Genomic DNA, 111,656 nt, shown 5'->3' on the forward strand with positions numbered 1-111,656 from the left:
GACTCAAATATAAATCAACTTATGCATCCAGCTTCTCCTACATAAGCACATAACTGTGGAACGCTCTACTGAAAGCTGTGAAATCAATATGTACGACCACCTAAACTTCCAGAAATCACTAAAAACCAACCTGTTCAAAAAGGCATACCATACCAACCCAACATAAATGCCTAAACCCTGCAACACAATGAAACCAAAACTTGTAATGGACACTGTATAACTCTTCCTCTTTATGATTCCCCAATGTGTCTATCACACATTAACCTTATTCGATCACAACATCACTTTGTATTTGTTTCTCTACCGGAGATGACGAACGCCTTTCCGGTACTATGTAAGCCACATTGAGCCTGCAAATAGGTGGGAAAATGTGGGATAAATGTAATAACACTCAAATATTATTTTGTACCTTCACTAAAAATTTGTCTGTATGAGTCTCCCTGGCTTGTACCCCCAGCTAGTGTGCACACAGGTCAGCTCTATGGGTGGGGGGCACGGGGGTTCCTCATCTTCTGGGTCTTGTGCTTCCTGTCTGTCTTCTGACAGGGGCTGTCATCTTTTGGGAACTAGGTTATGCAACATGCAGCAGACAATGAAGATCTTGGCTACCTTCTGAGGGCTGTAGAGGAGCTCCCCTCTGCATTGGTCATGACATCAGAAGAGATTCTTCAGTTACCCAAAGGTGCATTCTATGATGCAGCATGTGATCCAATGTCTCTTACTGTATTCTTCCTCCACCACAGTTTGGGAGTGCACTATCGGGGTCATGGGCCAGGCAGAGGTGTAGCTAGGTGGGTCGCCAGAGGAGCAGCTGCTCCCCCAAACGGACTTCCACCAGCACCTATTTTTCATGTGAACTGCCACATTTAAAATTTGTACCAGTGCTGTCGGGAGTCTACTCTCCACTCCCCGTGTGCCCTCAGCTTGGCTATGCATATGGGGCCAGGTTCACTGTGTGTATCCTCTGTTACTGTGGGAGAAAGCAGAACTTAAGGAGAGACAAAGGTGGGAATTGTGGGTTGTGTAGATACCTGGAGCGAGGAAGTGATAAAGGTTTGTGGGAGGAGGGGGTATGTGGTTGGTGGATCCCTGTTGTGCTTACCTAGGGGCCAACTGCTGGTGATCTCCCCTCAGTCAAACCTGTGGTAGATTCCAGAATGCTGTAGTATATAGGCATCGTGGGTGGAACCTGGGTATTAGGCAGATTGGTAAGGTAAGAGGCTTCCCTTGACTAAAACCATGTTGACTTTGTCCCATTAAACATTCAGTAATTTTGTCCTTTATAAAAGTTTTTATCATTTTTCTGGCACTGATATCAGACTTACTGCTCTCTAGTTTACTGGATCTTCCATGGGACCCTTTTAAAAAAAATTGCCATTATATTCCTTGGTGTCTATTTCAAAATGTTTGATAATTGTCAATTAAAATATCTTATATTCTTGGAGAGTATTGATGCTGCCATTTCGTATTTTAGTTGTAAAATCACTGATGCACTTATCTGGTTCAAGAAAACTGGCTCCCCAGTTCCTTGTTCCGCTCTGACTCAGATGCGCAATCTTGTATCCATGAGAGTACTTTTGTTGTCTGTCCTATTGCACAAGTTCCCTCTTCAGATGTTCTGCACTGAATACCAGGTAGAAATGTAGGGCGTCTTTTACTAAGACGCGCTCACATTTTTAGTGTGCGCTAAAATTGTGGGCGCGCTAAATGTTAGAGATGCCCATAGGAATGCATTGGCATCTCTAACATTTAGCGTGCCTACAATTTTAGTGTGCGCCAAAAACATGAGCACATCTTAGTAAAAGACCTCCTTAATGAAAGAGTAATTCTTGCTAGGGCCAGATAACATCTCAACTAGCATGAAGACCAGAACTTTCATTTCTAACACCAGAAACCCAAACTTGTTCCTATTGCATATCCATGATGGTTATTACCTAATTGTTTTAAGAACAATTCCTCCTTGTTGGAGTTGATAAGAAAGCTATTTCTCACAGATTCATGCAAGTCTGCAATGAATTAAATGGAAGTTTAATTTCTGAAGCACAGTGTGATCATTGAAACAATGCTGGTCATAATGAATTAATATATTTTTCTTTTTTGATAGTTATTGTATTTAAAATCAGGTATAAAAATATATTATCAAATTTATGTTGCTCTCTTGTGTATGCAAAAATTATTTGGCAGTACAAAGCCTTTACTGGATGTCTTTTATAACACTCTGTGATGTAACTGAATAACTTCTAATTCAAGAATGAGATGTCAGTCTTAATCACCAATAAAGTGCCTGCATTTTTAATCTAGCTGCAGGATACCCCTTTGAGTGTTGCTTAAACAGCCTTATTATATGGTCTCAATAATGCACAGTTTTCAAACTTAAGGTTATTACTGAAATACAAGGACTACAGCATGGCAAAACTCTTCTTTATAGAGTTTGATTTATAAACCAATTTCATTCCGACTTCCTGTTAGTGATAATATTAATAAAGCTCCCCTGTCTTTATTTCCTACAAAGATTTCATTTTAAATGCTGGATTTTTATTTCTCTTATATTTATAAAACTAACTCCTCTGTTCGGCGTTGCAGTAATGCCGACACAGCCCATTCACTTGAATGGGTTGTGTCGGCATTGCTGCAAGGCAGCTGCTAGTGTGGCTTAGTAAACAGGGGGGTAAATGTACTTTCTTTTTATTAAATTATAAACTTTAGGTTATAAATGAATACTCTCAAATGCTATATTGGTGCTATCAGAAAATACATTTAAAAATACCTTTTTGTAAAAGGGTCTGCCCTGAATCTTTTCCAGGTCATTCCCCTTTTAATAAATGGTTAGGACCTGCCATCTTCTGGCCTGGTGGGAGTTTTGTGAAGTAAATTAAGATTCATTACAACAAGCCCTCCTGAGATTTATCAACACTGCCATCTAGTGGCAAATTATCAGAGGAAAAGTACATTTGGGAAGTTGCTTTTTAGACACTTTTTTTTTCCTAATCATTCATTTGTGCACTTTAATGTAATGCCCCAGGGATGCAGGAGATTTCTGCTAGGAGTATCTTTCAAGAGCCAGACATTTCAAGTTGTCCTCATGTCATTTGGAGGGAATAAAGAAGGACTATCTTACTGGATTTTCCTACAGTCCCTCCATTCTACAGGCCATTTAAGTCACAGTTAATTGCACCTTGCCAAGGCAACCCCTGGTGCTAGGAAGGAGGGGCTAGAATAAAAAAAATATACACGTTTATGTTGCCTGGAGGGCAGAATGGTGTTAATTGGCCTGTTTCAAAGAGCCAGTCAAGAAGAAAATAAGCACACCTTTTCTGTCCTTTTGCATGGCCTGAAGATGGTACTCAGTTACTCAAACAAAATGCCAGTGTGGCAGGTAATTTAAACAGGTCCTACATTTATCATAGCAATTATGACTAAGCCCTTTATGGTGTGTCCTTCCTTTTAAGAAGATATGTGGACATAAACATGCATCACTTTGTCCCTTCTCAGGTTTCAACCCAGTACAGGTAAGTAACAGATAACCTGGAATCAGCTTTTCAGCTCTTTGTTGCATTCCCAGTCTTCTCTTTCTTCTCAGAGTTATCAGAGACAAGCACGAGTATCAATCAGATAAGTAACATAGATGCCCTTTTACTTAAGAGCTTTAACCCACTGGTCTATAAAGATTGCCCAAATTTTGGCGCATTCCAGATTTGAGGGCATAATTTAATTGAATAGCAAGCCACTTAGTGATAATAATTGGCTTTTTAACAAGCACTAATTAGATTTAAGTGAGACCAACATATGTAAAGTTTACATGTGGTCCAAAAAAGGGGGCATGGAAATTTGGAGGGTCATGGGCATTTCAGAGTGGAATGGGGTGTGGTTTCAAGTTACGTGCATAATGACAGAATGATGGTGCTCTTCACATAAATTTAGGTGCATGCATTTGCACCACATTTTCGTTGGTGCAAATGGCTGCACCTAAATTTACATGTGACACTCCGCTTAAGAGTGTATTCTCTATACCATGCTGAACTTTAGGTGTGGCTTATAGAATACCATTTGGCACTGTTTAGAACAAAAAAAGAATGAATAAAAGTAAAGAAGAAAGAATGAACATTAATGAAAGAAGAAAAAAGAATGAAAGAAAAATAAAGTGAAAAAGAATAAAAAAAGAAAGAACAAAAGAATGAAAAAAAAAAGAATGAAAAGGAAAGAAAGAATGAAATGGAAAGAACAAAAGAAAAGAAAAATGAAAGAACAAAAAAAAAAACAAAAGAATGAAAAAGTAAGAGAACAAATGAAAGAATGAAAATGTAAGAAAGAACAAAAGAATGAAAAACAACAAAAAAACAAAAGAATGAATGAAAAGAATTAAAGAATTTAAAAGAAAGAAAAGAACAAAAGGACACAAAAGAGAATGCAAATGAAAGAAAAGAAAAAATAAGAATGAAAGAGAAGAATGAAAAAGAAACAATGAAATAAAAAAAAAGAAAGAATGAAGGAAAGGAATGAAAGAATAAAGAGAATGAATATTAAGGAAAGAACAAAACAAATGAAAGAATGAAAAAGAACGAAAGACAAAGTAAAAAGAATGAGAACGAAAAACAGAAAAAAGTACAAAAGAATCAAACAAAAAAATTTTTTAGAAAGAATGAGTGGAAGAATGTAAAAGTAATAAAAAAATTAATACAAGAGCAAGAAAGAAAGAATGGAAGAAAAGACTAAAGAATGAAAAAGAACAAAAGAAAAGAATGAAAAGGAAAGAATGAAGAATAAAAGAACAAAACAAGAATGAAAATGGAAGAACAAATGGAAGAATGAAAACAAAAAACAAGAAAATGAAAGAGCAAATGTAAGGAAGAACAACAACCTCGGTTGCCTAAACAAGGTAAACCGAGGTTGTAAAGATTTGTAATTGATAATATGCATGTGCAAGCTGTACACATTTATTTATTTATTTAGATTTTGCTACTCTGGATATTTTTTTGTTCCAGGAGGGCTCACAAGTTTGTACCTAAGCCAATGGAGGATTAAGTGACTTTAAACCCTGGTTTGAGTGTCGACATTGGAAATAAAAGTGCTGATAAATAAAATTGCTAATGATGACTGAATAACTAAATGTAACTGACAGCAAGGAGAAAACACGACCGTAACTGCCCAGAAAAAGAAACTAAGGCGGGGTGGCTGAGTGTAAAGTGTATATATAGGGGCTATCAGTGGCGGGAAGGCACGGACATGCGCAGAGAGTTCGTTTTCTGTGCTTTACAAAGGCTGGGTCAGTGACGTCACCGGAGAGTCATTTCAGCTGTGTGGCTAGATGATCGCTGACCATATAGAATCCCATCCATGTTAGGTAGCCACGGGATCGATCCTCAGCTGGTCTTGAACATTCCATTATCTTCCTCTTCCAGTTGAATTAACACCTGGCACTGTTCAAACTACAATCTGATAAGCGTGAAGCCCAGTTTTGTATAGAGTGTCTAGGTTGGAAAGGGGACATTTAAAGTCTGGCCTTTCCAAATTTATAACAAAAAATGTAGTGTGGCAGAGCCTAAAACCGGGGAAACGGTCCGTACTTCGCATGATTGCCTGCGTCAGGGGTCTTGTTGCGATCACTTCCTGAAATAACTAAAAATGAGCGGTCATCCAAACATAAAAATACAGAGACTTGTTCCAGCACCCAAGACGTAGCACAAAGCCTCACCAAGCCGATCACAGTTTGGTGGCAGCAGCTGCGATGTGGAGAGTCGGCTTGGTGAAGCTTCTGTGTAAACAAGTACAACAACTTGCAAGAAAGGAAAAATATAGGAACTCATACAGTAACTTTTAATCGTAAAGCATAGAAAGTAATGATAAAATCGTGGCAGGATTCTCTGTAGTCTTGATTTGTAAGGTAATTTCTCCTGTCACTAGGTAAGTTATGCATTAAAATTAAGGTCCTGCAATTAACTGTAGCACTTAATTTTTGTTGGTGGAACTAAGGGCACAGCCCTCGTTTCCCTGAAACACTTATTTTAAGCCTTCTTGTTAAACAGAAATGTATCATTATTATTAGGTATATTTGGTTAGTTCTTCTGCATTAAGCAAGTTTACTTTTAAATTTGCAGAATACTAGATTACTTTGTTTCATTGAAATGAAAAATATACAGTTTTTGTTTTGGTGGAAACATCATTTCCTTAGGTAGATATTTGATATGTAAGCCTCATTGAACCTGCCATACGATGGGAAAATGTGGGATACAAATGCAATAAATAAATAAAATAGATTTTTTTTAATGTCAAACGCCTATTTTTAGCATTGCCGAGAGACCTGGTTGAAGAAGTCAGATTAGATGTGCTGAAAAATGTAACTGTTTTAAGCTTCGTCTTTGTTTTTTCTCATTCTGTGCCTGTGAACAACTAAACTCTCTAGGAAGAACAGCCAATCCTTAGCTGAAGTGTCAGAGGGAGGAGGAGACTGCAAAAGGATAGTCCTGCCATGTAAAGGGAGCCCCAAGAACAGAGCCAGAAACCAATATAAACTCTCGCTGGAGTGGCAAAGAAGACTGAACTGGCAGCTGTACATTTGAAAAGGAGGAAAGAAAACGGGGGACGATACAAAAGGATTCTGTCATGGAGAAATTCAAGGCTGCAATGCTGCTGGCGGGGGTTGGAGATGCCCTTGGTTACAGAAACTTTAGCTGGGAGATCTGTGGCTCGGGATTAAAAATCCAAGAGGAATTAAAAGAACTGGGGGGACTGGAGAAGTTAGTGCTGTCTGCGGACAAATGGCCAGTGAGTGATAACACCCTCATGCACTTGAGCACGGCAGAGGCTCTCACGTCAGGTAAGCCAAGGACTCTTCTATCCGTTGTGTGAGAGAATCAGTAGGGGGGAAATGCTACAAAATAGATGAATAACAAAGCCACAGACAATAGGGTGCCGGCTAGTTTGGAAGAAAGACCTTTCTACCAGGGGACCCTTTGCTGACTGGTAGACGTCCAAGTCTATTCTTAGGCTATTACACAATTAAAAGCATTCAATAATTGCCCCTCCCCCTTCAAAAACAGGATAATTGTGACCTTGTGTTTTTCACATTATACTACTACTACTTATCACTTCTATAGCGCTACAAGGCATACCCGGCGCTGTACTACATACATCTCTGATACAAAATAAACACGTAAGGAGGAAACATGTACAAATAACTGGGAACTTACTAGTTTTACTCAGGTAAGCATAAGGATGAAGTCACTGTCATCTTACTCCAAATTCTCCGTGTGAAAAAAAGAAAAGCTGTACAACATCTAGCATGCTATGCATGAAATGCAAGATTACAAAATGTTTACTATTACACCTGTGTGGCAGATTAAACTCTGAGCTGGGGGAGAGTCAGACAGCCATCTGTGTCTGCCTGTCCACTCTGTATCATGATGGAAGTGTTATCTGTCTCAGGCCTTCCTGCAGCTCTGCTGTGTGGAGTCTTTTTATATTCCCTACATATGTACAGTGTTTTGTTAATTGATGTAGTCTTATAAAACAGTAAAAACAAATTACAGTAGTTACAGATCTATGCATCTTGAGCTTTTTTTTAAATTCATTTTAAGGAAGAGGAGGGGAAGATTGAGGAAGGAGCTGGAATAGCAGCAGTCTGCTCCAGATGTACAAGCTGTAGAAAGTTTGTGGTCAGTTGCTCTTCTATGCCATTTCTGTAACCTACCAAAGTCTCCATCGCCAGCAAAAGTTAGGAGAAAGTCTTTATCACCAGCTGAGCTCTGTTCTTGGATGCATTTCCCCCCTACAGATGAGAGAGCTATATGACATCAGTGCATACATAAAGTTCCATATTGTGCCTACTTTATTGTCTGATAGGCTTCCCAAATGCCCATCCTCTTGTCTGCTGCCAGCTAATGCTAAATTTAGTAGCTAAGGTTCATTTGATGGGAATGTCAGCTATCTTCTAATCCACTGCTCAGCCAGTAGAAGCACAGGGAGTATCTAACACACCAGTGATAAGGAGAAAAGAGTGACCTACTCAAAGGAAAGGTGACTTTAACATATTTCAATGTACTGTATGTGTGATGAAAGGAACACACCACATGTTATTTGCTGAACACGGTAAAAAAAGATTATACCCACCAGTTCCGAGAAGTGCGTGTACAGCAGTGGTTTTGATTACCAGTGTTTGTCACCAGTCCTGTCAGTTGCAGTGAAGGTAGGAAGTCTATTTTAAAAAGCATTAATGGCATCTTAAGAGAGACTGATCAACCCTAGTTCTACATGCATATGTTAATGTAGTTAGTTCATGCCAGATTATTTGGTTATAGTTTACTTTGTATTAGGGCTGTTCATTGATTAAAAGGCTTTAATCGGATGATTAATCGCAATTAAAATGTTTGATCACACGACTGATAGCATGATTAATCGCATAAAGTGTCCCCCTCACATTTTCACCTGTATAGTGCAAATATAGACTGCAGATGTACATTCTCAAAATTGGCATACTGTACTTCAGGTATTAAAATGAAAATAAAATCATTTTTCTTACCTTTGTTGTCAGGTGATTTTATTTTTTAAATCATCTTATTCCCTGTCTCTGGTTCTGTTCCTCTGTCTGTGCTCTGAACTCTATTTTCAGTTCCTCCTCTCTCCTCACTATATCTTTTCTCTTCTCCTCCCTTCTTCACTTCTTCCCCAATAACATCTTTCACATTCAACTTTCTGCCATTTTTCTTCCTCCTTATAGGAGAGAGAGCAGCATGATGCAATTAATTGAGTTCAAATTAATAGTGCAAGTTAAAAATCTTAATGCAATTAATCCCGATTAGTCACATTAAATGAATAGCCCTACTTTGTATGCATGTGACTTTTGTAATCCACTTAGAATTTCAGATAATACAGACTAAATAAATATTTGCCCACTTAGAGCATCTTTTACTAAGGCGTGCTCACATTTTTAGCGCATGCTAAAATTGTGGGCACGCTAAACGTTAGAGACGCCCATACGAATGCATTGGCGTCTCTAACGTGTAGCACGCCCACAATTTTAGTGCACGCTGAAAATGTGAGCGCACCTTAGTAAAAGATGCCCTGAGTTTGTGAGCCCTCTAGGGACAGAGAAAGTACCTGCATATAGGGGTGAATTCTATATATGGCACTGAAAAATAGCACTATTCTATAAGCTGCAGTTTATAGAATAGCGTTTACACCTAGGAATTGTGCCTAACTTTAGACTACCTTGAAACAGCATATTGCAAAACATGGATCTATGTCGATGATTATTAGTCTCCACTGTATTCTATGGGAAGAAGCTGAACAAGCTGATAAGCTAAGTAGTGTTCTTATAAACGTTTGACTTATGCATAATGGGAACAATTGATTGTGTATAACAGAAAGAAACTAAGTTCAAGAATAAGAATGATTGTGAAAATAGTAAAATATAGGAAAAAACAAAAAAATATAAAGTTTAAAATATTGATGGGATTGATGCTTGGCTCATGAAGAAATGGTTAGCCAATTAGGAGGTGGACACGCTTATCTGACGGATCCTATTATGCTATTTTGATCACCCCGACTTGATAATATAGAAATTGAGTGATTTAAGAAGTAGAGCATATTGAGAAGGATTGATTGAAAGCTCCCTTCAGTACTTAAAGTTATATGGGTGCCCACTATTGTTTGTAACTTTAGACATGGCCATTTGCACCAACTGAAATGCAGTGCATATCTTTGTACAGAATTAGGCACATTCCCCCCCCCCCCCCCCTTACTCTATAACTATGCATGTAAATTTTAGGAATGCCCCCCTTTCTGCCCATGACCCTCCCATTTCCATGCCCCCTTTTTGAACTCATGTGTAAAATTTAGGGGGGATATGATTTAGGTCTACAAAATTCTGAGTGGTGTAGAACGGGTAAAAGTGAATCGATTTTTCACTCTTTCAAAAAGTACAAAAACCACGGGACACTCGAAATTACACAGAAACACTTTTAAAACAAATAGGAGGAAATACTTTTTCACTCAGTTAAGTTCTGGAACTCGCTGCCGGAGGATGTGGTAAAGGTGGTTTAGTGTATCTGGGTTTTAAAAAAGGTTTGGACAAGTTCCTGGAGGAAAAATCCATAGTCTGTTATTGAGATGAACATGAAGGAAGCCACTGCTTGCCCCGGGATTGGTAGCATGGAATGCTGCTACTAATTGGGTTTCTACCAGAAACTGGCGCAGTATGGCTATTCTTATGTTCTTATACGGAGCTACTATCATAGCAATAACAGCCCCAAATACTCAGAATGTACAAACGCAAAATCCAGAATCAGTCTCCATCCTTAAACTTGGACAGGCACTCCAGTAAATGGAAGGAATGAGTAAGTGGCCACCAGTACATGCATACATCTATTTCTACTTATAAACTGGATATCCATAAACCTGGAGGGAAAGAAGCACTAGTATTTGCAAAACAAGAGAAAAAAAACCCTACTTAAGCAATTAGGCCAACAGTCAAACAGAAATACAATAAGAAATGTAAAGAGTTACTTCAAAAAACACAAATAGATCAAAACCTGAAATGTAATTGGTTAAGGAGGGGTGAATTTAAACCTAAAATTGAAAGGCTGATATTTACAGCATAGGAGAGTGGGCTACGGACAAGATGGTTCACAGCCAGCATAGAAAAAAAAAACTGGTAAAACAGAGAAATACAGATTTTGTAGCATTTAAGTGGAAACAGTTGCACTTTTACTGCTGGACATGACCTGCTGATGCCAGAAAAATTGTATGCAGATTCCACTGGAATCTATGTAAACACTATCGCATGGTAATGCCAGAAGATGTAATCTAATTAGACATTTAGGGGTGAATTCTATATATGGTGCCAAAAAAAGCACAATTCTATAAGCCGTGCTTAAAGTTAGGGGCAGTGTACAGAATAGCACTTATGCCCGGGAACCACACCTAACTTTAGGCATGGTGATTTGCACCAACTGAAACATGATGCAAATGTACACTCGCATGTAAAATTTAGGTGCGGATCCCAAGCCTAAATTTACATGTGTAAATTCCCGTTAAATCTAGTTTCTGCCAAAAATTGCTTTGGCACTAATTAGCTCATTATTCAATTAAACTGCACATGCTAATTGGGCACACACCCAAATTTATAAATGCAATTTTTGGCGACTTTTATAGGATTAGGGGGTTAAAGGGCAAGTCTGTAAAGATGCACTTACAGTTGGGTGCCTGGATGGTGACTATTTGAAGCCTATTTTGTAAAGAAAGGTAGACTCTACGTTCTGTTAGAATACTAGTGTAGCAGCATCAATATATGCTAATAATTTTGCTACAATCACTTATGTCAGCTATATGGCACATGTGAATGCTTGTGCCTAGATTACTAAAAATTGTGCATGACTGTGCATCCCACCCACGCTCTAATCAAACTCTGCAGAGGTGTATACCTACCTTCAAACCAGTGGCATAGCTACATGGGGCCACGGGGTCCTGGGGCCCCGTAGATTTGTCCCTGGACCCCCCTGCTGATGGCCCTCTCGACCCCCCTCCCCGCCACCAACCCCCCCCCCCCCCCCGCCGTCAGCTACCTTTGCTAACAGGGGACCCCAACCCCTGCCAGCCGAGGTCCTCTTCCGGCGCAAGGCTTCATTCTGTTTCTGTGAGTCTGGCATCCTGCAGTACAACGTCAGACTCACAGAAACAGAACGAAGCCTTGCACTGGAAGAAGAGGACCTCGGCTGGCGGGGGTTGGGGTCCCCCGCCAGCAAAGGTAGGTGACGGCGGCGGCGGGGGAGGGTTGGTGGTGGGATGGGGGATCAGCAATGGCGGGGGGGTCGACAGCACCGGGGGGGGGGGGGCTAAAATGTGCCCCCTCACCTCGGGCTCTGGACCCCTCTCCCACCGAAGTCTGGCTACGCCCCTGCTTCAAACTACATGCCATTAGCATTTAGGCACCATCTTAAAGAATAGTGCATAGTCAGAATATTGACATGCATGCACATATACATCTACATGCGTTCTTGGCACCTAAATACTGGTTTTCATACATCATTACCTTGCACTGTTCAGTCAAATGCTGCTTTTTCGCTTTGGTCAGAAGGTGAAAGGCAAAAATTGTACTGTACTGTCTGTGTTTTACCAATTTCATAGATGGTGAAAGAGAGGCAATAGGATATTGGGTTTAGAAGAATGGCCTGCAGGCAAGGGAGGGAAGGAAGGAAGGAAGGAGAGACAGGGATAAAACTGGGGCTGGTGAGGGGATGAGAGGCAGTGGAGAATAGATGAATACAAAAGATGGAAAGGGGGATTGAGGAAAGGAATAGGAAACTTGGGAAAAAGAAAGACAGACCAGCAGAGGGGGCAATAGGGTTGCTGGAGAAGGAATGAGAGGGAAATGGGAAAAGCTGGTAGACATGAGATGTGAAATGGAAACCAGACTAGATTGTGAGAGAGAAGAAGAATGGAGGGTAAAAACCATATATAGGTGGATATAGAGGCAGAGAAGAGAAAAGTGAAAAAAAGAAAGATCAGTGCCAGATGGATATGGAGAAGGAAAGGAAGATGGACAAGAGGGGAGAGAAGAAATGGAAGGGCAAACCTGGGAAACAACTTAGGAGAAGATCAACTCACAAAGTGGAACAGATTGGGACCAACCCAAGTAGTAAAGTGCCCAAACAGCAAAGGTAGAAAACATATTTTCAATTAATTCTTTTTAAGGATTGCAATATGTCCATGTTGAGAAAAGTACATCTTATCTATTTTTGTATTTTGCAGAGTACAAAAGAAAATGCATTTCTGTTTCTTTTACCTTGAACTGCTTATAGAGTCTGGCTTTCTTTGGTGGAGGGGAAGGGGTTCTTCATTTCAGTTTTTGTCTGCTTGTTTTTTATGGTGCTCTATTTTGTGTGAGGTGAGGTTCTGGAATATACAGAACTAATCCATCTGAAGATATTACGCTTAAAGGTATGAAACTACTTTCTATCACCATCAACCATTTTGCTTGCCCAATATTGCATTTCTACATCTAGAGCCTATATATTTTTAAGGTTTACACTGGGGGAAGCAGGGAGGAAGGAAGAGGGAAGGTGCTGGTCTCGGGCCTAGGGATGGGGGGCAAGGAAAGTATGCACTCCCCTTGTTAATTCATGTGAATGTGAGATGGGGCGTATTGTTGGCTAATTTCAGTTTAAAAAATGTATCTATAGCTATATAAATTGCCTCTGGAACTCAGAACACAAAAAAAATATGTCTACTTTTAAGCGTTTATTGAAGCACCATTTGTTCTGTTTAAGCATGGGATTTGATTTGATGATTTTGTTTATGTGGATTTTTAGTGTAGTCTTAGAAGTTAATTGTTTTTTATTGGTTTTATTATGCATATAATTTTGTACTCCGCCTTGAGTATAGGTAGATTAGAAATAATAAATCTAATCTTTCTAAATATCTATATCTGTCTATCTTCATTGTTTTGATATACTGGCTTTCTATTCAATCTGTTTTTGTGGCAGCTGAACAGATTGCAACTTGGCCAGAACATGGCAGCCTGCCTGCTGCGTGGTCTGAAGAGTTGGGACAAGATCAGATCATCTCTAAAAGAACCTACATTGGTTATTAGTACCTTCATGTATTCAGATCAAACTTATGGTAATATTCTTTTGGACAATGTCTCTGTCATATCTCGGCTATGTGAAATAGCCGATTGGACTATAATATAATCATCAGGAATCTTTCTTCTGCCCAGGATATCCTCTTGGTTATTCTAGCACCAAAAATATTTAATGTGGGTGGGCCCATGGAAAAAGGCTTTTCACGCAGTACCCTGGATTTGTAGAATTCCGGCTCCAAGGAGCTGCATATGCTGGACTATTATTTAAGTTTTCAAGAGAACTGTGAGGCATGTATTTTATTTCACTTTGCTGTTATCCACCTTGAAATTGTTTGCCAAACTGAAGTGGAACTTGAATGTTGACTTGAATTAAAATTTTATGTAAAGATGTTATTTATTGTGCAGGATAGATAAGTGTTTAGTTGTATGTCATTTTAAGTTTTGTTTTATCCCATTACTTTTATATTAATTTTATAAGCTGAATTAAGACTACATAAATAAAAAAAATACATGTATATATCCTTTACGGAGGCAATATTTAATAACCAGTATTGTTTGCAGTGAATACAGGAACTTTTAGGGTTTCTTTCACAAGACCATGCTAGCAATTCCCATGTGGCATATGAGAGGAAGCCCATAGGAGTTGAATGTACTTCCTTTCATTTGACATGCAGGAATCACTAGTGCGGCTTTGTGAAACAAGCCCTTAGTTTGTCCATATTGCAGACAATTTAGAAAGGGACCCCACCTTCACAGTTTCTTTTTTTAATTAACAGATACAAAGCATGTCTGCTGATAAATTACTACATATTTTGCTCCATGTATCTATGCAAGACAGTTGGCTGAGGGCAAAATAACATGCATGCAATTAAATATTGAAGGCACTTGTACTGTTTATCTTCTATGATAATAAACAGCCCCTTAGAATGTCACTGTTGAACCTGGCTAAAATTACACACACCACATGTAATTTTAGCTGAGCAGAGGAGGGAAATTTTCAACTGAGCCATTTTACCCAGGTACAGTAAATCACTTTGAAAATTGTTTTGTAGATGTGAAATAGACAACGTCACTTTACTCCACGGTGTTAACAGGTCACAAAAAGTTCATACTGGCTCCTTAATTTTTAAAACGTTCACAGATGCTGTGGCCCTTTTAAGTAAGTTGTGGTAAGCACTAACGCATGCTTGCTGCAGGTTAAAAAGGCACTACTGCGGGACGCACTCAAGCATCCTGCAGTAATTTTAGGATCAGCGCAAGCTATCCCCACGCTAACATATAGATTTTATGTTGTAGTGCTGGGTCATGTTTCAAGGTGGAGAGTAGGCATGCCCTGTGCTAATCAGTTGGCACGAGGCATTGGTGTGTGCTCATTGATTAGTGCACGACAGGGGCATAGCCAGACTTCGGCGGGAGGGGTTCCAAATCCCGAGGTGAGGGGGCACATTTTACCCTCCCCCCCCCGGTGTCGCCGACCCCCCCCCCCACCATTGCCGCCACCACCACCAACTTTGACCCCCCCCCTGCCAACGACCCTCTCGACCCCCCCCTCCCGCCGCCAACTCTCCCCAGCCACTGTAAGTCTGAGTATTCAAAAACAGAACAAAAACCCAAGAAGGAAACTTCAATACAAATGTCATACAAAATTTTCCGTACATAAAACAAGTTTCAGATGAGATAACAACCACAAAAAATATTAATTTTAAGCAACAATTAAGGGGTCCTTTTACTAAGGTGCACTGAAAAATGGCCTGCGCTAGTGTAGGCGTGTCTTTTGGATGCGCGCAGATCCATTTTTCAGCACACCTGTAAAAGCCTTTTTTTTTTTTTTTGCTGAGAATGGAATGTGTGGCAAAATAAAAATTGGCATGTGTCCATTTTGGGTCTGAGACCTTACCTCCACCCACTGACTTAGTGGTAAGGTCTCACGCGTTAACTGGGCAGTAATCATCATCAATGTGCATACAATGCTGATTACTGTGTGGTTAGCGGAGCACATTAGAAAATAAAAAATATTTTCAGGCATGTGTAGCGGATGCACGTAAAAAATTGAATTACCATTTTATGGAGGGAAAGTTTGGGTGTTTCCTGATGTGACTAAGCAAACACAAGAGAGAAGAAAAGCTTTTCTTGCATTGAGATCTGAGACTATAGCACTTGGAGCATTATTTAATTTGAATTATCCTTGTAAATGTAATACCAAGTTCATGGGCACAAAATATGTTTTCTTTATTCTAGATCATTTAAGACAATTTATAGAACAAAAAAAAGGTTTTGAAGCCTGCAGGAATAACAGGGTCATGACCTAAGAATAGAAAATATTCTATATATTTTGGTGGATACTGTGTTAAGCCTTTTCTTTAAAAAATCTGTTTTTTTTTTTTGTCTAAATCTCATCTCCTGAGTTTATAACGGTTCTTACCCCCTAGTTAGGTGGTCTAATACAAGATGTACAAATAATGTTATTGAGATTTGCTTGTTTTACATTATGCCTATCTGATTTTTTCCTGTTCAAGTTTAAATGCTTGTAAAGAATATAAACTTATAAATAAAGAATTTTAAAAAAGTTGAATTACTGCCTGGGCTACGCGGTAGTTCCAAATTGATGCGTGTTGTATGCACATTGGCACTTATGCAGCTTAGTAATAGGGCCCCTAAATACTTATTAGAAAACATATTTAGTGTATGTGAACGGGACTCACAGTATAACCACCCACTCCAACCATTGAGCGATAATAGGAGTAAGACGTAATGCCAACCTATGGGCTTAATGACTCAATAAATCGCCCTATGAATTATCATGCCACTATTTGTATGACATCATAGAGTTCCCATTGCATAATAAAGTGAAGTGCATCAATCGAAACAAACCAAACAATGGTGTGATCGCTCTCTAGTGTTTAAGTCCAACCCTGCTGCAATAGAGTTCCAAACATCTAATTTTGCAGAAAGAACATAATACTTATAAAGTTCTTAAAAAGTCAATAAAGGAAGTGTTACATTTCTCAACAAGCTACCAAAGTTGGACAATAAATCTTGTGCTTCAGATTAGGCACATTCTAGCTAACATGTAGGTGTGGGCATTTACACCAGCCATAGGTCTTGTATAAATGATTGCACCTTAGTGCATATTGTGATATTTATTACACCTGTAGAGGGTAATTCTATAACAGAGCATATAGGATAAGAGGGTAAGCAGTTGCCTATTTCATGTTGATTCTATAAAGAAAAGTAAGTGCCTATTTTCTTTATAGAATCAACATGAAATAGGCATCTGCTTACTCTCTTATCCTATGCACCCTGTTATAGAATCACACTCCACGGGTATAATAAACATCCATCAATAAGAAAGGTAAGAACAAAGCAGGAAGAAGCAAAAATCAAGGTCCTAGGGTGGGTTAAAATGGAGATTTACGAAGCAAATGGTGAACAATCCCAACCCCAAGTCCTGGTGACCAACATTCAAGACTCATCAACTACTCAAGTTATAAAAGCATGAGTAAAAGACTGTGTTTCAAACCAGATCTAAATTTCATAAAAGATTCCTCCATTCTGAGATCAAATGGAAAGAGCATTCCTCAGGCAGGGTACCTCAACTGTGTCAAGAGGTGTAGTTTACAATCTGGAGCAGAAAAAAGTTTCTAAGCAAGTAGATGCAGAAGCTTATCAGTGAATGCTCAAGAAAATTTTGGTAACCCTCAGAAGTTGAGAGGAGATTTCACCTTCAGCCAGGGAAAGTATCAGATTCTTGCTTGCTTGAAGAAACTTAGCAACCTTATCCAGGTACCAATACAAGAAAAGTTCAAGTGTTTAGAGCATCTCTAAACAGTATCCTGCTAGGGGAATGGGAGAAGAGAAAACATCATAATATTGCAGATTTCATACTGAAGATTCAGTGGCTTTAAACCTCCAACCTGTTGTAGCTGTGTGGTTTATATACCAAGAATCTTATGCCATAACATCTTGGAAATTCATCTCCCAATCCCCTGCTATTGAAAGGACCCAGGAGCCTCATAAAATGTTTAATGGCTCCGCAGCTCCCAGCTAGGCCTCTGCATCCATGCAAAGTAGAGCAGGATTTATACTAATACATCTTAGATTGTATTATTTGGCTTAGGTGGTGTCATTAGAATATACTATAAACTTATAGTCTATCTGGAGGTTAAGTCTTCCTCAATGTCATATATGATGACCTGCACAGAAAACAAGCACGGTCAAGTGCTAGTTTTGGTGGTACATCCCACTCTTTTATACTGGTGAATCAAGACATCAATATAAAACTTTACATCTGTGGTTCCATGAAATGTTGGCTGGAAAGTCATATGAAATGCTTTTGGTGTCGATCAGATTCCAAGCACAGTACTAAAGTTGCAAAGTCTGGCACACTGTCTTGTTAGTAGTATCTGCCAAATTCCTCATGGTAATAATGCACTTGACCTTGAAAATAATTTGGCTACAGTCATTCTTGTTGGAACATGGTGATGCTCCCTTTGTATACTGTACAAAACATACTGCTGTATTTTTCAACCAGTGTACCTATTCAGTAGACTAATCCACTTTCTCTATATTTCCAAGTTAAATTTTGTGTAGGGTAACTTAGGGATCCTTTAACAAAGGCGCACTGAAAAATGACCTGCGGTAGTGTAGGTGCAGGTTTGTGACGCACGTAAAATCATTTTATAGCGCACCTGTAAAAAAGGCCTCTTTTTTCCCAAGAAACTGGACATGCGGCAAAATCAAAATTGTCATGCGTCCATTTTGGGGTCTCAGACCTTACTGCCAGCCATAGACCTAGCGGTAAACAATTTGGGCGGTAATGACCTATGCATGTCAGATGCCACTTGGTGCACGTCCGCTACACTACGCGCGCCAGAAAATAAAAAATATTTTTCAGACATATGTATCGGATGCATGCCAAAAATGAAATTACTATAAGAGCCACATGGTAGTCAGGCAGTAAGTCTATTTTGGTGCATGTTGGACATGCGTAGGCGCCTATGAGGCTTAGTAAAAGGGGCCCTTAGCCTTTCCTGAGAAAATATAATGATAGTATTGCTCTGCTGCTTTTGCAATCTCCCTCTTCATATTTCACAGAATCCAGCATGTTTTCAATTCCAGAATAGGAAACTTCTTATCCCTGCACCACTACAGAATTTGTAGCATGGCTCTTCCCTTCTGGTTAAATGTAGATGCTGATCATATCTGGCTAAGGTTATCTAATCCATAATCAATTACTCATTTTTCAATTATTCGGTGTCACGGACTGTCACGGAGTCCAGAGTAGTGAGCCCTTGGGCCACTGCCAGTGACCGGCAGTAGCAGGTGAACCACCCGAACAGGAAGAGAGGCTGAACACAGACAGGCTGGTACAAGCAGGACCGGAACTAGCAGGATGGGAACTGAAGCTGTAGATGAACGGGGCTAGAATAAGCAGGACTGGAACAACTGGATTCTGGAATGGGCTTGGCTTGGCTGGAACCCGATTCTGGAATGGGCTTGGCTGGACTTGACTGGAACTGGATGCTGGAACGGGCTTGGCTTGGCTGGAATGGAAGCTGAAAGCAGACAGGGTTGGAACAAACAGTGGAGGAACTGAAGACAAACAGGGCAGACACAAGCAGAATTAGAACTGAAGCTGAAGACTTGCAGGGCTGGAACAAGCAGGGTTGGAGTAGAAGTTGAAGATTGGTAAGACAAGAACTAGCAGGGCTGGAACTGCAACAAACACACACAGACGAAAACTCATCTGAAGACCTCTGTTGCAAAGGCAAGCCTGAAAGTTCCCAGGTGCTTAATAAAGGCAATTACAGATGAGGTCACAAGTAAAAGTGAGGCTTATTAGCAAAAACACCAGAGCATGGCTTGGCTGCAAGAACACCACAGCGAGGCTTGGCAGCAGGAACACCAGGGCGAGGCTTGGTTGCAAGAGCACCAAAGTGATGCTTGGCTGCAGGAACCTCAAAACAAGTCTGGAATGCTGGAACATCAGAATAGGACTGGAATGAACTCTGGAACATGTTTGGGAAACAGGAAGAAGACAGTCCACAGCAGCATAGGGCCTGGTCACCAGGAGGCGAGGTGAGTGTAGGCATGGGATACAGTCACAACCGTGACATTTGGTGTCAGAGTACTTTGGAGTAAAAGAGGCCCTTATCATTTTTATGTTTACAGTTGATCATTTTACTATTGTTATGCTGTTTATACAGTTCTAAGTTTTATGATAAGCTATACCTGACATACTCCAACCTTGGGTGAATCAATTCATTGCTGAATGGCTTGTTAAAAGAGGCCCTTAATGAGGCAAACTTCGAGACATGCAAATTGAAGCCTAGTAATAGGAATAACACATTACAATGTCAGAACTATACACACTAAAACAGTACAGTAGACAAATCATAAAACATAAATATGATAAACGTCAGTGGAATACAAATGAAACCCCTTAATAGGCAACTTACTAGAAACAGTCATATAACATAGGCAATATCATTAACAATGCAAATGAAACACTATGGGCTCCTCTTACAAAGCTGCAGTAGTGATTACCTCATGCTGAGTGTGATGAAGCCCATAAGAATTGAACAGGCTTTGTTGCATTTGGTACACTGATAATCGCTAGTACAGCTTTGTAAAAGGAGCACTTTATTATACCTACATATTCAAATACATCATGAGGTCTTCTTGGTCTTAGCACCATGGGTGCTGTTATGATGTGTGTGCTTAGATTAGCCAATATAGTTGTTAGGAAAATGTTTCATGCGGCTATTTGGAATAACCCAAGGATAATGATTAGCTGCAAACCTTTTTTTTTTTGTAGCAGCTGAGTGGTTAAAAGATTATTATTAATATTGGCCAACTTGTATTGGTGAATGGTTGGTTTCATACTTTTGCTGAATTAAAACAAAAATGCTACTTCAAAAAAAAAAAAAAATACTGTACCAGCCCATTAACTCTTGCAGGAAAGATTTAAGCTTAGGGTCATATGCTTTACCAAATTATTTCATATTATCTACTTTTAACAAGCCTCACAATATCGCTTGATAAGTCTTGGTTTGTTTGTTTTTTTATAATTTACTTCTTGTTGATAGCACACGACTTCTGTATTGGACAACTTGGAAAGTTCATAAGCATCAGAAATAAATGAGACTAGCATTAGGCTGGAAGCCAAGTGTTAAAGTACTTGCAAATATTGTTCTGTTTCAATATGTTGTATTATTTGGTGCATTATTTTGATTTTTTGGCACATAATTCCTGGAGTGTATTCAATATGATTATTACCATCAGTAACAGAGGTACTGGGGAGAACCACAAAGTGAACAACTCCTTGCTTACTATGTTCAAAATTGTCCCACTGTCCTTTTACTGCTGACATATGCGTTGCCTCCAACTCAAAAGATTTTAACTTGCTCCGTTCCATTGAATTCCACCATATACCCCACCCTAGCCCTGCCCTATTATTTAACCCTAGCTCCGCCCCATAGTCTCACCTTAGCCTCCCCAAATAGCTGAGTTACCGACTGCCTATGACTGCAAGGCTAAGCAAAGGAAGTAGGTGTAAAGAATGTTGTGAGGTAAGAATTCTTGCAATAGAGGTCAAGAGGTGTCATTTGGAGACTAGATCAGGGGCATAGCTATGTGGGGCCATGGCCCCCCAGATTTGGCCCTGGCCCCCCCACTGCCGACCCTTTTGACCCTCCCTTCCCCCCCCGCCAACCCTCCCCCACCACCGTCAGGTACCTGTGCTGGTGGGGGTCCCCAACCCCCGCCAGCCAAAGTCCTCTTCAGCGCCGGTCTCTGAGCCGGTGCGTTGCTGCAGCTGATCTGGAAGGATTGTGTTCTGAGTGAGTTGTCCTGACGTCCTACACGTTCCTACGTGCAGCATGTAGGAACACACAGGTACCTGATGGCGGTGGCAGCGGGAAGGGGGGGGGGTTGAAAGGGGAGGGTCGGCGGCACCAGGGGGGCTAAAATGTGCCCTCTCACCTCGGGCTCTGGACTCCCTCCTGCCAAAATCTGACTATGCCCCTGGACTAGATTATCATCACTTAGTACCAATTAACAAAAGTTTAGCTTCTGCAGTTAAAACTTTTAAAAGCATACGGGGCTTTGTCATTCTCTTTCTTTCTTAGTACTCTCTAGAGTAATTCTCTGACCCCCCTCCCCCACTTTTTCTTTTGGATAGATTACTGGTGCTTAGAAGATCTCTATCGTGAAATGGTAAAGCAGTATGTTGATGCAGTTGACAAGCTCCAAGGGAGAAGACCAGATCCAGCCACCATTGAAGGATGTTCACAGCTGAAGCCAGACAATTACCTTCTTGCATGGCACACGCCTTTCAATGAAAAAGGTAGCTCTATTCTGATTGCTGCATATTTACCTATCATTTATGGGGGTCGATATTTAGCTGGTCGAGATAAGCATTTTTTTTAGCCACCAGTAGTGTTATTCCCGGATACTCAATGCTGGGCCATGTCTGGGTTTATACGGCCGGCTATCTTATATGAGGTTAAGTGTGATATTCAGCACTTAACTGCAAAAGCAAAACTGCATAAAGAACATTTATGCAGTCCAATTTGACTGTTAAGCTTAGGTGGTTAAGTGCTAAACATCAGCACTGAACTGCATAAGTACTGACTTCATCCCCTGGACCACCCACAAAATAGCCAGCTTTGAGTTTAGCGGTCAGTGCCACTGAATATCAGTGGATAATCCCACACAAGTGATTTAATTGGCTAGGAGCTGTTTCTGGCTGGTTAACTTGCTTTGAACATCGATTCCCTTATTATTAAAATTAGTTCTAAGAAACAGGTTTTGTGGCTCAGAAACAGCACCATACACTGCCAAGAGGAAGACCTGAGATCAAGTGGATCAAGTGGAGGAGTGGCCTAGTGGTTAGAGCACTGGTCTTTCAATCCAGAGGTGGCTGGTTCAAATCCCGCTGCTGCCCCTTGTGATCTTGGGCATGTCACTTAACCCTCCATTGCCTCAGGTACAAACTTAGATTGTGAGCTACTACTCAAAAAAGTGTGAGCAAAATCTAAATAAATAAATAAATTCCTTGGCAATGACGCTGCCACCAGGCAAGGTTGGGGATGCTGCAGAGGTGGCCTTTCATAGCCCCTGGGAAGACAAATGCCTTAGCTTATTGTTCAGCAGTGACAACTAGCAGCTAGAGCTAGGGATCACAATTGCATGTTCTGAAGGTAGTATGATTGCACAACCCTCTGGTCAAGAAGAATCACTATGATGGCCAGTTTAAATTAGGGAAACCATGTCAGGCTTAACTATTATGCAGATTATGTAATCACCTAGGACAGCAGCTTCAGCAGAGCAGCAAAGAGCACCTGCAATCAGAACAAAACAGGTCCTGACTGCTACAGAAACTCAAAAGAGCCATTAGTGTGCACTTTTACAAACAGGGATGGTGGGTCATGTTCTAATAGCTTTGATCTGGGTAAACAGATTTTGGAAATCACCACACAGCCATTTCTGGCGGAGCACTTACCATCATCCATTGAGGTGACAGTGAGGGTTCCCACACTAACCCAGCAGTAACTGGGCAGCACGCAACACTGCTCGATTACCACCAGGTAACCCCCTGTGGAAATATTTTTTTCAATATCTCTGCTAGAAACAGAAATGGCACGGATTGGGTAGAACTACTGCTGGCGCCCGCATTGGGCCAGCAATAGTTCTGGGTTGCTACGCAGCAAGCCTGTTGCTATGCGGCAACCGTTTAGTAAAAGGGCCCTTAGATAGCGAGTACCGTCTTCCAAAAATCGCAGCTGAGCAAACTGCTGCTTTTCAAAACCATATGAAAACTACACTCTCTCCAATGGACTCTTGATGAAGGTGACGGTGCCAAAACACGGCTCGTGTTGGGTCCAGATATTTTTAAATCATCTTTTATCATTTTATAGCGTGGTAATTTATATGGTCCAAATAAAGGACTTTATACATTAGATCGCCCAGCTTCGTCCGTTTGGTCCCTCCCACTGTTACTTTTGTCTTTTGCACCTAAATTATTTGCAGGTATTGGGTGCTGCTATAATTGTATTCTATGAAGGAAAGTAGGCACATACTTTCCTTTAGAGAATTGGCTCCAAATAAGCAGTTTCTTGGTGCCTTTTGTAGAACTGCCCAGCATGGGCTTAGTTAAGGGGAGGCTTGCCTCACCAATTTGCTTCATTTCTTTGAAGGCATGAATAAACATGTGGCTAAAGGTGAGCCAGTTGATGTAATGTATCTAGATGTTCAGAAAGCTTTTGATAAAGTTCCTCATGAGAGACTCCTGAGAAAAATAAAGTCAAGGGATAGGAGGCAAGATTCTGGGGTGGTTTAGAAATTGTTTATTGGCCAGAAAACAGAGGGTAGGGTTAAATGGTCATTTCTCTCAATGGAAGAGAGTGAACAGTGGAGTGCCACAGGGATCTGTACTGGGACCGGTACTATTGAACATATTTATAAATGATATGGAAATCGGAACGACGAGTGAGGTGATCAGATTTGCAGATGATTCAAAACTATTCAAGGTTGTTGTGAAATATTGCAGGAAGACCTTAGGAAATTGGAAGATTGGGCATCCAAATTGCAGATAAAATTTAATGTGGACAAATGCAAGGTGATGCACATTGGAAAGAATAATTTTAATCACAGTTACTTGATGCTAGGGTCCACCTTGGGGGTTAGCGCTCAAGAAAAAGATCTGGGTGTCATTGTAGATAATGCAATGAAATCTTCTACTCAGCAGCCAAAAAAGCAAACAGGATGCTAGGAATGATTAGGAAAGGGATGGTGAATAAGACCGAAAATAATATAATGCCTTTGTATCGCTCTATGGTGCGTTCGCACCTTGAGTATTACGTTCAGTTCTGGTCACCATATCTCAAAAAAGATATAGTGGAATTGAGACAGACATGGGAAGCAACTGCTTGTCCTGGGAATTGTAGTATGAAGTGTTGCCACGATTTGGGTTTCTGTTAGGTACTTGTGACCTGGCTTGACCACTGTTTGGAGAACAGGATACTGGGCTAGATGGACCATTGGTATGACCCAGTATGGCTACTCTTATGTTATATTCTTATGTAAAATATGTGCATAAATCACGATTCTGACCCTGCTACACTCCTGATCTGGAAAAACATAAAATTATGCATTTTCTGGCCATCTCATGTACTTTTACATGGGGTAATTTTATAAGTCAATTCTTTATAAACCCATTCAAATTATTTTAATAGTTTAATATAGAAATACACATATTACCACAAACCCTATAACATACAACATATATACACCAACAGTGCTTTCAGTGTCACTGGAGATTTTTTTCTTTTTTCTTAATATTAATCATACATACATACATCTTCTAATTGTAAATATAGAGCTTATATAGCTCTATTCCTCAATCCATACCCTATGAAAATATCAATGTGTCTTTGATGGTTAATCATAATCCATATAGCTGTTATGTCATTCACTTTCTTATAGAAGTATGGAGTCACCGGACTTTAATTACTCATATTTTCCCCAAAAGTCGGGAGCATGAGATAGTTTGTATAACGAGACCTTATATGGGACAACTCCTTGCAAAGTACTCTTTCATTTTTCCGTCCGTCAGATGTAGAAAAATCCAGTTACTTTGAGCACCTGCGGCTCCACTTTATTCTCTCATTCAGATCACAATTTTTTCATTCGGTTCTCAATGCGAGATCGCATTTCGCACTTAGCTTCATCAGGAGAACCACAATCAACGCCCTAAACAAACATAAAAACCTATATAACATAACGCCAACTCACTTTTCTGCAATCTTTTAACTAATAAATATATTATTCATGATTCATCTTTTAATATTAATAACAATTACTTGGCAACTTACCCAACGGGCTAATTTCTCTGTCCGAACAAACAGGAAATGACAAAATTCCTCTGTCCTTAAAGATCTAAATACCACGTATATATACCCTGTATCCGGCCCCGCCCCCTAATTACATAGTAAGCTCAAAGCCATTCTACTTCAAGATTTAATCCCAGGGGGGTTACAGTGTTCCACTGATAAATAAAACGCTGTTCGATATTAAATAAAGTCTCACTTACATTGCCTCCTCGATTCCCCTCGGGGACCTGTAACAATGCCATGCATTTTATATCTTCTATAGTATGTTTGTGTTCCTTCCAATGTGAAACCAGAGGAGCATCATCCCTCATGTTTCTAACATTACTGATATGTTCCGCTAATCTGATCTTCAATTTCCTCCTTGTATGTCCAATGTAGTATTTTTTACATGGACAAATTATGCAGTAAACTACACGTTCACTATCACAATTCGTAACAAACCGAAGATAAAAATACCTATTTTGGAATCCTGGAATATTTATAGCATTCGCGACAATCGCATGTTTACAATACACGCAATTGTTACATGGGGAATGATGCCCTCCAGTTCGTTTCCCGCTAGGTCGTTTTAACAGCTCACCTAAATTAGATTTGCGGCTATATGCCACTTTTGGATGTTCTTTAAAAACTGGGTGAATACTTAAAACATGCCAAAACTTATGAATAATTTGTCCGATCATCGGGGCTCTATGGGAAAACGGAAGGACACAAGCAATAGGTTTAACCTTTGATCTCTGTTTTGGGACAAATAACCACTCTCTCTGGGCATATCGGGCCCTTTTATAAGCCCGTTTAAGTACGGATATGGGGTAACCACGTTGGAGAAATCTCTCCGTCATATTATAAGCCTGATTTTTAAATTCTTGTAAAGAAGAACATAACCTGCGTAATCTCAAATATTGTCCAACAGGGACCCCTTTTCTTAACGCTGTATGATGGAAGCTTGAATAATGCAACAGAGTGTTCCTATCCGTGCTTTTCCTATAGATGGAAGTCGATAACTCATTACAATTCGTTTTACTAATTTTGATATCCAAAAATTTGATGGCCTCCTTGGAGATTCGTGCCGTAAATTTAACATATGGATTAGCTTTATTCAGATCGTCTATAAACTTGCACCTTCGTTCTATCCCTGGGTCTCACCAACCCCCATCTAGGCTCCTCATCCCCCTCTTAGCACATCCCATGGCCCCGGGCCCCTCCCATTCACCAGGCCCGAGGGGTTTCCGCTGCAGCGGGCCCTTCCTGACCCTCTTCTCCTGCAGCCCCCTCCCGCCTCTTGGGCCACCCGACGCTACCATGAGCCCTCCGAGGGAGGGGTCACCTAGCCCGCCTAGGTCCCTTATCTTTCTCTTAGCACCTCACATGGCTTGGCCCATCCCCCCATTCCCGGGGACCTGAGGTGCCTAACCGCCGCAGCAGGTCCTATCTGACCCTCCAACTGCAGCCACCTCCTACCGCCTGGGGCTTCCGACCTCACCACGATCCCTCCGAGAAAGGGGTCACCTGACGACTCTTCTCTTAGCACCTCACATGGCCCGGGCCCTTCCCTCTCACTAGGGTGCCCGCCGCTACCATGCTCCCCCAGGCTGGGACCCCTGCAGTAGGTCCCTTTTGACCCTCCCCCTGCAAGTCCCAAAACCTGGTTCTTAATGTCCAGCTTTAATAGATCCTCTCCAGCGGTAATTGACTCCGGTGAGTGCTCTGGACTTCTCCTCTCCGGCTTGAACTTTTCTCCGGCTTCTCAGGCCTCCATCCTTCCTGGCAGTCCGATGGGGTGCAGCCTGCAATCACAACAAACAAAATCCAAGTGTGGCCTGTTTTCTCTCCTGGCCCCCTCACTTGTGCTGCACCTCCCTGTGTGTCCGCCCCCCCCCTCCTGGGAAGGGGTTTGTGGCCTCCTCCATCCCCTACAGCCACTCCCAATCCTCCAGTTGTCACTTACGTATCCACTCTCACCTCCCCCCTAGATACCCTTTACCTGGGGTAGGTGAGCAAAGCGCTTTTGCTAGTGTTGGCCCCCTCGACGGGCTTCTGGAACCACAGCCTCTGGAACCTCCATGGACACCTCCATCTCACTCCAACCCCTCATCTGGTCACATCTGGAATCAGACTGCTCCCACGTGGATGTTCAGTGCAGATCCCACCACTGCCACCAATTGTGAAAAGGATGAGGCTTGTGTGTGATGATGAAGCTCCCACCTCAGGTTCCCAGATCCCTCTTTCACTCAGGGTGAGCTGGTTCTCAGTATGCAGATTTTATGCAAATTAATGTCCTACCCCTTTCTACTCGGGGTGACCTGCTTCTCAACAAAGGCAAACAGAGTCAGGTCTTATCAACAGGATCTTTCATACAAATCTTTATTCCAGCCTCTGGGGCACACTTCTCTTAGCATAAAACACTTTCACAAGCTTGAACAGTTCTTCTTGCTTAACCAGTTCATTTCTTCCTACTCAGTGCAATCTTCCATTTTAAACATTTCTTCTTCCTGAGCCCTCTCTCACAAGCCTTGGGCTCAGTCATAGATTTCTACTTGCACAGTTCTGACCCAACAGAGTTCTTCCCACTGGGCCCACTCACACAGGCATTTGGACTCAACATTAACTCAGTCCCGGACACATAGTCCCTCCTTGTAGCACCCAGCTCTAGACACCCAGTCTTTTCCTCTGGGACACCCAGTACCTCTTTGCTGTTCCAGACACACAGTCTTTTCACCACCAGGACATAGGGCTCAGCCCATACTTCACAGGGAGATCCTTCTGCTTAGCTACCAGCTCTCCTCTCCAGCCCCTAGCTTTCCTCCTCCTTCCTCCCTCACAACTCAGGAGGGGTGTTAAGTAGTTAATGGCCAAACAGGACCCAGCCCCTAACCGGCTGCACCTGTTCCCTCCTCCAGGACTCTCCCCGGTCCTAGCGACTTCCAGCTATACCTGCCCTTACTGGCTCCCTTCAGCAACTCACCCAGCCCTTCTCCCTGGACATTTTTAGGGCAACAGCGCCCTCTAGGGGCCTAACCAGGGTAGGACAGCCTCTTCCTTGTTACAATACGTGGTATTTAGATCTTTAAGGACAGAGGAATTTTGTCATTTCCTGTTTGTTCGGACAGAGAAATTAGCCCGTTGGGTAAGTTGCCAAGTAATTGTTATTAATATTAAAAGATGAATCATGAATAATATATTTATTAGTTAAAAGATTGCAGAAAAGTGAGTTGGCGTTATGTTATATAGGTTTTTATGTTTGTTTAGGGCGTTGATTGTGGTTCTCCTGATGAAGCTAAGTGCGAAATGCGATCTCGCATTGAGAACCGAATGAAAAAATTGTGATCTGAATGAGAGAATAAAGTGGAGCCGCAGGTGCTCAAAGTAACTGGATTTTTCTACATCTGACGGACGGAAAAATGAAAGAGTACTTTGCAAGGAGTTGTCCCATATAAGGTCTCGTTATACAAACTATCTCATGCTCCCGACTTTTGGGGAAAATATGAGTAATTAAAGTCCGGTGACTCCATACTTCTATAAGAAAGTGAATGACATAACAGCTATATGGATTATGATTAACCATCAAAGACACATTGATATTTTCATAGGGTATGGATTGAGGAATAGAGCTATATAAGCTCTATATTTACAATTAGAAGATGTATGTATGTATGATTAATATTAAGAAAAAAGAAAAAAATCTCCAGTGACACTGAAAGCACTGTTGGTGTATATATGTTGTATGTTATAGGGTTTGTGGTAATATGTGTATTTCTATATTAAACTATTAAAATAATTTGAATGGGTTTATAAAGAATTAACAGGGAGTACAAAGGAATTTGTGTTATGAATATAGGTACTTTGTTTCTGTAGAAAAATTTCCCCAATAGGTGTAATTAGTAATTTTATAAGTGCCATTTTATGCATGTATGTTGTCATATATGTGTGAAAATATCTTTATAAAATTACCCCCTTTGGGGTAAATTCAAGAAAGGCCACCTAAAGTTAAGTACTATTCCTAAATGGGCTCTTTAAAAATCACTTTAAATCATCAAATATGATTTATATCTTCAATTCTTTGTTGAGTCAATTATATATCATACTAGTAAAAAAGGCCCATTTCTGTCAGAAATGAATCGGGTGCTAGCAAGGTTTTCCTCGGAGTGTATGTTTGAGAGAGAGTGTGTGTGAGAGATGTAGAGTGTGATTGACAGAGAGTGTGTCAGAGACAGTGTATGTGGTAGTGAGTGAGTGTGAGTGTGCACCCCCTCCCCCTCCCTTTATGGTCTGAGGCCCCCCTTCCACCCCCACCTTTCTGGTCTTAGGACCCCCCTCACCCCCTCCCTCCAGCCACCCATGTCCAGCGACCCTCCTCTCCCCTGCCCCCCTCCAGCCACCCATGTCCTGCAACCCTGCTCTCCCCCTGCCCCCCCTCCAGCCACCCATGTCCAGCGACCCTGCTCTCTCACGTGCCCCTCCTTCATCCACCTAGGTAGTGTAACGAAATCTTCGGGGCAGGCAGGAAAGATTCACGGTCCTGCCTGCCCGCTGCTGGCGCTGACGCTCCCCCGCTGCCGCATCGCTGTTGAAAATGACCGCCGAGACTTCGGATTTAAGTAGATGGCTGAGGCAGGTATCCAGTTTGCAGTGGGTGTTGGAAAACCTACGAGTCGCCTGTGTAACTGATTCGGCGGTGAGGTGGGCGAATTTTGACCAGGTACGGTCTGCTGGGTGTTCTCCAAAGGTTGGATCTAGGCCGTTGATGACGTTTTCGATGTCGTTGCTGTGCTAAAGAAGTGAGTTGCGTAAGTTTGTTATTTTATCATTGAAGTATTTGGCAAGATTGTCTGCGGATGGGATGTCTGTGTTGGTTGTGGTGATTGGTGTGGCATCAAGTAGCTTATTTATGAGTTGAAATAATTTCTTCATGTCTTTATAGTCCGGTCCTATTTTAGTTTTGTAATAAGACCTTTTGGTCTGCCTTATTGCATATTTGCATTTTCTTTGTGTTTGTTTCCATGTGTTGAATGTGTGTTCGTCTTTTATTTTCTTCCAAGCACGTTCGAGTTTCCTAGATTACGTTTTGAGTTTTTTTAATTCATCATTGAACCATGGTATCGAGCTTTGTCTTCTAGATGTTCTTGTTCTTAATGGTGTTATTTTGTCTAGTACGCTACTGCATCTTTTGTCCCATATAGAGAGGTAGTGTATGGAGTCAGTTCGTGCTGCCCAGTCATTGTCATATATTTATTGCCAAAATGCTTTTGGGTCTATTTGGCCTCTTGTGCTGTTCTTGTGTACAGTGTGATCCCTTCTTCCGCCAGTTTAGGGATAGGCTTAGTTTATAGTGATCGATCCAATGTGTTTCTGTCCATTTGATGTCTGTTATTAGTATGTTGTGGTCTGTGCACAGTTTATGTGAGAAGAGGCCTAGTGTGTGCCCTTTGATATGAGTGGCTTGTATGTGTGGCCACTTGAGATCCCATGAGTGGAGGAATTCCTTACATTCTCGTACGTTGGTAGAATTTGAATCTTCTAGGTGAAGGTTTATGTCTCCTAGTATTAGAATGTTGGAGTTAGTTACACAGGTGTTTGAGATGAAGTCAGTGAAGTTGGACTGGCTTTTGTTCCAATTACCGGGTGGTCTGTAAAACAGGACGCATTTCAGTTGATCACGGAGGGATTTGTTGTGGATCCTGATTGAGGCGATTTCAAGTTGGGGTGTTATGGACTCTTCTGTGGTTTCGGTGGTGAAGTGGGAGCGGTAGATTAGACCTATGCCTCCGCCTCTCTTTTCCTTTCTGGTCCAGTGAGTGATTTTGTATCCCAGAGGGCATAGGTCAAGGATTATGGGATTACCTCGGACTGAAAAGCTGCACAGCCACAGCAAGAGAGGGCTCAGCAGTTCCCTTTTCACAGGCTCCCTCCCTCCGTGTGTGATCGGAATCCAAGAAGAAGGCACAGCTCCCTCCTCCAGGTCTATCTCAGCCAATCACAGCGCGTTTAGCTCGGTTAAACACGTTGTGATTGGCTCAGGGACTTCCAGGTCTCAGCTAAGTGAAGCACTGCCAAAAAAGACGTTTTTATTTAAGTACAATTTTATAGAAAACTGTAAATTATGTTCCAGAGACGAATTATATCACATCCTTGTGCAAAAACCTTTTCTTCTCCGCATAAGTTAATTCTCCTGAAGAGTGTCCCCAAAATACATATATCCTGATTTCTGAAAAAGAAAATTTCCAGAAAAATATATATCTCAGTTCTCAAATATTCTCACTCCTTCAACTGGAACTGTCCACTGTTAAGACTAAGATGCTGCTTATGCCTCTCTTAAGCCATGGGAACCTGCTTGTCCGACTTACACGCAAACGTTTTTTTCCATGAGAATTCTAATGTGTTATAAAACCATGTCAGCACTACTCTGCGCTCTTTGCCTTGATTCTTAAGCCTCCCCAAATGGTCTTGGTCTCAACATTGGCCATGTTTCATTGATGCTTCCTCAGGAGACAAAACTGTTATAAAATGAAAGCATTAGTCTTCTAGAAAGTTTTCTCACATCATAAACTGTTGAATTAAACATTTACCAACCACTAAAGCGGTGTCTTGAGGAGGAGGGTGCCTTTCAGATAATGGTACCCTCCTCAAGACTCCCAAGTTCCTCTTGACATTGCCAGGGTTCACTTCCTCTTTTTTGATTAGCTATCCCATTGTCATAACACTCCAATCTACTTCTTTATTAAGTCCATTGGGGATTACCATATTCCATGAAAAAATGTCTCTGCTCTTTGAAAAGCAATTTTCTCTGAATGTCTCCTCCCCATTTATTCTGCAGCTGCATCAGAACCACAAAATGTAAATCTTCCAATTGATGATTTTCTTGTATCCAGTGGTCCACTAAAGGGGTATCTTTTTTCTGATGACATATATTAGTAAGATGCTGTGCTATACAGTATTTAATATTCCTAATAGTTTCACCTATATACCATTTAGCTGTCAGACTTGTGAGTTCTTGTACCAAGTAGAGCACTGCTGAGCCCGGTACTCGGACCAGGTTCTGTTTGGCGGCTGGACAACCCCGGGTTTCACCTGCGCTGACTGCCATTCCCCAGAGGTTGAGCCCCTAGGTGCGGGCGGCCTGCAAGACTTACGGGACGGAGCTGGAAGTGGGGTGATGAATGTATCGGCCAGGCTGGCAGCAGGTCAAGAGAGTAATACAGGTACAAGCGGCAGTCAGTAGGCAGGTGGCAGGCAAGAGAGTAATCCAGGTACAGGCAAGTCAGTAGGCAGGCGGCAGGCAAAAGAGTAATCCAGGTACAGGTGAAAGACAGGCGGCAGGCAAGAGAGTAATCCAGGTACAGGTGAAAGTCAGGCGGCAGGCAAGAGAGTAATCCAGGTACAGGCGAAAGGTAGGCGGCAGGCAAGAGAGTAATCCAGGTACAGGCAAAGTCAGCAACAAGGGACCAGTAGATAAGAAGCAGACTACAGAGTTAGAAACACCTACCAAAGTAGAAGCCAAAGCATGGAGTCCAGGAGAGCTCAGTTGATAAAGTGCTGGCGTCTGACATCAGGGAAGGGGCACAGCTATAGGACAAGAGCAGGGGAAGGAGGAACCAGAAGACCAATAAGAGAGAAGCAAGGGAAGCCAGGCAGAGGAAGAGCAGACCCAGGTGGGTGGAAGCAAAGCAATCAAGGAGCCTGGAAGCCAGGCAGAAAGAGAGAGAGCACAAACAGGTGCATGGAAGCAAAGCAATTAAGGAGCCTGCAACCACCGCTCTCTGAAGAAACCCAGAGAGGACTACACACACATGACTCAGGCAGTGCCAGTCAAGTGTGCATGTCGATGGGACCCCGCGCAGCCCAAAGACGCTGCTTGCATTGAGGTAGGGGACATGACATTAGCACAAAGACATTGTATGGCATACACTACATAATTTGAATTACAATCTGTGACTGAATGTAGCTCAAAATATTTAATCTGTGTAGGCACCCATACTTTGTCAGTCTCCAAAGCATATTTACAATATGTACATATTAGCATGTGTTTTACCTTATTATACATAGGTCTAGGGTTTGCAAAATATAATTAAAAATATTGGTCTTTATTTTCATTGTATGAGGGATTTGAAGCCCCTCCGCCCCCAGATTTGCATTTACCTGAGGTCCAAATATAGGAAAACTAGTAAACGATCGAAATGAAGGGTCCCTACAGAATAGGTTTAGGGGAGGTCATAAGCAATGTATGTTCACATTATACAGATTATCCTTCAAAGAATAGAAAAAGGACCCAAATGAATAAACTAAGAAGCAACATAAGCACTGGCAAGTCAGATGCAAAACATTAATAAAGAAGGCTAAAGGAAAATATGAAAAGAAACTTGTTGCAGAGAAATCTGCGATGGAATCCATGGGACCATTAAAACACGAAGGAGCAAAAGGGGCGCTCAGGGAGGACAAAGCCATAGCGGAGAAACTGAATGAATTCTTTGCTTCTGTCTTTATGTAAGAGTTCTGCCTGTACCGGCAGAGGCGTTCCTAGGGGGGCTGACACCCGGGGCGGATCGCCGATGCGCCCCGACCCCCGGGTGCAGCGCGCCCCCCCCCCTCCCGGCGAAAGGACACCCCCCCTGGGTGCACGCCACTGGGGGGGGCTGCCGCGCGCCTGTCCGCTTCGTTCGTTTCCATGCTCCCTCTGCCCCGGAACAGGAAGTAACCTGTTCCGGGGCAGAGGGAGCACAGAATGTAGCGGACAGGCGCCGACACCCCCCCCAGCGGCGTGCACCCGGGGCGGACCGCCCCCACCTTGGTACGCCACTGTGTACCGGAAATGGTTTTCAAGGGTGATGATGTGGAGGAACTGAAAGAAATTTCAGTGAACCTGGAAGATGTACTGAGCCAAAATGACAAATTAAAGAGTAGTAAATCACCTGAACTGGATTTCATACATCCAAGGGTATTCAAAGAACTCAAGCATTAAATTGCTGATCTGCTGTTAATAATATGTAACCTGTCATTAAAATTGACTATAGTACCTGAAGATTGGAGGGTGGCCAATGTGACGCTAATTTTTAAAAAGGGTTCTAAGGGTGATCCAGGAAATTATAGACCAGTAAGCCTAACATTGGTGTCAGGCAAAATAGTGGAAACGATTATAAAGAATAAAATTACAGAACACATAGACAAACATGGTTTAATGGGACAGAGGCAGCATGGGTTCAATTTGCTTTATTTCTTTGAAGGCGTGAATAAACATGTGGATAAAGGTGAGCTGGTTGATGTAGTGTATCTAGATTTTCAGAAAGCTTTTGATAAAAATCTTCATGAGAGACTCCTGAGAAAATTAAAGAGTCATGGGATAGGAAGCAAAGTTCTGGTGTGGATTAGGAATTGGTTATTAGACAGAAAACAGAGGGTAGGGTTAAAAGGTCATTTATCTCAATGGAGGAAGGTGAACAGTGGAATGCAGCAGGGATCTGTACTGGGACCGGTACTATTGAACATATTTATAAATGATATGGAAATGGGAAATATGGTTAAGTATGTGTAAATCTATGTGCCGGGATTTATGCTACATTTTCATTGATGAAAATGGAGGCGTATAGTTTTAGTTGCTGGAATAACAACTAAGAGTATTCTTTTTTTTTTCCAATCTTTATTTATAAAGTCTTAGATTTATATCGTTATACAATGCTTTTTCATTTTATAACATATTTCTCATTACATCCTATATCAATTGCTTCCTCTATACAGCATCCCCCCCCCCTGCCTCCCTCCCCATTATCCTCTAATACCCTCCTTTCCGCTCTCCTATACATTCTGGTTGTCCTGTTAACTAAGAGTATTCTATATACCGCACATAAATCTAGGCATCACGTTTAGGTGGAAACGTTTACCACATGGATTTTTTAGGCACCACATATAGAATCTGGCTCTAAGCATGGATTCTATAGCAGCAATTGTGTTATAAATCTTCATATACGCACCTAACATTAGGCGCAAGCACTTATGCCATGTCAAATGCTGGTGTAAGTGCTCTCAGTTAGGCATGTAATTGCACACAAAGCTGCTAGGCACGTCTCTGACCCACCCATGACCCTTCCCTGGCCACACCTCCTAGTTGGTGTGCGTGAAAGTATTTGTGCATGCATGTTATGAGTGCAACTGCCCTTAGTTGCTATTCTATATCAGCTAATTGGTGCCAATTAAGGCAATTGTAGCCTACTATTGCTCATTAACACCAATTCTCAGCTTGTTATTAAATAAATTTATGCACATAACTGACCTTATTCTATAACTTATGCGCACAAGTTTGGAGAATATGGGGGGGGGTTATGTATATATACACCAGTGGCGTAGGAAGGGGGGGCGGTAGGGGCGGTCCGCCCCGGGTGCACGCCGCTGGGGGGTGTCGGCTTTGCGCTGGTGCACTGCCCTCTCTGCCCCGGAACAGGTTACTTCCTGTTCCGGGACAGAGAGAGCAGTGAACCAGCGCGGAGCCGACACACCCCAGCAACGTGCAGTCGGGGCGGATCAGCCCTCCCGCCCGTCCCTTGCCACAGGTATGCGCTCCAGGGGGGGAGGGGGAGGTATGCACTTCCGGGGGGGGGGGGAGGTATGCGCTCCGGGGGGGGGGGGGGGTGCGCTCCAGCGGGAGGAGGGTGCGCCGTGCTGTACCCTGGGGGGGGGGGTGCGCAGCGGCGACCCGCCCCGGGTGTCAGCTCCCCTCGCTATGGCTCTGATATACACAGAAATATGAGGTCCAACTATGCATTTTTACAATATTGTTCTGGGAGGAGTGATGTTGGACAATCATAATTGTTAAATATTATTGATCAAAATCTTGTGCAAGGGGGTGGGAGACTTAATTGAGGTGGGCACAAAGTTGAATATTTGTCTAAGGCACCAAATACCCTTGCACCAGACCTGAGGGAGAGGCATATAAACATAGAGGTTAAAATACCCATAATATTTGTGAATGAAGGCTTCTAGGAATGAATCACAGATACAGCTATAAGTGTAAAGAAGAAGGAAAATGCTAAGCCCCTCTCCCCGTCTCCCTCCCCTAAAAGAGAACCAACCCTTCAGAATTGTAGAAACACTTTTGTTTTTCCTGCTGAAGATACACATTGGTAAATACCAAAAACAATTTAGAGAGGAGGGAAAGAGATTTGCAGGAAGGTTAGCATCCTGCCAAGAATTCCTTTCTAGTGCACGCTGTCCTTTTGTAAATCAATCCCACCCCATGTTCTAACATCTATTTAAAGAGATACTTTCTTCCTGGCATTCAGCCTCCAAACCTGAGAGTTTTGTTATCTATTTGGAAGTCATTTTAGGGAATATTTTCCACCACTTTTCAAAATGGATTCTAGTTTTGATGTTTTACAAATGGCATGTGGTATGAGTCAAAGGGGGGGGGGGGGGCAGTGGAGAGAGAAAGGGTGAAGGGTGGGAGCACTGTCTAGTTATGTGACACTTTCCCTTAACATATTTCTTACATGTAACACAGACTTTTAACTGCCCAATGACCTGGTGCACATACAGTATGAAATAAAAACATGAATTTGGCTAATTCATAGTAACATAGTAGATGACGGCAGAAAAAGACCTGCACGGTCCATCCAGTCTGCCCAACAAGATAAACTCATATGTGCTACTTTTTGTGTATACCCTACCTTGATTTGTACCTGTCCTCTTCAGGGCACAGACCGTATAAGTCTGCCCAGCACTATCCTCGCCTCCCAACCACTAGCCCCGCCTCCCACCACCGGCTCTGGCACAGACCGTATAAGTCTGCCCAGCACTATCCCCGCCTCCCAACCACCAGTCCCGCCTCCCACCACCGACTCTGGTAAAGACCGTATAAGTCTGCCCAGCACTATCCTCGCCTCCCAACCACTAGCCCCGCCTCCCACCACCGGCTCTGGCACAGACCGTATAAGTCTGCCCAGCACTATCCTCGCCTCCCAACCACTAGCCCCGCCTCCCACCACCGGCTCTGGCACAGACCGTATAAGTCTGCCCAGCACTATCCCCGCCTCCCAACCACCAGCCCCGCCTCCCACCACTGGCTCCGCCACCCAGTCTCGGCTATGCTCCAGAGGATCCATTCCATTCAAAAGATTAAACGTCATGAGACACAGCTTGCTATACATATCTCTTTTTATACATTTTTAATAAGAAATTTAGCATTCCTGCTTATGATGTCAGGAGGTAGCGCAGTAACACTGTTAAAGGTAAGTGCAGTGTTTGCCATGCTTTAATTCCACTGGCCACTCTCCTTCATTGGGCTCCCTGCATTGTGGAGACTGTTTAGGTGATTATTTACATACTGGCCCCGACTTAAGCATGTGTAGGGTAAGTCTATAAAGAAGGTTCCTACCTTTAGACACCAGATATGCACATAAAACTTTAAAATACTGGTATATACATGTGCTTGAATGCATATATGCATGTATATACCAAATATGTGCCTATGAGCTATTCTATAACTACATACATGTCTTTGCTAGCACACAGTTTGAGGGTTAACATACACATAGGAGGTTCTGGACAGAGTGCAAAATTACATGCACAACATCAAATCCTATAAATTATAGGGGAAATTCTATATATGGTGCCTTAAAAATCGGGGCCCTAAAACAATGCGGTTAACGTGATTCTATAAACTACACCTAAAGTTAGGAGTACTTATAGAATACACTCACGTGCCATTTTTGTGCTTAAAATTTAGGCGCACCCATATAGGCCACCTAAAACCATTCCTAAATACCTGTACCTAAGTTAAGGTGCAGATCAGATGTATTCTATAATAGTATGCATAGTTTTTTTTAAACACCCACAACCCACTCATTCCACACACATGGTCACACTCCCTTTTCGACAGTGTGCTTTAGAATTTACATGCACTTCATTATAGACTACACCTAGAAAATTGTGTGCGTAAATTCTAATTAAAACCAATTAGTACCACTAATTTCTTAACATCCAATTATCGCGCTGATTAGCTTGTTAATTAAGTTGTGCGCGCAATTTGGCCATATATAGAATTTGGGAGCATGTGCATATCTCTGGAACATACAATCAAATAAACCATGCTCAGTGCTGTTACCAAATTAAATCTTTTTGAGTATCCTTCATTTATAGCATATGTAGATAGTGATGTTATATTAAACTTCAGAGGTGGCTTGTTTCACATGAGCACATCAGCTGATTCAATTTTCATATTCCTCATATTACTTTGTCTTAATATTTTTAAAGTTTGTTTTGACATTTTATACACTTTTTCAAAGATATAAAGGATGGCACTTATCTTTATAAAGAGCTCATCAATCAAAGCAGGACCACCTAGCCTACATGGACCATGTTTGCAAATCGCTGCTTCCTGGGATGGTCCTTACTGTGATGCCTTTGTATTGCTCCATGTTACAACCGCATCTTGAATACTGTGTGCAGTTCTGGTCACTGCATTTCAAAAAAGATATGGAGGGGTATTTTTGATATGACTTCTAAGTCGGACTTTGGACATTTTGTGCTAAACATTCCAAATCCAAATAGCAAATGTAACCATTTTAGAAAAAAAGAAAAACAACTATTTTTTTTTCTAAAATACCATTTCGAACAAGGTTTTGTGCTTTTTGCGTTTATCTTTTTAGGCCATTTAAAAAAACGCACAAGTTAGAAATGCACAAAATCAAGCCATTGGGATGTAGGAGAGGCCAGCATTTTGGTTTTTTTTTTTTTTAGCAGACGGGTCCCCCAGTCATCCCAGGAGAGCAATGTGGCACCCTAGGGGGCACTGCTGTGGAGTTCATATAAATGCTCCCAGGTACACATCTCGCTGTTGCTCCCTTATCTTGTCTGCTTAGCCCTCCAAAACTCACTAATGTTTCCAACATAAGTGTAAGAGGTAGGGAGAGGTATGGGCCTAGGTCCACCTGTCTACATTGCACTGCACCCTCCACTAGACTACTCCATATGCTGCTCTAATGGATCTGGCTATCACATCTGAGGCTGTCAGAGGCTAGTGAGTACTAATTTTATTCACATTTTTCGGGGGGGGGGGGAGGGGGGGTCATCCCTGAACCCCTCCAGTAGTTACAATATCTGGTCATTTAGGGCACTTTTTTGTGTCTTATTCATTAGAAAAACAGGTCTAGACCAAAACGTTGACATTTTCGCCCTAGACGTTTTGGTTTTGTTCCATTATCGCTGTAAAAGTCCAAGTGTTAGGCATGCCCTAATCCCATTTCAAAACATCCCCGGCATGCCCCGGCACTGCAGACAAATTGCATAGATAAACGTCAGAAAATAGGTTTTGAAAATACCAATTTGATCATTTTGAGAAGAAATTTGTCCAAATGGTGCTTTATGACAATTTTTGGACGTTTTTCTCTTTCGAAAATGAGCCTCATAGCGGAATTAGAAAAGGTACAGAGAAGGGTGATGAAAATGATAAAGAAGATGGGATGATTTCCCTATGAGGAAAGGCTAAACTGGCTAGGGTTCTTCAGTTTGGAGAAGAGATGGCTGAGGGGAGATGTAATAGAGGTCTATAAAATACTGATTGGAGTGGAATAGGTAGACATGAATCGCTTGTTTACTCTTTCCAAACATACTAGTACTACGGGGAACGCAGTGAAGCTACTGAGTAGTAAATTTAAAACCAACTGGAGAAAATATTTCTTCACTCAATGTGTAATTAAACAGTGGAATTCGTTGCCAGAGAATGTGGTAAAAGCAGTTAGCTTAGTAGGGTTTAAAAAAGGTTTGCATAATTTCCTAAACGAAAAGTCCATAAGCCATTATTAAGATGGACTTGGGAAAATACACTGCTTATTTCTAAGATAAGCAGCATAAAATCTGTTTTACTGTTCTGGGATTGGCCACTGTTGGAAACAAGCTACTGAGCTTGATGGACCTTCGGTCTGTCCCAGTATGGCAATGCTTATGGTCTTATCTTCTTCTTCTTATGATTATTATTATTATTATTATTTCAGTCATATAACCTGCAAAACACTACAAAGTTCACTGGGGGTAACAACAGACAAAAACTGAACAAACATCAGGAATTATAATGTTTAAAATGGATTATACAATATTTAAAACAACAACAACAACAACAACTCAGTTATCACAAATTAATAAAATTTCTTAAAAAGAAATGTCTTGAGGGCTTTCCTAAACTGAAGATAACCACTGCAAAAATAGTTCTTGCCACTGCATTCTGTACTTGTTGTAATTTAGACTTCAGCAACTTTATGCAACCAATATAAATAGTTACAATAGTCTAGTTTTGAAAGTATCAAAACCTGAACCAACAATCTAAAAACAGACATTTAAAAAAATTCTGAAAGTTCTTAATTTCCTTAGTAACAGAAAAGAATCTCTTACCACCTTATGAACCTGGGTACCTAAAGTTGACTATCCACTTCAATTCCCAGAATTCTAGGGAAAACATCCAGTTTCATGTGAAAATTATTAACTTGTAACATCATATCACTCAGAGGAAATAACAGACCTACACATAAAAACTTTGTTTTCTCTTTATTGAGCTTCAATCACCCCACCCCTCACCTATCCACACCCATCCTGTTAGAATATCAATGATATGCTTTGATGTCCCCATGCATACCTCCTACCCACCCCCATCCTCCCACCCTGTCAGACTGTCATAGTAATGCTTGAATGTTTTCACTTATATACACTGTCAACTAGCACATTTGCTTATTTCCGATCTGACGAAGAAGGGCAACCTTCGAAAGCTAATCAAGAAATGTATTGTTATGTCCAATAAAAAAGGTATCATCTTATTTTCTTTTCCATGTTTTATTTTGTTTGATTTCTATTGATAACCTTAAGAGTGGACTAACACGGCTACCACACTCCTCTACTTAATCTATATGCAGAAACTCATGAATCAACTAAATCTGAACAACCACAAAGAACATATTCATGTCCTGCATTGCCAATAGTAAAAGGCAATACCTTAGTAATATCATCTGCATATTCTTACTGTACATCGCCTTGAGTGAATTCCTTCAACAAGGCAGTAAATAAATCCTAATAAATAAATAAATATAAAGGATTGGATCTTCGAGTTCTCTAGATGTTTTGCTAATGGTTGTATCAAGATATTAAATAGTGTAGGGGACAATGGGGCGCTCTGATGTACCCCACAAGTAGCTCTCCAGGGCTCTGGCATTTCCCCACGCATTTTCACCCTCTATCTAAAAAACCTCTGATCCGATACAAAGCAGGACCCGAGATACCAAAAAAGTCCAATAAACATAACAAAAGAGTATGATCCAACAAATCAAAGGCACTATTTAAATCAAACTGCACTATAATGGAAATCTGTCCTAAACTTAACATCTTCTGGGATGTAGTGAATAAAGAGATAAGGATGGTTTCCGTACTAAAACCCTTCCGAAAACCAGACTGCAACTGTTGCGATATTTGAAATTTCTCTACAGTCTGGATTCTTGGGAGTCTCAGCTTAATTTTTGTTTTTATATTTCTACATTTAGTTTGTGGTTACTTAATTTCTGTTTAGTGAGGTGTGTGTTTGTCCAAAGGTAGATATTCTGTTAGCATGGAGTTTCTATGTAAGGATCTGTAGTAATCTGTTCAGTTTTCCCAATAAGTATATTGATGTCCTAGGCCTCACTACATGTTTATGGTCCTTGTTATGTGAGTTTTGGAATTTAGTGTTGTAATGGTACATTTTTGAATGACTTTTTATTGTAGAAGATTATATTTTACAATATACCTGGTACTGAGATGGTTTATGTTACTGTTCCTGAGATGACACTAGAATCAGACTTCATTTTTTTGTATGGTAAGATTTATAGGGAAAAAGACCTGTTGATGTTTTAACAGTTCCTTATATCGAACTACTCTAAAACATTATCTGTCCCACCATATATAAGTGATTCTCATTGGTGTCACCCTCCCTTTTCTTACCTGCTCCACAGAAAGTTCTGTCAGTTAATTCAAAAAGTTATTTTGCCGCCCCCCCCCCCCCCCCACCCTTGGAGAAATTCTTACCTACGCCTGTGTCAGTAACCAGCATATTCCAAAAAGTAGATGAAGTTTCTCTTTGCTCATTGCTTATCCCTTGAAATGAGCTATGTTTATGTTTATATTTATTGACTTGTTATACCGCTCTAACTGCCAAGGCAGAGCAAAGCAGTTCACATAAAATTACAAAATATATTAATAATACAAGGAAAGGAACATCATACAAATAATAGAAAAGTTATTCATTCACGCTTAAAAGAGGAAAAGCAGGAATAGAGGAGCATCGAAGACAAAAATCCTGTGTTGGCTGGTCCATCATCTCATGTCCCCAAAAGCCTGTTTAAAGAGAGAAGTTTTAAAATTAACTTTAAAGGAATTTAAAGAAAGATTGCTGCGAAGATAAATAGGAAGTGAATTCCAGATAAAAGGAGAAAGGTAAAATAATGCAGTGTTCCCGCAGTCTATCCTTAATTATCATCAAGCTTAGGCTTGGAGAGTTGGGACGCAATTTGTGCCAATTGAGCACTTGGACTATGTATGGTTTCTTGTGGAACCTCCTCATTGAGCAGCAATGCTTATGGATGGTTGAGATGACCGGGCATGGCGAAACTGTTTGTTGTCATTTTAATGATAGTTATGCTATAGTTGTTTATAATTAAGGATAGACTTTCAGCTATGCTCTCTTCAGTGACTGTTTACAATAGCCCGGGTTTTGGCAGGGCCATCATTCATCAATTTTGAACATTTGGGTCTATTCAAGCTGTGTATGTGGGGGATTGGTCCAAGGAACTACATTTATATGAATAAGATTTTATGTAATTCTTTAATAAATTTGATATTTAACATTGTGAATTCAATTGTAGGTAATTGGTTTATGCCATATTTTAATGTCACCTTTTTAGATTGTGAACCCAGTTTTAGTATTTTCATTATTAAAATGAGCTATGAGAAATGTGATCTAAGTTTTGGGATCTACTGGGTACTTGTGATCTGAACTGCCCATTGCTTAAGGCAAGATTCTGGACCAAATGGACCTTGGTCTGATTCAGGCAGCTTAGCTTATATTTTAATTACAGTCACTGTCAGGCCTGGAACAGCCACAAGAGAGGAGAGGAAAGAAGTTGAGAAGAGAATGGTGCACTATGGGAAAGGAGTCACGGGAAGGAGGGAAGAGAGAAGCCAGGAAGGCAACTGGAAGGGAGAAATCAAGAAGGGACAGCAAAGGAAAATTGGATTGGGGAGTGAAAAGGAGGGAGAAAAGCCTGGAAAGGGCCACTGGGGGACACAAAAAGGAAAAAGGCCATGCAAGGGGCATAGAATGGAGAAGGGTCAAATATGTGGCATGAGAGAGGCCATATGGGAGACATAAGAGGGTGATAGGTAATTAGGCAATATTAGGGCACAAGAGGGAAAGCGGCTACATAGGGGGATGTGGGAAGGAGTGAAGCAATATGAGGGTACAAAAAAGAGAGAGGTTATGTGGAGGGGCATAATCGAAAGGGATGTCCAAGTTTTGATGAGGACGTCCTTGCAAAACGTCCCGATGCAGGGGCGGGGAAACCCATATTATCAAAACAAGATGGACGTCCATCTTTCATTTTGATAATACGGTCAGGAACATCCAAATCTTGAAATTTTGGTCGTCCTTAGAGATGGTCGTCCCTAGACTTGGTCGTTTCTGATTTTCGGCGATAATGGAAACCAAGGACGTCCATCTCAGAAATGCAAATGCAAGCCATTTGGTCATAGGAGGAGCCAGCATTTGTAGTGCACTGGTCCCCCTGACATGCCAGGACACCAACTGGACACCCTAGGGGGCACTGCAGTGGACTTCAGAAATTGCTCCCATGTACATAGCTCCCTTACCTTGTGTGCTGAGCCCCCCAACCCCCCCTAAAACCCACTACCCACAACTGAACACCGCTACCATAGCCCTTACAGGTGAAGGGGGGCACCTAGATGTGGGTACAGTGGGTTTGTGGTGGGTTTTGGAGGGCTCGCTGTTTCCTCCACAAACGTAACAGGTAGGGGGAGGTATGGGCTTGGGTCTGCCTGCCTGAAGTGCACTGCTCCCATTAACCGTGCTCCAGGGACCTGCATACTGCTGTCATGGACCTGAGTATGACATCTAAGGCTGGCAAAAAAAATTCTGAAAGATATTTTTTGAGGGTGGGAGGGGGTTAGTGACTACTGGGGGAGTAAGGGGAGGTCATCCCCGATTCCCGCCGGTGGTCATTTTGTGCACCTTTTTGTGCCTTGGTCGTGAGAAAAACACGACCAGGTAAAGTCATCAAAGTGTTCATCAGGGACATCCTTTTTTTTTCCATTATGCGTCGAGGACGTCCTAGTTTTAGGCACGCCCAAGTCCCACCATCGCTACACCTCCGATACACCCCCTTGAACTTTGGTTGTCCCTGCGACGGAAAGCAGTTGGGGACGTCCAAAATTGGCTTTCGATTATACCGATTTGGATGACCCTGTGAGAAGGACGTCCATCTTCCGATTTGTGTCAAAAGATGGGCATCCTTCTCTTTCGAAAATGAGCCCAATGGGGATTATAAGAGGGAGAGGGGTCATTTGGGGCAGGTGGAGAAAGATCATATAGGGAGGCGTAAGAAGGAAAAGGACCACATGATGTAAAACTGTCATGGAAGGGAGAAAGCTGGGAAAGGGCCATGGAGTGGGGGGGGGGGGGGGGGGGGGAGGAAGTGAAATCAAGAAGGGGCCATAGTTGGAAGGTGGGAAGAGGAAGGAGAGGACACAATGGCAGAGGATTCAGGATCAGGGCCCCCTATCATATTTTTTCCTTGGGCTCTTCCTCCTTGCCTTTTGCCTCCCAGCCCCACTCTCCAAGCTGACTAAACCAAGAGTGCCACCCTGGAGACTGGAGTCCCATTGTCAATTGGAGGATGGAGGTTTGTGGACTGTGAATATATATGGAAGATGGGGGTGCTCTGTGGACTGAGGAATGTTTGTGGGAGGGGGTTGTAAAGATTCTGGAGAAGTGTATGGGAAGAGAGGGATTCTGGAGATTGAAGGGATCATGAATCAGGTGTATGAGGCTCTTGAGAACTTGCTTATGATCCTTTAATCTGACCCTTCACCTTCTCAGGAATACTTACCTGTAGGAGGAAGCAACCCCCCCCCCCCCCCAAAAAAAAAAACAATCCCTTTTTTGATTCAGCAAAACTGAGCATGGATGTATTGTTTTGAAATAAGGAGCCTAACGAAGCAGCAGTGATCCCTATCCACAGGTTGATGTTAGATCTATATAGGCCTGAAAATATCAGGAAACCATTCTGCCAGTTTCCATGAGTAGACGTGAATTGCAAAGTATAGCTTGCTCCTGGGTTTAATAAACTCAGCTGGCTCATCGTGAGTCAATGTAGAGACAGCTATGAGGAAAACAAATACATTGGTGCTCCTTCAACCAGGAAAGAGTACAGTTTACACTAATATGCTCATCTCTAAAACAGCAGCTCTTCAGGCATGTGTGCTATAGTACTGGGACACCTGCTTTGAAAAGATACAATTGTTGCATGATACCTTATCAGGTAACCCTAAATAGAAAATTCAATCACAAGTACCTAAATAGAAGAATGAGGTAAGCATCTCATTTGATCTGCATGATATAACTGACACTTCAACTACATCTTCAGCCATTGCAATTGCCTTATACAAGCTAGAGTAGTTACAGATTTCTGGGCTCTGCAAAGATGTTCATCAGAAACTGACTGATTCCTGCATCAGTGATAATCTGTCTGGGGAGAAAGTCAAGGAAACTGCAAACATCATAAAGGATTATATCTTCACTTTGCAGCAGCCAGAACAGAGCAATTTTGTAATTCACTGAGATATAAGTATGCTGTGTACAGAAAGAACCATCCCTACTACAAAAAACCTCACCTGGGGGTTCTTATCCTATGAACAACAGCTTACTGCTTAATAGTTGCCCAGACAGAAGCAAAGAGAAGAGACAGCAGAAGCAGCAAGCTCTTCCTCGGTGAAAATCATCATTCTGAGAGTCACATCTCTTGATTTTCAACTTCTTGTTCTACCTGTGGGGAGGTTGAATGCAGTACTTCTGCCAAAAATAGATATTTCTCATCATAGAATCATGGATGTTCAACATAATTCAGAAACTACCAACTCCTTTTCTCTTCATACACACATAGTGCCTGACACAATCTTCCATTCTGGCTCTTACTACAAGAAGTAAAAACACTGTTAAGGAGGGAAGCAAAAGAGATGGTCTCACTTATGGAATGGAACAAGGGCATTTACTCCTTATATTTTCTCATTTCAAACAAAACATGAGAATTACAACCCCTACAGCTCTAGAGTTCTGAAATCTTAAGTTCTTCCTAAAGAAAAAAACTTTAAGATGAGCTCCTCCTTGTTGATGATCTTTTTTTTAACCTACAGCTGGGAAAGTGACTATCCGCCTTATTTTTGAAAGTGATGGGCGCCCAGATTTCGACCCAAATCGGAAGATAAGCGCCCATCTCGCAAAGGCACCCAAATCAGTATAATCGAAAGCTGATTTTGGGCGTCTTCAACTGCAATCTGTCGCAGAAACGGGAAAAGTTGACGGGGCGTGTTGGAGGCGTGGTGAAGGCGGGACTGGGGTGTGTTTATCAGCCGAGGAGAGATGGGCGCCTTCAGCCAATAATGGAAAAAAGGTGTTTTTAGTGCGAATTTGGGTCATTTTTATTGGACCCTTTTTTTCATGAACAAGTCCCAAAAAAGTGCCCTAAATGACCACATGACCACCGAAGGGAATCGGGGATGATCACCCCTGACTCCCTCAGAGGTCACTAACCCCCTCCCAGCATAAAAAAACAACTTTAACAACTTTTTTTCCAGCTTGTATGCCAGCCTCAAATGCCATACTCAGCTCCATCACAGCAGTATACAGGTCCCTGGAGCAGTTGGACTTCACCCAGATGGACCCAGGCCCATCCCCCCCCACCTATTATACTTGTGGTTGTAAATGGGAACCCTCCAAACCGCCCCCAAAACCCACTGTACCCACATGTAGGTGCCCCCTTCAGCTATAAGTGCTATGGTAATGGTGTAGAGTTGTGGGCAGTGGGTTTTGGGGGGGATTTGAGGGGCTCAGCACCCAAGGGATGGGAGCTATGGACTTGGGAGGTATTTAATTTTTTTTTCTAATTGTTACAAGTGCCCCCTAGGGTGCCCGGTTGGTGTCCTAGCATGTGAGGGGGATCAGTGCACTACGAATCCTGGCCCCTCCCATGACCCAATGCCTTGGATTTGTTCGTTTTTGAGCTGGGCGCCTTCGGTTTCCATTATCGCTGAAAAACGAAACCGCCCAGCTCAAATTCGCACAAATCCGATGCATTTGCCCGGCACAAACAGTATTATCGAAAAAAAAGTTGAGCGCCCATTTTTTTCGAAAATACAGTCTGTCCCGCCCTTTCACGTACCCATTCACGGACATAGACACCCATGGAGATGAGCGTCCGCGTTTGATTATGCCCCTCCATGTTCCCTAGACCTCAAAGATACTTATACTCATTCACTGATTCACTACAATTTCAGAAAATAGATCTGTTTCATAGAGGACAACACTCACAGTCAATGCAAAATGCTATCATTTGACCTTGCTGCAGCAGAAAGAATTTTCACCATGTCCTTTGCAGTGGTAGCAGCATATCTCCACAGATGGAAAATACAAGAGCTCCCATATTTAAGCAACCAGTAAGTAGCTCTGCATACCAGAAAAGATGCCATACAGGTCACTCAATTATCATCCACCTTCTTCAGAACAGTTTTTTATTTTTATTTTTTGGATAAACTAATAACATCCTAAGAGCTCAGCAAAAACATTAGAACTCAAGACTTGCCTGCTATACAGCAGAATGAAAGATTTGTTAAACTGCTTCCAATATGATGCATATTCTATCAACTTCAAGGCAAGAACTTACACGAGAAACAAAAAAGTAATCAAGATCTCTGGTGAACAAAATAGAAGTTACTCTATATCAATCTGCCAAAAACTAACCCCCTAATTCTCATATAGTCTTGTGTATCTATTTTCACACTTGTCAGGAAAGAAGTGAGGTCCAATAAATGGACAAAACCCAGGATATGCAAATTTAATTTATTAATAGCAAGGGGACTTATATTAGCACTTTGATCATTGCTCTTATTCCAGTTTTCAATGACTTTATCCATATTATACAGACCCTAGGGACAAATTGGTTGGACTCCTTACACAGGCACAATCTCAGAAACATGGCTGTGTTGAGTCCAACTGTTATACCTTTCCTTGATTGCTGATAATAAATTGACTTTGTTTGCACATCCTGGGCTTTGTCCGTTTTTTGGACCTCACTTCCTTTTGTGACTGTTCTCCAGCCGTTAGATTCATTACTCCTTTTTTTTTTTTTGCTTGCTCTATTTTTGCACTTAACATGCAAAATTGGGCATGCAAGTTCTACAGTAGAATATTGACAGTTACACACATAACTTAATTGTTAAATTAGGTGCTAATTGCCATTAACAATCTAATTGCCTACAACTGGCACTAAGAACATTTACACCACCCACTGAGCTAAAATTAGGTAAGTAACAGCAATTATACATGCAATTGCCATTATAGAATTTGCAATTAGTGCACACACTTTAGGCAACTAACTTTAGGCAATCTTTTGAGAATTATTCTCTAGGAGGGTTGCTCTCAATATTTTTGCACTTCATCTTAGGGGAACAACGGTAGTGATACAGTCAAGTGGCAATGTACTATATCAACAAACAGTGAGTCAGGGAGTCCTTATCACTAGGCCTGGAGACAGAAGAGATCTGGGATAAAGTGATCTCCATGACAGTTTGATAGACAAACTCAGTTGAGTGTTGCAGCCTCATGGATGATATCTGAACAACAGTATACTAAGCAAAGTTTTCCACAAATGGAAACACCACAGGTAACCTGTTTACTTCCCGCCTGAACAACAAGCCTCTTGTATTCTGTTCCAAAACAGCAACACGAAACTTCATAATGCATTAGCCATACCATGGAAATGAGAATTCATGTATATATATATCTTCTAATTCCTCTAGCTGCCAAAACTTTATTCAAGCTCAGACAACACAAGGAGTCCATGATTCTAATAGCACCCTACTGGTCCAGACACATATAATTTCCTTTCCTGTTAGAGCTTTCTACATAGAAACCTATAAGACAAGAGATTGTCCCAGAACTGGTTACTCAAAGTCATGAGGACTCTACCTCATTCCAACCTCTGGAACTTAGCTCTGATGGTGTGGATATTGAGCACAGCTTGGTAGGCTGCCTTCACTTACCTGTTCAGATTCAACAGATTCTCACTTCAGCAAGACAACCAGCAACAATTTTTTTTATTTCTATGTGACCTCACTCTCAGTAGTTTAAACTCACCCTACTATACCCGATAAATTACCTCAGATGAGTTTAAGCCACAACGGGAGAAAAGATACACAGTTAGTACACTAACCCCATACTTCTATTTCTAAAATAGAGTAGGAAAAATTCTAAATTAACAGAAACATCAGTTGACTAATAAGAAAAATCTAAACTTTTATACATGTTTGTTTTAAATAGAGTCACAGGCAAACTACTACTACCTTCAGATAAGTATTAACAGTCAATACTAAAAAAACATATGAATTGCATTTATATTTTATTTCACTGAATTCCTTTGGAAAACTCACACCAAAGCAGTGGCGTACCAAGGGGGGGGGGGGCGGTGGGGGGCGGTCCGCCCCGGGTGCACGCCGCTGGGGGGGTGCCGCAGCACGGGCCTGTCAGCTGAGTTCGCTGACTTCGCTAACTTCGCTGCAGCTCCCTCTGCCCCAGAACAGGTTACTGCAGCGAAGTTAGCGAAGTCAGCGAACTCAGCTGACAGGCGCGTGCCGCAGCACCCCCCCAGCTGCGTGCACCTGGGGGGGGTGTCATTTTGCCGGGGGGAGGGGCCGCGCTGCACCCGGGGGGGGGGCGCATCGGCGATCCACCCCGGGTGTCATGCCGGCTAGGATCGCCACTGCACCAAAGGAATTCAGGTAAGTTCTCCAGTTTATTTATTATATATTTTTTTCTTAGCTGAGGTTGAAATTTTTCTTTTCTTCTTACGACCAGATTTGCAGCTTTACTTCTAGCGTGGGGGCCGGCCCAAGGTTGATTTTTTTTCTTCTTTGTTGCTGGCGATGTCTCCTCAGGACTCTTGTTTCTTCTTCCTACACCTCTCTTACTTAAAATAAATGAGGAAGGAAAACCCTGTCTTCCTGCCTGTTCATAAGTTCTAAATAAGTGTCATTAATGGAACGCAATACTGTGCCCAACTCACTAATAAAGATAAAATTAACCATAGGTTTCTAAACTTCCAGGCCTATGCTTCAACTTTCACTTCTATAGCCTAAAGGGCACCTGAACAAGCACTAGTATTCGCTTCCACTACAGTACTGTCAGTATTGCAGTTATCATTCCAACATACAGACTCACAATCCATTCCCACCCCTTAGCACTCACATTCTTTAAATGTTTTCTGATACTATATCAAAATTAACTGTTGATTTAATATTATAAATAGTATCAGCTTGTTTTTGTTTCTATCACTATGTTTAGAATTCACAAATCCCTTTTTGAATGCACTCAGCACTTTCACTAATCAGTGATACAGAACTTTACCTAACCCTGCTCCTAGGATCTTTCATCCAATCACACTGGATACACAAACTTTTGTTCAGTACTCTCAGCCTGACTCACCTCCCAAATGTTTACTGACTTCTTTGAAATTAGCTTTACTCAAGCTTCACTTTCCCAGGCAGTCATAGTGATCAATTCCTTTACCTGAACTCATTCATGCCACCGTTCCCACTTAAAACAATCTTGCTTCTCTAATTAGTACACAAATCCTTTTCAGGATTCTTTCAAACCCCTTTTTTTTTTTTACCACCTTCTGACCACTCTCACACTCAAAATACATATTCTCTCTTCATCTGCTTCTGCCCAACTCTCAAGTGACCAGCATGCCGTTGCCAAGGCAACCAGGTCTCAGCTTGCTCAGCTGTTGTCCCATAGTGATGTCACTATAGAACCCTTATTTTTTTCCCTCTCTGGAGAAGCCCAGTTAAGATTATTTTAACCCCTTAGGGTTATATCTATTATATTTTTAAAAATTGTTTATAACATATTACACAGTGTGGTGAAACAGGGGACTTTCTTGCCTGTGACCTGTAATATTGTTTTATTTTTCCCCTTCAATGCATTTCCCTTGTTTGGCCAGCAGGTGGTGTCTGTTCTCTGCTTTATAGCTGTAGCAAAGGTCTGTTTTGTTTTCAGATTATCTTCCCTAAAGAAGGAGGAAAACCCCTGGGGGAGAGTAACCTGCAATGCCAGAAACCCCTTAGTGTTAGGGCTCTGGGCCTGATTGGCCCTGAAGCCTAAGATCTAGCCAGAATGTGCTGGAATTTTTCCAGTCTCAGAGTGGGAATGTGGAGAGTGAAGACCTCTGCACTAAGACCATGTTCAAATCCTGCAAGCAGTTATTTTTCCTGAACTCCCCAAGTACTACTTAGGTAGTAAGACTGTGTTTAGTTAGTTTTAATATTGATTCCTGATATTTTACCTATTACTGTTTGCTGTTTACACCTTTTTCCTGTTCACTGTTCTACCTTTTTTATGATAATGAACCTAATAGTTTGTTAGCTCTGTTGTACTGGACTAAGAATCCTGGTGGTTTGTGCCCTCAGTCTGTGGTGTTTTCTAGGAACTATGAGACCCCTGGGATTGTGGCCCCAGTGTCCTTAGAAACCACCAGGGAATAACTTGTGGGTGGGAGACTTGCCCAGAGGCAAGTAGAACCCAGTGTGGTGAGTGGGGCTAGTATAGGAGCACGTGTGCAGGTGTGAGCAGGCCTTGGCAGTGCTGGAACAGACCTTCTAGATGGCCACAGAGTTAACCCCAGGTGGGTGCTAGGGTAAATGTTTAGTCGTTACATGACACAAAATAATGGTTGTAACACATCAATTTTGCTGTACTATATGGAAAACGTTTTCCAGTGGTACTGTATACTGACAAGGCTGATCTTGGGTCATGGTAATTAGAGTTACCTTCCTCCCTCATTGTTGATGTTTTTAGTTAGGCTGGATAAAATGTTAACACAGGTTTGAATTTATAATCTGATTATGCAAAACAAGAAAATGTTAGTCCTTTTCCTTGAGAATTAACACAGGTAACAGATTTAGCTATAAGAAAAGTCTCTAACCGAGTGGGATCCTGAAAAATAAAGTGATTTTTAGCATATGTAACCATGCATTTGCAGGAAAATGTGTTTTCCACAGCTACAACCTTAGGTTTCAGTTTCAGAAAAGTTCTAAGTAATTGAGCTGTGCTGGTGGCGGGGGCTGTTTTTCCTGCACATCAGGGCCCTTTTTCCCTCAGCGAGTAAAAAAGCCCCCAACACACATGGCCACGCGGTAAGAGAGCTCTTACCGCATGTCCATGCGACGGAGAGCCCTTACCGCCACCCATTGAGGTGGTGATAAGGGCTCCTGTGCTAACCCGTCGGTAACTGGGCAGCATGCAGTGATGCCTGATTACCGCCAGGTTACCACCATGCAAGCCATTTATGGGAGATTTTCTTTTTTCTCCCGGAAATGGCATGCGCTTGGGGTGGGACTACTGCCGGCAGGACTAACTCTGTTACAGTTGTGGTGGACATTGTGAGCCCTCCAAAACCCACCAAAAACCCACTGTATCCACATATAGGTGACACCTGCAGCCATAAGGGCTGTTGTGGTGTACAGTTGGGTACAGTAGGTTTTTGGTGGGTTTTGGAGGGCTCCCTATACAGCATAAGGGGGTAATGGTGAAATGTGTAACTGGGACTTTTTATGTAAAGTCCACTGCAGCACCCCTAGGGTGCCCCACTGCTCTGTTGGGATGTCTGTGTGGCCAGTCTACTAAGAATGGCTCCTCCTAAATCCCAATGGCTTGATTTTGTGCGTTCTTCACTTGGATGTTATTTCTTTTGAAAATGGTGAGATGAGAGGCAAAGGTGTGAAATTCAAGGGAAATTTTGAATAGCAAGCCTATAAAAAGGGAAGTTCTGTAAAACAGATACTAACAACCACTTGCAAATATGCAGGTATATGTCAATATGTTGTCTAAGCACTATTCTGCAGATACTCTCGTAACTTATATAACATGTATTTGCAAGGGGGTGTACACAGGGGCAGAGAATGGGTGGAACCCAAACCTATGTATATAACCTATAAAATAATGTATGTTCTGTGTGTATCTGTGTTGGTCATCAAAACTATTTTCTTTTGCATTTATTTGTTTAACATTCATCTTTTAACTGAAATTTGACCTTTCAAATTTCCATTGTAGAAGCCTCATAGCCATATTTCTCTTGGTTCATTACTCAGTAATAACACAAGAAGTACATTTACTTTGCATATATTTATCATTTGAAAATGTTATGATATTTATTTAGAAGAGATATTAATACATATACACAGCTTTTATTTACTTATTTTATTTATTTATGAATGATATCTATTGTTTGATCATTAATTTTTCGAATAATTTCAATTTCCACTTAATTCTATTAAATTAAGTTCCTAAACCGCAATCCTTATATATGGTATGTTTTTATCATATACATTATTTTATAAATTATTATTATTTTTCATATATACACACATGCAAATATCTCTCTATTTTGTCTTTTTTTTATTATATATCTAGTTTATATAATCATCCATACAAAAAAAAACATTTTTAAAAAGATTTTTTCTATATATGTCACTATCAGGCTTATTTTCGAAAGTGATCGCCGGCAATCTTCTGACATAAATCGGGAGATGGTCGGCGATCTCGCAAAAGCGGTGAAATCGGTATAATCGAAAGCTGCTTTTTTGACACCATCACTGCTTTCCCGTCGCCGAACTGGCGAAAGTTCAAGGGGGCGTGCCGGCGACAAAGCAAAGGAGGGACATGGGCGGGCATGGGCATGGCTACCAGATGGCCGGCTTTTGCGGATAATGGAAAATAAAAGCGGCGTTAATCAGTTTTCGCCGCTTTTACTTGGTCCTTTTATTTTCACGACCAAGCCTCAAAAAGGTGCCTGAACTGACAAGATGACCACCGGAGGGAATGGGGGATGATCTCCCCATACTCCCCCAGTGGTCACCAACCCCCTCCCGCACTAAAACAATAAAAATAAAAACCTTTTTTGCCAGCCTCTCTATGCCAGCCTCAAATGTCATACCCAGCTCCCTGACAGCAGTATGCAGGTCCCTGGAACAGTTTATGTTGGTTGGCCTTCAGGCAGGTGGACCCAGGCCCATCCCCCCTACCTGTTACACTTGTGGTGGTAAGTGTTGAGCCCTCCAACCCCCCCCCCCAAAACCCACTGTACCCACATGTAGGTGCCTCCCTCCACCCATAAGGACTATGGTAGTGGTGTAGAGTTGTGGGGAGTTGGTTTGGGGGGGATTTGGGGGGCTCAGCACCCAAGTTAAGGGAGCTATGCACTTGGGAGGTATTCGTAAATTTGTTTAAAATTTTTAGAAGTGCCCCCTAGGGTGCCTGGTTGGTGTCCTGGCATATCAGGGGAACAAGTGCACTACAAATGCTGGCTCCTCCCACGACCAAATGTCTTGGATGTCGCCGGGTTGGAGATCACTGGCATTTTTTTCCATTATCGCTGAAAAACAAAACCGGCCATCTCAAACCCAGCGACCTCTGGCATTTGGCTGGGCTAAACCAAATTATCGAAAAAAAAGATGGCCGGCCATCTTTTTCGATAATACAGTTACAGCCAGCTGTAGCGCCGCCGCTAAAATAGATTGCCGGCGATCTATTTCGCCGGCGATGTTCAATTATGCCCCTCTATGTTTTTTATGTCAAGTTTTTATATTTAATTTTAATTTCTATTTCTATGTAGATGTGTTTGACCCCTGATGCAGGCTTTGATGCCAAAACACGGCCATGTCGGGTTGTTATTTAGCTATTAATAAAGACTTCCTGATTTCCTCTTCAACTCGTCCTCGCTTTTTGTGTCCACTGCGTGTATCTGCAACATTTAGGCACCAAAACACCAGCTCTACGGCTGGTATAGGTATTCACACCTAAATGTTCTAGAGCATCTAGGTAATTTGTGGCTGGACAGTTCAATAGTTTCAGATAACTAAACCAGCTTAGATTGGTATTCTATAAATCAAAGTAGTCACCTACATTCCATTACAGAACAGCTCCTACCAGGCACCCTGTTATAGCATTGCCAATGTAGTGTCAGTTTGATGACCGTATTAAACATATATTCAGTACAAACTATTTACACGTATATCAGTGCTGAATATGTATATCCATTTAAATGCAACCCCCCCCCCCCAAAAAAAAAAAAAAACAGTTAAATTAATATGGTTGGCAGGCTGGCTGAAGTTTGACCCCCTGAGAAGACTGGGGGAGGGGGATTCTGGGCTACAAGTCTCCTCCATCTGCAGTAATCTATCTCCAGCCACTCAACTGATAAAAACAGAGTGAAGTTGCACACATCATAGCCCCTTCAGCTGTCAAGTGACACTGACAAACCTGCATTTGATATCTTCCCAGATGTACATTCCTGTTTGGAGGTATTAGTATTACAGTTCTGACCATTAGGGATTTGTAAAGTGCTACAAGTACTGACAGAGGAGCAATTAAATCAAGTCAAAGAATCTGACATGTATAATTTTATTTAACTAATTTGATCCTCTCCAAACTGAAGGGGAGGGGAGTCAGAATGTTGCATGGTTGGTTGGGAGTCATGTTGCCAGCAATTCTGGGAATTCTTCTCCTTGCTCACAGGAAAAAAAAGATTGATTTGTCTGTAGAATTAGGCATGGGGGAAAGACTCTCAGTGAGACATAAAAATACCACCGGAATAGTGCAGAAGAACAATGCCTTAATGCTCAACCCTAATGAGATGCAAATACAGGCACTCATAGCGTTGAGCATTAGGGAGTTTGGTGGGAGGATTGTGCTTTGGCATGCATAGAAGAGTTCTGCGGTAAAGTTTTCTCGTGTGCTCCTGGTAAAACCCAAATGTGAAGCACACTTCAGCATTTATTTTCTGCAGCTTAAATATAAGCTTTTCAATTTTTTTTTTTTTTTTTAGCTTGGGGACGCTTATATTTAGATACCAATGTGTGCTTTTACTGGGCATTTTTTTTTTTAAAGCATGGACGCTTTAAATTTAGGTGCAGGAAACAGACAACAATGTATGCTTTCACTTGGGTCTGCTGTTTCTCCCAACCAGCTCTTAAAGGCTTAAACAGGCTTTCTTTTGCATCCAAAAGCAATCAAAACCAGCAGAGTTTGTAGAGAGAAGCATGAGAATCAAGAGTTTCCCTTTCTTATCAATACCCTAATGCCTGCTCCGATCTGGCGTTATTTTTTACAGCAGCAAGACAGTTTTGTTTTGGGTGCTCTTTTCTGAGCATTGGGGAGGAATACAAAATGACCTCATTTAAATGAGCTTGACTACATTTGCATGCTGTTTGAACTAGTGCCTGGCGCGCTCGTTGTTTCATGTGCTAGTGCACTTTGAATATTCTGCGCAGGTAAATGCGGGTGTTAGTACAACGCTAATGGCCTCTAACACAAGCCTTTACATTTGAGCATTGGTGCCTGACAGAATAAAGGCTTCTTCCCCCCCCCCCTTTTCAGGATTATGTGCACATCAGGGGCGTATCTGCGTGGGGCCTCAGGGGCCTGGGCCCCCGCAGATTTTGCCCTGGACCCCCCTACCGCCATCAACCCTCCCCCGCGTTCTTACTTTTGCTGGCGGGGGACCCCAACCCCCGCCAGCCGAGGTCTGCTTCCACCTGCCGCTGCCGTAAAAACTTCTTCTTCAGCCGGCGGGGGACCCCAAACCCCCGCCAGCCGCCCCGCGGTGTTTAAAATTCATCTTCGGCCTCCGTGGCCGTGCTGCTGTGATAGGCGCTGTTGAAATCCACTTCGGAGTCTGACGTCGCAGCACGTACAACGTACAACGACGTCAGACTCCGAAGTGGATTTCAACAGCGCCTATCACAGCAGCACGGCCACGGAGGCCGAAGATGAATTTTAAACACCGCGGGGCGGCTGGCGGGGGTTTGGGGTCCCCCGCCGGCTGAAGAAGAAGTTTTTACGGCAGCGGCAGGTGGAAGCAGACCTCGGCTGGCGGGGGTTGGGGTCCCCCGCCAGCAAAAGTAAGAACGGCAGCGGGGGAGGGTTGGCGGCGGGAGGGGGGTGGAGAGAGTCATTGGTGGCGGTGGGGGCTCGGCGGTGGGGGCTCGGCGGCGGGGGGGGCTAAAATGTGCCCCCTCCCTCTGGCTCTGGCCCCCCCTACCGCCGGAGTCCAGATACGCCCCTGGTGCACATGCCTGTGGAAACATCTCAGGGGAAGTCAACTTAGCTGTTCATGAACTGTGATGTCTTGGTGATCAGAATCCCACAAACAAATCATGAATCATTAGACTTTGAATCACACAATAATCCACCCAATCATCCACTCAATTAAGATAACTCATCTACTATAGCTACCTAAATTACTCCTCTCCTTCTTCTTTTACCCTCATTTAACCTCTGCACAACATTAAATGTATATGTCACCTTGCAATGACAATGTTAACAAAACTATGTAAGCCACATTGAGCCTGCAAATAGGTGGGATAATGTGGGATACAAATGCAATAAAATAAATAAATAAAATAAATGATCTGTGCATCACTTTATTTTTGATTGGCCATTGGTTGTCTGAAAATTAACCTCATTCAATATGACAGAAAGAGTGCGTGGGGTTGCACAGTACATATATTTTTAGTCAGCCTAAGGAAGGGTGTCCTATACAATTCGAAATTAGTGCATATATATTACATTTTCAGATCTTTCCACATGCTATTTTCCACAGAAAGTTTGCCCACGGAAAACATGTGGAAACGTCTGCCGGGTCTTTGTACTCACAGCAGTTTTCAAAGGGGAAGAAGGTGCATACTTTTCCTTTAAAAATTGGGTAAAACTTTCACAAGTGTTAACTACTTGTGGACTTTGTGTTTCAGCAGTCAGTTTGACAGCTGCCCCATTAAGCCCTGTAACCCATTATAAACAAACATTATCCTCACTGTCAATTTCAGATTATAGTAAGTACTTCCACTATACTCTTTTCCTCCATACTTGTGGAGCAGGACCTCAGAGGGCAAGTTTCAAAGGCAATTAGCCAGCCAAATAAAAACTTAGAATGTGCTAAACGCTGCACATCCTATTTTATTCTATGGACCTCATGGCACTTGGCATGTGCTAATATTTGTTAACGCAAACTAAGCTGTAGTGAAAGGGCCCCTTAGTCAGCTTGATCTGAGGAACTGGAAATTTTCCCCTGCTGAGCAGCTCATTTATCTTTTTCACTATATTTAAACTCTCAAAACATGAGTGGTCTCAGTGACAGGGTTAGTTCAAGAGGGGAAGTCAGCTATTGCTAGTTGACTAACTTCTGCTGCTATCCCTGTCCACAGAGATAACATGCCTGATAGATTGTGGTTGACAATTAACTGGCTAAGGAGACACCGAGCATGCTCTTAAAATTTGCTTTCTCAAAGCCCATCACTTATTCTGAGCGATTGCTGGCTTTTCAGGTTGAGAGGATATTGCTAACAAAATTCAGCTCATCTGAAGTCCTCGAAACAAAGAAACAGATTCTATAGTAGCTTTACAGAAATGATTGGTATTAGCCATAGTAAATGACAGGCCCATCCAGTCTGTTATTTTTTTCTCCATTTATTTCATCAGCACAGATGCCATTTGAGGTTCAGTGTTACTTTTGCTATAGCACAATACAGACCCTCCGTGTTTGCAGTAAACAGCAGTGAGAACTGAAGCACAAAGTCTCAGCTCTAAAAATACCTTCCTTTGAAGCTGAATTTGCTTGGCCACATCAGGGAGCATGCTTATCTTCTGGCCACAAGCATTACAAAAAAAATGTTTTCTTTCTCCAGCTCTGATGGCAAAGAAACTAATAAAGTAGCACATTTCGAAATATTGTCTGAAGAAAACTCTCAGAAAAAACCAAGCTATTACAGACATAATCTGATCTAAGCCATCTTCTTCAACTGCAGGAACCTTAGTACCCCTAGGCAAATAATAGATATTAAGAACATTTAAAGGTTCTACTTGAGGATAAGAAAGAATGATCCTTTAAGCATTTCTTAAAGTGTTCTAGTGCAGCTAGGTAATGTGTGACTGGACAGGTCAATAGTCAGATACCTAAACCTAAAATAATTTCCCATAATTTCCAACTGATTATGAATCTAAAGTCTATCTTTAATATTCAAGGTAGTGGCAGACTGCAAAGTCCCAATATTCACCCCCCATTTTATGAAAACATTTGTTCAAATGAGACAGGGGCCCCTTTACAAAGGCACGTAGGCACCTATGTGCGTCCAACATGAGCCAAATTGGAACTACTGCCCAGATACCACGTGCCCCAAGTGGTAATTCCATTTTTGATGTGTGCCCAAAACATGCGGCAGAAAATATTTTCTATTTTCTACCTTGTGGCGCTTACCTGGCAGTAATCGGCAGTTTACGTGCACTGGCTGCTTACCGCCCAGTTAGCGTGTGAGACCTTACTGCTAAGTCAACGGGTAGCGGTAAGGTCTCAGGCCGAAAATGAATGCGCACTGGTTTAAATTTTGCCGCACAATCATTTTCAGTCACAAAAAATGCCTTTTTTCCAGGCGCGCTGAAAAATTGACCTGTGCGCGTCCAAAACACACGCCTACACCAGCACAGGCCACTTATCAGCACGCCTTAGTAAAAGGGCCTCACAGTTTCTTTACCACGCTTGGCCAGTTTAGCAACAGTTCTCTCAGTACATTTACACAAATGTGTTAAGAGTCCCTTGGAGATCTGCCTCATTCCTAATAAAAATAGGTCAAACATTCTTTGCAGTAATTTCTTGATCTTGAGAAACATGTTCAACTATCGCTTTATTCAGAGAAGCTGGAAGCTGAACTGCTGCAAATAGAAGCAAAGCAATACCAAAGGACTCCATATTAGCCTACACTGAGGACCACCTTCCAAGGAAAGGTGCAAAGCAGACATTAATGCACCAAAAACAACTGGGAGCCTGTCTACTGTCCCCAGAGAAGAAACAGATTGGAGGAGGCTGGGTTCTTCTGTCCGAGCTTAAGAAGAGGAGATAGCCCCTTGATGATAGTGGTGTAACATTTATTTTTATGTTTAAATGATTTTTATTAACTTTCGCTTTAACACTTAGTACAATGTGCACACAACATATAGTGTCCAGGTATGTACAATTCACAAATACAGTCACCTCTATATCAAAGTCTGGACTCTTCCTAAACATAAATTGCCTAACACCCACTCCCTCATTTATGTTGGAATGTAATTGTATTTTTACATGCATTGCCTGTCACCTATTATTTCTCTGTGATTACTCTGTGACCTCTGATGTGAATTACTTAGAGAGGTCACACAGCTATGCAACTTCCTGTGGGGGTTAGATGCAGCAGATGCAGCACATGCAGCACATGCAGCACATGCAGCACATGGAGCACATGGAGCTCATGATCTCTCCTAACCTGAGAGGATCTATGGTGGTGTGAGCATCCATTACCATCTAAGCACATGGAAGGAGCTGATAATACAAATGTATAGTAATATGTATATATAAGCCTGTCTGATTATAATCTAACTACAAACTGTGAGTAAACAGATGTTTTGTTACTTCAACTTTAAAGTGACTCAGCAGTGAATTATTCAGGGGTGAATGAGAGAGAGATGAAGAAAGAAATTAACATTTCTAAAGCTGAAGCTGTGTGTACTAAAATCTGCTAATTATTTACTACAAATAATCCAACAAAAGGGTTATGGGCCCAGGGTCCAGGAATTGAAAAAGAAGAGAAATATTACCAGGCAGAAAAAAAAAAGGCCACATTTTTCTCTTAAGTTTTAAAGGAAAGATTCAGTCTGTCTCTCTCTCCCCCCACACAGCAGACAGAAGGCTAAGAAAATGGCTGAGGGAAGAAATTCACCATTGTTCTATTCTCTCAAGGTGCCCAGATTAACTGAGTTTAATTATCAGCAGTGGGAACTAAGATTCATATGTCTCCTTCGAGCAAAAAGATTAGATATATGCTTAGACCAAGACAGAACAGCTGAAAATATGGCTGAATGGGACAATGCAAACTATTATGTGAAGTGCATGCTTTTGGAAGCTCTCTCAGAGAAACAAGCCATATTAGTGGAGGGAAAAGATACACCAAAGGACATTTTATATAAACTGAGAACTATGTATGCAACTACATATGCAAAGCAGCAACCAATTTGGTTAGCAGAGTTGAATGAAACCAAATTAAGGGATAAAAGTAAATGTAATGATCACATTATGCATCTTATGTCTTCATTTCAAAAGCTAGAACTTTCTGGAATTCCCATGTGTGATGCATTGAAAAGAGCATTTCTTTTTACCTCACTATCAAAGAAGTTTGATGTTTTTAGGTCTGTAAATGAGGCCATTGAAGGGCAATCTTTTGAACAGACAACATCAAAACTAAGGCAGGAATGCATAATAAATGATTCTGAGGAGATGTGTTCTCAAAGCAAGTCAGAGAGAAATGAAACAAATTTCTTGGCAAAGAACAGAGGAAGGCGGAGCTATGGGAAAACTCCACCCAAGGGCAAGCTGATTTGCTACTTATGTGGAAAGGAGGGACATGTATCTAAATGGTGTAAGGAAACACAAAACACTCCCTCTAGCTCACCTAAGCCAATGGAACTAAAGAATTTTCAAACCAGGAAATGTATGAAGGACAAAGATAAACACAAGGGCTTTCTAATGGCAGAAAAATCTTTGACTATGGTAAATAATAATTCAAATGAAAGTACTTGGATTTTGGATTCAGGGAGCACATGCCATTTAACCAATTGTAAGAATTTCTTTCAGGAAATGTGTCCAGAGGAAGGTATTCTTAAAACTGCAAACGCAGGGACTGCTAAGATCCAAGCAAAAGGTATTGGATTCTTAAAATGCAAAGTGTCTAATGAAGTTAAAGAAATTCCTGTAAGTGATGTCTTGTATATTCCCCAAGCAGTTTGTAATATGCTTAGTGTATCTACATTAGATAAGAAGGGATTTGTGATTCATTTTGAAAACAGTAAGTGCACAATCTCTAAAAATGATGAAGTGTATGCTGAAGCTTTTATGCATAATGATGTTTATAAGCTGAACATTTCAGGTGAAGCCTCACATCTGGCGCAAGTAAGGAAGAATGATGGTAAATGTAGTCTGGAAATCTGGCATCGCCGCCTGGGACATCGTGATTCTAAGGTGATCCAGGATCTTTACAGTAAGCAACTGGCCACCGGCATTCAGATAAGTGCAGATGCTGGTAAAATGGAGAAATGCATAGACTGTGTTACTCAAAAAGGTGTGAGACCCTCATTTCCTGCATACACAGGAAATAGGAGTAATAAAGTGCTGGACTTAATACACAGTGACTTATGTGGACCGTTTAATATCCCATCATTGGGAAATAACAGATTTGTGCTAATATTCTTGGATGATTTCTCTAGATACTGTGTGGCCTATTTGCTGAAAAAAAAAAGTCAAGTCACAGACATGCTGAAGAAATACGTAGCCATGGTGAGCAATAAATTTGAAAGAAAACCAAAGGTTCTTCAGACCGACAATGGTGGTGAGTTCACTTCACAAAGCATGCGCACATTTCTAGAACAAGAAGGCATTCAGCATATCACAACAGTAGCTTATACACCAGAGCAAAATTCTGTTGCAGAGAGAAAATTTAGGTCACTTGTGGAAATGACCAGATGTATGCTGTCAGATAGCAATCTCCCTAAAAGACTATGGGGGGAAGCAATTCTCACAGCAGTGTACCTACAAAACAGAATGCCAACTAAAGGCGCTGAGCGCACACCACATGAGACATGGCATGGTAGGAAGCCAAACCTGTCACACATAAGAACATTTGGAAGTACAGCATATGCTCATATACCAAAGCAAAGAAGGCATAAGCTGGATTCCACAACAGAAAGGGGCATTTTAGTTGGCTATGCTCCAGGACACAAAGGATATAGAATTTTGAATCTGAAAACTGGCATTGTTGGCATAAGACATGTTACATATTTTGATGAAAACAAAAGGGTTGATAAAGGCTGGATTATCCCAGATGAGCCTTATCATCCAGAATATGAAACTAGAACCATAATAGACATGCCAGTGTATATAAATGCCATACCAAGGCAGATGTCTGAAAGCAACTCACCTGTATCTAACGAGGAACAGGCAGAGGAAACAGACACAGAAAGGATCATTGAAGAAGACAGTACAGTTGGAGAAGGGGAATCAATTGGAGAAGAACTCTCAGATATAGAGGATGCGGAAAGGTCAGACCAACCTGTTGTCAGACGCTCATCCAGGGAAAACAAAGGTGTTCCACCCCCAAGACTGTCTTACCTAACAAAGTCAGCAGAAGCTCAAGAGCCCTTAACATGGGATGAGATTGAGAAAATGTCAGCAGAAGAAGCTGCTGAATGGCGTAAAGCTGCACAAGAAGAAATTGATGCATTGGATAAAAATAATACTTGGATTCTTACAAAATTACCTCCTGGCAAGAAAGCTATAGGATGCAAATGGGTATTCAAGTTAAAAAGGAATGCACAAGGAAAAGTGGAAAGGTATAAAGCCAGATTAGTGGCAAAGGGATATCTTCAAAAATATGGAGAAGATTTTGATGAAGTGTTTGCACCTGCAGTGAAACACACGACAATCAGAACACTTCTGAGCATTGCAGTCTCAAAAGGCATGCAAGTCAAACACATTGATGTGAAAACAGCATTTCTTCACGGAGATATAACTGAAGACTTGTACATGGAACAACCAACAGGTTTCATAAATACAAAACAAAGACAGCTAGTGTGTAAATTAAACAAAGGTCTTTGTGGATTAAAGCAAAGTGCAGAATGTTGGAATGAAAAATTGCATGAAATATTGACAAATTTAGGATTTAAGCAAGGTGAAGCAGATAAATGCTTGTACACTAGGTGCAGAAATGGACAACATGCATACATTTTAGCTTTTGTTGATGATCTGCTCATTGCAAGCAAAAGTGAGCAAGAGTACAAGGACATTGTAAAGTGTTTAAACCACAATGTTGAGATAAAAGAACTTGGTAATGTGTCATACTATCTTGGTATAGAAATTGAGAAACAAAATGATGGTTCTTATCTTCTAAGCCAGAAGCAGAAAATAAATGAGCTTATTGAAAGTTTAGGTATGCAAGATGCCCAAGTTGTAAGCACTCCCATGATCACTGATTTTCTGAAGGATGAAACAGTAAGAGAACCTTTACCAGATAACATCCAATATAGATCAGCCATAGGTAAGCTTTTATATCTAGCTACCACATACAGGGCTGATATAGCAAATGCAGTAGGAATTTTGAGCAGAAGGGTCAGCTCACCTACCAAATCAGATTGGACTGCAGTTAAAAGGATGGTAAGGTATTTAAAGGGTACCATTGATTGTAAATTAAAGATTTCAGCCAATAGTAATCCAAAACTAATATGTTACTGTGATTCAGATTGGGCAGGGGATCATTCTGATTATAAATCCACAAGTGGATATGTGTTTATGTATGGAAATGTACAAATTTCATGGGCCAGTCATAAACAAAGTATTGTGAGTTTGTCTTCTACAGAAGCTGAATATGTGGCCGTATCGGAAGCGTGCAGAGAACTGATGTGGATTGAAAAACTTTTGCTGGATTTCGGAATAGCTGAAAAGAGACCAATCCAGTTAATGGAAGATAATCAGAGCTGCATCCGACTGTCACAGAATGACAAGGTTCAGTCACGCACCAAGCACATCGCAACGAAATACCACAACGTGCGAGAGTTGGCGAAAGAAGGGGTCATCAGTCTACACTATTGTCACACCAGTGAGATGACAGCTGACATCATGACCAAACCGTTACCCAGAGAACATTTTGTGAATCTGCGTATAAAGCTTGGACTTTGTATGAATAAATAATTGCATGACAGTTATGCATGAGAAGGGGTTTGTTGGAATGTAATTGTATTTTTACATGCATTGCCTGTCACCTATTATTTCTCTGTGATTACTCTGTGACCTCTGATGTGAATTACTTAGAGAGGTCACACAGCTATGCAACTTCCTGTGGGGGTTAGATGCAGCAGATGCAGCACATGCAGCACATGCAGCACATGGAGCACATGGAGCTCATGATCTCTCCTAACCTGAGAGGATCTATGGTGGTGTGAGCATCCATTACCATCTAAGCACATGGAAGGAGCTGATAATACAAATGTATAGTAATATGTATATATAAGCCTGTCTGATTATAATCTAACTACAAACTGTGAGTAAACAGATGTTTTGTTACTTCAACTTTAAAGTGACTCAGCAGTGAATTATTCAGGGGTGAATGAGAGAGAGATGAAGAAAGAAATTAACATTTCTAAAGCTGAAGCTGTGTGTACTAAAATCTGCTAATTATTTACTACAAATAATCCAACAATTTAAACATCCCCTTCCCCCCCCTAAAACTTTCCCATCCCCCCTTCCCTCCAGAGGCAGGTCTCATTGTTCTTTTGTGAAGTCCGTTTTGCTTGACTTATTACATATTCAGTAGATATCCTCGGGCCATAGGTGTCATTGTATCCAGAAAAGGGCCCCACCTACGTTGAAATCTCAGATCTCCGACCTGGGATTGATGGTTTATTTCCAACCTTTCAAATTTCATAAGCTGTATCATTTCCCCTCGCCAACATTGGTTTTGGGGTGGTTTTGAGGACAGCCAAGCTGCAAGTATAGTTTTCTTGGCCACAATAAGGGCTCGGAGCGCAAATTCCTGCATGCCCGGAACCACCGGGCCTTGTATTTGTACTTTTCCAAACAACATCTCCAGTGCGGGGCGCCAGTCCGATTGCCAAATACGTGAAATCCATTGTAACAGCCTATCCCAGAAGGCACGTGTAACCGGGCATGTCCAGAACATGTGCCTGAGAGTGGCTCCCTCTGCTCCACACCGGGCACGCCCCATCCGGAGATAGTCCCATGTGAAAGGCCCTCCTTGGTGGTATATAGGCCCGCAATACAATCCGATATTGAATCTCCCAATGCCTCGTCAATGGGGTCATCCTCCTCAGCCCTAGGATATGGTCTTTTAGTGTTTCCGCTGTTATAGTCCCATCCAGCACTCCACTCCACACCTCTGCTAATTTCCCAAAGTCCAACTCTGGAATTGTGTCTTTTATGTACCTGTGGTGGAATGTGAGCGGTACTTTCTGTTGGGATCTGATGGTAACATTTATTTTTATTTATTATAATTGCTTATTAACTATAGATGCTCAAGAGTGCATATTACAGTAGTTTATAATAGATAGCCAAAAAGATCCATTGGGCCCTTACCAGTAGGCACCACAGTTTTCCCCACCATAATACTCTTCATTTTCCCCTTACCCATCTGGAGTACAGCTAAAAATTCTCTCCCACCCTTTCTACCTATGAACTAGTCTTTAAATTCTTCAAGGATACGTTGTTTGAATTAATACACTCTGAGTTCCTCTCTGCAGACTTAATACAATAAGGATTACAATATTGATTATGCTTTCTGCAGGGTCCGGGTTTGGAGCAGCTACCAAAGCCATGTGCATAGGCATGCGATACTGGAAGCCTGAAAGGATAGAAACCCTTATTGAAGTAAGCATTGAGTGTGGAAGAATGACTCACAATCACCCTACAGGTAACATCCTGGTCTACACTGAGGGAGAATCAGATTTGTATGCCAGTTAAGTTAACGTGCTAAATGTGTTTCAAAGTTTGTCATCACTATGTCGACTACTAGCGCATAGAAGCACTGTTTTCTTAAGGAGGTTTTTTGCCTATGATGAAGCAGAAAAACGCTTTTTGGCTTTCAAGCCTATAGTTGTTTAAGCCCTGATTGGCTTATTGAGGCTTTTTCCTCCATTTTTTGAGAAAAGTGCTATATATTGCCCTGGTTGTGTATGATTTTATAAGGATCCCCTTTTTCGATTCTCTGTTATTTGCATTTGCTGGATCTTTATCCCATTTTTTGTTTTACAAGTACAAATGAATACATTATGCAAAACATCAACCTGATCAGCATAGAACTAAAAATCAGACTTTGTCATGGTGTGATTACAGAAATTCCCAGTTTCAGAGATGCCCATGACTGGGAAGACTTGAGGAATTCACATATCTGTAGGTTACTGCTCTTAGATCCCCAGTGATCAGAAAGTAATTCCCATCTGACGTCATTTGGTGGCATTTGTAAATTGAGTAGTTTATCTCAATTCAGTCCACCTATCTACTGTACCATTATAATTTTGCTTGAGTGGTCATTGTTGTTGGCTGTATCGATAAAGAAGTCAAAGGTGGCACAGGCATGGATATGAAATTATATAGGGAAGCTTGACTCTTGAATATCTTCTGTAGCTAGATGGAGAACTTCTGTTTTCTCTGCTGTCAATCGAGTACCTTTCCTGACTGCTAAATTTTCTAAAATAGAAAAAGTAGGAGATATCCATGACTCTGACACTTTTCTGTGCTGTCTAAAGAAATTTATATTTTCTCCAAGAAGCATTCTCCAATTTTTCAAAATGCTAGAGGAAGTCATAAAATATTTATCTTTCTTTGGAGGGAACAAAAACATTGCTCTGTATTAGGCTTTTATCTATTAACTCTATATAGAACATATATATTAGGGATGGACTGCCATTTGCAATGACATGGGATATGTCAACAATATATCCCATGACACAAAATGTCATTATCAAATGAAAATGAGCAGAAAATAGTACATATATGCATGAACTATTTGGGAGTGTGCGTTCTTTCAAAAATGCACATTCTTAATGATATTGCTCCCAAAATGAAGACTTACCAGAATGCTACAAATGACACAGAAAATGAAATTAAAATTTTTGGTCTGCCCATCCTTAATATATATTAGAAATCTTTTTCATTATCATTTGGTCAATCTTTTGTCATTGAGTATACCTAGAATGATTGTCCTGCTTATGGGTAATTTCTTAAATATGTTCCTCAGCACAGAATATATTTGGGTGGAAAAGACCTTCCCTCATTTCAAACATGGCAAAAAATCCATCACCAATCAGATTTATAAGGCCTGACTTGTCCGTTTTTTCCACAAGTAGGAGAAAACTTTTAATACATCAAATTTGCAGTTTAGAGTGATGCAATCAAGTACTAGTGTTTGTTAGAAGAAACGAATACACATGTGCCTCTGCTCCACTCTTTTGCAAAAAGATGTTGTGACGTATAAGGATGATCATTGGAAAGTCAGGGAACAGAATGGTTACAAATTCCACAATACCTTGACTTTTCTTTCTTTTTCCTTTTTATAAAATTTTGTGATAGTATTATTCAACAATTTAGGCAGCAATAGCATAAATATCATTCAAAACAACCGTGCCATCATAGGATGATGATATAAATAATAATACATTCACCTTGCATATTAAGCTGCAAACAATAACACAGCCTGGATATATCACTTCTTTTTGATCTTGAAAATCTACACACATGTGTCCTAATATAAAACAAGAATAAAAAAGAAGATTGTCTCTATTAGTGATCTATATGACACAAACCAAATCTCTTATCATATTAATACATGTAAACTCTGACTTCCTATTCCACAAAGACCATTAGAAAGCACTGCCAGACTGCATCAAACTAAGGGCCCTGTGTACAAAGGCACGCTAGCGTTTTTAACACATGCCAAAAATTAGCGCATGCTAACCGTGTAGAAACCTATAATATTCCTATGGGTGTCTACATGGTTAGCATACGTTACAAATGCTAGCACGCCTTTGTAAACAGAGCCTTTAGCTTCCAATCAAAGCCAACCAGCTGTAACTTTTCCATTCTATAGAACCCACATACAAATCAACCAACTCTCCAGGGATGATGAATTAACATTCTTCCAAAAGGAAGCCAAAGTCAATGTGGCTGTATTTAAACAATGCTTTAATAAGAGTCACTGAACTAGAATAAGACCAGGTATCCTCAAATGTAAATGAAAAATCCTGGGTTCCCACAATATAACTATACCCAACAACCTACGTTAGTTTATTTTATTTTATTGGTATTTGATTGATATAATTGGTATTGCTAACTCAGCTGATCAAAGCCGTTAACACAGCAAAATGTAGGAAATCAGAAAGGAACTACAATAATCATAGGAGAGGGGGCATCATTCATACACTAAACATTAAGGAAAACAGAAGGAGAGGAAGAGATGGGGGGGGGGGGGGGTAAGGTATAAGATAGAAACAGGGTAGGATTCATAAGGTGCTCCAATAATGAAATGGCAACTACCTGTCAATGAGGACTAAGCACTATATTAAACAGTCAATTTTTTATGGCAGATTTACATTTCTAAATTAAATAGCTTTCTAGTAGGCTCAAGCCTTTAGGCAGGTCCAAAGAATGAACCAGTTATGTGGGGGTGAGATGCCACTGATACAAGATTTTATAGATATTTTCCTGGATAAGGGCTGCAAAAGATTTTGAGGTGGCCTTCTCAATATATTCCCATTACTTATCATCACAGACACATCTCAACTACTGTTGCCAACTAACTCCATGAAGCAACGGTGGTGGATGTCTAGTGTTAACAAATAAATACAATACTGATATCAAACCTTTAGCTGAAGGCCACAAAATTACAAATGTAACCAATTCACCATCCTCATATAGTTGGCCTACAGTCCATAGGCTTAGGATCACCCAGGTCTTAGACTGGAGATTAAAGCCCAGAGGAAACATCATAAAAAGGGGAATTTGCAATATGATGTCTAAGTCTAGCGTTGGACATTTTGCTAAAAACATTGCACCCACCACTAGACACTCCAAGGGACCTGCATACTTCTCTAATGGACATGAGTACAACATCTGAGGCTGGCATAGAGGCTGGTAAGTAATGTTTTAAATCACATTTTTTGGGGTGGGAGGGAGATTACTGACCACTGGGGGAGTAAGGGGAGGTAATCCCTGATTCTCTCCAGTGATCATCTGATCATATAGGGCACTTTTTGTGGCTTATTCATTTATAAAACAGGTATAGACCAAAACATCCAACTTATAGCCCTGAATGTTTTTGTTTTGTTCCATTATGGCAGAAAAATGTCCAAGTGTTAGAAATACCCAGATCCCATCCTTAACATACTGCTGACATGCCCCTTTGTGATTTGAACACACTTCTGATGGACTTAGAAAAACATCTAAAAATTAGTTTTGAAAATACTAATTTGGACGTTTTTGTGAAAAAAAAAGTCCAAATGCAGATTTATGGCACATTTTGGACATCTTTCTCTTTTGAAAATGAGCCCCATAACCCACTATTGGGGTTAAAGAAGAAACATTTTCCAGCCTGCTTGAAGACATTGAACCCTAAAGTGACAGGATATTCCACATATGGTGATTTATTTGTGAATCCCTTCCTAGAAAGCTTGGGTATCTAAAGTAATATACCTAATGGAATACAGCACACTTTCACCCCACCCTCCAATTATTAAGCAAGCAGCAGGCTATGTCAGAAGCAGTTGACAGATCCAGCTGGATCCATAGGGCATCGTAGCGTTGAGTGTCTCCAATCTTGACACTATTCATCATGACGCACTGTGCTGTCTCTGTACTGTGATCTTGCTGTTAATCCAGTTGCATTGAATGAAGCAAAACTGCCCGATGCACAAATTCACCAAAGAAAAAAATGTGAATTCCAAAAATGCTATTGCCTCTAAAAAAAAAAAAAAAAAAAAAAACCCAAAACATATTTATGTACATATATAGATATAATGAAATAGTTTGCAGCAGTTCCAACTAATTCAGGGGCATTTTTTACTAAGCTGCACTAAAAGGTGGCCTGCGCTATGACTAACATGTGCTGAGGCCATTTTTAGTGCGGCTGTTAACACGGGAGCCCTTACCGACACGTATTTACTAGGCAGTAAGGGCTCCCACAATAATCATGTGCTAATCGGTTGGTGCGCAGCAATGTAGCTGAGCTGATTAGCGCTGGGCACGCCTACTCTCTGCCTCCCAAACATGCCCCCAGCACTAAAAAATACAAAGGCCCCTTTTACTAAGCTGCATAGGTGCCTACCGTGCGCCAAAATGGACTTACTACCCGACAACCATGTGGATCTTGCGGTAGTTTCATTTTTGGCATGCGTCCGCTATGTGCATCTGAAAAATAATTTTTATTTTCGGACATGCACCAAGTGGCATCTGACGTGCATAGGTCCTTACTGCCCAAATTCTTTACTGCTAGGTCTATGGCTGGCGATAAGGTTGGAGACCGAAAATGGACGTGCAGCAATTTTGATTTTGTTGCATGTCCATTTTCAGAAAAAAAAGGCCTTTTTTACAGGCACGCTGAAAAATGATTCTGTGCATGCCCAAAACCCACGCCTACACTACCGCAAGCCACTTTTCAGCGAACCTTTGCAAAAGGACCCTAAAGTATTTTTTTAGCGCATAGGAAGTGTGCTCAGATGCTGAAACTACTGTAGGATGCCTGAGAACACCCAGCGGTAGTGAAGTTTCCTGCACAGTAAGCACACATTAGTGCTTACCACTGCTTAGTAACAGGACCCCTCAAAATGCCGCAGCACGACTGATAGAAGGCTGCTAGCGGTATGACTATATCACACTCTTCCTATATGAACATAAGCATTGCCATACTAGGACGGACCGAAGGTCCATCAAGCACAGTATCCTGTTTCCAACAGTGGCCAATCCAGGTCACGAGTACCTGGCAAGATCCCAAAACAGTACAATATATTTTATGCTGCTTATCCTAGAAATACCGTCAAACTGATGGCGGTAAGACGGCACACTTAAGGAGTTAACGGTCCAGTGCTAGGACTCCCCCTTGACAAAGCGTTAGCAGCAAAACAGGCACCTGTCGGGGAAAGAGGGCACACCGTCTGATACAGATAAGTGATGTGTAGCCATCAGGATTGTTAAGTTCGTCCCAGAAAGTGTTAAGTCAGTGTTACAAAAGACACAAGTAGCACAGAATTGATAGGAAGGAGGAGAAAGGTGAGTCCATGATTATAAGCACATACACAAGCTAAGATTCACCATGTGGTGAAGTGATATCAGCTGTGTAGACTTATGAGACTCCCCCTCCATTGTTAGTCAATATAAGAACGATCACTACAGAGGCGCGCATTACTCTAATTACTCCCTCTACTTCAGTCTATTTTGGAATTATCCTAGAAATAAGCAGTGGATTTTCCCCAAGTCCATATTAATAATGGCTTATGGACTTTTCTTTTAGGAAATTATCCAACCCTTTTTGAAACTCTGCTAAGCTAATTACTTTTATGATCACATTCCCTAACAATGAATTGCAGAGTTTAATTACACGTTGAGTAAAAAAAATGATTCTGGTTTATTTTAACCTTACTACTTAGTAGCTTCATTGCATGTCCCCTAGTCATACTATTTTTGGAAGGAGTAAACAAGGGATTCATGTCTACCCATTCCATTCCACTCAGGATTTTATAGACCTGTATCATCTATGTGTGTTGTTATAGAATACACCCGCTCTGTGCCTAATTTAGGTATTGGGATTTATGCCAAGTGAAAGGTTCCACATTAAGAGTAACCACTCAGAAAAAGGATCTAGGCATCATTGTTGACAATACATTGAAACCCTCTGCTCAGTGTGCAGCGGTGGCTAAGAAAGCAAAATAGAATGTTAGAAATTATTAGGAAAGGAATGGAAAACAAAAATAAGAATGTTATAATGCCTTTGTATCGCTCCATGGTGTGACCGTACCTTGAGTACTGTGTGCGATTCTGGTTGTTGCATCTCAAAAACGATATAGCGGCATTAAAATAAAAAAAAGGTACACAGAAGGGTGATAAAAATGATAAAGGAAATGGGACAACTTCTCTATGAAGAAAGGGTAAAGCGACTAGGTCTCCTCAGCTTGATTGGGGGCTTAGTCTAAAGCAAACCTTTCATAAAATGAACTAGAGGCTATATAAAGAGGGATTTACCCTCTACACAGTGATAGTAAGCACCACTTTCATTGAGGTGAACACTTACAGAGTTGGTTATGAGATCAGGCTCAGCAAAGTGTAGAAAGTATTCAAGCAATATTTGCAGGGCATGAAAAAGGATCTCAGGCTTTGCCCTCACACCAGATGGAAAACCTCTTCCATGTGAAATTATACAACCTCTGTGGAATCTTTCCTGGAAGCCTTTTTGGCTGCTGCCACACACAGGGCAGAAGATTTCAGTGTATTATCCATGATGACACCTAAATCTTTTCTTGGATCTGACTCCTAAGGTGGAACCTAACATCAGGTAACTATAATTTGTATTATTTTTCCCAATGTGCTCTCCTTATCTTTATCCGGATAGTTACCCAGTTAGAGGACAGAATATTTCGCTAACCAGATAACTCCTGGCTCCATGTGGACTCAGTTCCAGACTGCCCCTACCCGGTTAGTTCCATGACAGTCTATCCGGATATTCAGTGGCACTAACCTGGTAAATGCCACCAAATGTTCATGTAGGATGTAGGAGCCACTTCTAGCTAGATAACACCCTTTGAATATTGACCACATAGAACATTATGGGGTCCTTTACTAAGCTGCAGTAAGCACTAACTTGTGCATATCACAGAAAACACCTTACCTCAGGGTGCGCTCAGTCATCCTGTGGTAATTTTGGCATTGGTGTGCACTTCCCACGTGCTTAAAAATAGATTTAATTCTTTTTGCGCCTGGGCAGGTCGGAGGTGGAGAGTAGGCATGTTCTGTGCTAATCAGTTAGTGTAAATACATTGACACATGTTAACCGATTAGCGCATGAGTAGTGTGCATGTCCTTACCACCTACAAAATGGGTGGCAGTAAGGGTTCACACGCTAATGGGAAAACTAGCATGTGGCCATGAATTTAAAAAATAGTAAAAAAAAGGCCATTTTACCCACGCGGAAAACTGGCCCTAGCGTTTGGTAAAAGGGCCCCAAAGAGAGAAAAACCACCTACGCAATCTGACCATTTAAACCAACAGTCAATCTCTACAATCCCTTCCTCTCTCTCAGATCCTCAGGGCTTATTCTATGCCTTCTTGATTTCAGACACTATCCTCGTCTCCTTCAGCTTCACTGTGAGACTGTTCCACACATGCACTACTTTTTCTGTAAACAAAATATTTCCTTAAGGCTTGACTAGTATCATCTTTCCAGTATTTCTGGCAAGGGAGGTATGAACATCCACTGCTGGTACTTAGGAACCCTGTAACTCTGCCCCTGTGCTACGGAGTTAAACTGTATTGATGTATGCATCTGTTTTATTTTCACTGCTGTCAAAGAAATCTATCCTGCTTTTCATAACACCTATTTTTACTAATATATAGGCTTTTTAGGGTCACTCTGTGCAGCCTTATTTACGTCATATGCAATACAAGGAAAGCCACTTGTACAGTGGGGGAGAGAGATGCTAAAAGCGGTACCACTAGCTGAAGAATACTGCAAAAAGACTATACGACACATGGCAGGTAAGAGTCTGAATTCAGAGGGTGGCAATTACATTTTCTAACTAATGACGTGTTACAAAGTCTCCTGATGAACTCTAATGACTTGCAATCACATCTTTAAACAATAAATCATGCCAGCCTACACATTCTTTTTTTTCTACTTGTTTGGACATACAGTTTAATGGGATATGAGGCAGGCTTGGGGCCCCCTGTGGCATGGGTGCCCTGGGCAATTGCCCTGTTTGTCACCCCCCCAACACTAACCAAAGGTGGATTAAAAGATGCACACCAAATATTTCATGTAGAGTTCAAATACTTAAAGTAGGAGGAAAAAGACCTCAGAAATCACAAAGAATTTTTACCAACTCTGTGAATCACAGGTTGAGATAACTATCTTTAAGCAATTTATTAATCATTGGCCAAAAAACCTCGTTCCTGTCCTTAATGTGTTACCAGTAAGCAGGTCAACTTTAATTCAATTTTTAAGAAAATTTTTATCAAGAAAAAATTTTAACAATTCTTGTAGGGGAATAAAGCAGCTCTATATAAAACATTTCCCATTAAGATACTTAGCTGTAGCAGCTGGATCCTAACAGGCGCCCATTTCACAAAAGGCTTCATCAGGGGATCAAGTCCAGCCAACACTATTGAACTACTGCATGCATGCATTGCTAAACATTTTTCTTGATAAGAAATTGCTAAAAATGTCCTTAAAAATGGGATTAAAGTTGAACCGTAAAAACTCATAACACATAGTTCAGCGCTAACCGTGATATTTAGAGGCATTTAGCCTGTTAAGTGCCGCTGAATATTAGTGGCTAGCCCTGACCAAATGATTTAATGGGTCAGCGACCGGCTAAATCACTTTGAATATCAGGGTTTTTTTGAGGGGGTGTGTCCTGGATGGAGAGTGGGTGTTCCTGTGCTAACCAATTAGAAACATCTACATTACTCTGCTCTAACTGGTTAACACAGGAATACCATGTGAGCCCTTTCTTCCTACAAAATGGGTGGTGGTTAGTGCTGTGACACCTAAGGGCATCACAGGAGTTGCCATGAGAGAGACAGGAATGGAATGACCCTAGGAGAATTTGAAAATTTTGTATTCTCAGGGATGAAGGTGGAAGTTGCAGAGGAAAGGATTCAGATTTAGAAGCTGGGGATAAGGCAGAGATTGGGGGGGGGGGGGGGGGGGGGGGGAAGCAGCCAAGCTATGGGGGTTATTAAGGCAATCCAGGGTAGCCTGGTGCAAACCCTACCATAGTAAGGCAAACAGCAAAGACCCAGGGATTATTAGGGGAGAGAGGTTCAAGCCCAGCCATAGGCTGTCTGCCAAGCCCCATGGATTACTATGGCAACCCAGGGGAGAGTGGGGAAGGGGCGTAGCTATGTGGGGCCATGGGGGCATGGCCCCCCCCCAGATTTGGCCCTGGCCCCCCGCCGCTGACCCTTTCGACCCCCCCTTCCCCCACTGCCAACCCTGCCCCGCTGCCGCCGTCTTCAGCGCCGGTCTCTGGGCCGGTGCATTGCTGATCTGGAAGGATTCTGTTTCTGTGTGAGTCATCCTGACGTCCTGCACGTTCCTACGTGCAGCCTGCATGTAGGAACGTGCAGGATGCCAGGAGGACACAGAAACAGAATCCTTCCAGATCAGCAATGCGCCGGAGACTGGCACTGAAGAGGACTTCGGCTGGCGGGGGTTGGGGACCCCCGCCAGTAAAGGTACCTGACGGTGGCAGCAGAGGAGGGTTGGCGGTGATGGGAAGAGGGGATCGAAAGGGGAGGGGTGGCGGTGCCATGGGGAGGGTCAAAAGTGGTGGCAGCAGCAGCGGCAGCACCGGGGTGGGTCAAAAATGGCGGGGGTACAGCGGTGCCGTGGGGGCTAAAATATGCCCCCTCACCTTGGGCTCTGGATCCCCCTCCTGCCAAAGTCTGGCTACGCCCCTGGATTGGGGTCAACCCAACCATAGTAGGGTAAGCAGCCAAGACCCAGGAAGGGCATAAACAGCCCAGGAAATTTCTGTACAAGGATCTCCCATAGTATGTTTAAAAGGGGGGGGGGGGGGGGGATGTCTCTATGAGGAAGCTGGGCAAAGCAGCCTACAGAAGTAAGCCTTAAACTGGTAATTAAAATGAGAGTCTTTATTAAAGACAGTTGCCTGGTAAAGATCCAGAAATGAAGGGTTAGAAATCAAGGTGTGTTAGAAGTACTACAAGATCATGCTACTCCACTGTTGATAAGGTGACACTGGCTCCCAGTTAAAGCGAGAGTTAATTTTAAGTTATTGATGTTTATCTTTAAATTGCTACATGGTCTTGCGTCTGAGTATCTCTCCGATCTCTCCAAGTCAATTGTATTATACTCTGCTGCCAAAACACTTTGCTCTACACAGGAAATTATACTTTCGATACCCTCTAATACTGTTTGTCGTATAGTATCTATTAGAAAGAAATCCATTGTGGGTTGTGGCCTTGATCTATGGAATAGATTACCCCGTAATATAAGATCAATACGTGTTACCCGGTATTTAGAAAATAGGTGAAAGCTTATTTGTTTGACATTTATTTGATAAATAGCTAGGTATGTCATTTTATTTCCTATGATGAATTGATTAACTGATGATTATGTAGTTCATGGGATTATGCCCATTGCTTTTACATTCTTATTGTGATTTGCTTTGAGCCATGTCGAAATTAAGCGGGATATAAATACCTAGATTAGAAACCTCTCCAGAGAACTGCCTATCCTGCCAGAGAAGACAAAATCCTTAGTTTCTGAGTATAAGGAACCCTACCTGGACCACTGTGAATGAATGCCCAAGGAAGAAAATAGAAACTTTCTCAGTTCCTGAAGGGGAGAGGGGTGACCAGTAATTGGTTGTTTGGTACTTGTGGTGAGATCACAGAAGCAGTCAAGACAGGCACTCTGGGGAACATGGGGAAAAGGGCAGGGAGTCAATGGGAAGTAGGAATCCCTGTGATGTCTTTCCTAGAGGACAGGAAAGAGGAGGAGCTTTAGGTTCAATCACAACCAGAGTTGCCAATTGGGCGGGTTTCCCACACAATTAAGTGGGTTTTGCGTGCCTGCTGCAGGATTTTTTAAAAGTCATGGGTTGCGGGACATTGGGCGTTTTTTCCCACCGTGGTCGCGGGTTGGGCGGTTTCTCCACAGAGCTTCTATTGGTCCAATTGGACCAATAGAAGCCCCACGGAGGCCTTTTAAATGCTTGCAGTGCCCGCCCCACCGCGTCTTTTGAGACTCCACCACCACCACACAGTCCCACTCCCGTTTCCCACCCTCACAACATGTCTTTGTGTACAGTCCTGAAAACACTGTCAGACAGAGGCAGAGAGGTGACCGATCACAGTCCCTGGAATTTGAAGCTGCCCTTGACCCAGAGCCTATGGATACTACTGCTCCATTGCCTGCTATATAAACTGCTGGCAGTTAGAAAGTGAAACTGGATTTTTGTGCTGCTGTTTGTTTTTATCAAGCAAAAGAAGCTTATAGTTTGAAGGTATTTCCTAAAAGGTTTCCCTGGCAAGTTTGGACATTATGTACTAAGGAAGATGAACTGAAAGAGCCTAGTCTGTAGTTTAATTTGAGATGCTGTGTTGTGAAGTGAAAGGGAAACTTTGGAATTGTTTGGTTTGTGCTGCCCTGCCAAGGAAGGTGTGGGAGGGTTCACTGAAGTAAAAGAGATTGGGTGGAGCCTAGTGGTTAGCGCACTGGCCTGAGAACCAGGGGAACCGGGTTCAATTCCCAGTGCAGCTTCTTGTGACTCTGGGCAAGTCATTTACACTCTATGTAAGTCAGGCATTCTTAGATACCTTGCTAGCATTTCCATGGGTAAGTGTACATTCATGTGATTAGCATTCTATACATTTACATGTACAAGGGCCATTTAAATGTAGGCTCCTAGTTTATAAAATTGCCCTTTATGGACCAAATTTGATAAATGACACCAAAAATATAATGCGCTAAGTGCTATTCTGTCAACGGCACTGAAAGTTAGGTAACATTTACAGAATATGCTTAGTGCCTAATTTTAGATTCTAGGATTTACACCAAGTAAACCCTGGTGTAAATCCTCACATCTAGATTAGGTGTGAATCCCCCTTATTCTATAACAGCACGCATAAATTCTAGGAATGCCCCCTGATCTACCCCGACCCTCCCATTACCACACCTCCTTTTTGGAGCCATGTGTAAAATTTACATACGAATCCCTGTGACTAAAACTACATGCATAACTTCAATTAATGCCAAATAGTGCTGATAATTGATTAGCTCCCAATTAGTGGCACTAATTGGCTTATTCAATTAAATTGCTCACGTAATTTTAAGCACCATGTATAGAATTTTGGGGAATGTGCCTAAGCATTCTATAAGTTATGCATGTAAATGTGCTCCCTGTCTGTGCGCCATACATGTGCACACCCACCTGTAAAGTACATGCAATCACAAATATATAAATAGTTACAGAAAATGCATAGGTGCATATCCAGCATATATGTGCATATTTAGTGACATATATGCTAATATTCGGAACATTTATGCACATAACTGGTGCGTAAATATTAGTGCCTACTTTATAGAATTACCCTCAAAGGGAGTAATTTTATAACAGGACTTTATCATATTGTAGTAGAAGGGTCCCTGTATGTTTTATTTTCCATTAAAAAAAAAAAAAAGCTATGCATACTTTTAGTAAATATGCTGAAAAGTTGCTTAAAAGGCGGATGAATACGAAAATATTATTTTCTTTTCTGATTAGAGTATCAGGAACACTGGTTTTACTATGAGGCCAAATGGCAGTTTTATTTGGAGGAAAGAGAAATTGCTGAAGACCATCAGAATAAACCCAGCTTCCCCGATAGGTATGATGCAGAAGAGAGAGACAAGGTAATGAACTTCTGAGCATGGTTATAAAATGAAAATTTGTCATGTTTTATGCTGCTTTTTTTTAAAATTTAACTTATTTTTCAAAAATATATATGACTACGGTAGGCTCTCCTACATCCCTTGATTTAAGGAAGTCACCCTTAGCCCCACTTAACTTATGTTATTACCATAGATTTCATTTTGGTACTGCCCTCAGAAGTATCCCAACTTTTCTGTTAAAATTCTAAAAAGATTCTCTCTTTACACCAAAGATCAAAATTGTCCTCATTTTATGAAATCAGAAAGTTGTATACCTAATGCAATACATTCAAATTCAAATCAATTCTTGTATACCGCTAATATCCCCTGTCCAGGGTTCAGTGCAGTTTACAATCTAGGTGAGACAAAAGGAGATAGTGTTAATGTGAGGTATGAGAAGATTAGATATCATTGATGTTATGAGATCAAAAATATTATAAGAAAGGATAGTGGGTAGTACTAGGAGGTAGATTTCATAATGGATTATTATGAAGCAGTCTTAGGGAACGTAGGGGTATTTCCCTGTGATCTCACCTGAGCTGGTCTTGGTTCAAACAAACAAGATGGATTCTACAACCTCTGACCTGAACATCTCTGTGTCAGCGAGATCCAGCTTTTTAGCTTGTGGAAAATCACTGGCAGGCAGGCTGCATCCAAGGACATTCTGTGTTGCAATCACCCCTTTGTCTCCCTGAGAAGCTGAGAGGGGAGGGAGACCCACGGCTCCAGAAAGCTGGGTTGGAGACAGATATGCATACCATAAAGTAACAACTTCATGGTCATGAACAAAGAACTTTTCTTGCTCATAGAGTGAGCTGGACAGGATCAGAATTGGTTCCCTGTTTCATTTGATGGAGAGGTACTAAGAAAGTGGGAACGAGAGAAGGAGTGAGTCGGATGGAGGATGAGAAGTTGAACTGGCAAGAAGACAGGAGAGACCTGAAAAACCCAGCAAGGTTAGAAGGCTCGAAGGGAGCTAGAGACTGTGTTGTTCTAACCTTGTGAACTGCATATCTGGTGAGAATACTGATTGGCTCAGCAATACCAGCTTTGAAATACAGCACGGAGTGATTGTGACACCTGCTTTCTGCAGAGAGACCCTGCACTAAATCTGAGACTGAGACTCGCTGTGGAGACAGCTAGAGTCTAAGAAGAAATCTGCACCTACCTCATCGAGAGGCTACCTTGGGGACAGCATGGTGAGATAACAGTGATTTACTTTCTATAGTCTGGGATTAGTGATTGGTGTTTATCTAAGAAAAGATTGGTTATGTCATAACTCTTCGTCAGGAAATTAGCTGCTAACCGTTGTATTTTGCATAAGAACTGTAAGTTCAGTTTTACAAATCAGGTTGTAATTACCTTGTAGTCCTGGAAAAATAATTTTATATAGTCTTCATCCAGTAGCAATCTAGTTCTGTTTATTATTATCAGCAAGTTCTATATATTTGTATTTTGCTAAGCCTTGCTGTAGTTATTCTATATTTGTACATTTTCTTTATCTATAATAAATATAATATATACCAGCTGGCTTTAGTTTCGTTTCTCTACAGCAAGTTTGGCTAGGTGCCAAAAGCAAGGTCCTAAGTTCCCCTAGACAGAATCCAGAATATTTGCTTGGGCAGAGTTCTGTATCATAGGGCCTTGGCATAAATAATCTGTTGGGAGTTGTTTTCCTATAAGAATTATTTAGATTAGTCTACCTACATAATTGGGGGCTCGTCCGGGATTTCATATATTTGAGAACGCATTCCCGTGTTTTTTTTCTGTTAGAGAGAGAAATGCCAGGCTGTATATATATGTACTTCTGTGTTCACTGTAACCCTGCTTGTTAGCTGAGGCTGCTGTGAATCTGTCTGGTGTATTTACGACTTACTGATAAGCAAGACTTTATTGCCTGCTGTGTTTAGATTACTAATTGTTGTAAAGTCCGTTCAGACAGGATGACATCAACTAACAATATGTTAACTGCACTAGAAGTAGCTGTGTTTCTAATATTTGCTGCGCAGACCAAGTCCAAGTCGGCTTTTACTATAGATTCCTTGCTATCCTTGTTTTGGAAAGCATCTGCTGACAGTCTGACGGCATACACTGCTGTTTTGAATCAGGTTCTAAAGGGAAAAGCTCATCTTACTATTACAGACCTGGCTGAGCTCATTTGTACCCTCCTAGCAATAAAAATATCAGCAGTGTTCGATGCAGTAGATCACATTGCTACGCCTGGATCAGATAGGAATAACAGGGACTCTACTCAAATGGTTTTGTGAATTCCTTTCAAATCAAAGCTATTCTGTCAAGCAAAACAACCAACTTTCCAACTACTGGTCCCCTAACTGCGGGGTCCCACAGGGATCTCCCCTCTCACCTATCCTGTTCAATCTCTTTATTTCATCACTTGCCTCAATACACCTAGGTCTTAATGAACTACTATTATCCTACGTGGATGACATCCTGCTTCTCTTATCAGTGACAGCATCAAACAAAGACCCAACTTAGTCGGTAGAGAATGGCATGACTGCTGTCATCACCTGGGCCCTGACCAATAAGCTGAAATTGAATGCGCAAAAAACAAGATCCTATGGTTCCGAAATCAGGGAGTTGAGGTCCCATCATCAATATCTTTGTCCAGTGGTCAAAGCTTTACAGTTGAGTCTGAAACTAGAATACTAGGGTTCTTGCTCGATTCTTCACTCACCTTCTCATCTCATATTAACCAGCTATGTAAAAAAAAACACTATTCAGAATGAGACAGCTATGTCTAGTCAGATCATTCTTCAATCAAAAAGCCTTCACACTACTAGTCCAAATGTTAGTCCTACCTCACTTGGATTACTGTAACGGTCTATTTCTTGGCATTAAGTGTCAATATCAGAAAAAACTGCAATTCATACAGAATACAGCTGCTAGACTAATATAAGGATTAGGTAGATATACCAGTGTTTCAACTCATCTCAATAAGCTGCACTGGCTCCCCATAGCAGAAAGACTTAGGGTCAAAGCTGCTTGTTTAGTTTTTCAAATCCTACAGGGTTTCACCTCTGAACTGCTGACTAAGGCCGCTTTGCTACGTCTGGTCCAGTCTAACAGACTGAAAGAATAACTGATGCTAGCGCCACCATTTCAAAAGACAACTCGATATCAGAAGATTTACAGCTCTCTATTCCCCGTATTTGGAGTTAAAATATGGAACACTCTACCTATTGCCATCAGAATTTATTTAGCCCCTGTTATTCAATGCTGGTGCCCGGACATGGCCTTCACTGAATATCTGGGGTTAAATCTGCCTGCAGCTGTCAGCATTTAAAAAATGCTGATCACCTCAGGCTGAACATCAGCTGGAATGTGTTTAGGTGGTCCACTTCCACATCATTATCCACCCCCATCCACATCAGTGAAAGGAAGAAAATAGGAGCAGTAAGGAACCAAAGAATGACTTCTTTACTATCTCACCTAAAATCTACACGCTGGAGACTTTTTATTTTTTGAGGAATAGAAAGCTATGTTGGATTAAACGCACCCAAATTTTGAAGGAAGAAGCATTCATTTTGCTGCAATTTGTGATACTGCTTCCTCTCTATTTTATCACACTCTTAAATCTCTGCAGCGACAAGCGCTAAAATATTAGATGAAAATGAAGCCCTCCGCACACTGCCGGGATGTTATGGAATCAGACATCCACTAAACAGATACTGAGGTCCCCTTTTACAAAGCGGCGGTAAGCCCAACGCGGGCTTACCAGTCGCTAAACAGGAAGTACCACCGGGCTACTGCAGCAGCCACGGTCACACGGCATAACGTTTTGTCTTTTTCAGAGTTCCTCAACTACAAGGAAACACCTGCATCAGAACCCCCCCCCCCCCAAATGTTTATGATATCAAAGACAGGAGTAATTTTATGTTCACAATCACTATATCCAAGGCTCAGTAATTATAAGTATTCCCATGTCATAAATCAAAAGAATAAATTATATTAAAATCTCAGGGTGGGGGAGGGGAGAGAATGTGGTTGAACTCTTTAAAAGAGCATCCAGCCTAAAACAATTTACTACATAAGTGCCTCTATGGGCTCCTTTTACCAGGCAGCGGTAAAAGGGACCCAGCGGTGGTGTCGGCACGTTGGGTTGCTGCTGGTAAAAGGCTTTTTTTATTGGATAGAAATGGCTGTGTGGTAAGTTAAACACTTGCCACACAACCATTTCCTAGGGTAGCCCTTTCTGCCTCCTATTTTGTAGGCAGTAAGGGCTCTCACAGTAGCTGCGATAACCTGGCAGCATGCAGCAATGCTCAATTACCGCTGGGCATCCCCCGGCACTAGAAAATACAGAAATATTTTCTAGCACTGGGAATGGCAAGCAGTGAGGGTTGGAAATACTTTTGGGCTCCCGCGGGAGCCCAGTGGTAGAGCCAAGTTGTCTCACAGCAAGTCCACAGTAGGTTTGCTATGCTTTAGGCGTATTTTCAAAGCACTTAGACTTAAAAAGTTACATAGCAATCGATGTAACTTTGTAAGTTTAAGTGCTTTGAAAATGAGCCCCCATGTCTTTTAACTTACGTACCTTTCATGATTTGTATACCAAAGAGCTTAATTTACACTTAAGCAGGCTACAGTCTGTGCCTTTTGATGCATATAAAGTATTATTTATTTATTTAAGATATTGTGATATGCCTTTTCCAGTCTGAAAAGGGAGCATCAATGCCTATGTTTATAACAAAACAGAGCCCTCCTGCTTCTCAACTGACCTGACAAAAGTGCACCAATCTGTGATGGAGTAAAATTATGGCTTTTTTTTTTTTTAACTAACACTACTCCCATTCCACCAAAGTCAATCCACATTTTTATTTTGAAGGGTTATGTCTTACCACAGACTCTGATAGTTACATACAAGGCAAGAGTGATCCCTAACATCTGGGATTGAATCTTTTCTAATTCTAAAAATTTTTAACTTTCCATCTATCAGTATGAGAGTTGAGAAAAAAACAGATTAACATCATATGACCAGAAGAAAGAACAGACTACTGATAGCTATTGCTTAATATTAGACCTATAGGAAGTGGAGTTCAGAAGGTCGTGGTGGAAGGAGAGGTCATGATGCACCAATGATTGCGTACGATGCTCTACTAGGGGCTGGTGGCGACTGGAAGGAACTTTGCAACAGGGCAATGTTCCATGGAGGTAAGTTATTTTAACTTTCCAATCAAAAAACAAGATCAAGGAAGTCGCATGAGAGAGAGGGAGGTAAGGAACGTACAGGAAACAGTGGTACTAGCAGCAAACAGCCTTATAGCAGATTATATGCTTGGAGAAACAGCCAGGCCTTTATTGCTGGTTTGAATTTTTGAAAAGACAATTCTGCTCGTATATCGTGAGGGAGGGAGATCCAATAGAAAGTTATGCACATTCCAGTCACATTTAAGCACAGTAGTTACATCAGGTCTATTACTGGTGTAACTTCTGCCTAAATTTAAGGTGCACTGATATTGGGTTAGGCTCAAGGGCTTAGCCAGACTTCGGCGGGAGGGGAGTCCAGAGCCCGAGGTGAGGGGGCGCATTTTAGCCCCCCCCCGCCATTGCCGACCCCGCCGCCACCACCAACTGCCCCCTCTGCCGCCGACCCTCTCCCTGGCCCCACGTAGCTACGCCACATGTTAGGCTAGGGTTCTATAATGGAACCTAAGCAGCCAGATGCCATTGTAGAATAGGTTCTCAACATGCGGCATCAGGGTAGCTACAAGGAGGTGCCCACTTAAACAATTGCCACCAAAGTGTTCGGTACTTCTGTAAAGCAGAATGGGATGGATTTTATGACAAATCATAGGGGGGGGGGGGTAATTTATTTTCACTTGTAATCTTCTGTAGAACATAGACTTCTTGTGAGATAAAGAGGCATATTTTCAAAGCACTTAGACTTACAAAGTTCCTTAGGTTACTAGGGAATTTTGTAAGTCTAAGTTGCTTTGAAAATGAGCGTAACACAGAGTATTCATAGTAAGCTCTAATGTTCCAAGGAACACATGTCATGTTCTTTTATGTAGGTTTCAATAATTCTTAATGCAAGGTCCATCACTTATCTCTTTTGTTATGTCTTATAATATACTATTTTATTATAGTATATGTTGGAATAACTTTGATTAAATTGAAACAAGACATCTGTTCATTGAATTTGGTTGCAAAGCATCGGCAAAATGCTCTAGGTTTCATTAATGGTCACTTTGCTGCTCTGTGAGTGACATTTGCAAAATACAGCCCTAATGGAGTTGCATTTATTACTTATTTGAACACAAGATTAGACTTTCACACAAAGTATAATGAACTCCATGAGACAGACAAATTAAAAACCCTTTGCTGCTCCTTGTGATCTTGGGCAAATCATTTAACCCTCCATTGCCTCAGGTACCAACTTAGATTGTGAGCCCTCCAGAGACAGGAAAATACCCAGTCTACCTGAATGTAACCTACCTTGACCTACTACTGAAAAGGTGTGAGCAAAAAATCCAAAATAAAATAAAATGTTAAGTCCATCTGACCTTCATTTAGGAGCCCTTTTACAAAACTGCTGCAAAAAAGTGGCCTCAGCATGCCTTCACGCAGGTCTTTCCCGCACGTTAAGGACACTTTTTTGATTCAGCTGGAAAATAGCCAATTTTCTATTTTTGGCACTAATGACCATGTACTAATCTGGTAGGTGGTAAGAGCTCATGTGCTAATCACTTAGTGGCAATGTGGTTCCGTTAACTGATTAGCGCAGACAGAATCCCTCGGCCACAAAATGAAATTTATTTTTTAGCACGTGGGTAGCGTGCACACATTGGGATTTTACCATGGGACACCTCAGCGTCCCCCACTGTAAGTCCTTTTAAGCCGTGATAAGCTCATACTAATGCTTATTGTGGTTTGATGAAAGGACCCCATAATATTTTACTGTTCATTCTCTCACGCAAGAGGGAAACAATCCAAGGTATTAAAACTAACATTTTTATTGTATTTCTCTTTTATTTAGAAAAAATATATTTAAAATAATAAAGTTTGAATTTTCACTAGATAAGCTTTGGCTACTCTCTCACTAGCTGCCATTAACAGGAAAGGTAAAACCCTTCAACTCAAATCTTTGCCTCTGACTGAGGTAGGCTGTGCCTCCCTCATCCCCAGCTCTGTTACACATGACTCTCAAAACAAGACTTTTTATTCCATCTAAAGTTGATTGGTTGTTGTGTAAAAGACGCCCTTGACTAAATTACAAATTAGATTGATATTATTGTGCTATTGATTTGGGGTTATTTTGGGGGGTTGTTGTCTGTGTGTGTGTGTGTGTGGTTTTTTTTTTTCCTATTTTGATGGAGAGGAGAGTTTGTAACTCACCATAGCAGATTTCCAGCCTATTTCCTTTAATTTTGCAGGAGAAAGTGGTGCAACAGGATCCATTGCAGGATGTTTATATGGATTACTTCATGGCCTAAACAATGTTCCTAACGGCTTATACCAGGATCTTGAGTACAGAGAGAGGCTGGAACACTTGGGTGATGCACTTTTCAAAGTATCCAAAGAGGACAAGTAAAGTGATTTCTGGTTTTTCCATTACTACGTTCATTTGAAATATTTTGAATAATTCACTAATTTTAATTAATTTAGGGGCCTTTTTATTAAGCTGCGTTAGTAAATGGGTTTAGCATGCCCTCCCGCAGGTCTTTTCTGCACGCTAAGCTCAATTCCAGTGCAGCCATAAAATAGCCTTTTTCCTATTTGTTGAATTTCTGGCCCTGTGTTAATGTTACTGTTAATGCAGGGCCATTTGAAAAAATTGATGCGGAAGCAGTAAGAGCTCCTGCCGTAAGTCCACATCTACCAGTTAGCACGCAGTAATGTCAGCACACTTTCTGGTTAATGCTTCCACGCCCACTCTCCTCCCCTGGAAGGCCCCCTCCCAAAAACTTTAAGTAAAAATAAATACCATGCGCTTAATTTTTATTTATTTAGACATTTATATCTCACAGATTCCCACCATGGCGGGCTCTATGTGGCTAACAGCATTTATGAAAAGAACATCATACAAATTCAAGGTCGGGGCAGAGATTAGGGAACATCAAGGGAGGGGAGCAATCAACAGGAGACACAAATGAGGGCCAGTAGGAAGTTAGATAACAGAAGAGAACGATTGACCACATAGATAAGTCTTAAGGGACTTCTTGAACAGATTGTGGTCAGCAGTCTCCTTTAAAGTAGATGGTAGAGCATTCCAGTAACGGGGACTCGCAAAGTAAAAGGAGGAGCTGAAGAGCAATTTGTATATCAATGGGAGCAGATGACAAAACTAACACGGGAAGCCTTATCACATCCCACGGTAGGCCATTTTTGCTGTGTTAGGAACGCATTAGCACCTAATACAGTTTAGTAAAAGGGTTCCTCAAGTAGCTATAGTTCAGCAAAAGCACAGTTTTTGATTCTGATGTGCAAAACTGTATACTTCTGCTTAACAAAGTTGGGCAGATGTGCACCAGACACTGTAGTGTTTTCACATTTATCATGGGTGTCTAATCTTTTCACTGCCTCTCATCAAAAATCCAGATAAGTAGAGACACAGCACTAGTCCAAGGTTTTCCAGCACCAACATCTAAGTATTCTGATGTATCTAGCCCTGCACTGTTGATGTAACAGCAGTATAACAGACCTCAGATTACTAAGGAACACCAAGCCTGGCTCAATATATCCTTGACGGAGTTGGTTGAGAAGTGTGAGGCCCCTGGGGATATCTGTAAGCTCTTGGCCTTTACCCAACTAGAAAATCCCCAAATTCTTTTTAGGTTTCCCAGTTGACTCCACTTTTTTTCAGGACAGGGTGATTCAGTGCTGGTTTTATTCCAATGCATGGATTTCTAGTCCTTCTTTAGATAAGAACTGCAAGCCAGTGCACGGCATGGGGAAAATCTAGGACTGGATCAATCCTGTCTTGAGAAAATGGAGCCAGATGGATTTAACTCATTACTTTTCAGTAGTAGCTTAAGGGCATGTCAGCAAACCTAATTATCTTCCTCACTTCAGCCTTAACTACTGTCAAACTATTAATCCCCTCTTCAGAGTCACACAATTGATAATCCTTACTAGTGAAGTATGATAGATTACATTTTTGTCAGTGGCACAAGTTTTCATAACTGAAGTTTTAAAAAGAAGTAAAATGTTCTACAGTGTTAACAGTTCTTTGGGCAGTGCATTTTGTTTGTCACACTAATGTTTTGTTAGTATTTTCAACCCCCCAAAATCAAATTACTCCCATAGGACCACAAGCCACATTTTATGGGGGTTTGAAGATGTTTCCGTCTTTGCTAGCCCAGTATTTGTGTTATAGGAATTCTTGTCCAACTAGTATCTCTTCTACAATTCAATTCATGAATGGAATGCTTGTCTCTTTTCCCACTGGGAATGCATGATGCATGCATACTGCTATGTGAGAAGCTTCCAATGTGCTGTAATGAACTGTGGGATCCTGTCCAAGGTAAAGCCAAAAATCATTGTGTTTTATCTTTTCAAGATATGAAGGTTGGTTGGAATTATTTTTTTAAATCAGATTAGAACATTCAAACAAATCTTTCTATTATTGGCTGAAATAATGTAAATAAACCAACCATTTTTCTCTGTTCATATGGGAATCGCAAATTAACATTCCTGGAATGCTGCATCATGCCATAGCTCAACTCATATTCTCGTTCAACTTATTCCTCAGAGCTGTTAGCCTACAAAGGAGCTGAAATAAAATACTGTTTGTCTGCCTAAAATACTGAATAAGTCTTGGTTTTACAAATAAAATAAGCTACTGGCATTAGCACCTGTTAATATCTAATTACTACTGCTTGCATTTATTTATTTATTTGCCACTTTTTTGAAACAATTCAGCCAAGGTGATATACAGCAAGTGTAACCTGGACATAGGCAATAAACAATTATAACAGTAAAATAATCAAATAACATTACATTTTATAGCATAGTATGCTACTTACAATGTCAACACAATACATATTAAAACATCTTTCATAAACAGGAAAGGGAGCCAGCTGTGATAGAATATATAGATAGATAAGGGTGACTAACTTGAGGAAAAATTACACATTGATTAAAAAAAGGTGCAACTGGTAAGTCAGTCCTGCTGCAGTATATACAGCTGCTGTTAGTCCTTGTGCTTGTGACTACCTAGGTTAGTTGTCTTTTTGATTTAAGGCATGAGAGAAGAGCCAGGCTTACACCTCCTTCCTGAAGTAGAGATACTCTTGTATTAGGTGAAGCCTTTCTGGGAGTGTGTCCAACATGTGGGAGCCACTCCCAAGAAGACTCCTGATGTGTGTCACATTGCATGAGTTCCTTTGGAGAGGGTGTGGTTAGGGATGTTCCTTGGGGGGACCTTAGAAACCTTGGAAGTACATAGAAGAAGATCCTGTTCTTCAAGTATTCTGTCCCATTTCCTTTATTATCAGAGCTAGAGCTTCAAGTTTTGCCTTGTATTCTATTGGTTTCTAGTGATGATTTTGCAGAATGCAGAATTCTGAATCAATTGGAGCTGGTGTAAACCGTTTGTAGTAACACCAATGTAGTGTGCATTACAGTAATCTAGCCTTGATGTTATCATGGTATGAACCACTCTGACAAGACTTGTCTTCTCGAGCGTCATGGTCAAAGTCTCAGCATAAGGACATACTTACAAAGAGACTCTCTCTTAAAAGACAATGTGATACAACCTATTCCACCAGGGGAGAGTGGGATATATTCTGATTACAAAAAAGACAGGGGAATTTTGCCACATCTTAGATCTAAGGACCCTGAACAAATACCTACTCAAAGAAAAATTCAGGATAGTTTCCCTAGGCACCCTAATCCATTCCTCCAACAAGGAGTCTGGTTATGGTCTCTGGACTTAGACCATGCTTATTGTCAGAGATGCAGCTCAGTTATAGGACGTATCTCAGATTTGTTATAGGAAAACAGTTCCAGTAACACAATAAATAATGTCAGATAAATACCTGCATGGTCTATCCAGTCTGCCCAACAAGGTGGCCAGAGCTGCACCCACCACCGTGTGCAGGCCTCAGTCACCCATGTTTAAATGCTGGTTGTCAAGTCTCCTCCATGCCAACCATATAGGCAGCGAACCATGATGGGGATGATATGTGGTTATAACCAAGACTCTCAGTATTGCTGACAGTATTCAACTTATGAGTCAAGATGTCTTCCTCTTCCCCCTGAGCAGCACAGCACACTCACTCACAGCATACGACAATAAATGTGATAATAAATTATCTACAACACTGGAGTTGCTGAAGTTTCACCTGTCTTTTGGCAATTGCAGGACATAGACCATAGAAATCTGTCCAGCATCAGCATCAGCCTCAGTTCCCCCATGCTGTATTTGGCTAGTCTTCTTTCAGTCTTTTGCCATTTGCAGGACACAGACACAGTTTGGTCGCAAAGAGATTGTGGTAATTTGTTCCAGTGTTCAGGACCTTGTACAGAGAAAATTAATTTTCTAGTGTGTTCGTGTATAATTTCACAAAAAGACAGTATAACCAGCAAATTTTGAGAAGAGGTCTTTGATTAGCATATGGAATCAGAAGGCGGGAAAGATAGAGCGGTTCACCAGATTGATGCGTCTTGTATACTAGTAGCAGAATTTTATAAATGATACGGTGATGCAGTGGGAACCAATGAGTGGCTTTTAAGATAGGGGTAACATGGTCAAATTTCTTTTTACTGGTTATTAATTTTAAGGCAATATTTTGGATCATCTGTAAGCATCTGATATCAGTTGTTTTAAGACCCAGATATAATGAATTAAAGTAGTTTAGTCTGGTGATGACAAAAGAATGTATAAGAATGTTAATGCTGGGGGATCAATAAATGAATGAATTTAACGAATCTGTTTAAGCCTATAATAACAGTGCTTATTTACATTAGAGATCTGTTGATGGAATGAAAGAGATTCGTCTAAATGGACACCTAGGATTTTAGTGCTTTGTACTTGTGAAACAGGTGTAGAATTAAGGATAATGGGGTGTATGAGGATAGTAGTTGGAGAAGAGAATACATTTCGATTTCTTGGGGTTGAGTATAAGTTTGTTTTGTTGTAGGCACTTTGTTATCTGTGCCAGATTAGGATTCAGAGAGTGAATCATTTGGATATCCGTTAGGTCAATATAATGTATGTCATCTGTATATACAAAAGCCATGAATTCCAAGGACTGTGCAAGAGTAAGGACTGGAGCCAGAAAAATATTAAATGATGGGGGAGAAAATTGAACCTTGAGTCAAGAGTGAATGGCTTGGATTTCTGATCCTGATATTGAATTGTGTATATACGATGGGAAAGATTTGAACCAGTCAAGTGCTTGGTTTTGAATCCCTATTTGGTAAAGTCTGTCTAGCAAAAGACTGTGGTAGACCAAATCAAATGCTGTGGAGAGATTGAGTGACAGTAGGCTAGTTAATGTATTTTGGTCTGTCTATAAATGAATGTGGTAAAACCTAGTAGAGCGGGGTTTGTGTTGTGGTGTGTTCTGAATCCTGTCTTGTTTGGATGAAGAGAATTTGTTTTGGAAAGAAATTCTTGAATTTGTTCATGAATTGTTTTTTCTATGATTTTGATGAGGAAAGAAAGATCAGCTATAGGGTGATAGTTCCCTTTATCTGAAATAGATTTGGAAGAGTCTTTTAGTTTAGGTCTCAAAATAGCATGTTTCCAGGCCTCTGGTACTATTCCAGAAGTGAAGGAAGAAGTGATCATGTGTAGAATAAATGGACCTAGCTCTTGGGTAGATTGTTTAAACAGAGGGGACAGGATCATGGGGGGCATTAGTAGATTTCATGCCTTTTATTATGTTATCTAGTTGAGATTTAGATGGGCTATAAAATGAATTGAGTAAGCTGATTGATAAGTGGGAGTTCAGTGCAAGGCTGTTTGTCATTGTTGATAATATTGAGGAGAGAGTTTTATACCTAAATCTCCATTACCCAAGCTGCAAAGGACTCAATACAAATCAACATATGCATCCAGCTTCTCCTACATAAGCACACAACTGTGGAACGCACTACCAAAAGCCATGAAAACAATGCACAACCACCTAAACTTCCGGAAATCACTAAAAACCAACCTGTTCAAAAAGGCATACCCTATCAACCCAACCTAAGTGCCTAAACCTTACAACACAACGAAACCAAAGCTTGTAGCAGACTCTGCATAACTCTTGCTCTTCACGATTCCCCATTATGTTTATAACACATGAACCTTATTCGACCACAACAACTCTTTGTATTTGTTTCTCTACCGGAGTTGGCGAACGCCTCTACGGTACAATGGAAGTGGTATCAGTAGTATGTTATATACCTTTTGTTAAACTAATTGATTTTGGCAGGTGCCATGCCCACTTCTGGGTTCTCAGCCAATCGGCATCGAGGATCCACCCAAGCTATGCCCACTCCCCGCCCACACCACCCCTTTTGATGATGTTACAGGATGCAACATAATCCTCACCCAAGCTATGCCCCTTTTTCAAGATGGCAGCAAGTAGTGGACGCCCCTATGGGCACTTCCTTGTTTCATTCTACTCGCCACCATCTTGGATGGGTCACGTGATGGGAATTGACATCAATTGTCAGACATCATCCCCTGCAACCTTGGAGGAGTGTGTGTAGCTTATTTCCCCAAACCTTAAACCTTTTTTTCTGTGTGTGATCGGCTGACTGCTTTCTGTCAGAAGAAACATAGCCCACACCCACATGCTCTATCTCCACCTCCTTGCTCCTTGTGAAAAAGCAGGTAGCATGGAATAAACCACACCAGTTGAAGTGCAGTTTAAAGAGGGCAGCCAACTGAGCTGAAATACAATCACTCGCCCCAAGCATTTTCAGAGGTGATTTAAAACAGACATCACATAGTTAATCAGATCAGCCTGCTGAAGCCCTGCTCCTTCCTTTCCCCTCAGCACCCCCTTCCCTTTGAGTGCGTGTACAGTCTGAAGTGCAGCTGATTCAGGAACTTCTGCTGGTATGCAGACCACTAAGCAAAAAAAGATGTAAAAAGCAGAGTTTTTTTTTTTCTAACGGCTCTCCTGGAGCAATCCAGGGAAGAGATAAAATTGAGATCAACATTACTTGTGACATTTGTCTTCTTGCAAGACAAAGAAATGCTGTTAAAGAATTACTTTCAGAAAGCAAATGTAGATTTTCTTGGTGGTAAAATTTCTATATTTCCTGACATATCGAAATGGACTCAACAACGCAGAAAGAAATTTCTTGAAATGAAAACGGAAGTGCTTTCTTTACAGGCACGTTTTCAGCTTCGTTTTCCATGTAAATGCTTGGTAATGTTTAAAGATCGGAAATATATTTTCTATGTTGATAAACAACTGAATGATTTTCTTAAAGCCCAGAAGGCAGCTAGATAAGTCCATATGTCTTAGCAGAAAATAGATAATGTAGAGCCTGAGATGTTATCAGAAATTGTTTCCTATTATGCCAAGTCCCTTTGGTTTAACTTTAATCTTGGATCCCCAAAATGTGGGCTAAAATCACCAATTGTAACTTAGAGCTTTCATTGTTATAATTTCTCTTTACTATATTTCATTCAGTGGTGTGTTTTGAAAAGATTGTATGTCTTGAATATAATTGCAAAATATAAATAAATAATTAAAAAAAAAAAAAACAGAGTTTTGCCTTCAGGGGCGTAGCCAGACACCCAATTTTGGGTGGGCCTGGGCCCAAGATGGGTGGGCAGAAGAACTCCGTCCTGTCCCACAAGTGATTTGGTCTTCTCTCTCTTGCCTGCATACCATATGGTCTCTCAAACATACCCCCCTCCCCGCATACCTTTTAAATAGCAGATTTTCACGGGCAGCAACTAATACACACTGCTCATGTTGGCCCCATAGCCTTCCCTCTGATGTGTTTCCACATAGACGGGAATACATCAGAGGGAAGGCTGTGGGGCCAGTGTGAACAGTATGTATCAGTCGCTGCTCGCTGCAGGTGAAGATCTACTATTTACAAGGTATGCAGGAGGGACAGTTGTTGGGAGTTTTTAGCTGGTGGGGCTTGGGGATCCCTGCCAGCCACATCATAGGTGTACTGCTACTGGGTGGGCCTGAACCGAAAGTGGGTGGACCTGGGCCCACCCGGGCCCACCCTTGGCTACGTCACTGGCCTATTTCCGCCCTCATTTTTCGTAAAACAAAAAAAGCATACATTTTACTTTACGTCTGAAAGCCCCTCATTCGTTCATTACAGCACAGACAGATTTCATACTGGTTTCTCTCTTTTTGGATTTTAAAATGGAGTTTAAAAGAATTCAAGAAGCGCTAGCATTGCATCTGTTTCAGAATGAAAACTCGGAATCGCAGCCCCTCCCACTATCCTTTCACAGCTCATTCAAGACAGTTCTGGCAAGCCAACTGCCCGCCCTCCTGCCAAAGACTGGTTACCATAACAAGCCCCAGCAGCAGCTGCACTCCGTCCATAGAATAAGGGAAGTAGGAAATATGACAGCTTCTGCATTTCATATCTACTGAACCTTATTTATTGACTAGAAAAAGAATTACAGGTAACCAACATTTTTTCTTTTAAAAAATGACAAAATAGTTACAGAACAATTCTGTATACAAGGGTTGCTTGGTCTAGCAGTTCAATATCTACAGCAGAGTGTTAAAATCAGGGGTCAAAATTGTTTGAATTTTTTTAAAGAATGCAGCTCAATATTGTTCCTGACAATCCCTTTTTGCTGAATGGATATGTTTTTCTGTTCAGCTGCTGACACCTGTGGATTGTAATTCAAAACTAGTTCCTTTGGACTACAAACATTTATTTTCTCACAGTTATCTCTGTTAAGCGTGATTCCTTTTACCTTCAGCCGGGTCTCCTTGTTGGATAATCTGTAGCCATATGTTTTGGGGCCAGCCGAGATAAACTCTGTGATATGTTTACCCTTAGGGATCTCACTCGTTAATTCACCTAAATAATCTCCAAAGGGAGGATTCCACTCACCCTTCTTGCTCACAAAAATCACAAAGTCTTTGTAGTTGTAAAGACAACGCTGTTGTAAAGCATCCAGTTGCTTGTACAGCTCTAGACAGGCATGTACTGTTGAAATAGAGGCTATGAAGACATCAGTGTTACCCGGTAGCAAATAAAGCTCCTTCATGCGCTTCCAGGTGACAAATGCCGTGTCATTGTCTATAAGATCGCACAATGACGTGGCACATTCAGGGGAAAACAGGTACATGTACAGCTCGTGGTAGGTAGGTTTCTGCTTTGATCAAATTGTCCCCAAAATGAGTTTAAGAGCAATTTTGCAATTTGTCATCTTGCAGGGCTCACGCTAACCTGATCAGCGTGTAAAAGCACGCCTTCTTTCCTATAGAAATCTCCTTATGTATCTGTTTTGTTGTTCAGCATTAGTACACCATTGTGGAGGACCCCCCCCCCCCCCCCATGCTTCTTGCTTTAGATGCAGGTGCATGCTTTTGTATTCTGCAAAGAGGTGTGTAGATATTTGATCAAAATGCCAGACCTCGTAGATTTCAGCAACCACATACCCTTTAGTGATAGCCATTTCCATTTCCACAGTATACCAAGTTCCCACTAGGGCTCTCTCACCATCAGTGTGATCGCATTTCTCCCACTGGTCCATCTCGACGCATGTACAACACAAAGGAAACATGAGCTTTCTGTGCATCCTAATGGGCAACATGGGGAAAAACAGCCCACGAGGAGGGTACACCTTGACTTTTACAGGCCCAAAATAATCAGATAGGGGGCTGAAATTTCCATAGATGATTCACGGGTGACCTACCAGATATTCTTTAGCTTTATTGACAAAAGGGTACAGGCTGGTAAAATCAAAATAGTGTTTTCTCACCTTGTTTAGCCTGGTAGTACAGACAGACGATGTTCAATCTACCTCCAAAAAGGGCGTCCCAAGGAATTAAAAGTTCAGGTAAGTGGATCTGGTCAGAAAGGTCGCACAGTCCTCATCTGTTCTAACCATCCTGTCCCTCTCATTTTTCAAAAAATTACAACCTTAAATCTGCCTTGCATTGTGTTTGGCAGTCGAGAAACTCAAAGGTTGTGCCTGTTAGCGGATTCTGTTTTTAGCATCATAACAGATCATACAGCTGTGGTAAAAGCACCCGTTAAATTCAAAGACTATGTGTATGCCATTAATGAGGATATAGCTGTTAAGAAAGTAGTCATCCTCCTGCACTTCACTGTCCTTTAGAGCATGCCTGATATGTATATGTTCCTTGTCCTTGATGTGCATCAACCACCAAATAATGGGGGTTGAACATCTCTTGGTCTGCTGGTGATAATTATCAGGCAGCAGTAGTGCTATGGTTTTCATTTATAAAGGCAAAAAAAAATGAGGGTATTCGATGGAACTTCCAACACAAGACAACGACTCTTAGTTCAAAAAGATTTATTGTAGATAAATTGTCACAACAGCTTGACTCTATTTGACTCGACATGGTGCAGTGTTTCTGTGCTTCCGTCTGCATCAGGAGTCTTTAAAATGTCAGGCTTGAGTATATTAAATATAGTGACCATAAGCAGGATGTCTCACTGCACTCCAGCGCTTTTGACTTTGGAAAGAAACTGTTGTGACCTTGTCTTGAACTAAGAGTTGTTGTCTTCTGTTGGACGGTGCATCAAATACCCTACTTCTTTTTTTGCCTTTGACTTTTTGTAGTGGTGTGTTTGTTCCTCCACCATGCATGGCCCCCTTTTTTTTGGACTTCATCCTTTCTGGAACATCATGATGGCCTTCCAACCCTGGAACAATGTTCTCAACTTCACTTTCGTTTATATACACATAAACTTGAACATGGCCATATACATGGAAGCGAGTGTGATGAATTGAAATGGGCCTATACAATTCTTTAAGGCTACAGCCCGACCCCCTGGTACCGCAATTCTCTCTGTCATTTTCATAATTTCTTGTACACATCCTGCTTGCAATAGTAGGCCAATTCTTTTTTTTAAGTCAAATGTCTTATGCTCGTTCTTGATATATAGGCATGTGAAAGCTTCTTTCTGATCAGGCATCATGCTCTCAACACCACATTATTTTTCCCTCAGGCATTTCTCCCACATAGCTTTGACTTTCCATGGTGTTAAGAGGTGTGGTAGCCGTGTTAGTCCACTTTTAGAGGTAATCAATAGAAATAAAAAAAAATAAAACATGGAAAAGAAAATAAGATTATACCTTTTTTATTGGACATAACTTAATGTTATGTCCAATAAAAAAGGTATCATCTTAGTTTCTTTTCCATGTTTTGTTTTATTTCTATTGATTACCATGGTGTTAAGAAAGTCAGGAAAATACCTTTTGCTGCCTTCAAAGTCCATGGCTTGCAGTAGCTTGCTAAGTTTCTTGGACAGAAAATTTCGAGAATCTATAAAGCGAATTCCCAGAATGTCAACTTTAATTTGTAAAAGCTTTCCTACTTGTGCTAACAACCTCACCTCCATCTTTTTGTGCAACAGCTGACTGATGACAAAATAGCCATCATACCTTTTCAAGTTGTGGTCTATGAAAGTGTAGTCCTTGAACCATTTGTGAATAAAAGCCCCAATGAACTTGGAGAGACAGCTCAACCCCTTGAATTCCCACACAGATGTAATCGGCAGGGCCAGCCCTAGGGTTTCTAGCGCCCTCCTACAGTCTATTAGTCGGCGCCCCTACCCATCCAGAGGCGGGATCACTATGGCTCCGCCTCCACAGTAGACACACCCCTTTTACCAGCCATGGCATCGTTGAAAATATTACACCAGTATAGAAAAAAAAATAACTTAGCACACAGACCAGGAATTAGGAGAACAGACAGTCTTGCCAACTCTGAAAAACAATGTGTTATCAAAATTTCAGAATCTAACAAACAGATCCCTGTTCAGACACTTGGCCTTGCAGTCATACATGTAGAACAGAGATAGCCCCTCTTCAAATTCTTCAAAAATTAACCTGAAATCCTAAGAAGTTAGACTCTGCATGCAGCACAATATAGCCTTCCCATCGAGCACAGCTTAGGATCTAGCTAGGACAGACTTAATCAGCATAAACTAACATATTCTACAATCTGAGTTGGACAGACTAACAGGAGTTACTGAAGTGGGAATGAGAGATAGGTGATGGTTAGGAATTGAAAGCAGGCATCTAGCCCTCCTGTCCTGTGAGTTGCTGTGTTGGGGGTGGGGGTAGAAAAGGGTGGGTCAGGTGCAGCACTAAACAGCAGTCTCTGACAAAACAAGGGTCCAGGCTCTGCTGTGCTGTCTCTGTCTGAGCCCTCTCTGGGCAGAGGACAGAGGTTAGCTGAGCTCCCACAAGTTATTTCAGAGCCAGATTCAGTTGGAGCAGTGACGTCCTCTGACAAACACAAGGAGGATATTTCTCTGCTTGGGAGGATGGAGGGGACGGGACAGAGAGCTGACAGCTTTGGAGCCAGACTGAGATGAGCAGAAGAGATTAGATACTCAGCAGAGCTTGATTGCTTGCAAAGTGACACCCTTGAAGGCAGGCGCCCTCCTGCAGTGCTTACCCTGCTTACCGGGTTTGACCGGCCCTGGTAATCGGGGATGTGTACTCCCATCCTCTGCATACATTCTCAATCATAAATGATATACCTTTTGGATATTTTAGACCTAGCCAGCTGTGTCGTACAGCATAAATGTTTTTTGCGCCTTTCGGTAAGGGATCACTGCACTGTGGATATTTTTTTACTTTCATTTGTGCTTTTTTTCTATGTAAAGTCACACTTATCGCAAAATATATTAGTCAAGTGTTCTATCTTATTTATTTATTTGCTGCATTTATATACCACATTTTCCCCACCTAATTAAGTACATAAGTAATGCCACACTGGGAAAAGACCAAAGGTCCATCGAGCCCAGCATCCTGTCCACGACAGCGGCCAATCCAGGCCAAAGGCACATGGCAAGCTTCCCAAACGTACAAACATTCTATACATGTTATTCCTGGAATTGTGGATTTTTCCCAAGTCCATTTAGTAGTGGTTTATGGACATGTCCTTTATAAGTACATAAGTAATGTCACACTGGGAAAAAACCAAGGGCTCAATGTGACTTACAATATAATACAACAACAATCACATTGAAGGAATAAGAAGTCAAAATATAGATAACAGATAAGTTGCATAAGAATATCATAGCAGTCATATTAACGAAGAAGGATTTCAGAATTGTTGCTATTAAGTTGCACATCACATGGCCATGTAAGTGCATATATACCTGGTTAGGGTAATATTCTAAAAAGGAAAGTAGGCACCTTTTGATTCTTTAAATTACAGTCTCTTACCAGATGCCCTGTTATAGAATTGCCCTATAACTGTATACAAACCTGCTGTATACAGGGACCTTAAAAGAACTATAAGGAATAGGCTTTAAAGATTCTTCAAAATGTTCTCTTTCCTTTTTCTTTAATTTCTCCTGCAGTATGAGTCGGTTTGTAACAATAAGACCTTTTGAGTTGCGGTCATGCTAAACTCCTATGACAGATAGGTCCACTTGATTCCACTTAATAAATTATTTGAAATGCATCTGTTTGTACACTGGACGTGATCACATTGCTAAATGCTTTTTAGGACATAGAAGAATTTCTAATCATTAGGCTAAGGTTACCAGCTGGTTAAAATTCTTTCAGGACACACTGATCCACTCCTGGTTTTACCCCAGTTGTATAAGCTTGTAAGTCTGTTTTCTCTTGGAAGATCAGGACAAGCTCATGCATGTGATTAGGCACTGTACATTAGACATTAACAGGGCTTTTTTTGAGGGGGTACTGAGTACCGGCACCTTTTCCATTGTCTGCTAAAATTGACCCATGGACCCCAAGTTTTAATGAAAGAGCTCAGGCTCTACATGCAAATTCTGCCTTGTCATAGATTCTGTGACTGGTTGCAAGAGGCCTGGCTATTGTGGGGTGGGTCCCTCAGTGATCACCCCACCCCTGAAGGGTGGCCTGGCATTTGAGTACCGGCACCTTTTTCACTAGAAAAAATGCACTGGGCATTAATAACCCATTTTGTACATAGAATTTTACTATAACTTAAAAAATAGTTTTCCTGTTTCAAAATTATCTTAAGTGTAGATTATTTTACTTTGCAGAAGATAATAGTTTGTAAAGTAAGATGTATTACCTTGGTTGTCAAATCTCTTTTGTTTGGCTTGGCTGTTTCCTTCTGCTCATTTGGACTTCCAGCTCAATTGGTATTGATTGCTATTGGAATGTGGCTGCATGAGCCTTTATTCACATTTAGCTGCGTTTGTCCCCCATTTTTAAAGACTCTTTTCTCCCGTCTCCGCACCATCTAGCCCAACTGTGCCAGACTGCACAGGCAAAAGCCATGAACTGTGGCTTCTTCTGAAGCTTGATATGCATGTACCCTAATTCCGATTACCAATATTGAACATGGTCTATTACTTTGGTGAGGAGTTTGTTACTCTAATACCTGATTATCATTCCCAGTGCTATATACAAACACCTTCATAATGGTGTAGCAAACTGGTTTCTAAACCTGGTCCTGGAGGCATCCTAGCCAGTCAGGTTTTCAGGATACCCTTGATATTGATATGAATATTCTGAATAAACTGTTTTTTGAGATTATCTCCCTATTGGTTTGCGCATTTGTCAGCCTCTACTTTTGCTGTTTTGCTTTGACTTTCCGTGGAGGCTCCTCCTGTCTTCTTGGATTTACCCACAATGAATATTCATGAGAGAGATGTGTCTTTTCTATTGTCGTCTTGCTGTTCATTTATTGACACTAGAAAACCAACATCTGTTTGTCCTTCCAGCCCAGCCTAGTTTATTGCCATCCTTCACAAGTTCAGTATTTTATTTAGAACTGACTAGGGCTGGTTAAGAGCTCTAAATCCCAGTTGTTACAGGGCTTAACTCTTATATGGCAAGAGCAGGTAACAGTGCTCTAGGCTGATTGCTTCCTATGAAAACCAGCAGTGAGATAACATTGTCTCAGATACTGATACCGAAAGGGGGTGAGATTTAATATGCCACCTTTCTGTGGTTACAGTTAAAGCAGTTTACATATTTTATACAGGTACTTATTTTGTGCATGGGGCAATGGAGGGTTAAGTGACTTGCCCAAGTCACAAGGAGATGCAATGGGAATCAAATCCGGTTCCCCTGGCTCTCAGGCCACTGCATTGACCCTTCAGCTACTCCTCCATTCCACAAGATTATATTATGCTCTTTTTTTTTGTGACAGACTTCCATGCACACACTAAATTCAGAGGGTAAATTTTCAACATGGTCAGTGGGAAATTAGACATATAAGCCTCATTAAGTTTAGCATCCCACAACATAGCTACAAAGAACAGAGTTAGTAGACATCAAGTGTAAAGGTACCAACATTTCAAAGTGATTAGGGATGCCAAACACAATACAAATTACCTCTCCACGCACACAAATGAAGGAGGTTGCTCAATATTGCCTATCACCAACTGCATCCACAAAGATGGCAGGTATGATCAGGTGATTTGTTAGTTCAGAAAGAATACAAGCAAATGCATGTTTAGTGGAGAGAACATTAACAGAATGCATCAGTTCTATGTTTTGTCGGTGTGTTTTGCAAGCTGTTGTAATAATCTGCATGCTATTAACTGACTAATCTAAGCATGTGTTGTGACCTAGTATCAGGAGGGAGACTTTTGGCCAATCCCTGTTTTTTCAGATCCGCTGAGATGTCATAAGGCCAGGACTGACCTAAAGCTTCCCTCCAGAACTGGGTGATGTCTCATCCCATGAGTCGGTTGCTAACTGTACATTAGCAATAGTTCTTTTTAAAATCTGTGTTACATGGCATACTGTAGCATGTAGAAGTACAAAGCAAGACAAAACAGAAGCAGTAATGTTGATGACTACAAAAGAGCATTCATTTTGTTTTATGCAGCACCAAATGCACAATGTTTCACGGTGATAAGATGCCAGTAGACCCCATGGTGCTGAAGAGGATGATCAAGCTCAAGATTGATAACCCAGGAGACATTGCGGTTCTCAGTAGCTTGCTGTATTACATCACTCAGCTTGCTAACTGCACCTTGCAGGCACAAACCAAGGAAGCAAAGGACATGGGGGTCAAAGAAATAATCAAACACCAGCGGAGACCCAACCGCAGCTGCAACATCATCAACAGCAGCAGTGCCACCAAGCACCCCACGAGGTTTCAGCTTCTGCAGTCCAAGTTCACAAGCCTCCGGGAGCCTCCGATAAAAAGGATGAGGGAGGTTGGGAAACTAATGATTAAAGAAAGACAGTGGCTCAACAGAGGAGGAGGCACTGTTAAACTGGGCAAGGAGAACAAAGATGAGGAGGAAACCACAAAGGTGAGTGACTCTGATAGGGCCAAATGGAATATTCCTGTCGGCAAAACAACGGTGAAGAACATTTTAAATAAATTTATGGCTGCAGAAGAAAAAGAAACTAAAGATAAGTTACAGAACTGGAATGTGAAGGATACTAAGACCACTCTCCCCAGAATAGTCAGCAAGAATTCCATGCTGAGCAGGCTAAAAGATAAGTTTGAACAAAGCATCTCCTTGTGTTCTGTAGCAGAAGTGAAGACATCCCTGTTACACAAAGGACAGAAAAAGGAAAGACGAGGCCCACTAAAGGTGCCCATACGCAAAGCCAAAGTCATAGTATTAAAGACCACAACAAAGACAGCAGCTTGTATAAATCCCCCTGCAGTTGACTATCTATTGTGCGCGGTAGATTTGAGGCCTGAGCTGAATCTTGCAACTGTTGCCCATCCCTTAACTCAGCTAGTTCACAGACCTGCAACAAGTCAGTGTTTTAAGCATAGCATTCTGGTAGGACATCCAAACAAATCACATTGCATGGATAATAAACCTGGTAATGGCATATCAGAAAACATGACTGTGGGTATACATTACAAAAGACTGGATAGTCTCTGTTCTCAAACAGTGCAACCAAGTGGACACCACAGCAAGGAAATCATTAGCCTAGGCAATAAAATGCCAGAAAACATGCCAGTTGATGCGCAGTGTAAAAAAGGAGATAAGCATAGAGATCAAATAGCAGTAACAGGTAAGTCCAATGGCACAGAAAATAAAACGCATGGTAATAACATATCTGAAAATATGACTATCTCACAATATGAAATAAAAGATGGCCATCATGAGGAAGCAGCAAAGACAGGTGACACTGGCTATACAGATCATGCTAAACCTGGGAATGAAATGGGTGGAAAGAAGAAGGTAGGTGAGCAATGCAAAAGAAAATTTAATTATATTACACAGATGACACAACAAAATAAGCCATATCGCAGAGATAGTGATGAAATAGCAAAGAGTGCAATGACAGATAAGCAGTACCCAAAACAATTAACCAGCTCAGCAGGCAGTCGCACTGTGCATATGCCTGAGCTGCATGAATTTCCTCATACAAATTATGTAAAGTCCAGTGAAGAAATATCAGCAAACTTTGTCTCGGACACACTGTCTGTAAGTCAACCGAGTGAGAAACTACACGATTACAAACTGCAGTTACAAGACACAAATAAATCTCACTCCATACATCCCAGTGCAATGTCCAGGGATCTCAAAGATGAAAACATAATGGCTGGATCTCCATCCAAACAACAAAAAGGACTTGCTATAGAAATGGAAAAAGCAGAAAGAATACACCGTAAAGATAACATTAAATGTGATGACAATAATATACCAAAAGACAGAGAGTTCAAACAAGCAAAAGGGATGCCAGAGTGTCATACTTTAAAAATGGAACAAAACAATGACCTCAAGTGCACAGGTAACATAAGCCTTAGAGATAAAGGAAAAGAAAATGTGGCATTAAATATACAAAAGAAAAGAAATGAGGATCTCAAAAGACAAAGGGAAAAAATTGTTGAATCTTATAGCAATAATGGTAAAACACCTAATGACGATTTTTCAAAAAATGTACTGAATGCAAAATGCAAGAAACCACCAAAACCACAGGAACATAAAGTGTTCAAGGTCATGGCTAATCAGAAAGACAATGTTAAGACTAAAATAGCTTTACCCAATCAAGAATCTGATTTCTTTCCTGATGTAGACAGCTCTGCTATTCGCAGTGATAAAAATGCCCTTGCAAACCTCATTCCTACCTTATCTGATGGGCACAGTGTTGACCATGAAGTGGCTTCCAAGTTAGCTAAGCATGAGGCGGCACCTATGTTATGGCACATGAGTACAACGAAGGGATCCTGTGGAGCAAACTCAATTACCAGCTTGCCTCTCAGTGAAAGTACAGAAAGGCCTGTGAAACACAGCAAACCAGACACTGCAGGCAGTGAGAATTCTGGCAATGGTCTGAATGTAGGGAAACTCACAGAATCAAGAAAAACATTTGCTGATCCAAAAAGAGAGCTCTCCTTTGCAATTGAAACAAGTTATCCAAAAGAAAAAGTATCAAAAAATATTCCATTATTTTGCCCAGTTGTAGTTAAATCATCTTATAAAATGGAACCTCCTATCAAAACAGCAACATTAACCATCCAACCTCTTGTTCACAAAAGCCTAATGCCATCACCAAGGAAAAGGGATATGGTAGATTTTAAAGGCAAGAATGTCTCTATTCCTGGAAGTATAGGAAGGAAAATAAAGCGCAAACCTGAAATATTTCTAAACCCCAGTGAAAACGATAGCAAACTAACTACTAAAGATAAAGACAGGCCAATAATAAGTCCAAGTGGTCAATGTGAATACCAACCGCAACCAAGACCAGAAAAACATCCAACTGGTAAATCTGAATGCCAATCTCAAGCAACACCAGAAAAAAGTCCAACTGGTACATCCGAATGCCAACCACAAGCAAAACCGACAAAACGTCCAACTGGTACATTTGCATGCCAACTGCAAGCAAAATCGGCAAAAAGTCCAAATGTTACATCTGAAAGCCAACTGCAAACAAGATCAGCAATGCATGAAACCAAACTGCTCCAAACATCTCAGCCACAAAGCAATCTGTCTCATCCTGGAAGGAGTGCAGTGAGCAAAGCCAGGAGGCAGAAGCATCAGACATCAAAAACTGATGATCCAGTGAAATGTAAAAACACAGCAGAGGAGGAAAAATCCCATTGTGCCTCTAATCAAACAAACGAGGAAGGCATGCAGTACACAGAGAGGGCCAAATACACAGCAGAAAGCTACAGTGAAAATGAAAACTCCCCTGGGCAATCCTTCAAACCACTTATCGTTAGAGTCCCTGACACATTTAAACGTTACACCTAAAATACAGCTAGCACAAAAAAAGTAATGTTGACAACTAACATTGGTTAATCTTGCCTCTGTGCCCAGAACCATTGCCCTTTTTACAATGCATAGGTACCAGTCTGTATTTATCAGTTCTAATGAATGTGCAGGTTACCATGAAAATGTAACTAAAAAGAAGCACAGCGCTGCATGTATATATGCTAATCAACAGTGTATATTTATCATGTTTCATTGAATAGAAATTACAACTACCATAAACAGATAAGAATGAAACAAAACCATGCATGCTTAGCAGCTAATTATCAATTTATAATCATGTAAACAAAGTTGTTTGCCACTTGTAGAGTTCTCATATGGTGTGCTCCAAAATTAACCTTTCAACATTGTAGTTAATTAGACTGCCAAATGCAAAACACTATTCAATTCTAGTTAGGTTCACTGTTTTCCTTAGATTTTGTTTTCTTTAGAACAGGCTGATCTGGTCCTGGTTTTATCCTATTCCATGAACAGACTTGGAGATTTTATTTCCAGGAAAAAACAAACTGGTCTAGGTTTGAAGTTAGGTAAATCCATGACTACATCAGTCTTTCCCAAAACAATGGAGCAAACCAAGAGCCCTGCTTTTAGTGTTTTTCATTTGACCCATACCAACTTGTTCTGGGCCTAAGGCTGAATTTGAAGTGGTGCTGAGTGACCCCTGAAAGATTTTAACTGGTTTGAGTTGAGATTCTGGCTCTGATTCAACTCTGCTCTTAGAAGTGAATGAGCCAGTTATGAATTGGACCAGCATGCAAGAGAAGAATATGGGGCTCATTTTTAAAGCACTTAGACTTACCAAGTTCCATAGTAACCTATGGAATTTAGTAGGCCGTAAAGTGCTTTGAAAATATGCCTCCAAGTCAACTTGTGTGGCTGACTGGGCCTTAGTAGTCAGGAAAACTAGCAACTGGATTTAGTAAATCTGATAAAGCATGCAAAAAAGGGCCAGGAAGTTTCCAGCAATAAACATCCCACTGCCTATAAGTGGAAGAGTAGAGGAGTCATTTAGTGGGAGGAGCCATGTCAAACAGGGAGAAGAGAGGAGAAAGATGAAAGGGAGCGAGAAATGAAGTGCTGCTCTGGATAATGGGATTGGTTTCCATAGGAGAGAAGTGTGTTGCAACAGATAGGGAACAAGGGAAAGGAAATAGATTGGAGAAAGGTCAGATGAAAGGAAAGTAAGGGAGAAAAAGTATATGACAAAGACGAGAGGAGAAACTTGAGGATAAAAGAGGGAGAAAGTCGCAACACCTCTGACCTGCTCTCCTTTATTCACTGTGCTCATTTACACACATCTTCTCCCCCTATCTTTTATATAATAAATATGTCTCCTCCATTACTACTTTCAACCATGCTGGTCACTGATCACCACCAACATGCTTGTAGGATATCTCAAGTACATTGAAGTCTCAGGTGTGTCATGTCAAGAGGTAAATATGTTCAATTCCTTTTCATTAGCCGCCTGCCATTGTATGAGGGAAAGATGAAGCAGACTTGACCTGCCAATAAAACAGAAGTTTAAGCAGGCAGAGGGGAAGCCTGTTACTGCAGGAGGAAAGTTAAAAGGAAATGGTTTGTTGTGGGGAAAAAAAAGTTAATCAGATACTTCACTCTAAGTGTCTCACTAATGAGTTAAATCAGTGGTTCCCAAACCTGGTCCTAGAGGCACCTCAGCCAGTCAGGTTTTCAGGATACCTACAGTGAATACACTGCACACAAATCTCTCATGAATATTCATTGTAGGTATCCTGAAAACCTGGCTGGTTGTGGTGCCTCCAGGACCAGGTTTGGGAAATACTGACCTAAAGAATAAGCAGATTTAGCAGAAAGAAAAGCCTCAGATTCAAACTATCGAGCTAATTAGTAAACACCCCTTAAATCTATCATCAGCATAAAAACCTGAATATCTATTGTGACTGAAAATATAAAACTTCTTCAAAGACTATGACAGGTTGCTAGGTCCTCCTGACCATGGCCAGCATTTCAAAGTTACACAACTGCTGCCTCAGGGGATAATAAATGAGGTAAAGATCCACATAATCTCCTGAGGCAGCAGTTGTGTAACTGCACTGGCCATCATGGGGAGGACCAAGCAACCTGTCTTCTGAGCACCAAACGTTAAGAGGCTCATGTAACTTTGTAAGTCTATGTGCCTTGAAAATAAGCACCCATGTCTTTGTTATTCAAAATGGTTGTGAAAGTAATCTTTGAAGAAGTTTTATATTTTCACTCACAGCACATATTCAGAAGATTATGTCCATGATCAATTTAAAGGACATTTACTAATTAGCTCGATGTTTGAATCTGAGGCTTTTCCTTCTGTTAAATCTACTTATTCTTTAGCTCTTTAGTGAGACACGTTAGAGTGAAGTATTTGTTTGATTCTTTGCATTTGCACTTTTGGCTTCACTGCTCTTTTTTATATTGTGAAAAAAAAAAAGTTCGACACTCCATTAACCAGACCTGGAATTCATTTCTGTGGAGGGCAAAGAAAGAGAGAGAAAAATCATACAGAGGAGTCCTATTCAGAAATACTCATGGCAGGGTGGTGCTGAATGACGAGAAATGCAAGTTGGGAAGGGATGGTAGGCAGGAAGACAGAGGGAGCCAGGGTAAGGAAGGATGATAGGCAGAGAGATAGAGACCTCAGATACAGGGCCAGTCTTAGAGATGTGTGATCTGTACAACTGAACCGGGTCTCACTCTATAAACGTGGTGCTACCACAGAACTTAGGTACGTCTTGATCTCCAGAAACTTCCCCTACCATTCTTTAAACTGGTGAAAGAGAACCCTTCTTCATCCTCCTCCCCCCATAAAGAGTGCTACCATCCATACCAATATAGAGCACTACCAGGGCTAAGGCTACTTTTGTTCAGGTAGAGAGACGTGGAGGGGGCATAATCGAATGGGGCGCCCAAGTTTTCCTGAGGGCGTCCTCACAGGACGTCCACGTGAAGGGGTGGGGAAACCCGTATTATCGAAACAAGATGGGCGGCCATCTTTCATTTTGATAATACGGTCGTGGACAGCCAAATCTCAACATTTAGGTCAACCTTAGAGATGGTCGTCCTTAGAGATGGTTGTCCCCGGTTTTTGGTGATAATGGAAACCGAGGACACCCATCTCAGAAATGACCAAATCCAAGCCATTTGGTCATGGGAGGAACCAGCATTCGTAGTGCACTGGTCCTCCTGACATGCCAGGACACCAACCGGGCACCCTAGGGGGAACTGCAGTGGACTTCAGAAAAAGCTCCCAGGTGCATAGCTCCCTTACCTTGTGTGCTGAGCCCCCTAAAATCCACTCCCCATAACTGTACACCACTACCATAGCCCTTAGGGATGAAGGGGGGCACCTAGATGTGGGTACAGTGGGTTTGTGGTGGGTTTTGGAGGGCTCACATTTACCACCACAAGTTTAACAGGTAGGGGGGATGGGCCTGGGTCCGCCTGCCTGAAGTGCACTGCAGTACCCACTAAAACTGCTCCAGGGACCTGCATTCTGCTGTCAGGGAGCTGGGTATGATATTTGAGGCTGGAAAAAATATTTTAAAACATTTTTTTAGGGTGGGAGGGGGTTAGTGACCACTGGGGGAGTAGGGGGAGGTCATCCCCGATTCCCTCCAGTGGTCATCTGGTCATTTAGGGCACATTTTTGTGGCTTGGTCGTAAAAAAAAAAGAACCAAGCAAAGTTGGCCAAGTGTGCATCAGGGACGTTCTTTTTTTTATTATTGGCCAAGGACGCCCATGTGTTAAGCACGCCCCAGTCCCGCCTTTGCTATGCTTTCGACACGCCCCCGTGAACTTTGGTTGTCCCCACGACGGAAAGCAGTTGAGGACACCCAAAATCGGCTTTCGATTATGCCAATTTGGGCAACCCTGGGAGAAGGACGCCCATCTCCCGATTTGTGTCGAAAGATGGGCACCCTTCTCTTTCGAAAATAAGCCTGAGAGTGAATAAAGATATCAGGATCGTAGGGAGGGATTATGGAAAGAGAGAGACTGGTCATAAGAATATAATAAATGCCATGCAGGGTCAGACCAGCATATCAACTCCAGCAGTGATCAATCTGAATCATTTGGAAGGATCAAGTCGATTCTAATAGGGGGATCCTAGCCCTTTTGCTCACTCCCAGAAATAAGATCTGGTGATCCCCCTGTCTACCTAACTAGTAATTAATGGACATATTCTTCAAAACTTGTCTGGACCTTTTTGTCAACTCAGCCATGCCCCTTGACTTGACTACATTCTCTGAAGCAGTTCCAGCTTGCTTGCTTTCCTTGAGAATAAAAGTTTAACAGATCTGACTCAGTTTCACTGAAAATGAAAAACTCGATTGTTCCCTAGTTTAGATTAGATGACGCCAGATTGGCAGAAGAAGAGACTGATGATGTGTTGTGTTGAGGATAAATGGGAAACTGGAGTTTGAGTTCTAGGAGGATGGAGTAATGCAAATGGATTTTTTTGTTTTATTTGACTATCTTGTGCTATGTTTGGTGAAGTCCTAATGATTATTGTTTAAAGGTGCTGTTTATGTATTGGTATTGTTTGATGTAGATGTATATAAATTTAGATTGTATTTTTCTCTGCCATGACTGTCTGGTGGAGATTTTTTGTATCTTGCCCTGCACATCTGTGAGTAAAATGGTGGGTTACAAATTATCAAATTAAATTAAATCCTCCAGCAAAAAAATCCATAATTGTGTGCCGACTGAAAAAAATACTTTCTTAAAATGTGTTTTAAACTTGCTACTAGGCAGTGTCATAGTGTATCACTTAGTTCTAGTACTAAAGAAGGAATGGTATGAAGATGGAAGAAATACTTGAGTGCACATGCTCAAAACTCCAGCGTTGTTCGGAACAGCGCTGCAAAACAGCTCCCTAATGTTCAGCCCTAATGATATGCAAATTTAGGCATGATGTCAGCACTGAACATTAGGGAGCTGCTTCCAGCACTGCAGGAGAATTGTACCTGGGCTCAAGGCACAGTCCTCCTGCAGAAGAAGTTTGACAGGTCCAGACTTTTCTCCCTGACCTGTCTAACCTGACAGACAGATGTGCCAGACCCCCCCATCCCACCAAGCACAATGGCCTGGATGTTGAGTGGACCCCCAGATCCCTCACCCCCAACATATAACTCCCTTATATGGTAGTTAAGCCCCACCCAGTGCATCCCATAGAGGAGAGAGGGAGTGCTAGTCACTACCCCTCCAACTTTTAAGGTATGAGGGGAGGGGGTTGGGGGGCTCCACTGTACCACTAGACCACCAGGGCTAGCCTTCGGGGGGGGGGGGGTCATGACAGGGTCCCACTGGA

At 41.4% G+C, this 111,656-nt stretch overlaps 2 protein-coding genes across 3 annotated transcripts; both read left to right on the plus strand.

Moving 5' to 3' along the window:
- The first annotated feature begins 5,839 nt into the window (after nucleotides 1–5,839).
- On the plus strand, nucleotides 5,840–103,036 carry ADPRHL1 (ADP-ribosylhydrolase like 1). 2 transcript variants are annotated; one of them, XM_030201514.1, is made up of 9 exons: nucleotides 5,840–5,901; nucleotides 6,401–6,814; nucleotides 21,759–21,923; nucleotides 67,177–67,302; nucleotides 74,988–75,128; nucleotides 79,886–80,013; nucleotides 85,071–85,203; nucleotides 87,426–87,584; nucleotides 102,975–103,036. In XM_030201514.1, exons 2-8 carry the CDS (start codon nucleotides 6,601–6,603, stop codon nucleotides 87,581–87,583), a joined length of 1,065 nt encoding a protein of 354 aa, XP_030057374.1. In that variant the 5' UTR covers nucleotides 5,840–5,901; nucleotides 6,401–6,600; the 3' UTR covers nucleotide 87,584; nucleotides 102,975–103,036. The 2 variants fall into 2 exon arrangements, with proteins under 2 accessions (XP_030057374.1, XP_030057373.1); XM_030201513.1 differs by lacking the exon at nucleotides 102,975–103,036 and having other exon boundaries at nucleotides 87,426–89,832.
- A 1,391-nt stretch (nucleotides 103,037–104,427) lies between these two features.
- On the plus strand, nucleotides 104,428–108,021 carry LOC115469153. The gene is made up of 2 exons (XM_030201512.1): nucleotides 104,428–105,775; nucleotides 105,824–108,021. The coding sequence occupies exons 1-2, from the start codon at nucleotides 104,461–104,463 to the stop codon at nucleotides 106,315–106,317; spliced, it is 1,809 nt and encodes a 602-aa protein (XP_030057372.1). The 5' UTR covers nucleotides 104,428–104,460; the 3' UTR covers nucleotides 106,318–108,021.
- The last annotated feature ends 3,635 nt before the right edge of the window (nucleotides 108,022–111,656 follow it).

The sequence above is a fragment of the Microcaecilia unicolor genome, chromosome 4 (assembly GCF_901765095.1).
Source record: "Microcaecilia unicolor chromosome 4, aMicUni1.1, whole genome shotgun sequence".
Lineage (NCBI taxonomy): Eukaryota > Metazoa > Chordata > Amphibia > Gymnophiona > Siphonopidae > Microcaecilia > Microcaecilia unicolor.

Bases quoted from the DNA above. Each gene is read 5' to 3' on its own strand.
- ADPRHL1 (XM_030201514.1), top strand. From the start codon at position 6,601: ATGGAGAAATTCAAGGCTGCAATGCTGCTGGCGGGGGTTGGAGATGCC. The intron at 21,924-67,176 runs GTAGCTCTATTC...TGCTTTCTGCAG, and splicing joins CACGCCTTTCAATGAAAAAG to GGTCCGGGTTTGGAGCAGCT. The intron at 75,129-79,885 runs GTAAGAGTCTGA...TTTTCTGATTAG, and splicing joins GACTATACGACACATGGCAG to AGTATCAGGAACACTGGTTT.
- LOC115469153 (XM_030201512.1), top strand. From the start codon at position 104,461: ATGCCTGAGCTGCATGAATTTCCTCATACAAATTATGTAAAGTCCAGT. The intron at 105,776-105,823 runs GTGGTCAATGTG...AAAAACATCCAA, and splicing joins CAGGCCAATAATAAGTCCAA to CTGGTAAATCTGAATGCCAA.